At 40.8% G+C, this 144,179-nt stretch overlaps 1 protein-coding gene across 2 annotated transcripts; it reads left to right on the top strand.

Moving 5' to 3' along the window:
- Positions 1–26,948: 26,948 nt before the first annotated feature.
- Positions 26,949–143,023, top strand: ttc21b (tetratricopeptide repeat domain 21B). Of its 2 annotated transcripts, none has more exons than XM_059966424.1 (30): positions 26,949–27,976; positions 28,523–28,652; positions 28,755–28,865; positions 31,086–31,252; positions 32,645–32,767; positions 34,502–34,659; positions 41,096–41,180; positions 42,565–42,663; positions 54,946–55,138; positions 58,090–58,187; positions 77,458–77,658; positions 78,275–78,404; positions 78,832–78,989; positions 83,233–83,457; positions 85,037–85,275; positions 90,553–90,625; positions 92,516–92,626; positions 94,003–94,141; positions 95,557–95,663; positions 95,985–96,173; positions 100,774–100,884; positions 104,554–104,635; positions 115,580–115,730; positions 116,521–116,682; positions 117,178–117,376; positions 119,667–119,891; positions 120,047–120,167; positions 120,263–120,330; positions 132,297–132,927; positions 142,465–143,023. In XM_059966424.1, exons 1-29 carry the CDS (start codon positions 27,947–27,949, stop codon positions 132,372–132,374), a joined length of 3,963 nt encoding a protein of 1,320 aa, XP_059822407.1. In that variant the 5' UTR covers positions 26,949–27,946; the 3' UTR covers positions 132,375–132,927; positions 142,465–143,023. The 2 variants fall into 2 exon arrangements, with proteins under 2 accessions (XP_059822407.1, XP_059822408.1); XM_059966425.1 differs by having other exon boundaries at positions 26,955–27,976; positions 117,181–117,376.
- Positions 143,024–144,179: the final 1,156 nt, after the last annotated feature.

The following is a 144,179-nucleotide window of genomic DNA, read 5'->3' as shown; positions in this document are numbered from 1 at the left end:
ACACTACCTCCTGCCTGTCAGCCATTCCTCTATCCATTCCTCTATCTTTCCTGTAAAGCCAAAGGATTTTATCTTGTTAGGCAGCCTCATTAGTGGCACCTTATCAAATGCCTTCTGAAAATCCAAGTAAATGACATCCACTGCCTCTCCTTTGTCCACCCTGCTTGTTACTTCCTACAAGAACTTTAACAGATTTGTCAGGAAGGATTTCCCTTTACAGAAGCCATGCTGACTTTGACTTAATTTATTATTAGTCTCCATGTCCCAATGGCACATGAGGGGTCCCTACACTCACAGACCTCTGGCACACTGCTAATGTCTTCCACAGTGAAAACTGATGCAAAGTACCCATTACGTTAATCTGGCATTTCTTTGTCCCCCATTAGTACCACACGGGCATCATTTTCCTGTGGTCCAATATCAACTCTCACCTCTCTTTTACTCTTTATATAACTGAAAAAGCTTTTATAATTGGCTAGTTTTTCCTCATATTTCATCTTTTCCCTTCTTATAGCAGTTTAGTTGCCTTTTGTTGGATTTTAAAAGCTTCCAAATTATCCAACTTCTCACTCACTTTTGGTACCTTATATGCACTTTAAATGTACCCAGTGATTCAGCCCCCACAGCACATAGTCCTCTGGCATAAGAAGTTCCTCATCCCTGTTCTAAAGGGACATCCCTCTGGATCATTGGGACATCTTTTGGGGCAGGTGGGACCTGGATAATTGATACTCTATTGGGAGTATTCTATAGGCCCCTTGGTAGCAGCAGAGTTAGCGAGGAGCAGATTGGGAGGCAGATTTTGGAAAGGTACAAAAATAACAGAGTTGTTATCATGGGTGACTTTAACTTCCCTAATATTGATTGGCACCTGATTAGTTCCAATGGTTTAGACGGTGCAGAGTTTGTTAAGTATGTCCAGGACAGATTCCTGTCACAGTATGTTGACAGGCTGACTAGGGGGAATGACATACTAGATCTAGTATTAGGTAACGAACTGGGTCAGGTCACAGATCTCTCAGTGCGTGAGCATCTGGGGGACAGTAACCTGTCCTTTAACATTATCATGGAAAAGGATAGAATCAAAGAGGACAGGAAAATTTTTAATTGGGGAAGGGCAAATTATGAGGCTATATGGCTAGAACTTGTGGGTGTGAAGTGGGATGATGTTTTTTCAGGGAAATGTACTATGGACATGTGGTCAATGTTTAGGGACCTCATGCAGGATGTTAGAGATAAATTTGTCCCAGTGAGGAAGATAAAGAATGGTAGGGTGAAGGAACCATGGATGACAAGTGAGGTGGAAAATCTAGTCAGGTGGAAAAAGGCAGCATACATGAGGTTTAGGAAGCAAGGATCAGGTGAGTCTTTTGAGGAATATAGGGTAGCAAGAAAGGAGCTTAAGAAGGGGCTGAAGTGAGCAAGAAGGTGGCATGAGAAGGCCTTGGTGAGTAGGGTAAAGGAAAACCCCAAGGTATTCTTCAATTATGTGAAGAACAAAAGGTTGACAGGAGTGAAGATAGGACTGATAGAGATAAAGGTGGGAAGATGTGCCTGGAGGCTGTGGAAGTGAGCGAGGTCCTCAACGAATACTTCTCTTTGGTATTCACCAAAGAGAGGGAACTTGATGACGGTGAGGACAATATGAGTGAGGTTGATGTTCTGGAGCATGTTGATATTAAGGGAGAGGAGGTGTTGGAGTTGTTAAAATACATTAGGACGGATAAGTCACTGGGGCCTGATGGAATATTCCCCAGATTGCTCCATGAGGTGAGGGAAGAGATTGCTGAGCCTCTGGCTAGGATCTTTATATCCTCGTTGTCCACAGGAATGATACCGGAGGATTGGAGGGAGGCGAATGTTGTCCCCTTGTTCAAAAAATGTAGTAGGGATAGTCCGGGTAATTATAGACCAGTGAGCCTTATGTCTGTGGTGGGAAAGCTGTTAGAAAAGATTCTTAGAGACAGAATCTATGGACATTTAGAGAATCATGATCCGATCAGGGACAGTCAGCATGGCTTTGTGAAGGGCAGATCATGTCTAACAAGCCTGATAGAGTTCTTTCAGGAGGTGACCAGGCATATAGATGAGGGTAGTTCAGTGGATGTGATCTACATGGATTTTAGTAAGGCATTTGACAAGGTTCTACACAGTAGGCTTGTTCAGAAAGTCAGAAGGCATGGGATCCAGGGAAGTTTGGCTAGGTGGATTCAGAATTGGCTTGCCGGCAGAAAGCAGAGAGTCGTGGTGGAGGGAGTACATTCAGATTGGAGGGTTGTGACTAATGGTTTCCCACAAGGATCGGTTCTGGGACCTCTACTTTTCGTGATTTTTATTAACGGCCTGGATGTGGGGGTGGGGGGAAGGGTGGGTTGGCAAGTTTGCAGACGACACAAAGTTTGGTGGTGTTGTGGATAGTGTAGAGGATTGTCTAAGATTGCAGAGAGACATTGATAGGATGCAGAAGTGGGCTGAGAAGTGGCAGATGGAGTTCAACCCAGAGAAGTGTGAGGTGGTACACTTTGGAACAACAAACTCCAAGGCAGAGGACAAAGTAAATGGCAGGATACTTGGAAGTGAGGAGAAGCAGAGGGATCTGGGGTTATATGTCCACAGATCTCTGAAAGTTACCTCATAGGCAGAAAGGGTAGTTAAGAAAGCTTATGGAGTGTTAGCTTTCATAAGTCCAGGGATAGAGTTTGAGTCACGGGGTAATGATGCATCTCTATAAAACTCTGGTTCGGCCACACTTGAAGTACTGTGTCTAGTTCTGGTCGCCTCACTATAGGAAGGCTGTGGAAACATTGGAAAGGGTACAGAGGAGATTTACCAGGATGCTGCCAGGTTTAGAGAGTGTGCATTATGATCAGAGATTAAGGGAGCTAGGGCTTTACTCTCTGGAGAAGGAGGATGAGAGGAGGTATGATAGAGGTATACAAGATATTAAGAGGAATAGATAGAGTGGACAGCCAGTGCCTCTTCCCCAGGGCACCACTGCTCAATATAAGAGGACATGGCTTTAAGGTAAGGGGAGGGAAGTTCAAGGGGGATATTAGAGGAAGGTTTTTTACTCAGAGAGTGGTTGGTGCATGGAATGCACTGCCTGAGTCAGTGGTGGAGGCAGATACACTAGTGAAATTTAAGAGACTACTAGATAAGTATATGAAGGAATTCAAGGTGGGGGGTTATATGGGAGGCAGGTTTTAAGGGTCAGCACAACATTGTGGGCTGAAGGGCCTGTACTGTGCTGTATTGTTCTATGTTCTATGGAGGTTCATTTGTAAGGGCATCAAATGTTACAGGGAGAAGGCAACTGAACGGGATTATTGTGTCTATTGTGTCTGGTGCTCCGGATGTGGCCTCTTCTACCTTGGTGAGATCTGTCGTAAATGGAGGGACCACTTCGAGGTGCACCCATCACAAGTGGAAATTCCCGGTGGTCAAACATTTTAATTCTGATTCCCATTCCTGTTCTGACGTTTCAGTCCATGGCCTCCTCTGGTGTCAAGATATTCCTCTGGCTCAATAAGTTCCTCATCACTGTTCTAAAGGGACATCCTTCTCCTTAGGCACTCTCCTCCTTCCTTTTCTCCTGTCATTCACTCTCCTCTCCTATCAGATCCCTTCTTCTCCAACCCTTGACCTTTCCCAGCCACCTGGCTTCACTATCACCTTCCAGCTAGACTCCTTCCCCACCTCCCACCTTTTTATTCTGGCATCTTTGTCCTTCCTTCTCAGTCCTGAAGAAGTGTCTCAGCCTGAAACAGTGACTGTTTATTCATTTGCCTAGATCCTGCTTGACCTGCTGAATTCCTCCAGCATTTTCTGTTTGTTGCTCTGAATTTCTAGTATCTGCAGAATCTCTTGTGTTGATTAATTTGCCTAGATGCTGCCCGACCTGTTGAGTTCCTCCAGCATTTTGTGTGTGTTGCAGACTTTCTAGTGTTTTCGATACTTGCAGAACATTCATATGTTTCTTGAATTTTTTAAGGAGAGTAGATACCATATATTATCTTGGATGAGAAACTAGAGCACTCAGAGGCAAAGAATATGTTTGCTCAGAGAGTTCACATGAATTTGATTGCTAAGAAAGTTGAAATAAGGTTGTGTTTTAATATTGACAGACATGAGCTTGGAACATTGATTTTGGATTATTCTTCAATGAAGCTCCATATTACCAGATACTTCAGAACATTTTAGACAATAGATTGGGCACGGTTTAAGAAATCCCTTCAATAAGTATAATTAACCTGTGTACTTTGTTCTATCTTATCACTGAATACCACAAACCGAAACTAGTTCAAAATCATTAATCATGCTAATTTTGCTTTTTGTAGATTATTCAATGAAGTTCATGCTCCATAAAGAGTGAAGTAACAAGTTAAAATATTCTACACATGAAGCTATAGTAAAAAAAAGGATCTCTTGATTTAACATAGCTTAATTAAATGGAGCAAATAGACCTTTCCTGTGGGATGCTACAAGTTCTTGGAGTTCCTGAGTGACATTTTCAGTGTGAATGCTGATTAGAATCTGAAACAGAATCAGGTTTATTATCATTGATGCAGTGGTATAGTGCAACACATAAAAATTACAATAAGAATAGAAACAAAGCAAATTATTGTGCAAAAAGAAAGCAAGTTAGTGAGCAGCTGTTCATGGGTTTACAGAACGTTCATAAATATGATGGCGTAAGGGAGAAGCTGTCCCCTCAATGTTGAGTGTGCATCATCAAGCTCCTGTACCTCCTCCCTAATGGTAGAACATAAGACCACAAGATGTAGGAGCAGAGTCAGACCACTCGGCCCATCAGGTCTACTCCACCATTCCATCTTCCTCTCAACCCCTTTCTCCTGCCTTCTCCCTGTAATCTTTTATGCCCTGACAAACCAAGAACCCATCAATCTTGGCTTTAAATGTATTTATCACTTGGCCCCCACAGCTGTCTGTGGCAATGAATGTCACAGATTCACCACTCTCTGGCTAAAGAAATTCCTCCTCATCTCTGTTCTAAACAGATATCCCTCTATTCTGAGGCTGTGCCTTTTGGATACGGACTCACCCAGTATAGGAAATATCCTTTCCACATACACTCAGTCTAGCTCTTTCAATATTCAACACGTTTCCATGAGATCCACTCCCCCTTCCTTCTAAATTCCAGTGAGTACGCCCACAGAATCATCAAACGCTCCTCATATGATAACTCTTTCATTCCCAGAATCATTCTCTTGAACTTCCTCTCTCCAAAGCCAGCATTTCTTTTTTTTGGGATAAGGGGCCCAAAACTATTTACAATACTCTAAGTGCAGTCTGACCAATGCCTTATAAAGCCTCAGCATCATATCCTTACTCTTATATTCTAATCCTCTCTAAATGAATGCTATGCTCGAAATAGTAGTAATGAGAAGAGGGCACGTCTTGGATTGGGAGGGACTCCCATGTTGGATGTCTCCTTCTTCAGGCATTGGTGACATACCTTCAGAATCCTTGGTGACGTACCAAATCTCCTCAAACTCCAAATATAGCTGCTGGTATGCCTTCTTCATAATTGTATCAACTTATCAGGCCCAGGATGGATTTTCAGAGACATTGACATGCAGGAACTTGAAGCTGCCCACCCTTTCCACTGCTAACCCCTCGGTGAGAATTGCTGTGTTCCTTGGTCTTACTGACATTGAGAAAAAGGTTATTGTTGCTCACCACTCAACCAGCCAATTTATCTCACTGCTACATGCCTCCTCGTAACCATCTGAAATGCTACCACAACAGTTGTGTCATCAGCAAATTTATAGATGATGCTTGAGCTGCGCTTAGCCACACATTCCTGAGTGTAGAGAGCGTGGAGCAGTGGGCTAAGCATGCATTCTTGAGGTGTGCCTGTGTTGATTGTCAGTGAGGAGTGTTCCTTCTCATCCATGCTGACTGAAGTCCCCAGATGAGAAAGTCAAGAATCCAGTTTCAGAGGGAGACAAACTGGATACCAAATTGGTGAACATCTGCCTCAACTAGGCAGGTCCTGCCTTACGGACAGACACACACTACTTTTGCATTATTGGACTTCATAGTCTTATCTTATTTGCAAATGTTCATTGCTATTATTTATGAGAAAAAAACAATCACTTCTAATGATTCCAATCATCCATTTCCCTACGTCTTTGACCATTCTGCTCTGTGCTACCTGATATTCTGTGGGAAGATGATTTATATCAGTTATTTATATTGACTTATATCAATAATGTGTATTAATTATCTGTTATTTTTATTGAACACGGATTTATATGAATTCACCCAGCTATCACCCAAAGGTAAAAAGGTAGGAAGTAATACAGATTTTTCTTGGCTTCAGGGTCCACCCTGGAATTTCAACATCTTGTTGAGGTTATTGATTATTTTCTGAAAGGGCAAATGATTAAAGAATAAGTTTTGAAACTAGACCGCAATTTTTCAATTCTTCAGTGCTACACCGAGGTCACATTTCTGGGCAATTTCCATATTCCTCTAATAAATACCATAACAAATTTGCACTGTACTCTCTTCACTGTGATTACATAGAAATGCGTGAAAGGGTATTGTCTTCTCAAAAGTCACAAATTACAAAGTCAATAAAAGTTTAATAGATTAGATCAAATGTAATTCTTATCTGCTATATTAATATTTCTGACATTGGTTGGCTCATGGACATCTAGAAGGTAATTGCAGGATAGAAGGTTGAATGTACCTGCCCCTGAGTGGAAGCTCACAGACTACATTGCATTTTGTTAGAGGACAAGGTGTTGAAGCACACAAGCACACAGACTAAACAAGCCTACATGGTTGTATTTTGAGCTTCCGCTGCAGTATTCTGACTCTAGGTGGCTCTGCATATGCTGTAATGAAAGTACATGAGATGTGGGCCCAAGGGTATACTAATCGAGTTGCTCAACACTTCTGCAGTGGAAAATATAATCTCCAAGTGCTCCAAGTCAAAGAGCAAGGACAATTTTGGCATTGTGTACATGCTGGCATATACAGTAGCGTAGTGGTTAGCAAAATGTTTCACAGTCCTGACAATCCGGGTTCAAATTGTCCCATCATTAGACTTGGATTAAAATCTAGAGATCGAAGGGCCAGAAGGGCATATTCCATGCTGTATCTCAATTAATTAATTTCCCATCCATAGGTTCAAAAGTTCATTTTACTATCAAAGTATATATGCAGAATACAACTCTGAGATTTGTCTTCCCCAGATAGCCATAACATTCAGAAAGCCATATGACATTGAAAGAAAGACATCAAACCCACCTCCCTGCACAAAAAGAAAAAGAAACAAACATTCACAAATCCTAAGCTTCCCAACCCCTCCCTTGTACAAAACGAATCGATCACCCATATGGAGAAACAATGACAAGCCATCAAGCCCCAAAACCCCCAGCCTGCCAAAGAAGAATGGGCAAGACCATGAGCAAGAAAACAGAGAACTGAAAGAGGTCAATATGAAGCACAGTTAGTTTAAGCTACAGTCCAATCCATAAATCTCAGAATTTCAATAACATTTGTGAGATCATCGGGACCTAGCAGCCTCTCTGTGGGCAGTGACTCAAACCCGTGGTCTCTCCAAGAACAGCTTGCTCTCCCCTGCATTTGTCTCAATGTTTCAATCTTCCTTGACGCTTTGCTGATGAGAAATCTAGTCGATCACGGCCACTCATCTTGTCTCTGAGCTTCTCTTCGTGGTAGCTCGTGTTCGTACAACTCTCTTGGAGTTTTCTCAGGGACAGTAGAGCATTAGATCACTCAGTGAAACTACAGACTACAAGTCACAGGCTGCAACAGTTTCAAAAACAAAATTAAGATAGAATGAATAAATAGAAGAAAAAGAAAAACCGAAATGATTGACTATCTGGAAGATGTCGCCTGAAGAATCATTGTTCGCTGGCGCCATCTTGACTGGAAGATTAAAGTCAAAGTATTATACAGAGTGGTAACCGGCTATTCAGCCCAACTTATCCATGCTAACCAATGGGCACTCTTGTGTATTAATCCCATCCCACAGCTTCTATGTCATGTTTATTCAGATGCTCATCTAAAGTCTTAAATCCCCACAGTAATCCATCTTCATCCACTTTCTCAGACAATGCATTCCAGGTATCTACCACTCTCTGGGCAACAAAGGTCCCTCCTCATATCCCTTCTAAATCTCTTCCACCTTACCCTAAACCTTTGTCCAATGATATGGGTATATTCAGCATGTTCTGGAACTTGGTGATGGCAGATCAGCAGATTGTCTTAATTGTTGAATGTTATTTCTTTGAATATGCCAATTTTCCAGTGTATCAGTTTACATGGAGCATGGGAACTGGAGATCTGGAGAGTGGATATCTAGCATGGGACCTGGACCCATGAGCAAATGTTCATGAGAGATATGATGAGCATGATAAAGAGAAGACAAAATATTGGGATATTTGGGTGTGTTAGAGAGGAGGGTGTGTGTGTCTGAACAGTTTTATTACAATAATAAACTCAAGGAAGTCTGTAGATGCTGGCAATTCAAAACAACACACACAAAATGCTGGAGGAACTCAGCAAGTGAGGCAGCATCTATGGAAGAGAAGAAGGGTCTCATTCCAAAACATTGACTGTCTATTCATTTCCAGATTTCCATAGAGTCTTGAAGAAAGGCGTTAGTGATGAACTTACATTATTTAGTAATACATAAACAAAATCAAGATGCACTTGATTTTTGTTTCTTTCAACTAAAGAATAGTATGGTTATTGTAAATAAGAGATAAACTGCATACTCATTAAAAAAACAGGCTAAAACCAGACACAGCAAGAATTGTACATAAAAGATTCAGGGGAGATTTGATAGAGGAACACAAAATTATGAGGGATATACATAGGGTAAATGCAAGCAGGCTTTTCCACTGAGGTTCAATATGACTCATGGGTTAAGGGTAAAAGGTGAAATGTTTAAGAGCAACATGAGAATGTGGAATGAGCTGCCAGCGCAAGTGGTGGATACGGAGTCAATTTCAACATTGAAGATTAATTTGGATAGGTACATGATGAGACGGGTATGGAGGACTATGGTTGATGAGACTAAGCAGGTCAATGGTTTGGCACAAACTAGATGGGCCAAAGGGCCTGTTTCTGTGCTGTAGTGTCTATGATTCTGTGAAAACAGCAATGTAATATTTTGGAATCAACCCATATCTTAATGTGTGGCAAACTCTGAGTGTTATATGATTACATTACTGTAATGTTTTGTTGCTGGGGAGCTTCAGTTTCTATGTTTATCCTCTACATTTCTTTCTTAACCCAGCATAGACAATGTTGCTTGTTGAAAATTAACATAGCAAGTCTAAATCTAGAATACTGTGATCTAGCTTGCAACATTACTGTAAACTAATTATGTATTTAATGATTAGTTTCTATTGATTACCTTGTAATATATTTACAAAATAAACCATTAGAAATACAGACAGGGATTTTTTTTTATATGAAGACTTCATTGCATTTCAGTTCCAGAAAAAAATAGTCCAGACCAAAGTTACAACATTTAAATTGATGCAATGTATTTAATTATAAACAGAGTGCTGGGCATATTATAATTTTTGAATGCTATAAAAATCTTTTGTCAGGAAAGCACAGCAACGTCTACACTTTCCGAGGAGACTGAGGTAAAGGAGGCTGCTCCCCCCACCCCACTCCATTCTAACCAATTTTTATAGGAGAACCGTTGAGAGTGTCCTTACAAGCTGCACCAGGGGACTGCAAGGTATCCGACCGCAGGACCCTACAAAGGATTATGAGGTCTGCTGAGAGGATCACTGGGGTCTCTCTCTCACACATCAAGATATTTATCAGGAGCCTGCATTTGCAGGGCCTTTAGCATTGTCAATGATCCCTCCCATCCATCCAACAATCTCTTTGACTCAGTATCGTCAGGTAGGACAAGTACTGTTCAACTGGGAAACAACTTCTTCCCGCAGGCCATGACACTACTAAACTCCCTGCCACCACCCAGGTCTCAACATGTGTGAAGTGCAAGTAGTGTTATACTGTTTATTCTTAACTCGTGTCATAAATGCACCTTATGCTAACTGTCAATCTTCTGCAGAATATTTTGTTATTTGTGAATATATTTGTGGTAATATTACTTTGTGTTGTGTGTGAGTTATTATGTACTCCATTGTGCACTTTGGTCTGGGGGAACGATGTATCATTTTGTGGTATACCACTATACAGTTGAATGACAATAAATTTAAAATCCTATGGTGGAATAAGAGAATTGGGAGCAAACGGGAAGATAAGAAAGAGTAAGCTAGTGCCAGAATTTCATTATAAAACTCAATAGGGGTTGCATGAGGTATTGGAGACATTTTTCATGAATAATTCATAACCCATACAGATAAATTATTTCACGTTGCCAGCCTTTGCTTGACATTATGTGTTTGCAACTAAGAAAGTAATATATAGTTGGTTTCCAAAAATTCTATATTTCAAAGGTTCAAAGGTTCATTTTAATATCAGAAAATGTATACAGTACACAACTTGAAAATTTTCCTCTTCACAGACATATATGGAGCAAAACCCCATAGAATGAATGATAGAAACATCGAAACCTCCCCCCCCCACTCTTCACACAAGCAGGAGAAGCATTGACCCTCCTCCTCCCCCAACTCGTACCAGCAGACCCTCTCCCCTGCAAAGAGACTCCAGTCCAGAGTCCATCAAAGCTGGTATTAAATGGGACATTTTTCAAATATATATTTGACCCTAACTTGTGGCAGATGTTCTACTGTATACCTTGAAGTTTACATGGGGGATCCCCCTGCCATCTTCTCAGACTGGTTTAATTTAGATGCAAATAATTTGCAGCTACTACTAATCATGCTAAAAGGTAACTTGTTATTTGGGAGAAGGACAAACAGCTCAGACCTTTAAAAAGTATTTCAGATGTAAATGATGACTTACTGATAACAGTTAGTGGAGAGGTTGTGGAGACAGATGTTAGTAAGACCTCAGACAAAGCCAGGAATCAAAGTATCAAAATGCTGAGCATGGTGCGACTAATATCCTGGGCTGCGTATATTTCAATGCAAGAAGAATCAGATGAGCTCACAGCATGGATCAACACCTGGAATTATGACATTATAGCCATTAGTAATATTTGGCTGTCGGACTGGCAGCTCAATATTCCAGGATTCCATTGTTTCAGACGTGATAGAGCGAGAAGGAGTAAAGGAGGAGGTATGGCATTCCTAGTCAGGGAAAATGTCGCAGCAGTGGAGAACTCATCTAGTGAGGCATTGTGGGTGGAACTGACACATAAGACTATGACCACATTAATGGAGTTACATTACAGAGGAACAAGTTTGTAAAGAGATCACAGGCTGTTGCAAGAAACATAAGGTTGTTACACTAAATGATTTTAAATAACAACTTTATGACTGGGAATCCTATACTGTAAAGGGACTAATTGAGATAGAGTTTGTCAAATATGGTTAGGAAAGTTTTCTTCATTAGTATGTAGAAGTCCCAAAGAGAGCATGCGATCTTGGATCTGCTGTTAGAGAATGAGACAGAGCAGCTACCAGAAGTTTCTGTACGGGAACATACTTAATATCTTACTTTATTGTCACCAGACTATTGATACTAGAGCATACAACCATCACAGTGGTATTTGTTTCCGTGCTTCGCACACTCTGAAGTACAAATCGAAGTAAATATAATAAAAATTTAAATTATAAATCATAATTAGAAAATAGAAAAGGGAAAGTAAGGTAGTGCAAATCAGGTCCAGATATTTGGAAGGTACGACCCAGATCCGGGTCAGGATCCGTTCAGCAATCTTATCACAGTTGGAAAGAAGCTGTTCCCAAATCTGGCCATACGAATCTTCATGCTCCTGAACCTTCTCCCGGAGGGAAGAGGGACAAAAAGTGTGTTGGCTGGATGGGTCATGTCCTTGATTATCCTGGCAGCACTGCTCCGACAGCGTGTGGTGTAAAGTGAGTCCAAGGATGGAAGATTGGTTTGTGTGATGTGCTGGGCTATGTTCACGATCTTCTGCAGCTTCTTCCGGTCTTGGACAGGACAACTTCTATACCAGGTTGTGATGCACCCTAGAAGAATGCTTTCTACGGTGCATCTATAAAAATTAGTGAGGGTTTTAGGAGACAGGCTAAATTTCTTCAGCTTTCTCAGGAAGTAAAGACACTGGTGGGCCTTCTTGGCAGTGGACTCTGCTTGGTTAGACCAAGTCAGGTCATTTGTGATATTCACTCCGAGGAACTTAAAGCTTTTGACCTGTTCCACCTGTGCACCACCGATGTAGATGGGGTTGTGCGGTCCGCTACATATTTTGCATCTAATGACCACAATGACATTAGTTTCAAACCAAGTATGCAAAAAGATAGGTCTGGTCTGTGGGCTGAGATTCGAAATTGGAGTAAGGCCAATTTTGACAGTATCAGAAATGATCTAGCAAGTATGCATTGGGACGGGCTGTTTTCTGGCAAAGATGTACTTGCTAAGTGGAAGGCCTTCAAAAGTGAAATTTTGAGAGTTCAAAGCTTGCATATGCCTGTAAGAAAAAAAAGGTTAAGATAACAGGTACAGGAAACCTTGGTTTTAAGAGACATTCAGACCCTGGTTAAGACAAAAAAGGAGGTGTATAGCAGGTGTAGGCTAGGAGGAACAAACGAAGTGCTTATGAAGTATAAGAAATGCAAGAGACCACTTAAGAAAGAAATCAGGATCGCTAAAAGAAGGCATGAAGTTGCTCTAGCAGACAAGATGAAGGAGAATTCTAAGGGATTCTGCAGATATGTTAAGAGCAAAAAAATTGCAGGGGACAGAGTTAGTCCTCTGGAAGACCAGAATGGTAATCCATATGTGGAGCCAAAACAGATGGGGGAGATCTTAAGTTTTTTTTGTATCTGTATTTAAACAGGAAATGGGCAGAAAATCTACAGAAGTGAGGCAAAGCAGCATCAACTCCATGGACCCTGAACAGATTACAGAGGAGGAGGTGTTTGCTATCCTGAGGCAAGTCAGGGTGGATAAATTCCCAGGGCCTGACAAGGTGTTCCCTTGGACCCTACAGGAGGCAAGTGCAGAAATTGCCAGGGCCCTACCAGAGATATTTAAATCATCACTAGCAACAGTAGAAGTACCAGCGTGCAGGTGGATAGCCAATGTCATTTCACCATTTTAAAAATGCTCTAAATGTAAGCCAGGAGATTACAAACTGGTGAGTCTGACATCAGGAGTGGGAAAGTTATTGGAAGGCATTCTAAGGGTCTGGATATATAATTATATGGATAAACATGGACAGATTAAGAACAATCAGCTTGGCTTTGTGCATTGTAGGTCACGTCTAAACATCTTTTAGAGTTTTTTGAGGAAGTTACCAGGAAAGTGGATGAAAGCAAGGCAGTGGGTGTTGTCTACATGAACTTCAGAAAGACACTTAACAAAATCCCACATGAGAGGTTGGTCAAAAAGCTTCAGTCACTCAGCATTCAGGATGAGGTAGTAAATTGGCTTTGTGGGAGAAGCCAGTGAGTGGTAGTAGAGGGTTGTTTCTCTGATTGGAGGCCTGTGAATGGTGATGTGCCACATGCGTTGGAGCTGGGTCCTTTGCTTTTCATCTATATCAGTCTCCTGAATGATAATGTGGTCAACTGAATCAGCAAATTTCCGGATGATGCCAAGATTGGGTGTGTAGTGGACAGTGAAGAAGGCTATGATGGTTGCAGGGGCATCTGCATCAGCTGGAAAAATGGGCTGAAAAATAGCAGGAGGAATTTAATGCAGACAAGTGCGGGGAGTTGCTCTTCAATAGGATCACCGTGGGTCTTATACAGTGAACGGTAGGGCACTGAGGAGTATGGTAGCATAAAGAGATCTAGGAACACAGGTCCATAATTCATCAGAAGTCACGTCACAGGTAGATAGGGTTAATGCAAGCAGTCTTTTTTTCACTTAGAAGGGTGGGACAACAACTAGAGGTCATGGTTTAAGGGTGCATGCTGAATAAGAAGATAAAGGGAAACATGAGGGAAAACCTCTTCACTAAAGCGTCATGAGAATATAGAGCATGCAAGTTCAATTTCAATGTTTAAGAGAAGTTTGCCAATGTACAAGGATGGTAGGTGTATGGAGGGCTATGGTCCCAGTGCAGGTTGATAGGAACGGGCAGTTTAAATGATTTTGGCATTTAAATATTACAGGTCTGTTTCTATGCTGTATTTCTCTATGACTCTATGACCCTAACTTTATTTTGAATAAGCCCCCAGATTCCTTGAAGGAATTGCAAAGGTGTTCTTACAGGAAGTGGATGAAAGGGGCAGGTATGACCTGTACAAAAAGGACAGGTTGCACTTGAATCCCAGGGTGACCAGTATCCTGATGGGGAGGTTTGCTAAGGCTATTGGGGAGAGTTTAAACTAGAATTGCTGTGGGGTGGGAACCGAACTGATGTGACAGAGGAAAGGGAGGTTGGCTCACTAATAGAGAAAGCTTGGAGACAGTGCGAAAGGGAGGGTAGGCAGGTGATAGAGAAGGTACGTGCTCAGACTGATGGTTTGAGATGTGTCTATTTTAATGTGAGAAGTATTATGATAAAAGCGGCATGTTCCACTGCCAAGAAGGCCCACCAGTGTCTTTACTTCCTGAGAAAGCTGAAGAAATTTAGCCTGTCTCCTAAAACCCTCACTAATTTTTATAGGTGCACCGTAGAAAGCATTCTTCTAGGGTGCATCACAACCTGGTATAGAAGTTGTCCTGTCCAAGACCGGAAGAAGCTGCAGAAGATCGTGAACATAGCCCAGCACATCACACAAACCAATCTTCCATCCTTGGACTCACTTTATACCACACGCTGTCAGAGCAGTGCTGCCAGGATAATCAAGGACACAACCCACGCAGCCAACACACTTTTTGTCCATAATTATGACTCCCCATAATTTTTTGCAATGTCTCATTGTGACTTAACCTTTCAAGTGCAGGTATCATCTTAGTAAGTTTACATTGCCTTCAAGTTCGAGGTCAGTATATACTTTTCATGATGCAGTGCTTAAAAATGCTCAGAGAACATAATGTGCAGTTTAACTTGGAATTTGTATAATAGGAACATGCTTCTATCCTTTGAACTCTCAGATCTAAGGGCTATCTTTCCACTAGACTTTTTATTTTTTGGTTCTTCACTTGCTCATGACCAGGATGTCTTTTTGTATTTCCAGTACATTTAGCTTTGTAACCATGAAAACAAGGTGAGCAGGTGTGAGCCATAATCATTGTTCCCAGGGTTTGGCTCCAGCGTAAGAAGAATATACTGTGCAATGAATCACTCCATTTCTTATTCTCTCTACTGGCCTGTAGCAGTTGCTCAGCACCTACACAATTAATCTTTCCTCCTTTTTTTGTGTATTCTGCTAGAAATTGTTGCCACCGTTCTCCTTTGTCATTACATGACAACCATAAGATCTTGTTACTTTTACTGGTACATTAAAATATTAGGCCTTTCTAATGAAAATACTGCCTGATGATGCAGAGCCACTTGCCTTTTTAAAACTAATGCGTGGTCTGGATATCGAATAATGATGTGGATATGGAATGAATCTTTGCTATGGGGGGGGGAGTCTAGGGCTAGAGTGGAGAACTTCAGAATTGAGGATGTTCATTTCGTAAAGGAGGGTGGTGAATCTGTGGAATTAATTGCCCCAAGCAACTGTGTAGGGCAAGTCTTTGGGTATATTTAAAATGGAGATTGATAGGTTCTAGATTAATGAAGGTGTCAAATGTTATAGGGAGAAGACAGTAGAATGGGGTTGAGAGGGACCATGTATCAGCCATGATGGAATGGTGGAGCAGATGATGGGCTGAATGGCCTACTTCTATTCCTATGTCTTATGGCCAAGGTTCAAGCAACTCTTCCACCTAGGTCAGCCTGGCAAATGAAAAGCTGCAGAAATTTGGGTTGGAACTTCTGTTCTGTTACTGTTAACAGAACTGTTACTGTTTGTATTCGTGATTAGCCATTGATTTGAAGTCAATAGAAAGGTGGATAAGCTATGGAAAATATATTGCCACCTTTTTAAGATTATAGCACCTCTGAATCCTCACATTCCCCCTCAAACATCAGGCCTAAAAGAGAATAGGGTTGTCTCCCACTAAATATAACAGGTTCTTTCACGTTTGTGAGGAGTAATAGAGCGCACTTCCAACTATTTCATTTGCAAGTCACAACTGTTTCTAAATCAAATAAGTATTGAAAATATCTGTGTTCCCACCTTTCCCAGCAATGGTTCACATATGCAAGATACCAATAACACATTGATAAAAAAGTTGAAGGACATCAGTATATTTATTTTATGGTAATATTTCATGCGCTTACAATAATATTTATATTTATTCCACAAAACAACAAACCTCAAGATGTGTGTCAGTGATAATAAGCCTGATTCTGATTTTGAATTTGCAAATTGTACCATGTACATTCATATCCAAATCTTTTCCGTAAATAATGTGGAACCCTCAGGTTCAGTGGGCTGTGTAAATCTATGGAAGTCTATCGCTGGCCTTGCCAAACGTGTGAGATTGAGGTGTAAGCTCACCTGAACCGCCCCCCCCCCCCCCGTTTGTGTGGACGCTGCGTGATGTGTTACCCTGTTACAAATCAGTACCACAAAATTACAGAAAGTGCACCACATACAATTAAATAACTTAGCTTTATAACTCCTAATTTATTTAAGGTGTTAGTAAAAGAAAAGCAAAAAAAAGGAAAAGGGCCCATTGTAATGAAGCAGTCTAACGTGCACAAGTTGGAGCTCTCAGTTTCCCCTCCGCCGATCCTCCATCGATTTCCCCGGGCTTCGTCGACTCCCAGCCCCACTTCAAGTCCACTCCTACGACCTCTCCTCTGCGGCATCTTCTCTCTTCATCTCCTACCGAACAAAAGACCCAGTATCACTCCGGTGTCAGGCACACGGCAAAAAACACACTCCTGTCATTGGATGTCTCACATTCCAAAGCACCCCTTATCTCTAACCGTAACCCAAACACTGCTGCTGCAGAAAGACCATTATGTCAGCAGTGAAACCTTATCTAGAGTGTTACAAGTGAATAGTAGAGGTCCCAATATAGATCCATGGGACACTCTGCTAATAATAGGGTTCTAGTCTGAGAATTGACCTTCAATTATCTCCTTCTATTTCCTGTCATCAAGCCAACTCAGAACCCACATCACTAGTTCCCCTGGAACTGTTGGACGGGGAATTTCTAGAGTGCCTACGAGATGGCTTTTTAGAGCAGCTCATGGTTGATCCCACTAAGGGATCAGCTATACTGGATTGGCTGTTGTGCAATGAAACAGAATTGATAACAGAGCTCAAAGTAAAGGAGCCCTTTGGGGCCAGTGGTCATAATATTGATAGAATTCACCCTGCAGTTTGAGAGAAAGAAGCTAAGGTCAGATGTAACAGCAGTACAGTGGAGTAAAGGGAATTACAGAAGCATGAGAGAGGATCTGGCCAAAGTTGATTGGAAGGGGACACCAGCAGGGATGATGGCACAGCAATGGTTGAAATTTCTGAGACCAATTCGGAAAGGTACAGGATAGATATATCTCAAAGAAGAAGAAACAGTTTAAAAGCAGGATAACACAACCATGGCTGACAAGGGAATGGAAAGCCAACATAGAAGCCCAAAATAAGGTATCTAATAGAACAAAAATTAGTGGGAAGCTGGAGGACTGCGAAGTTTTAAAAACTAACAGAAAGCCACTAAAAAAGTTACAAAGCTGAAAAAGATGGAATAGGTAAATAGATAGATAGATAGATACTTTATTCATCCCCAAAGGGAAATTCAACATTTTTCCAGTGTCCCATACACGTATTGTAGCAAAACTAATTACATACAGTATTTAACTCAGTATAAATATGATATGCATCTAAAATCACCCTCCCAAAAAGCATTAATAAATGGTTTTTAAAAAGTTCCTAAATAGTTAACTAACGTGCATTGAGTGGTAACTTAAGCTCAGTCCTAACCCCGACACTTTAACATGTCTTGCCCCTGGTGGTTGAATTATAGAGCCAAATGGCATTGGAGAGTAATGATCTCTTCATCCTGTCTAAGGAGCATTGCATTGACATCAACCTGCCGCTGAAGCTGCTTCTCTGTCTCTGGATGGTGCTGTGCAGAGGATGTTCAGGGTTTTCCATGATTGACCGTAGCCTACTCAGCGCCCTCCGCTCTGCCACAGTTCTGTGCCCACGACAGAGCCCGCCTTCCTTACCAGCTTATTAAGATGTGAGGCGTCCCTCTTCTTAATGCTGCCTCCCCAGCACACCACCACAAAGAAGAGGGCGCTCTCCACAACTGACCAATAGAACATCTTCAGCATCTCACTACAAACATTGAATGATGCCAGCCTTCTGAGGAAGTACAGTCGACTGTATGAATATGAAGTTAAGCTAGCCGATAACATCAAAGAGGTTACCAGAAGTCTCTTCAGATATATGAAGAGTAAAAAAAGAGGCAAAGTAGATTGCTGAAAAATAATGCTGGGGAAGTAGTGATGGGGGACAAGGAAATAGCAGATGAACTGAATAAGTATTTTGCATCAGTCTTCACTGTGGAAGACACTAGCAGTAGACCCAGAGGTTCAAGAGTGTTGGTGGCAAAAATGAGTGAAGTTGCTATTACTAGGCCAAAAATGCTTGGGAAACTGAAAGGTCTGAAGGTAGATAAGTCACCTGGATTGGATGATTACACCCCAGAGTTCGAAAAGTGGTGGCTGAAGACGTTGTGGAAGTATTAGTAATGATTTTTCAAGAATCAATAGATTCTGGCATGGCCCTGGAGAACTGGAAAAGTGCTAATGTCACTCCACTCTTCAAGAAGGAAGAGGAAAGAAGAAAGGAAATTATAAGCCATCTATTCTGACCTCAGTTGTTGGGAAGATATTGGAGTAGACTGTTAAAGATGTGGTTTCAGGGCACGTGATAAAATAGGCTGAACTCAGACTGGTTCCCTCAAGAGCAAATGAAGCGATATGGGGAAAAGGTAGATTAGAAATGAGAAGAAAATTGGATCAGCCATGATGAAATGGCAGAGCGGACTCGATGGACCAAATAGCCTAATTCTACTCCTATGTCTTATGGTCTTATGGAAAATCTTGCCTGACAAATCTGTTGGAATTCTTCAAAGAAATAATAGGTGTTGGATACGAGGCTGCTTAGCAAGTTAAGCGCCCATGGAATTACAGGAAAGATAGTAGCATGAATAAAGCTTTGGCTGATTGGCAGGAAGCAAAGAGTAGGAATAAAAGGAGCCTTTTCCAGTTGGCTGCTGGTGACTAGTGATATGCTATAGGGGTCCGTGTTAGGACTGCTTCTTTTTATGTTATGTGTCAATGATTTGGATGACGGAATTGATGGCTTTGTGACCAAGTTTGCAAACGATACAAAGATAAGTGGAGGAAGCAGGGAGACGGTAGAAGACAGACAGAATAGGAGAATGGGCAAAGAAGTGGCAGATGTAATAGAGTGTCGGGAGGTGTATGGTCATGCACTGTACTTGAGGAAATAAAAGCGTAGACTATTTTCTAAATAGGGAGAAAATCTGAAAATTAGAGGTGCAAAAGGACGTGGGGAGTCCTTGTGCAGGATTCTCTAAAAGTTAATTTGCAGGTTGAGTCTGTGGTGAGGAAGGCAAATGCAATGTTAGCATTCATTTCAAGAGGACTAGAATATAAAAGCAAGGATGTAAAGCTGTAGCTTAATAAGGCACTGGTAAGCCCTCACTTGAAGAACTGTGAGCAGTTTTAGTCCACTTATCTAAGAAAATATATGCTGTTTTTGGAGGGAGTCCAGAGGAGATTTAGAAAAATCATTCTGGGAATGAAGGGGTTAATGAATGAGAAGCATTTGATAGCTCTGGGCCTGTACTTTCTGGAATTCAGAAGAATGAGGGGGATCTCATTGAAACCTATCAAATATTGAAAGGCATAGACAGACTGGATGTGGGGAGGATGTTTCTCATGGTGGGGGAAGTCTAGAGCCAGAGGCACAGGCTCAGAATAGAAGGACATCCATTTAGAACAGAGATGAGATGCAATTTCTTTAGCCAGAGAGTGATGAATCTGTGGAATTTGTTGCCGCAGGTGGCTGCGGAGGCCAAGTCATCGAGTATATTTAAGGCAGAGGTTGATAGATTCTTGATTGGTCAGGACATGGAGGGTTAACGGAGAAAGCAGGAGATTAGGGCTGAGAGTGAAATGGATCAGCCATGATGAAATGGCAGAGCAGACTCGATAGGCCAATCAGCCTAGTCCTGCTCCTCCATCTTATGGTATTATAGATCCCATAAAACTTCACCTTCTAGATTATACACCTTGTCAAAATCCATATAGACAACATTCACTGCCCTACTCTCATCTATCCCCTTAGTTACCTTTTCAAAAAAACTCCAAAGAATTCATCAGACATGACCTCCCAAATACAAAACCATACTGACTATTCTTGATTACACCTTGACTATCCCAGTGATGGGAGATGCCCCTCAGGATTCCCTCCAGTATCATCCTTACAACTGAACCTGTCCTCCCTGTACACCTTGCTTCTATCCTTGAGGAGATCCCAATGGTCCAAGAACCTGAATCCCTATTCTCTGCACTAACTCTTTAGCTTTCCATTCATCTGGTATCTTTCTAATCCTGGACTCACTGGCACATTGAACTGAGAATGTTATTGAGATCCTGCACATTCAACTCTTGCCTTACTCCATATACTCATTCTGCAAGGCCTCAGCCTTTATTCTACCTCTGCAATTTGTACCAACAAGTACAATGGCCTCTGGCTGTTCGCTCTCCTGCTCAAAAATTTTCTGTAGGTATTCAGAGACATCCTTGACTAGCACCTAGAAAACAACCCACCATCCTGGCATTTCCTGTGTAGCTACAGAAATGATTGTACTCCTTATTGAGTCTCTTATCATTATTGTGCTGTCTGACTGCACCCTTTCCATCTGAGCATCAGAACTAGTCTCAGTGCCAGGGACCACTGTTTCTAGAACCTGAAAGAAAGTGTATCCAAGGGGATCTACCTGTATGTGAAGGGAATAGCCACAGTGGAACCCTCCCCTTGCTTTTCCTGATGAACGCCCATGTATCTGAAGCCTGTGCCTTGGATGTGACAACCTCAGTAAACATCTCATCTATGAAGCCCTCAGCTTCCTGGGTGATCCTGTGTACATCCAGGTCCACTTTCCGTTCCTTGACCCAATATATCAAATGCTGAAGCTGGGTGCACTTCCCACAGATGTAGGCTATTATGAAGTTCCCTGACTTCCCACATCTTGAATCTTTCATTCTCCAGTCTAAGTTTAAAGAAAGGCATAATCAACTCTTACTTTATTCCTAAAGTGTTTTAGAGAATACAAAGTGCAGTGGCAACTTATACAATGCGGGTTCCTGAAAACAGCAATGCATAATGTTCTATTTTTGGAAAGGCGATTGAGAAATAAGTAGTGAGCAGGATGCTGCTTTGTTATTCTTCAAAATAGATCCACAAGATCTTTTGTGTCTTCCCGAGAGAACCAGTGTGGTGAACTATGTGCCTGTCGGGACACGCCCCTGCTGACTGCTCCTGTGGCTCCTCCCACAGGCCCCTGTATAAAGGAGACCTGCGGCCTGAAGATCGGCCTCAGTCTCCAGGACCTTGTATGATAGACACTCACTCCTGGTTCCTTCTTCCAGTCAATAAAAGCCGATATCTCGCCTACGTCTCAGTGTGAGTTATTGATGGTGCATCAACCAGTAAGACCTCTCTTGCTAATTGAACAAAGCATGTATGTGTTTAAAGATGATATAGCATCTCATTCAAAGTACAGGCATGCAGTTGACCAACCCACGGTAAGAAATAATGTGATCAGCTACTTCTGACATTGCCTACCCTGCATGATCGTCACATGCCATACAGAACTCTATGCTTGGCTGGCACCTAATGGTCTCACACTAAAACATGCCTCTTGTTCAGTTAAGGCCATGGTTACCATGGTAATGGCACCAGGAGGTGACTCATCATTTCCAATTACCGCACTCCTCCAGAGGCCTTCTTGATCTTTTCCTTTATGCTTTTTAAATTAACTATCCTCATTACTTTACTTGAGGCAACTGGTATACATCATTACCTCAAAACATATCATTACTATATACTTATATCTATATATCCTACATCAATAGGTTTATATTCTAACTCAGGCCCACAGTTGCCATGGAGACTGCCTTGAGGGCTATTGTTGAGTTATCTCTGCTATCAGAAAGACCATCCTGGAACTAGCTTCATTATCTCTAAATACATTAAGAAAAAGACTGTCATGCCTTAATTAACTTTGCCATTAATATTCTTGTACAATTGCTTCTTGAACTTTACATGAATTTACATGAGCGAACTATTTGGATCAATGTCTGGGAAGATGACTGTTTTTTTAAAAATACATCACGCAAATGAACAGATGCATTCCATTCTTCCTAGATTCACTGTACTTGTGTAAATTCTTATTTCTTATAATACTTACTTCTCAGTCACCATCACAAAAATAGAACATTTGGCCATTACACATTGCTGTTTTCAAATGTGTGTTTTGAAAGAATGGCTGAAAATATAAACATTTTCATCTGTAAATTGAAATGATCAATTTATTTGGCATTGCTTAATCACTTCAATCTTACAAAGTCATATATTAATGAATCTGAAAAGGGTTAGCTTGATATCATTTAAGACGCAACTGACAAATTGACATTTTGATTGGGTTCATTTGATCATTTGGCTCCCCCTTGTGGAACCTTCAATCACTTCATTGCAGCTCAGAATGGTAATGGAAATAAAAATGCTGTAACTAATGATTCAGAAAATAATAATTATTTATTTTATTTTAAGAACAGTTCAAAACTGTGGGCTATATTATTGAATGTTTATATTTTATTAAACTATGAGGTGCCTTGGTTTAGCTTTTTTTTTATTATTCTCTAATGGGTCGTGGGCATGATTGCTTCCTGCCTCTTACGCCATTGGCATTTAGGGCAGCAATGAAGTTCTGCCCATATCATCACACACAGATATAGAAGGAGTCTACATTCCTTTTTCCGTAACAACTGTTTTTTGACTAGTCAGGGTTGTCAGTCCTGAGCTGAACCCCAAACCTGGAGAACCAGTGGACCACTCCTAGTCTAGCCAGTACCCTTAGACCTGTTTGGCATGGGTGACCCTGCCAAGAGCCAAAGTATAAAGCCCCGACTCCAGCCAACATCGCACTGTGGGTCATTGAGACACCCAAGCCTCCAAACTCTATGAGAAGGTTGTGGTCCTCTTGGAGGATGGGCATTATTGGCAGGGCTGTGGCGACCCATTTCCTGGCACATCCGAACCGGCTCACAATTAGATAGCCTACGGGGGTTTGCGAGCACAGAGCTTTGGAGCCTCTGCGCCACGGGGGCAGGTTGAGGGAGGCTTAAAAGTGAGGCTGAGGATTTTGAATAAAGCTTTTTCCTTCGACTGCAGTTACCGACTCCGTGTCGTAATGTTAGCGCTGCATGTAGCACACCACTACAATTGGTGACCCCGACGGTCCAAACGATTTTTGGACCAGAAATGACTGACGCCGCCTCTGTTCATGCGGTTTCGTTGAAACTGCCGGGTTTCTGGACACAGCGACCGAACCTATGGTTCCAGCAAGCCGAAGCCCAATTCCACGTTCGCCAGATCACCTCAGAAGACACCCGCTACTACTACGTGGTGAGCTCCCTCGACCAGGACACAGCGGCCCAGGTCGCGGAGTTCGTACAGTCGCCCCCGGCAGACAGCAAGTACACGGAATTCAAAGTCCTGCTCCTCAGGACTTTCGGACTCTCATGGTGCGAGCGGGCTGCCCGTTTACTGCACCTGGATGGCTTGGGCGACAGACCTCCTTCGGCTTTAATGAATGAGATGTCGTCTCTGGCCGACGGACACACACCCTGCCTCATGTTTGAGCAGGCATTCCTGGAGCAGCTGCCCGAGGACATACGCCTGCTGCTGTCCGACGCGGATTTCAGTGACCCCCGGAAGGTGGCAGCCTGGGCCACAGGATTACTAAAGACGGGGCCCGCTAAGGTAGATGCGGTCCGCCACCTTCCCCCGACCCACCACGATCAAAGGCCTTCAGGAATTCATAGGTATGGTCAATTTCTACCACCGCTTCCTTCCTTCAGCTGCCTGGATCATGCGCCCCCTGTTCGCCCTGATGTCGGGTCCAAACAAGGACATTACCTGGGACGAGGAGTCCGCCGCTGCTTTCGTTCAAACGAAGGAAGCTTTGGTGAACTCCGCAATGCTAGTACATCCCAGAATGGACGCCCCTACCACCCTCACAGTGGATGCATCTAACACGGCAGTCGGTGGGGTGCTGGAGCAACTCATCGCAGGTCGCTGGCAACCCCTGGTGTTTTTCAGCAAACACCTGTGGCCACCTGAGCTCAAGTACAGTGCTTTCGACCGGGAACTGTTGGCGCTCTACCTGGCAATCCGGCATTTCAGGTACTTCCTAGAAGGTCGGCCCTTCACCGCGTTCACGGACCACAAACCGCTTACCTTTGCGTTTACAAAAGCGTCCGACCACTGGTCGTCCTGCCAGCAACGCCACCTGTCCTACATCTCTGAATACACGACGGATGTCTGGCACGTCTCGGGTAAGGACAATGTCATGGCGGATGCGCTCTTTCGCCCTACCGTTCATGCCCTTTCCCAAGGGGTAGACTTTGAGGCACTGGCAGAGGCGCAGCAGGCAGATGAGGAGATTCCGAGTTACAGAACCACAGTCTCCGGTTTGCAGCTCCAGGACCTCCCCGTAGGCCCGGGTGAGAGGACCCTACTCTGTGACGTCGCCACCGGCCAGCCCCGTCCCATCATCCCGACAGCCTGGCGGCGCCGTGTTTTCGACTCCATTCATAACTTGGCGCATCCCTCCATCTGGACGACTGTCCGGATGGTTTCCAGCAGGTTCGTTTGGCACGGACTCCGCAAACAGGTCAGTGAATGGGCCAAAACGTGCATGCACTGCCAGATGGCCAAGGTGCAGCGGCACACCAAAGCCCCACCGCAGCAGTTCCATCCCGCCCACCGGCGTTTCGACCACATTCATGTGGATATTGTGGGCCCCCTGCCAATGTCACGCGGAGCGCGGCACCTCCTGACTATCGTGGACCGGTTCACAAGATGGCCAGAGGCGGTCCCGCTCACCGACACCACCTCCGAATCTTGCGCCCGAGCCCTGATTACCACCTGGATATCTCGCTTTGGTGTACCGGCCCACATTACCTCTGACAGAGGCGCCCAGTTCACCTCCAGCCTGTGGTCAGCTATGGCCAGCTTTTTGGGGACTCAGCTGCACCACACCACTGCCTACCACCCACAGTCGAACGGGTTAGTGGAGCGTTTCCACCGTCACCTGAAGTCGGCCCTCATGGCCCGCCTGCGAGGAGCCAACTGGGCGGATGAGCTTCCCTGGGTCCTACTCGGCATCCACACAGCGCCCAAGGACGACCTGCATGCCTCGTCAGCCGAGTTGGTATACGGTGCGCCCCTGGTTGTCCCCGGGGAGTTCCTACCAGCCCCACGGGGGCAAGAGGATGATCCCGCAGCAGTCCTGGGCAGACTATGCGAGAAGCTCGGTAACCTGGCCCCCATACCCACTTCACAGCACGGGCGGAACCCGACCTGCGTACCCAAAGACCTGCAGAACTGTAAGTTTGTGTTTGTACGAAGGGGCGGGCATTGGCCACCACTGCAGCGGCCATACGAGGGGCCGTTTATGGTGCTCCGGAACAACGGGTCCACGTTCGTGCTGGACGTTGGGGGGAAAGAGGAGGTTTTCACGGTGGACTGCCTCAAACCGGCCCATGTGGACCTGGCGCAACCAGCCGAGTTTCTGGCACCTCGGCGCAGACTGTGGACATTGGGGGGTGTATCGCCGGTTCTGGGGGGGGGGGGTTATGTGGCGACCCATTTCCTGGCAGATCCGAACCGGCTCACAATTAGATAGCCTACGGGGGTTTGCGAGCACAGAGCTTTGGAGCCTCTGCGCCACGGGGGCAGGTTGAGGGAGGCTTAAAAGTGAGGCTGAGGATTTCGAATAAAGTTTTTTCCTTCGACTGCAGTTACCGACTCCGTGTCGTAATTTTAGTGCTGCATGTAGCACACCGCTACAGGGCTATCATTTAATTCCTGTTCCAAATTGTCCATGACTAATTGGTGTTTGACAGCTTCCCTAAATCGTAGTAGATCTTGTAATGTATGTATTCTCTCAGCGCATTAGTAGGAAGCTCCATGATTTTGACCTAGCAATAATGAAAGAAAGATGGTGTATTTTCCAGAAAAAAAAGTAGTCCAGACCAAAGTTACCATTTTCAAATTGATGCAGTGTATTTTATTATAAACAGAGTGCTGTGTATATTATAATTTTTTGAATGCTATAAAAATCTTCTGTCAGGAAAGTGCAGCAGCTTCTGCTCTTCCTGAGGAGATTGAGGTAAGCGAAGCTCTTGCTCCCCCCCCACTGCCTTCCATTCTAACAAATTTTTATCGGAGCACCTTTAAGAGTGTCCTTACAAGCTGTACAGGTGTACCTAATAAAGTGGCCACTGAGTGTATCTTGTCCCGTTGTCGATGCTCCAAAGTACTGTACTGAGCTTAGTGAGATTATTTCCATTGTACACCTATTTTAGCAATTGGCTAATTGTAGCAGAACCAAGCGTTGCTCAGACAGTGGTTAATTTTAGTCACAAGCACTTCATTACTGCAGATGTGAATGTGATAACTCACTTTGGTGAAGGATGAGGGCGTTGCTATGGTGAAGTGACACTGAGTGTCTACAGTTGTGGAACAATAATCGACATTTCAATAGATTATTTGCAGGTGAATATTTCAGGTGATGGTTAGGTCTGGCAGGGTCGGGACAAAGTCTCGGTGCAGAAGCCCAGGTAGCTTATGGTCGGTCCAGTTTAAGCCTCAGGGCCGGTGTCCCTTAGGAGGGTGAGAAGGTGCAGTATCACCGGGTTCTTTCAACAACATCACCGACTGCTGAATCGATTGTGCTATGTTCGAATGTTCGCTCTGCGCTTGGTTAATCGATTACGCTGTGTTCCAGCGCTCGCCCTGCGGTTGACTCGTAACCTGGAGACCAGCGGCGTCTGGGCGCTGACCAGCCTTGTTCCGAGGCCCGGATCGGCCCGACACCGCTCCCACCCCCTCAACCAGCAGCCCCGGGGCCCGGATCGGCCCGACACCGCTCCCACCCCCTCAACCAGCAGCCCCGGGGCCCGGATCGGCCCGACACCGCTCCCACCCCCTCAACCAGCAGCCCCGGGGCCCGGATCGGCCCGACACCGCTCCCACCCCCTCAACCAGCAGCCCCGGGGCCCGGATCGGCCCGACACCGCTCCCACCCCCTCAACCAGCAGCCCCGGGGCCCGGATCGGCCCGACACCGCTCCCACCCCCTCAACCAGCAGCCCCGGGGCCCGGATCGGCCCGACACCGCTCCCACCCCCTCAACCAGCAGCCCCGGGGCCCGGATCGGCCCGACACCGCTCCCACCCCCTCAACCAGCAGCCCCGGGGCCCGGATCGGCCCGACACCGCTCCCACCCCCTCAACCAGCAGCCCCGGGGCCCGGATCGGCCCGACACCGCTCCCACCCCCTCAACCAGCAGCCCCGGGGCCCGGATCGGCCCGACACCGCTCCCACCCCCTCAACCAGCAGCCCCGGGGCCCGGATCAGCCGACCAGATCAGCCTAACACTTTCCAACCCACAGCCAGGGGTCCGAATCAGCTCGACCCACTCCAGGGACCGGAGCAGCCAACTGCCCGAGACCCGATTAACTTCAGTCCTGCGGTCGACTTGCTTGCAGTTTACGCCAGATGATGGCTGAGCAAGACTCGGCCACCTTGGTAAGTGAGGGAGGGGGTCTGCTGCTGGACCCTGGTATTCGGCGGCCTAGCCAAGCAGATGAAATCTAGTTAGGTGGGATGGAGTTTTGGGATGATAAATCGATTAAGGAAACGCCGATTGCGATTTTGCTCCGATATTAAGGGTCAGATGGTCGTGTGAAGCGCATTGCAATCTTGCATAAGTAGCCATTCGGTTGGTGGTTGGTTGAGTAGTTATCACAGTGGAGAATTCTCTGATGAGAGGAATAATTAAAACTGCGGTGTACCAACTAGGGGTATACGTGCATGCAAGAGATTATCTGTGGATAAGAAGTACTTGGGATAAGGGTATCCTTACCTGTCATCTGTGGGAATGCCTCTCTTAATATCTTATGTACTCTGATGGTGTTAAGGATACCACTATATTGGACCTCCTGGTTTGAAATCTATAGGTTATGTGAAAGGCTAATGAAAGAAAAACGTCATACAAAAAGGATGAGGTGTAGAGGAATTAATGTCTTACAGAAAATTATGTACTAAACACAGTATTTAATTTTGACTTTGCAGGCTCTAATAAACTACTACTGCCAAAAAAATTACTTTAATCATATCCAGATTGCAGCAGATGAAGGTATCAAAAGATATGGCAATGATGCAGTGTTCCTGTTTTTTCATGCTTATGGGATCCTTATGGAAGGTAACTTCATGCAGTGAAAAAGCAATTTCATATCATTCACAAACTAACCAGTAGCCAAACTTGTATTATAATTCCCAAATTATCTTTATTTTATATATGTAGATCGTATTCAAGAAGCTATCCGTGAGCTTGAGGCTATTAGGGAGAAGCAGGATGTGGCCCTGTGCTCAATAATGGCTTTAATCTATGCTCATAAAAAATGTTCAGCGCCGGGTGAGTACATATAGCATCCAATATGGGCAAGGAGGAAATTGCAGTTTTAATTCTAAAGTAAAACATGTATGAAATCAATTTAAATAATTAGAATCAGGTTTATTATCACTGGCATCTGATATGAAATTTGTTAACTGTTAATTTAGTATGGAGCAAAGTGATCATACAATAAACACAGCAGTTGGCTTCAAGACAATGTACTGATTTTACAAGGATCCAATATGATTTCTACTTGTTCAGTTTTCTAATGTACTTTTGTAATATTTGAATCTGTTGAAATTGAATATAGTAGTTAGATCATTCATTCCACTGTCACCCTCACGGCAAGTGTTGGGCTACCACTTCCAAATTTTGTGAAGGAAGTTTGTGTTGTAAATGAAAACTATGAGGGATATCTACTAAGCCAGTGCAAGATCGTCAAAATATCCACAGTTCTTTTAATGTGCAATGTTCACAGGTTACTCATTCATAGAAATAACCAACATGCATAACCCCTGTCTCTCCATATATATTTTATCTATTATTTAGAGATACAGCATGTAATGGGCCTTTCGAGCCATGCTGACAGCAACCCTCGATTTAACCCTAACCTAATTACATGACAATTTACAATAACCAATTAACCTACTAACCAGAATGTCTTTGGACACCTGGAGGAAACCCACGCACTCCACGGGGAGGACGTACAAACTCCTTACACGAGTCACCGGGATTGAACTATGAACTCCGATGGCCTGAGCTGTAATAGTGTTGTGCTAAGCACTATGTGACCATGGTGCCCCAACCTGATAGTTACTTACTTATCAGAAAAGGAGGTACAGAAGCCCTTTGGATTTATTAGACCAACGGTACTATATTTATTTCTATTTCTGTTTTAAACTGAACAGGTTTTCAGTGATTTATTTTCTGCTAGTATTATTTTCCTCACTTCTAATCCAAAACCATAAATTCTTCTTAGACCGTAGGACATGGGAGCAGAATTAGATCATTCAGCCCATTGAGTCTGCTCTGCCATTCCATCATGGCTGATCCTGGATCCCACTCAACCCCATATACCTGCCTTCTTGCCAAATCCTTTGATGCCCTGACGATCAGGAAATGATCAACTTCTGTCTTAAATATACGCATGGACCTGGCCTCCACTACAGGCTGTGGTAGAGTATTCCATAGATTTACTACTTCCTGGCTAAAAAAAAATTCCTCCTTACCTCTGTTCTAAAGGGTCACCCCTCAATTTTGAGGCTGTGCCTTCTGGTTCTGGATATCCCCACCATAGGAAACATCTTCTCCACATCCACCCTATCTAGTCCTTTCAATGTTTGGTAGGTTTCAATGAGATGCCCCTGCATTCTTCTAAATTCCAGTGATTACAGGCCCAAAGCTGCCAAACACTCCTCATCTGTTAACCCTTCATTCCCAGAATCATGAACCTCCTCTGGACTCTCTCCAATGTCAACACATCCTTTCTGAGATATGGAGCCAAAAATTGTTGACAGCACTCCAAGTATGGCCTACCTAGTGACTTATAAAGGCTTATCATTACCTCCTTACTTTTAGATTCTATTCCCCTTGAAATAAATGCCAACATTGTGTTTGTGTTTGCCTTCTTTACCACAGATGCAACCTGTAAATTTACCTTCTGGGAGTCTTACACAAGGATTCCTAAGTCCCTCCACACCTCTGATGTTTGAACCTTTTCTCCATTTAGATAATAGTCTGCTCAATTGTTACTTCTACCAACATGCATTATCATGTATTTTCCACTACTGTATACCATTTACCACTTTTTGCCCATTCTTCCAATTTGTCTGTCCTGTTGTCTAATCACATTGCTTCCTCACCACTACCTACCTCTCCACCTATCTTTGTATCATCCGCAAACTTTGTCACAAAGCATCAATTCCATTGCTCTGTTTTTTTGTGGGAAGAATCTAATTGCCATAAAGTGGTCATTATACATTCCTTTAATCTTGCATCTGCACGTTAGAATTACAACTGAACTCCAGAACAATCAGAAATTGGAGCCCAAGATGCATTCTCACCCCCTTCATAAAGATGATGGAATCATTTGTTGACTATCTGCTGCCAACTACACCAGTGCCATCTTTTACTGAATCTCTTGCTATGCGCAGTTTGGCTTTTCACTTTTTAATTTGCTGAGCAACTAAATAAACACGTTTGACAGTAAGCAAGCATTTGAAGTATTATTTTTCATAAAAGATCGTGACGCCATTCAAGAACTGGATAGCAAACTCAAAGAGTACCGAAAGACTGCAGGACAGATGGCATTGTACTTTGCGGGCCTCTTTCTTTGGCATATTGGGCGACATGACAAAGCTCGTGAATATGTTGACAGAATGATTAAGATCTCGAATGGATCAAGAAAGGTTTGTATATTTTCTATGGAAACTGAAAGCCGGGGGGACTCAGCGGGTCAGGCAGCATCTATGGAGGGTAATAGACACCTGCCGTTTCAGGTTGAAACCCTTCATGTAGTCATCTGCCCTGCTGAGTCCTCCACCTTTTTAATGCCACTCCAGATTCTAGATTCCAAAATCTACTAACTCTTGTGTCTCCATACCTTCTCTTGATGTCTTTCTTTAGATAATTCTGTAATTTAATGGGAATCTTGAAGTAGTTTTCTTTGCATTACTGAAATATTGTGATATAATCACATGTTGGTACAAGAGAAACAGTAGTGCTGATTCCTTTCAATTTCAGGCAACATGATAAAGCTTGAGGTGACTTGGTGCACCAAAATAATTAGTACACATCATTTATTGCAGTAACTAGATTTGTAACATCTGGACTATGGCAATATTCTCTAAATATATTTCAAATCAGTATTTTACTAATTTAACTACAATAAACGATGGAGCATCTCTTCACTAGAAATCTGCAATGATCTATCAGCATTCCTGTAACTAAGCTCTACTGTACTTTGCTCTGTACAGAATGTAGACTCCAGCAGGTAGCATGAAATTCTGAATACTTTCCATCTTAGTTTGGGACTTTTGTCCACTGAAGCTTTGCCAAGTCACCCTGATGCAAGCGCTGTGACTCATAAAAATGAATGGGAGAAATCAGCTGCTATGAAAAAGCTTCTTGATTAATTTAGACCAAAATTCCATAAAATATTGGAGCAGAATTAGGCTATTTAGCCCATGGAGTCTGTTCTGCCATCTCATCATGACTGATCCACTTTCCCTCTCAGCACCAATCTCCTGCTTTCTCCCTGTATCCCTTCATACCCTGGCTAATCAACAATCTATCAACATCTGCCTTAAATATATTTAAATATATGATTTAATTTGTGTGTGTGTGTGTGTGTTTAAAATTATAACAACTTTTGTTATTCTTAAACAGTTTTCAATTGATTTTGAATTATATATTATAACCTTTCACAATGGGTAAGCCTGGGAATAGATCCTTGCCAGCTGTCAAAGCTATTTTATCTAGCCAGTTGTGTTGTAAGTCCTGCACTGCTCTGGGCCAGCCTGCTAGAGGAATCGGCACCTTGGACATACTGAAATAATTTGTGTTTTCCTATGCACAGTTGCCCTGAGGTGTCAGACAGCAGAAGATCTGACTTAAGGTGTTATTAAGGGTCTGACCTTCCCATAGCTGGAAGTTTAGTGTGTTGCATTTCATTTCCTCTTTCCACTCATAGTCCTAACCCAGATTTCTATTGATCTACCTCCACTTCATAGTTATAAGGTTTTACTTTGTCTATGCTTACATTTGCCCATTTGATAATTGTTCCGTATACTATTTTACAGGGTCTGACTTTAAAAGGATGGATTGATTTAACTAGTGGGAGAGATGCATATGCTAAAAAGGCCATCAAATACCTTGATGAAGGAATCCAAGATGGGAATGATGTATTTGCTATGATGGGAAAAGTGAGTAAAATTTGGGAATAAAAAATACTGCACAAAGATGAAATTATACTTCAGCAGTTACAGTAACAAATTCCTGTAAATAAAACAGCTATTGCTATTGACAAAGTCACATCAGTAGTTGTTTTGAGGAATTGTGAAATAAATAGAATGACTGCAGCACCTGGAAACCAACCACTGAGTCTCTACTTACTCTAGAAAGTCCATCTCGCTCCTGAAAGCTTGCGGAATTCTTTTTCAATTCAATTCAAAGTACATTTATTATCAAAGTATATATGCAGTATACAACCGTGAGATTCATCTTGCACACAGGGAATCACAAAACAAAGAAGAACCATGGCACCAACCATTCAAAAAGAAACATTAAACCCTCCTCCCCCCCGCAAAAAGATTTTGCAAACAGCAACAAAAAAAAGTGAAAAAAACAAAATATAAAACACAAAAATCGAAAGGTATATTTCAGTACAGTTCAGGTCTTGCTCATTATCTGCAGGCCAAAATGTGTAACAAAAAAAACCCAGGGCTAGAACTAGAAACTAGAACACATCTTAAACCTGAATTAGAGTCTAAATCTACAATCTGCATTGATCAAACCGTGTTTCAGCTCCATCCACCAACAGTGTCGAGGGAGAGGGAGATCGCTCAAAGCAAGGACTCTAAGATACTTATTCAGCTGCCATTTGAATTCTACAATTTAATCTCTCTATCCATTTATTTCAGGAGTCCCTCTCTATCTCTTTGAAGTCTACTACCATTCTTTTCACAATTCACTAGGCTTCAAAGTTTTCTATAATCTGCACAAATCATTAATATTTATGCAAGGAAATCATGTTCCTCTAATTAATCCCTGGAAATTCCAATGTAGACTTCCCATAAATCCAAAAGATTACCTCCTGCTCCCTTTACTTTGGCAAGTTTGCACCTATGCTGTTGTTACTGTTTCTTTGTTCAATGCCCTTTCATCTTAGTGACAATTACACCTTTTTAAATGCCTTTTGTAATTTCATATACACTGTATTTGCCTCATCAACTCTTTATGTTACTTCTTTAAGTTAGATGAACATACTTTGGCTTAACAAATCTGTGCTGGCTTTCTCTAATCACCCCATATTTGTCTAGGTAACCTTTGATTTTGTTTCTGATTATTGTTTTCAGGAATTTTGCAGACCACTGATATTAAATTAATGGGTTTGTAGTTTCTGGGTTTCTCTCTACACCTTTCTTCGAACAAAAATGTAATATTAGCAATTTCCCAATCTTTGGATACCACTATTGAATCTATAGATGTTTGGAAGATTATGGCCTGGGTGCCTGTATTTTAAACCATAAGATATAGGAGTAGAACTAGGTAATTCGGCCCATTGAATCTGCTCCATCATTTGGTAATGGCTGATTTATTTTCCCTCTCAACCCCACTCTCCTGCCTTCTCCCTGAAGCATTTGATTCCCTTGCTAATCAAGAACCTAACAACCTCTGCTTTAAATATACTCAAATACTTGGACTCCAAAGCCGTCTGTTGCAATGAATTCCTTAGATTCACTATTTTAACTCAACAAAATTCCTTTTCATCTCAGTTCTAAGTAGCAGAGGAGACATTCAGTTGTTCTATCATTTGATTTGTTGAAGAAAGCTCAGTCCACTAACTTTAACCACCCAAAATTATAAAGCATTTAAGGATAGGACTATTTCATTTGCTAATTTTTTTTCAATTTAAAAATATTATTTCTTAATAATAGGTACAGTACTTTGAAATGCGACAGAACTTCTCAGGGGCTTTGGAAGTGGTAAACCAGATAATAGTTCATTTTCCTGGCTTCTTGCCTGCTTTTGTAAAGAAGATGGAGTTACAGCTAGCCTTGCAGGATTGGGAACAGACAATAGAGACAGTACACAGGTAACCATGTTTGATTAACCTGAAAGTATCTCTGTTAAATGTGCGTAATGGGGGTTGTTACAGTAGATCAGTAAGTAATATTTGTGCTGTATATTATATACCATATATCCTAGATACAAATAACATTTCTGGATCAGAATCTATGGCGTGTGATAACAAAATTCAAAGTAAATTTTGTTATCAAAATAACATGAGTGTCACTATATACAACATTGAGATTTATTTTCTTGTGGGCATACTCAGCAAATCTATAGAATAGTAACCATAACAGGATCAATGAAAGATCAGCCACAGTGCAGAAGACAACAAACTGTGCAAATGTAAATAAGTAGCAGTAAATAACGAGAACATGAGATAAAGTGTCCTTAAAAGTGAGATAATTGGTTGTGGGAACATTTCAATGATGGAGCAAATAAGTGTAGTTATCCCCTTTTATATAAAAGCCTGATGATTGAGGGGTAGTTACTGTTCTTGAACTTTGTGGTGCAAGTCCTGATGTACTTGTACCTTCTACCTGATGGCAGCAGCAAAAAGAGAGCATGAGCTGGGTGGTGAGGATCTCTGATGATGGATGCTGCTTTCCCATGACAGCATCTCATGTGGATGTGCTCTGTGGTTGGGAGGGTTTTTCCTGTGACGTACTGAGCCATGACCATTAGTGCAGAAACAGGTAAATGTAAGGTTTCAGTCTTGTCCAAAAGGGATCAAATGCGATCCCTTTTAGACAGAACTGAAAATCAGATGAGTATGAAATAATTTTCTGCAAAGATGTCCATGAAATAGAGGCAGCTCATTAAATGGTAATTGGGGCTATGCACACATTCCAATATATTATCTGCATCTTATCAAATTAGACCTAGCCAGATACTGTATTTACCATTTCTATCACTGCAAAGTATACACTTTGTTTTATTTATGCCATATGCCTTTAAGAAATAGTTGAGTATTGTGTTCATACACTTAGCGTAATGCAATTACAATGCCAGCAACTTCAGTTCAATCCACTGCTGACTGTTTGTTTTATATTCATGTTAAATTCTGTCCAATTATCATGATTGCTTGGCATATTTTTCCTCTGATGTGGTTTGCCATTGCTTTCTTCTGGGCGGTGTCTTTACAAAATGGATGACCCCAGTAGGAATGACTTACAGTGGACTGGAAAGCTTGAGCATGCAGATATTAAGAAAGAGGATGTACAGGAGATTTAGGAAAGCCTCAAGTTGGATAAGTCACTGGGACCGGACAAGATGTACCCCAGGTTACTGTGGGAGGCGAGAGAGGAGATTGCTGAGCCTCTGGCAGTGATCTTTGCATCATCAATGTGCACAGGAGAGGTTCTAGAAGATTGGAGGGTTGCAGACATTGTTCCATTATTCAAGAAAGAGATCAGAGATAACCTAGGAAATTATAGGCCAGTGAGTTTTACTTCAGTGATTGGTAAGTTGATGAAGAAGATCCTGAGCAGGAGGACTAATGAACATTTGGAGAGGCATAATGATTAGGAATAGTCAGCATGGCTTTGTGAAAGGCAGGTCATGCCTTATGAGCCTGATTGAATTTCTTGAGGATGTGACTATACACATTGATGATGGTAGAGCAGTAGATGTAGTGTGTATGGATTTCAGCAAGGCATTTGACTAGGTACCCCATGCAAGGCTTATTGAGAAGTAAGGAGGCATGGGATCCAAGGGGAAATTACTTTGTGGATCCAGAACTGGCTTGCCCACAGAAAGCAGAGTGGTTGTAGATGGGTCATACTCTGCATGGAGGAAGGTGACCAGTGGAGTGCCTCAGGGATCTGTTCTGGGACCCCTACACTTTGTGATTTTTTTAATAAATGACCTGGATGAAGAAATGGAGGGATGGGTTAGTAAATTTACTAATGATGCAAAGGTTGGAGGTGCTGTGAATAATGTGGAGTGCTGTTAGAGGTTACAGCGGGACATTGATAGGATGCAAAACTGGGCTGAGAGGTGGCAGATGGAGTTCAACCCAGATAAGTGTGAGGTGGTTCATTTTGGTAGGTCAAATATGATGGCAGAATATAGTATTAATGGTAAGACTCTTGGCAGTGTGGAGGATCAGAGGGTTCTTGGGATCCGAGTCCATAGGACGCTCAAAGCAGCTGCGCAGGTTGACTTTGTGGCTAAGAAGGCATACGGTGCATTGGCCTTCATCAATCTTGGGATTGACTGGACACCTCACTATATAGGAAGGATGTGGAAACCATAGAAAGGGTGCAGAGGAGATTTACAAGGATGTTGCCTGGATTAGGAGCATGCCTTATGAGAATAGGTTGAGTGAACTCAGCCTTTTCTCCTTGGAATGACGGAGGATGAGAGGTGACCTGACAGAGGTGTATAAGATGATGAGAGGCATTGATTGTGTGGATAGTCACAGGTTTTTTTCCCAGGGCTGAAATGGCTAGCACGAGAGGGCACAGTTTTAAGGTGCTTGGAGATATCAGGGGTAAGTTTTTTACACTGTTACGTACCCCATAACTGGGTCACTTACCAGCAAAGATAGAGAGGTCCGTTGAAGTCTGATGGAACTATTTTTAACAGTATTTATTGATAAAAATACACAAAAATAATATCAATGCAAACATACAGATGATATACGTTGTCAATACTAAATCTAAAAGCGCGGGTATAATAAGAATCAAGAAGAAATAGCACTATCGTTGTCTAGGGGATAATGTATTGTCCGATGGAAATATAAAAGTCACTTTAGTTCATTCAAACTGCAGCTTTTTGGTTGGAGAGAAAGACGGGTTAAAACTTGCCCATTCCTTTTATGATGTCAATCCTTCGAGAGTCGTTGGGAGTTGATTTCCCCGTTGTTAGCTAAAAACCGTTCTTCCGTGGTAAAGGCACACTGATTCCAGGGCAAATGGAAACGGACGCACGTGGCCTTCCCACCGACTTTCGCTATTACGGGGTCGCTAGCGTTTCTTCTGCTGCGTCTGAGGGGCTGTTCCCACAGACCCTCTTTTATCCTGACTCACAGGGTCTCAGATGTCAATCAGGTTGAGATGATGCAATCCCTCCACCAACCCCCCCCCCCCCAGTTCATTGCCTGGGGCTTCGATACATCCTGCAGGATGCAATGCACGTCCGTCTCCAAGAGACAATAGCCAGTATCAATGGGTCTGCCTTTCAGAGGCCAGGACACATTCCAACTCTTTGTGGATTCTGCAGTCTTTCTCTCATTTCCTGGGTCTCCTGAACTGACTCAATAGTGATCTTGCGATTCTCACAAAGGAGGGGGCTACCCCGCACCCTTCGGCCCCTCAGAACTGTGGTACATTCATAACAACACAGAGAGTGGTGAGTGTGGAATGGGCTGCTGGCAACGGTGGTGGAGGCATATAGGATGGGGTCTTTTAAGAGACTCCTGGACAAGTATATGGAGCTCAGAAAAATAGAGGGCTATGGGTAACACTAGGTAATTTCAAAGGTAAGGACATGTTTGGCACAGTTTTGTGGCCAAAGGGCCTGTAATGTGCTGTAGGTTTTCTGTGTTTCTACTCTTCAGAGATTTTCTGCCTGGCATCAGTGGTCACATCACCAGAACTTGTGATATGCACCAGCTGCTCGTATGACTACTACCTCCTCCCGTGGTTTAACATGACCCTGATCAGAGGGCTAAGCAAGTACTACATCTTGCTTAAGAGTGGCCAGCTTAAGAGTTGCTTAAAACACCGGAGGGAAGGAACACCTTACACTTTCTATGGTAGAGATGTTATCTCCACCCCCACCACCTAAGAGGGATATATTAATGGATAGAAACCAGAACTGAAATACACTTAGATTGTGAGAGTGTGATTGTTGATATGCCTCTAACACTAGTGTTGGGATGCCAGTTCTGTTGATATTCTATGATTTTAATGAGATGATTAAGCATAATCTATGTAAATTTGTTAAAGATTACAAAGCTCAGTGACAGTTGGGCTCTAAGGAAAGGCAGAGATTCATTGGGAATATGGTTAGGCAAACTGAATTGAAAAGCATATTGAAATATGATGCATGAAATGTCAGTTATCTACTTTGAAAAATAGCAAAGCATTTTTTTTACTTGTGAGAAATAGATCGTTGATTCTTAGATAGAATCGTACATGAAGGAGTGGAAGTTAATATGGAGGTAAAGCAAGCAATTGAGAAGGTAAATCGTATGTTGACTTTTACTGTAAGAGAATTTGAATGTAAAGATGTTCTGCTGCGATTGTATGTGGCCCTGGCAGAACTCACTGCAATATTGTGTACAGGTGCACTAATCTGGCTTCTTATTTACAATGGAGATGAGGAGGACTTTCTTAAGCCAGAGAGTGGTGAATCTGTGGAATTCATCGCCATGGGCAGCTGTGGAGGCCAAGTCATTGGTATATTTAAGGAAGAGATTTATAGATTCTTGATTGGTTATGGCATGAAGGGAAATGGGGAACAGGCAGGAGATTGTATCTGAGAGGGAAATGGATGAGCCATGATTAAATGGCAGAGCAGTCTCAATGGCCTAATTCTGCTCCTATATCTTATGGTATTATGCTTTTATCCATGTATGTACTTGTGATAAGATGTATGCAGTAACTGTTCATCAGTTGTACTCCTGGGGTGGTGAAGATAAATAGGGAAAGGTTAGTGACGTTCTCCTGTGAAAGAGATACTATTTTCTATGTAGAAGAGTGAGAGTGTTCTCGCTGAAACATGAGCATTTCTTTTAGGGTCTGACAAAATGGATACAGAGATAATGACTGAAGTATCTGTAACTAAACATAGTGAGCTATTAAAGATGCAGAAAGAAAGACATTTATTCATCAAGAGGATAGTGATATTTTCTACCTAAGAGAGCTGTGGTTGCTAAGTCACTAAATATATTCAAGGTCATGAGTGATTTTGAATGTTCAAGAAATGAAGAAATACAGATTTATTATAGGTGGTGCTAAGGTAAAGATTATATTTATTTATCACGTTTATTACCATTTATTCATACATCAAAAAACATAAGATGAAATGTGTAGTCTGTGTCAGTGACCATTACAGTCCGAGAACGTGCTGGTGGCAGACTACAGGTGCTTCTGGCACCAACTTGGCATGCCCGCAACTTACTAACCCTAACCCTTTTCTTTGGAGTACCAGGAGGAAATCCACACAATCACAGGGAGAACAAACAAACTCTTTTCAGACAGCAACAGAATTAAAGTTGTGTTGTGAAGCATTATGTTAGCCGCTACACTACCGTGATGCTTTATCCGAGATGCACAAGGTGCTGAACACCTTACCCCGGTTATTTTTTTTGTGTGTCCCTCACCAAGCTATTCCAGTGTATCTATGTTACTGGCTCCTGTGTTTAAAAAGCAGGAAAGAGCATACCTGGATATTTAAGTGTCTTCTATTCTTATAAATATAGAAGTGAAGGAAAATCTCATTACAGTTTCAGCGTTAGAACTGTTGAGCTTCATATCCTTTTCACAGCTTTGAATTAGATAGAAAAGAAAAATTAGAGTATGTATCTTGATTTTAATGCACCGTTGTTGTGACAGTTTGGTGGCAGGATAGAGGTATGTCTCTTCCAAAGGAGGTATAAGGTGCTTCTTCCCTCCACTAGTCTGCAAGTCACCTTGGGCAAGGCGTAGCACCTACTTAGCACCTCCGACATCTGATCAGGGTCATGTGAAGCCATGGGAGCTGCTGATGGATGAGCAGCTGGTGCACATCACAAGTCCTGGTTATGAAACCACTGACACCAGACAGACAATCTCTGAAGGTTATTGCTAACGGCTGGGGTCACCCGTCTTGTAAAAGAAACTGCCTAGAAGAAAGCAATGGCAAATCACTTCTGTAGAAAAATTTGCTATAAACAATCATGGTCATGGATAGACCATGATCACCCACGTCATATAACATGGCACATAGAGAATAAATGGTGTGAGAACAGTAATTGGATGTCCTAATCAAAGTGAAACCAACAGGACTCTATATTTAAGAATTCTCTAGTGGTTGAAATTTTAGCTGAAACAAATGAAGAGATTCATGATTATTTGAACCCAGATACAGCAAATTCTTACTCCATTTAAAAAAAAATTGGTTGATTTGTCAATGTTATGTTCAATGTTATAATAAAAGAAAGAATTGTTTTCTGGTGATTCCACTGTACACATGACCTTTGTAATCCATAATCATTGAGAACAAAAATGTAAACAAAATCAATTGAATTGCCAAATATATGTAGGAATCATAATTCCTTTTCCATCGTCATCAAAAATAAATGTAGAAGTGTAGTAAATATAATTATGCATGCATTTAGGTTATTTCAATACTTCTGTCCTTAAATAAATTGTAATTCTGTTTCGCATGAAATATTTCAGTATTTTCAGGGTGAAATTAAGACTTTAATTTGTTAAATTGTCATTTAAAATGTATTCCAAAATCTATTGCAGACTGTTGCAAAAGGAAAGTCATAATTTTGAAGCACTAATGATGCTGGCTCTACATTTATTATGCAGAGAGGGAAATATTAAAGAGGTAAGAAAGAATTATAATAATTAATCAGCACTGATTAGTTTCATCCACGAGTACTGGTACAAAGTACTATGCTTTTATAGATACATTCATGTTTGTCAATTATGGCAAAATTCAAAGTTGGTTATTTCAGTTCTCTGCTTGCTTCAACAAAGTTTTTGTATTAAACTTTTCAACCCAGTTTTTGCTATATAAATTGGGTGCTCATTGGAAACATTTTTCTTTTATAGGATAAGGAGGTTGGTTTTAAATTTTGTGAACAGGAAGTATTATTCTAATTCTAGCCAATCATGCATCTTCTTGCCAAAAGACTGTATCAATTTCAAAGTATCCAGATCATTATCTATTAAGGCCCTTGGAGTCAGAGTTTAACTGTGCAATATTTCTGTTTTTTGCACTTGGGGAGAAAGTGAAGTGAAAGGGTGATCAAGCACATGTTTTTTCTCAGTTGTGCAATTTAGAATTCTTTGAATGAAAATGCATATTTATATTTGACTGGTAATTTGTCATTTCTGTTAAGATGGTAGCATGTTCAGATGCAGCAGCCACTTGGGGTCCAATCAAAGATGTATTTGTTTCTCCTGTTTTACAATTGCAAGACACTGCTGGATACTAATAACATCAAGTTCTGCAGGACCATCCTATCAGCAAGTTGCTTGATAGCGATGGAGTTGGACTTATTGTGTACTGTCGTGTTTTCACCTGGACTTATTGTGTACCATTTGTACTGAGAAGGTGTGTGATGTTTAGATTTTTTTTGTGATCACAAGACACTGTTGGACATGACATTGGTAACATAGAATACAGCAAGCCTAGTTCATTGGTTCATTAGTGAGACTGACAGCGAGGAAGTTGTGTTGTCTCAATTGTGGCAAGGACTAAGCCCTCACTACCAGGTCACCCTGTTGCAGGTCTCCAGAGGTGGCATGGCAGAGAGCAGAGGCCTCTATGGGATGCGCTGGAATCTGTACTGGGTGGAGGGGGGAGCCTAGGTCTCCAAGGTGCCCTTCGGTGTTTGCTCTGTGCTGCCCTCTGCTGTCCACCTATTGGAAGAACAAGCTGGAACAGGACATTTTACAGTAATGCCTCTTAGGGACTTATTCTGTGTTTTCTTTGTGACAGTATGTTTTTCTGAAATTGCAACTATGTGTGCAGTTGTTAATATGTTTTGCACCTTTGGCCTGGAGAAATACTTAGTCTGACTGTATTCACGGACTGGAGTGAGCTTTGCTGTAACCCAAGTACTCACCCACAACTGTGAGAGATGGAGGCAACTGATGCAGTGCTCATCTGTACAGCAGCCCTATGACCCATGTGGGTTTGCTGGATCCGTGACCATATTCATGTATGGTTGAATGATAATGAAACTTGAACTTGTCTTTTTCAGGCTGGCAATAGACTTGGTGATCTGATCAGTGTGCTGGATCGTCTTGAACCCCATAATCCTGAGATTTTCTTTAAAGTGGCATTGATTTTCAGCCGGATGGTAAGTATATTGATATTTTTATTTTGACTTGAGTGAGTGTATGACCAATTTTTAAAAAAATCCAGTATTAATTTAATCCAGATCTTTACAACATCATCCATTGTTGATCAAAGTGGAAGAAATCAGCTATTTCTAAGCCCTGGATTGGAAAGTTGGCTATTGGGCACAATTCTCTCTCTTGAGTCCTAATTTAGAGAATACAGACAGGATACAATTGAAAACATAGAATTCTACAACACAGTAAAGGGCCATCAATCCATGATGTTGTGCCAACCTTACAACTTACTCTAAGATCAGTCTAACACTTCTCTCTCCTGCATAGCCCTTCATTTTTCTTTCATCAAAGTGTCTGTCTTCAGTGTCATATCTGCCTCACTCGTCACTCCTGACAGTATGTTCCATTCACCCAGTGCTATCTGTTTAAAAAAAACTACCTCTGACAAACCCCTGTATACTCCCCTACAATCACCTTAAAATTATGGCATATTAGCCATTTCTGCCCTGAGGAAAAAGGCACAACAAAAAGATGCAACATTACCTTGTGGCTCTTAAACTCAGTTCTCCCGACTAATAAGGGCTAACACACCATGCAACTTCTTAACCAACATATCAACCTGCATGGCAACTTTGAGGGATCTGTGGATGAGGACCCCAAGATCCCTCTGTTCCTCCATACTTTTAACAGTACTGCCTTTAACCCTCTGCCTTCAAGTTTGGCTTGCTAGTGTATCGCTTCACACTTTTCAGGATGGAACTCTAGCTGCCACTGGTCAACCATATCAATGTCCCATAGTAACCTACGACAGCATTCTACACCAACCACAACACCACTAACCTTCATGTCATTTGCAAACTTACAAACCCACCTTTCAACTTCCTCATCTGTCATTTATAAAATTCACGAAGAGCAGAGTTCCTAGAACAGATCCTTGCAGAACACCGATGTCCAGGCAAAGTACACTCTATCCACTACCACCCTCTGCCTTCTGAGGGGAAAACCAATTCTGAATTCATGCAGTCAAGATGCCTTTGATTCCAACACTCCTGACTTTCTAACTGAGCCTACCAAGGGGATCTTTATTGACTAGCTTACTAAAATCTATGTACATTACATCCACTGCTCTACCTTTAACATAGGAGATTCTGCAGATGCTAGAAATCCAAAGTAACGCACACAATATGCAGGAGGAATTCAGCAGATCAGGCACCATGTATTTCAGGCCAGGACCGTTCAGGACATCAGTCCTGATGAAAGGTCTCAGCCCAAAACATCAACTTCCCTAGATTCTACCTTCGTCGCTTTGTTTTGTGAATTCCTTGAACAGTTCTATCAGGCTCAGGAAGTACGACTTGCCCCTCAGAAAACCATGCTGACTGTCCCTAACAGATTATGCTTCTTCAAATGCTTCTAAATCCTGTTTCCAAGAAATCTCTCCAATAGTTTCCCCACCACTAATGTAATACTCACAGGTCCATAATTCCCAGCATTATCCCAAAGGAATAACATTAGCCATCCTCCAATCTTCTGGTATTACTCCTGTGGCAGAGAAAACACAAAGATCATTGCCAAAGGTGCAGCAATCTCTTCTCTTGCTTTCCATAGTAACCCAGGGTAAATCTCGTTTGGCCCTGGTGACTTATCTACTCTGTTTTTCAAAAGTTATAGCATGTCTTTCTTAACATCAGTACTTTCATCAAAGTCCCTCTTACTGCTGAATATTGAAGCAAAGTATTAATTGAGGACCTCTCTTACTTTTTCTGACTCCAGGCACATGTTTCCCCTTTTATCCCTGATTGGTCCTACTTTCACTCTAGTCATCCTCCTTTTCTTCTTGTATATGTAGAATGCCTTGGGATTTTCCTTAATCCTACTTGTCCTTAATCCTTTGCATGTCCCCTTCTAGCTCTTCATAAGGTCCTTCCTGGCTATCTTATAGCTTTCAACAGTCCTGTCTGATTCTTGCTTCCTAAACCTTAAGTATGCTTCCTTCTTCCACTTGACTAGTTGTCCACATCTCTTGTCAAACATGATTCCTTCAACCTAATTGCCCTAATAGGACAAACCTATCTAGAACCTCATGCAAGTGCTCCCAAAACAACCTCCACATTTCTGTTGTGCATTTCCCCTAGTACATCTATTCCCAATTTATGCTCCCAGATTTATTAATAATGCCATCATAATTTGTCTTCCCCCAATTAAATACTTTCCCACACTGCCTGCTTCCATCCCTGTCGAAGGCGATGATAAAGATCAGGGAGTTGTGCTCACTGTCTCTGAAGTGTTCACCCACCAAGAGATCTGTAATCTGACTAGGTTCATTGCCTGGTACTAGATCTAGTATGACCTCTCTTCTAGTCTGCCTGTTTTCATGTTAGGAATCTTTTAAGGGCACGCCTAACAAATTCTGCCCCATCTAAAATTTTCACTAAGGAGGTGTCAATCAATTTTTGGAACAGTTAAAAGTGCCCTTGACAACAACCCTGGTAATTTTGTACCTTTCCAAAATCTGCCTCCTGATCTGCTCCTCAGTGTCTGCTGTAATTGGGAGCTGTATAGAATACGAGTGTTTTCATTCCTGTTTCTGACTTCCACCCACACTGACTCAACAGACAATTCCTCCAGAATACCCTCCCTTTCTGCAGCTGTGGTAATCCCTGATTACCAATGCCAGTGCCGTTCCCCCACCTCTTTTACCTCCCTCCCTGGCCTATCTGAAACATCTAAATCCCAGAACATCCAGCAGCCATTCCTTCCTTCGTGACAGTGAATTCTCTGACAACTGGTGTTGTAATTCTGTATACTGATCTATGCTTTAAATTAATTCATCAACCTTGTTCCTATATTATGTATGGCAGTGTACTGCTGCTGCTAAGTTAACAAATTTCACAACACATGCCGGTGATAATAAACCTGATTCTGAATCTCCTGATACTTCTCGCATTAAAATAGACATATTTCAATCTACCTGGCTTAACTTTCCTTACATTTATTCTACATTTTGTATCTAGTTTTACTGGTTCCCATTCCCAACCAAACTAGTTTAAACTCTTCCCCAGCAGCTCCAGGAAACCTGCATGCAATGTTATTGGACATCTCATTATCCCTTTTGTACACATCATACTTTCCCCAGTAGAGACACCAGTGTTTCACAGATCTGAAACCCTGCAAATTAAATTGAGGCAAATTAAATTTACAGGGATGGATTTGGATAATGGCAAGGTTTGAAAATGAGAGAATTTGAACAAAGTAAATTTATTTGGCTGAACTTTCAAGCATTAATGCAAGGACTTGAATAAGTCTAAATTTAATGTTCACAAGACAGAAATCTTGATCTTGGAGGTAAAGATCTGAGAGAACTGCCAAAAATGATTAAGTGAATGAAAGGAGGATAAATGGAGAGTACAGCAGAGATGGAGATAAATTAGAGTGTTGTAACTGTTGGAATTCTTGGGAAATTAACGGGCAGAATAGATACAGGAGAATCAGTGGATGTTGTTTACTTGCATTTTCAGAGACCTTTGACAAAGTGCCACAAGGTAAGAGCCAGTGGTGTTGCAGGAAGGGCACTGGCTTGGATAAAAGATTGGTTGATTGGTAGAAGACAGTGAATAACGTGGGCCTACTCCAGTTAGCTGCTGGTGACGTGGTGTTCCACAGGGTTGATATTGAGACCTCTCCTGTTCAAGTTCAAGTTTATTGTCATCTGACAGTACATATATACAACCAAACAGACAGAATATAATACTAATGATCAGACTCTTGGCATTGTGGAGGTTCAGCGAGATCTTGGGGGTCTATGTCCATAGGACATTCAAAGCTGCTGCGCAGGTTGGCAGTGTTGTTAAGAAGGCGTATGGTGTGTTAACCTTCATCAAGCGTGGGATTGAGTTCAGGAGCCGTGAGGTAATGTTACAGCTATACAAAACCTCAGTTAGGCCCCACTTGGAGTACTGTGTTCAGTTCTGGTCACTCTCTCAGGAAGAATGAAGATACTATAGAGAAAGTACAGAAGAGATTTACAAGGATGTTACCTGGATTGGGGAGCATGCCTTATGAGAATAGGTTGAGTGAACTCGGCCTTTTCTCCTTGGAGCAACAGAGGATGAGAGGTGACCTGATAGATGTGTATAAAATGATGAGGGGCATTGATCGTGTGGATAGCCAGAGGCTTTTTCCCAGAACTGAAATGTCTAACATGAGGGGGCATAGTTTTAAGGTGCTTGGAAGTAGCTACAAGGGGGATGTCAGAGGTAAGTTTTTCACAGAGAGAGTGGTGGGTGTGTGGAACGCACTGCCAGTAAAAGTGGTAGAAGTAGATACAATGTCTTTTAAGAGACTCTTAGATAGGTACATGCAGCTTAGGAAAATAGAGGGCTATGTGGTAAGGAAATTCTAGGCAGTTTCTAGCACAGATCACATAGTTGGCTCAATATTGTGGGCTGAAGGGCTGGTAATGTGCTGTAGATTTCTATGTTCAAATGAAACATTGTGGCTGTAGGCCATGGTGTGCCCACACAGCAGATATCACACAATATAAACCAAAATAGTATAAATAAGTTAATGACATATAATTCAAATTGTATTTCATATCAGTGATTTGGATAATGGAACTGATGCCTTTGTGGTCAAGTTTGCAGATGATACAAAGATAAGTGGGGAGGTAGGCAGTGTTGAGGAATCAGAATCAGAGTCAGGTTTAATATCACAGACGTGTTGTGAAATTTCTTGTTATGTAGCAGCAGTGCATTGCAATACATAAAAACTAAATTACAGTAAGAATATTAAAAAAGTTAAGTAAAATAAGTAGTGGAAAAAAAGGAAATAAAAAGTAGTGTTCATGGATTCAATGTCCATTCAGAAATCTGATGGCAGAGGAGAAGAAGCCATTCCTGAATAGTTGAATGTGTGCCTTCAGGCTCCTATGCCCCCTCCCTAATGTTAGCAATGAAAAGAGGGCATGCCCTATGTGATGAGGATCTTTAATGATGGACATAGCCTTTTTGAGCCATCACTCCTGGAAGAAGTCCTCGATATTATATAGACTGGTGTCTGTGATGGAGCTGACTGAGTTTACAACTTTCTGTCGCTGATTTCGATCCAGTGCAGTGTCCCCACCCCTCCCTGCCATACCAGACAGCGATGTAGCAGTTAGAATGCTCTCCACGGTACATCAGTAGAAATATGTGAGTGACTTTGGTGACATACCAAATCTCCTTAAACTCATAATGAAATATAGCCACTGTCATGCCTTCTTTGTAACTACATCAATATGTTGGGCTGAGGATAGATCTTCGGAGATGTTGATACCCAGGAACTTGAAATTGCTCACTTCTGATCCGTCACTGAGGACTGGAGTGTGTTCCCATGTCTTATCCATTCTGAAGTCCACCATCAATTCTTTGGTCTTACGTTTAGTGCAAGGCTGCTGCTGCGACACCACTCATCTAGCTGATCTACCTCACTCCTGTATACTTCTGCATCACCATCTGAAATTCTGCCAACAATAGTTGTGATGTCAGCCAATTTATAGATGGCATGTGAGCTGCGTCAAGCCATGCAGTCATGGGTGTACAGCAGAGGTTCCCAGCCTGGCGTCCACGGACCCTTCAGTTAATGGTAGGGGTCCATGGCATAAAGGTTGGGAACCCCTGGTGTAGAGAGAGTAGAGTAACGGGCTAAGCAACAGTTGCATTGCTTTTCCTGTGCCTGTCTCTTGTGTTAGAACCGCTGTGACATAACCCTCCTGTTGGTTGGATACATACAAATGAAAAACCTTCTCGTAGTCAGGCAAAGCTAATGCTGGTGCTGACTGCAATTCCTGCTTAACAGTATTGTTTCATTTCATTGTAAGCCATTCTTCAAAATTGTATGTCCTGCTTCTTTCATTATCTTTCTCAAAGGTGCCACAATCACAGCATATTCTCCTATCCAATCTGAGCTGTACCCTGCCGTTCCCAAAAACGTCATAATCTGCCCTACAGTCTGGGGTTTTGGGGCCTTAGTTATTGCCTCAGTCTGATCTGGTGCTATCGCCTTCACTCCCTTGGATATTACCCTGCCTAAGTATTCCACTTGCTGCGTGCAAAATTGCAGTTTCTTTTTGGATACTTTATGTCCTCCGTGCGCCAGCTTCTCTAACAGAGTTATAGTGTCCTGATCACACTGTTCCTTACTGTGGGAGCAAATCAACAGGTCATCCACATACTGTAACAATGTACTTTCCAATGGTATGCCCTCTAGGTCTGCCTTCAACACCTGATTAAAAATATGTGGTGAATGTTTAAACCCTTGCGGCATTCTGGTATAGGTATACTGAGCACCTCTGTAAGTAAATGCAAACAGATACTGACACTGGTCAGCCAGAGGAATGCTGAAGAAAGCCGAACACAAATCAATCACTGAAAAGTAACTTGCTCCTGGTGGAACATTAGTCAAAAACATGTGTGGGTTGGGGACTACCGCTGGCCAGTCCTCTACCACATCATTTACCGCTCGCAAATCATGCACCAATCTCCACTTAGATTTATCTGCTTTTAAGACCGGCAGCAACGGGGTATTGCATGGACTGTTTGTTCTTTTAAGCACTTCTATTTCAAGCAACCCCTGCACTGTCGATGCTATTCCCTCTTCTTCTTCTGGTCTTAGAGGGTATTGTGGTCTCCTGGGTGGAATTGCTCCTTTTTTCAGCCTTATTTCCACCAGACTAGCTGTTTTTATTTTCCCTACGTCCGTGTCATGCTGTGACCACAGAATAGATGGCAACTCATCTAACCTTCTATCTTTCTGTTGGTCTCTTTCTTTTCCCAGCAATGGCATGTGTGGTTGGGGAGTTATTTCGACCTCTCTCACTGTCCCTACCATATCTACACTTACCATTATTTTAATGCAATTGTTGTCTTCTGATATCCACACCTCTGGCATGATTTTCCTCCACACTGTTACAGTTTCAGCACTCTTAACTAAGGGTCCTAAGTCTTTAGACTGATATCCCTTGTTTACCAACAACGTTACGTGGGGCGCAGCCTCCGGTATCCTGTACCATTTTTCTAAAAAGGTGTTCCACTTAACTTGTAAAGCTGCCCCTTGCTTTCCAATTATCACAGCCTCCCCTTCCAGGTGCTGTTGGGTACATGCCTCCAGGTGCCATCTCTCCTCTAATTCCCTGTTCTGAGTCTTGTCAAAAATCACTGTACAATGTAGCTCAGATTTGGGCATTACAGCCCTGGGTAATATAGCCTGCACGCCCTTTTTCCATTTTTCCCAGGTTCCCTGAATCTGATCTGCGATGTCTCCTATCCAAAAGACATTAGCCTTCTTATCTTCTCGCACTATCAATTGAGCCCCTGCTCTTTCCACACTCAGCCCATTTCTGGGTGCATTCTAATTTTAATTCCAGTTTCAATAAGGCATCTCTGCCTAACAAACTAATCAGAGTTCCTTTAAATACTAGCACTGGCAAAATAATTCCTTTATTTCCCATTCTCAACTGCACTGGAGCCGTGTACTGTGTCAACTGTGTTTTCCCCGAGAATCCTACCGTCTTAATAAACTTTCCTGACATGGGAAGGTGAAGGGCATACTGTCTCTGTACACAAGTGTACGTGGCTCCAGTATCTATCATCATTGGTGTCAGTTGCCCTTCTAACATAACCTGAACAATGGGTTCCTCGTCTGCCTCCCTTGTTATCATTGGGTAATGTCCCTTCCCACTCGAGTTCTCGGGGCACCCCTAATACCTCGCATAGGGGTTCCCAGGTAATATATTGGAGTATAAAAGTTGCATTGTTTGCTGTGTAACCAAAACTATGTAGTCAGCTTTGAGCTTGCTATTTGCAATGCATGTATCCAATTTAGTAGGAGAATGATCTTAAGAATGTAGAAGATAATGGGGTGTTAATGAGAGGCTAGCTAAGGATGTAGATTATAATGGTGTGTTAATGAGAGCTAGCTAAGAGATGTAGATTAGAACATGATTAAGTCAATGGGTAGAAACAATAGTGGCAGATGTACTTGTGATACGCAACTGTAGAGGGATTGGATATGCTAATGCAACTAAACCAGGAGATTGCTATAAAAAATGCTATGTCCAAGGATCGGTGGGCAATCAGCGACTAGCTCAATGACTCTCACAGCTTTGATTTGCAAATTAAAGTTTAATACTTGAAGAATCTTCTGCATCTCCTGGTCGTTTGTGGGGCACGAGAAACCACGACAGTAGTAAGGAAGGAAAATGGAATACAGTTGTCCCCCACTTTACGAATGTTCACTTTCTACCACTTCACTTTTACAAATTACCTACATTGTAACCTGTTTTCGCATTACAAAGAGGGTTTTTACTTTTACGAAAAATTTTCCCATATAAATTAATGGTTCTTTGCTTTACGCCATTTCAGTTTAAGAAAGTTTTCATAATAATGCTTTATCTTTGTAAAGGGGGGGGAACACCTATATTAGCATTCATTTGAGTGGACTAGAATTATAAGAGCAAGGATATGATGCTGAGGCTTTATAGGGCATTGGTCATACTGTACTTGGAGTATTGTAAGCAGATTTTTTTTGCCCCTTATCTCAGAAAAGAAATGCTAGCATTAGAGAAGATCCAGAGAAAGATTCACAAGAATGATTCTGGAAATGAAAGTGTTAATTTATGAGGAACATTTGATGGTTCTGGGCCTATACTTGCTGGAGTTTAGAAGAATATGGGTGGGGAATCTCATTGAAGTGTATGAAATATTGAAAGGCCTATGTTGTTTTTTTAAAATATTTAAACTCAGAGTGATATGTGGAATTCACAGCCTAAAGGGTTGGCTTTAAAGGGGAATTAAATTAGCATTTGAAAGGAAATCATTTGCAGGGCTTTCATGTAAAAGTGGGGGGCGGGGGGAGTGACTAAAGGGATGACTGTACCGGGGGTCGGCAACCTGCGGCTCCCGAGCCATTTGTGGCTCTTTCACCTCTGTGCTGCAGCTCCCTGTGGCTTTGGGAAATAATTGGTCAGTATTTAATTAAAATGTATTTTATGTTAGTTTGTTAGCTTTTGAAATGTAATTCTAAATTTGAAGATTATGGTGATCTTGTACAATCTAAGTGTGGCTGGCACATCCGAAACGGCTCACAATTAGCCAGCATTCCGGCTAAGGGAGATAGCCTACGGGGGTTTGTGAGTACGCGTCTTTTGCAGCATCTGCGTCCATGGGGGCTGGGTTGAGGGAGGCTTAAAAGCAAGGCTGTTTAGTTCGAATAAAGCTATCTTTGACTGCAGTTTACTGACACCGCTACAACGTGTTTTTATCGCTGGCTGTCCAGACGGAAGGTGCTGAAACGCTTTGTCGCGTGTCTGGAAGAAGTGAAAACTTTCCTGGGCAGCAAAGGGCTCACCTTTCCTGAGCTGGAACAGCCAGAGTGGCTGGAAAAGCTACACTTCATGGTAGACATGACAGCGCACCTGAACACGCTGAACACAGCTCTTCAGGGGAAAGGACGCACAGCCCTGCACATGTTGGAGGATGTTTTGGCATTCGAGCGCAAGTTGACGTTGCTTGCCAGAGATTTACAGAAAGGCACTTTGTCTCACTTCCCCAATTTGAGAGAGTTCAAACAAGGTCACGACATGATAATTTCGGAGTATTTACATTCTGCAATCATCGCAATGCAAACATCGTTTGGGAAACGCTTCTGTGAGTTCAGAGAGGAAAAAAACACATTATCCTTCCTGGTCACTCCCTTAAGCATCGATCCTTCCCTACTGAATACGACTGCATTGGCAGGTGTGAGTCAACCTGATCTTGAGATGGAACTGGCCGACATAGCCGACAAAGACATATGGGTGTCCAAGTTTAGACGCTTGACAGCAGACCTTGAAGATGTTGCCCGTCAGAAGGCCGTTCTTGCTCAGAAACACAAATGGAGTGATATTGAAAACCTTCCAAAACCGGACAAACTTGTGTTCGAAACATGGAATGCTATGCCCGACATTTATGTAAACATTAAAAAGTATGCGCTTTGAGTCCTGTCGATCTTTGGATCCACATATGTAAGTGAGCAGGTGTTCTCCAACATGAACTTTATTAAAAACAAACATCGCGCACGCCTCACAGATGACAGCTTGCGATCCTGTGTAAAGATGAAGGTGACGTCATACAGCCCTGATGTGCAGACGCTGTGCGCTGAGGTCCAGGAGCAGAAATCCCATTAACCAAGTATGATAAATATTTTAATTGCCTAATATTTTATGTATATTCATATTTTTTCATTGTTCAGTGAAATAGTCCTTTTATTTTTCAGGCTGACAGCTGGCTGATGTTATTTTTGGTTTGCTGCTGGCGGAAAATTTAAGTTCGGCGTTTTTCATAAATACAAGAAGGACTCAAATAGACATTGAGTATTTTACTTAAAAGTAACTTTCAACCCAACGTCTTTTTTTCAGAGTTCAAAATGTTTTTGTTGCATGCAGAAATGTAATTTCGTTTTCTCTGCAGGAGTTCATCAATTTCATAAATGCAACACATTATAGTTTGTTTATACATAGCATAAAGGCAAAAAAAAACGTTGTATGCAGTGTTATTTCATTTTAAATGTCAAACGGGTTTTGCGGCTCCCAGTGTTTTCTTTTCTGTGGGAAACGGGTCCAAGTGGCTCTTTCAGTGGTAAAGGTTGCTGACCCCTGGCCTAGACAGAGTGACTGTTGAGAGGATGTTTCGCATAGTGGGTGAGTCTTGGTCCAGAGGGCAGGGTCTCAGAATATAGGGATTCCCATTTAGAACAGAGAAGAGAAGGAATTCCTTTAACCAGAGGGTGGTGAATCTGTATATTTAAAGCAGAGGTTAATAGTTTCTTTATTAGTCGTGGCATCAATGGTTATGGAGAGAAGGCAGGAAGATGAGGTTGTGAGTGATCAATCAGTTGTGATGGAATGGGCTGAATGCTCTAATTCTGCTCCTATGTTTTATGTTCTTCTGATGTACTCATGTAATAGAAGGACTTGAAAGTGAGCAGGAGCAATATAGGGTGTTTAAAAAGTTTGCAAGGTTGGATGTAATTAGATAGTACACAATGTTTAGGTAACTTCTATGGATGAGTTTGAATTTATTATTTGGAATAGAAGGCCAGGATAAGGATTGCAAATATTTGCATGTAGTTTTCAGGAAGAAGAGTTGTTCTTCAATTGGGATTGGACAATCTTAGTGATAGATAAATCAGAGGATGGAAGCTTATTATGTGGTAAACATGAACCAATTTTGAAAGTTCCCAGTTTAAAATGGATGAATGATTAGGACAAAGAAATTATTTCTTTGGTGTGTGTGCTCAAATCCATGCTTTGAATGTTTCTCAGATTAATTTATAAGAAATCATCAGTGAAGGTAGAATGGAGGTGCTTGTTTGTATCTCAAATAGAATATTTCAGTGGTCTATATCTGAATCAACATGTGTGTGACATTAATTCGCTATCTATCTCAATCAGTTGTCTTAGCTGTATAATTCATGCACAGTGAAACCATTGCCGTCAAAATTCCTCTGAGCAATGGGCATGTTAGTAATGTTTGAATAGCATTAATTGGTGACCTTCAGTGCTAAAGTAGCCTGCAAAAGTCAACATAGAAGTAATTCCACATACATTTCTGCAGCTTTGCCTGTTATCTTGGCAGATGTAAGTATTATTTTTGATATGTAGTCCTTGATCTTCCCCTTCCAAGATTAAGGTATTTGGAGTTTCTACTTTTTGTAATATTTCATGTGAACGTCAGTACAAGTTGGAATCCGTTGTTCAGATTCTTTTTGTTTCACAGCCTTTCATTGCTAAGTTTCTATTTGAATCAAGTTTAATATCACTGGCAAATGTCATGAAATCTGTTGTCTTTGCAGCAGCAGTACAATGCAATACTTAACAGAGAAAAAACATGAATTACAGTAGATACATATAAGTAGTTACATTAAACAAGTAGTGCAAAAATAGATATTTTAAAAAAAGGGAGTGAGGTAGTGTTCATGGGTTCATTGCCCATTCAGAATTTGGATGGCAGACGGGAAGAAGCTGTTTCTGAATCATTGAGTGTGTGTCTTCATGTTTCTGTACTTACTTTGTGATTGGTAGCAATGGAAACAAGACATGATCTGGGTGATGGGAGAAAGTTAAGATCATGTTAGGGGGTGCTTGATGGGTTTCATTTTGACAACATGGTTGCCAAAATAAAAAACATCCAGCATAGAACTTTAGCGACACAAGTATAAATTGCGTGAATTACCTAATTTTTACTATTGATCCCCAATGTACATTAATGCAGTGTGGGCGAAATCAAGTTATCCTTCAACAAACATATACCTTGATTGAAAGAGCATTCAGCATGTCTTCGCATAATGCAGAGATTGCAAATGAACTTGGATATCAGATGATATTACAAGGAAAAATAAAAGAAGCAAGAAGATGGTATAAAACTGCAATATCACTGGATGAAACAAGTATTCCTGCAGTAACTGGTAAATTTTATTTGCTTTTTTTTTGAAAAAGTATCCTCCCTATTGCCTGTAAGAGGTTGTGATTATGGAAAATGAAGATGTATTATTGGCTCCAAGGTAGTGAAAGCTATCTATCTTATTCCTCCAAAGGATTCTGAGAGGAGATTCCAAAACCTGTGCCTTGCTAATATTAGGATATATATTTTGCAATCCTGTCCCTATTTTGGAACTGATGTGATTTTTCTAACTATCTTGCTTACAATTTCATTGAAAATTTTTAACAAACTGCCCAAGATTCTTTTGCCACCTACCAGGACTTATGGCTGATTGATACTTGTGAGTTGCATCTATGCCGTAGGTACTGCATGCCCTATGCCTTAGGGTGAAGCTCACCTCCACAAAAAAGTGACTCGTGTGACGCAGACTACAACAACTGTGATTGGTCCACTTGGTAGTATCTCATTTCCTCCTAAGCATTTCCGGTTGCTTCTTCTCCGCCACATCTGAACACCGATGCAAAATACATGAACCAAATTGTCAAATCTACCTGCTGACATGCAAAAATGTTTGAAATGCATTTCCTCGTCCATGTCTCTCACGAAGAGACTCAACACAGTGGCATAGAAAGCCCACCGTCAACTAGTGTTTTGGCACACACCAGCGCATGTTCGCTACAGTGTAGAATGACACAGAAGTAAAAATCAGGGCTATGGCGTAGCCAGTACACATAACTAAATCAGCCTTAACTGACCAACTCCACTGCTAACAGCTGCAACGTGTTGATGAATTGTTGCTCACTTAAAGTCCTTTCTTTCAATTCAGTGGCTCTTTGCAAATGCCAAATTCAGCACCGATTCCCTAAAATGGCTTATTTAGTGACACAAAGAGGAAAAGAGAAGATTGAATAATTTATCACCAATCAGATTTACAAGTCCTTAACTGTAACTGGCTGGCAAGTCTAGATTCTCATCATCTACTGTCCATGCAGTAATGGTGGATGACATCTCTTCCCACCTTCCCCTATTCCCACCTCTCAGACACTCCAAACCTACCAAGCCCTTTTTCATCTATCGCTAATTTTCAGCCTTTCTTTGCTCATCACTGTGATGATTTATTTGATTGTTATTAAACGTTTGTTTTAATTATTCCACTTCTCTAATCTCTTTAAACATCTTACCAATTTTGTGCTGTTTAATGTACTAACAGGCTCTGCATCTTGTTTGCTGTGTTCATGAATGATTTTATGCACTGAAATTATGCACAAGTTTTAATTTAAGATTGTTTCATGTCTATACACAAGTGTAAAGGAAAACAAAATAATTGTTACTTCAGATTTGATGCAACACAAAAAGAAACACAATAATTAAAAAAACAAATACGTTAAGATAGCTCACATACATTGATTATATATACATATGTACGGAAGCGTCTGTACATAAGGTCACTGACAGGAAATTATAAATTAGTGGTGGTGGGGGTGTGGAGGGGTGAGTTAGTGGGTGGAGGTGTTCATCAGCCTGCCTTATTGAGGAAATAACTGTCCGGTGGTCTTGGTGTGGATGTTACATCCCTCTGTGATAACAGTAGGACAAGCAGTCCATGAGCAGAGTGGCTGGTTGGGATCCTTCATGATGTTGCTAGCCTTTTTCCATCATCTTTCTGTATATATGTCTTTGATGGTGAGTAGTTTGGTGCTGATGATGTAATGGATAGTTTTGACTACCCGTTGTAGAGTCTGTCTGCCACAGTACAGTTTCTGTACCATGCAGTGTGTAGCTCATTAGGATGCTCACTCCTGCGCATCTATAGAAGGTTATGAGTATTGGTGTGCATATTCCATCTCTCTTCAGCCTCCTCAGAAAGTAGAGGCATTGCTGATCTTTTTTGATTGTATAAGATGTGTTTTGGGGCCACGAGACTTTTTGTGAGATGTACATTCCCAGAACTTATTGATAATTGACATATTACCTGTATACATATTTCACCAGCTTGTCCAGATCTGTAGCTTCTAAATTTTTCTTACTGATCTCGTAACAATATCTCTCACCCCTTATGTCCCATCTCCTTCTAATAACACTTCTTTCTTCTGCTTCATTTCTTTCCAAGCTGTTACTAACCTCTCTGTGACCATGTCACTGTCCTAGATACGAATGTATCCTAATGTAGTCATGGTATCTTTGTTGCTGTAACAGTCATCCACACTCACCGTGGCTCAAGGTATTGAACCTATCAAAGCACCAGTACTCAAGCTGTCTATCCCTTCCATAGAATTTTAGTAAATATCGATGAATTAGGGTGAAGACAAACTTGTCACTTAAGTATTAAAAAAAGTTACAAGAAAGAACAGAGTAGTGGTTTATTTCATTAAAAACCTTTCTCAGCATCTCCAATTGTTGCGGTTTATGGTATATTTTTGAGGAACAGCTTCATGTCATCCAACTAGCAATTACTTCACTTACTTGAAATGCTGTTCAGCCATTTTCGGACATGTAGTGCACCTTGCTCCTAAAAGTTGTGTTTCTTCTATTCCATGTTTTCTGTTTACATTTCTCCTTCATCTTAGTGTCTATTACTTTTATATTTCTACTTCTGAACTTATCAGGAATTATGTTCCTGCATTGATGTGTCTGTGTGGAATACCTCTTAGGTCTTCCCTGTGTCCTCCTGCAATCTGAAATAATGCTGGATGTTAGAATAATTGTATACTGAAAATTACCTGAGTCAAGTATGTCAAGTTACTGTGGAGTTGATGGACATATAACAGAGAATAAGCTGCAGAGAAGTGAGAGACTGGGTTTGATGGGATTGCTCAAACAGCCAAAGTAGAGTTGCTGGGAATCACCTCCTATGTAATGAAGAAATATACAGATATATTGATCACTTAAAGAGATCATTGGCTGCATGCAATTTTTTTAGGGGGGGAGGTATCTTCATTTAATGTGTTTAATTTTAATGTTTTGTTACAATTCCAGGTATTATAAGGTGTCAGCTCATCGAAGGTCACCTGGAAGATGCAGAACAACAATTAGACTTTCTTAATGAAATTCAGCAATCCATTGGAAAATCTGGGGTAATGACATTTCTGCTTTCATTGTTTTTAATTTCAAAGATTAAAACTTACTATGCAACTGCAGATAATAACTTTCATTAACCAATATGCAAATATGTACATATGCTGATATAGCAATTTTGCAAGCAGTCCAATATTGAAGGCCTTTGAATGTAAGGAAAGAGGCTAAACACATTTAATGAACTTTGTCCCAATCAAAACCAACTCCTTCAAATCTATCTTTTATTGTTGTACAACTTTATCTACAGAGTTCTACAACTGACTTTAACTTGTTTTGGAGGTTTGAAGTCTTCAGTGAAGGCCTTCCTGTTTGTTGGTTCACAGTTTAATTGCCGATCTATTTTTCCTTCTTTTTATATTTATTTATTTTATTATACTTTTTTCTTTTCTTCACCACTTTTTTCTAATTTCTGAACTTTTTTCTCTCTTCTCTGTAAATGGTTGATAAATACTCGTCTTGAATTTATAATTTTCCCCTTCCTCTCCCTTTTTTAATCCTTTTTTTTCCCTTTCTCTTACTTTATTCTTCTATAATTTTTTCGCTGGCAGGTTAGTTTTGGTCCTCTTCCGATTTTCTCTGTATTAAGTTTTATATTCCTGCAGAAGGTGTTCTAATCTGTAGTTATGTTTTTAGTGCATAAACTAGTTACTATTTATTATAGTATTTATACGGAACTGCTGTTAATGACACAGATCTGGAAGTTGTATTTGTGTTAATTTTTTTGGTAGAGCTAGCTACTTGTTTTGGTAGCCGTCTAGTTTTGGGTTGTGTGATTGGAGTGGGTTTTCTAGTTCCAACATCACTCACTGTATATATTATATCTCTTTATTGCTCAGGACATGTATATGTGTTGATTTTACGAATCTATGTTTACTTCTCTGCTCCCAGACTGCTATTGTACTGCTTGACTTTTTATATGCCTTCTGCCTTTTATGCATTAGTAATCGATAATGGCTAGTGCACTTAAATTTGTGAACTGGAATGTAAAGGGATTGAATCACCCTGTTAAAAGGAGGAAGGTATTCTCACATATCAAACAACTCAAAGCTGTCATTGCTTTCCTTCAAGAAACTCATATTCGTTGTTCTGATAACTCCCGGCTTTTGTCAAAGTGGGCGGGTCAGCATTTTCATTCATCCTTTACCGCTAAAGCTAGGGGAGTCTCCATTCTTATTAACTCAAATATTCCTTTTGAACTCCATAATAAAATATCTGATATAAATGGCTGTTTTATTATTGTTTCTGGCAAAGTATATAACACTAAAGTTGCACTAGCAAACCTGTATGCCCCCAACTTTGATGATGTTAATTTTTTTGAATGGTTTTTTTCCTCACTACCAGACTTAAACTCATACTCTCTTATACTGGGTGGTGACTTTAATTGTTGGTTAGATCCCAATTTGGATCAATCGTCCTCTGTTACTAGACCACCTACTAAATCTGCCTTAGCTATCCAATTGTTTCTCTCTAATTATGGTATCTCTGATATATGGCGTTTCCTCCATCCTACGGAGAGAGATTATTCTTTTTTCTCACATGTTCACCATACCTTCACTAGAATTGATTATTTCTTACTCGATAACCAACTTATTCCATTTGCCCACTCTTGTGACTATCAGAGTATACTGATCTCTGACCATGCCCCAATTACTCTCTCTCTGAATTTGCCTGGTCTCCCTCAGAGGAATAAACACTGGCGGTTTGATTCAACTTTACTATTGGATGATGATTTTAAAAAATTTATTAAGGATCAGATAACCTTTTATTTTAACACTAATACATCACCTGAAGTGCCATCCCAGATTGTCTGGGATGCCATGAAAGCATATCTGAGGGGGCAAATAATCTCTTACACAGCAAATCTCAACAGAAGATCCCGTGCAGATCGATTAGACCTCATTAACCAGATTAAAGAATTGGATCAAATATATGCCCAAACTAAGAACCCTGAATTATACAAGAAGAGTGTTGAACTCCAAACTAAATTTAACTTTCTGTCCACTCAACCTGTCGAACGCCAACTTCTCGAAAGCAAGAGTCGCTTTTACATTCATGGGGATAAGTCTGGTAAATTCTTAGCAAATCAGCTGAGGCGTTCCAAAACCACGCAACATATTACAAAGATCCGGAAGGAGAACGGAGACTTTACATCGGATCATTTAGAAATTAATGACGCATTTAAAAATTTTTATTCTCGGCTTTATTCCTCTGAATCTCTGAATGACAATATCTCTGTTGATCAATTTTTACAGAATCTGAATATCCCCTCACTTTCATCTGATTTCAAAGCCAAACTCAATGCGCCTATGTCACTAGAAGAAATATCTACTGCAATTTCTGCACTGTCCTCAGGGAAATCTCCTGGACCTGATGGGTTCCCTGTAGAATTTTATAAATCATTCTCTTCTCTTCTTTCTCCTCAGTTACTTTCAGTATTATCTGACTCGTTTAATTACGGCAAATTGCCGCCCTCTTTCAGTGAGGCATCTATTATTCTTCTTTTAAAAAAGGGCAAAGACCCAACAGAGTGTTCCTCGTATAGGCCGATCTCTCTGCTCAATGTTGATATAAAGATCTCAGCTAAAGTTTTGGCTCATAGATCAGAAACTGTCATTCCCTCCATTATCTCTGATGACCAAACAGGCTTTATTAAAAACCGTTTCCCTTTTTTTAACATTCGGCGTTTATTTAATATCTTACACTCACCTACAACTGGGATTCCTGAATGTGTTATTTCCCTTGATGCGGAGAAAGCATTTGATCGTACAGAGTGGAACTACCTTTTTGCAATTTTAGAAAAATTTGACCTTGGCCAAAGTTTCATCTCTTGGATCCAATTGCTGTACCTGTGTCCTACTGCCTCTGTTTTAACCAATTTTCAGAAATCCCAAGTATTTAATCTCAAACGTGGCACCCGCCTGGGATGCCCCTTAAGTCTCTTTCTCTTTGATTTGGCTATGGAACCTCTGGCGATAGCATTTCGAAACTGACCTGAATTGACTGGGATTTGGAGAGGGGGTGTTGAGCTTAAAGTTTCTCTCTAGGCTGATGACTTATTACTCTTTCTCTCAAATCCGTCTACATCCTTACCCCTAATGTTTTCACTTCTTGACCAGTTTAGCCAGATCTCTGGCTATAAACTTAATCTACATAAGAATGAACTTCTCCCAATTAATAAAGAAGCACAAGAACTAACATTTCATGATCTCCCTTTTAAAGTAGTCCATAATCAATTTACTTATCTTGGAATTACAGTCACAAGGAAGTTTAAAGATCTCTTTCGTGAAAACTTTGCCAATCTTTCATATGCTATAAAACAGAGTCTGGTACAATGGTCACCTCTATCTGTGTCTTTGGTAGGTCGTGTTAATGTTGTTAAAATGTATGTTCTCCCCAAATTTTTATACCTATTTCAATCTATCCCAATTTTTATTCCTAAATCTTTTGATTCCTTAGACTCTATTATTTTGTCATATCTGTGGCAGAATAAGCGCTCTAGAATTAATAAAATCCATCTCCAAAAATCTAAAAAAGAGGGTGGCGTGGCTTTACCTAACTTTTGTTTATATTATTGGGCAGCTAATATACGTTGTGCTACCTTCTGGTCTTTCTTCCATGGCCAACCCGAGTGTCCTAACTGGGTGGCGATGGAGCTGAGCTCCACTAAAGAATTATCTATCTCTGCACTTCTTGGCTCTGCACTCCCGAGTAGTCTGCCCAGATCAATAGCTAATCCTCTTGTTGACACACTTTGCATATATGGGCTCAGATCAGGAAATGCTATGGTTTCCAGGGGTTTTCCATTTCCAGCCCTATTGCTCATAATCACCTTTTTTTTACCTACTACATACGATTCAGCATTTCAGGTTTGGTATAGGAAGGGCATTAGATATTTTGAAGATCTTTTCATTGATAATCGCTTCGCTTCTTTTCAGCAGCTCTCTGTTAAGCTCAATCTGCCCAATGCTCATTTTTTCAGATATCTCCAAATCCGACACTTTATTGCTCCTTTAATTCCTAACTTTCCTGAAATGCCTGCAAAAAATGCTATGGACCTATTTCTTTCCATGAATCCACTAGGTAAAGGCTTAATATCAATCATCCGAGATAAATTAGCAGCCTTACGACGGGCCCCCATGGATAAAATCAAAATGGCCTGGGAGCAGGATTTAAATATCTCCTTATCTGAGGAGAGCTGGGATTCAGTTCTCAAATCGGTTAACTCAACCTCTCTTTGTGCTCACCACTGCCTTTTACAGTTTAAGATTGTTCATAGAGCCCATTTGTCTAAATCTAAACTATCTCGATTCTACCCTAGCGTTAGTCTGCTCTGTGATAAATGCAAGAGGGGCGTGGCCTCTCTCATCTATATGTACTGGTTCTGTCCTAGCTTGGAGAAATTCTGGAAAGATGTCTTCACTACGTTATCGTGTATTCTGAATCAGCACTTAGAACCAAACCCCTTAATTGCTCTGTTCGGTTTTTGGGGCGAGACAGACTTATGTCTGGGTCCGACCAAATGCCAAATATTATCCTTTGCCTCTCTCCTGGCTAGACGCTTGATCCTCCTCAGATGGAGAGGTGTTGCCCTACCCACTCATGCTCAATGGCTTAACGACATCATGGCCTGTTTGGACCTCGAAAAAATTCATTATTCAGTTCTCAATTCAGATCTAAAGTTCCATAAGGTCTGGGGACCTTTTATCGAGTACTTTCATAACCTTCCTCTTGACTAGGGTTTTTTTTTCTTTTCGGTCCCTTGCTTTCAGCTCCTTTTTTTCTGGTAGGAGGCGTTATTACCCTCTGTTGCTGAGTGTATTCACAGTCTGGGAGTTTGGCTGTACTGACTTATACTCTCTATATTGTGTTGTGGTTGGTCTGGAGTTGCTGTTGTTTTTTCTTGTGTTGTGGGGCTTGGGGAGGACACTAAGCTTACTTGTCTTTAATTCAGGTGCTTTTTTTTTGCTAAATTCTCTTCCTTTGTAGCATATTGTTATTGTATGCTTAATTTTGCACTGTTTTAATGTTCCTCATTGGGATTTGGGGTTTTTAATTTGTGAAATGTTTTGAAAAACTAATAAAATAAACTGTAAAAGGCAAAAAAAAACAACTCCTTCAATTGAAAAATTCATGGTCTATAAAAGTTTAAGTTGGGAGCAGTACCTTGATTAAGTGAAATGCCTAATCCTGAAGAGGTCTGATTTGTAGCATACTGCCTGGATGCAGTAGTGACAAACACTTTTAATCACACCTCATCTAAAGTTTTCACAAAATGAATTTAAGTACATCCTGTTTGTATATTTATATACAATATATTAAAATTATAGTTTAAGGATATACTAAATGTAGGTTTCAGCACAATATAGCCACATGTATGTTTACAGAATAAGCAGAGACTTTTTCCCCTGGAAATTAGGTTGATACCTTTGTTTTATTTTAAGTGCTGTGTGGTTGAAAGTCTGTGTGTTTGGAGACTGGACATCAGGAAGTAGGATTAATTTCTAAGAATTGTAGTTTTTGATATTTGAAGGAACAATCCTGGTTTGTGATTGTGCTGGTACCTGAGACATTTAAAAGCAATAGAATAATGTTATCTGTTGTGTCTGTGCACAACTACATGTAGATTAAATAAAAGCACGCACAGAGGAGGTGGCTTAACTGGTGTATTCACATTGCAGTGAGAGAGAGAATAGTGCACATGCGCAGACAACAGATCAATGCATAGTGTTAAGGGGAGGGGGCATCATTGCTCTAAAAGAAATAGATCCATACATTGCATTTCCTCCCCCTTCAGATTAATGCAACATTAAGAAATAGGAGCAGGAGTAGGCCATCTGGCCCATCGAGCCTGTCCCATCATTCAATAAGATCATGGCTGATCTGTCCGTAAACTCAGCTCCAGCTACCAGCCTTTTTCCCATAACCCTTAATTCCCCTACTGTGTAAAAATCTATCTAACTTTATCTTAGGTATATTTAGTGAAGAAGCATCAACTGCTTGTTTCCCTGGGCAGAGAATTCCACAGATTCACTACTATCTGGGAAAAACAGTTTCTCCTCATCTCCATCCTGAATCTCCCCTGAATCTTGAGACAATGTCCCCTAGTTCTAGTCTCACCTACCAATGGAAACAACTTTCCTACTTCTATCTTACCTACCCCTTTCAAAATGTTGTATGTTTCTATATGATCCCCTCTCATTCTTCTGAATTCCAGAGAGCATAGTCCCAGGCGACTTAACCTCTCCTAATAGATTAACCCCTTCATCTCTGGAATCAAACTGGTGAACCTCCTCTGCACTGCCTCCAAAGCCAGTATATCCTTCCTCAAGTATGGAGACCAGAACTGCACACAGTGCTCCAGGTGTGGCTTCACCAATACCTTGTATATTTGCAAGCATGAACTCCCTGCTTTTGAACTCAATCCCTCTATCCGTGAAGGCCAACATTCCGTTTGCCTTCTTAATAACCTGTTGTACCTGAAAGCCAACTTTTTACGATTCATGCACAAGCACTCCCAAGTCCCTCTGCACAACAGCATGCTGCAATCTTTCACCATTTAACTAATAATCTGCTCTTCTATTATTCCTTCCAAAGTGGATGATCTCACATTTACTAATGTTGTATTCCATCTGCCAGACCGTGGCCCACTCACTTAACCTATCTATATCCCTCTGCAGACTCTCCACCTCCTCTGTACAATTTGCTTTTCCACTCAGTTTAGTGTCATCAGCAAATTTTGCTACACTACACTCAGTCCCCTCTTCCAAATTATCAATGTAAAAGATAAACAGCTGCAGGCCCAACATCAACCCCTGCGGCACCCCACTCACCACTGACTGCCAGCCAGAGAAACACCTATTTATACCAACTCTAAACTGTATATATACACAAAACATTTAATTCCCCTTTCATAAGCCCATATTCCAAATAAACATGCTTTTGCAGTAACAGTCCATGACTAACTTCACAGTTCTAAAGGTTCATTGTTTTGGGTGGCGCTCTGTTTCTTTCAGGATAGTGCCTCTGGACCTGTGGAGTGGCATCAGGTTTGGTAGGTGTCTTGTCTAAGGCAACATTCTCGGTTTCCAGTGTCGTGTTGCTGTCAGTGACATCATCACGGAGAGGCATGTCTAATGTCTGTAATGTGTCCTGTTCATCTTGTTGAATGAGGTCGACTCTGTGTGTTCTTCGGTTGAGCATGCAGCATCTGGTGCTTATGATGTCTTCATGTCTGATCTCCAACATCCACTGTGTACAACAGTGGTCCAGTTCTTGTAGCTATGCTGCCAGGTGTCCACTTGTTTTCTCGGTAATCACGTGCTCGGACTTCCTGTCCAATTTTGAAGCCCCTTGCTACTTGGCAACTGTCTGAACTGTCTGTTTATTCTGCACTTCCTCTGTAGATCTGACTTCAGGAGGTCTATGCAAGTTTTCAGATTCCTTCTCATGAACAACATTGTTTTGATTTGTCGTCGCATGAACAGAATTCTGATACACGAAAAGGAAGTTGTCCACTTTGTGCTGTTGAGAAATCTCCTCCTTGTCCATCGCTTTAATGGACTTCTTGAAGGTTTGGATAAACCTTTCAGCTAACCCATTCATTGCTAGGTGGTGAGGAGCTGACTTGAAATGTCTGATGCCATTTTTCTTCATGAACAGTTCACTCATGATTTGTTCTGGTAAGCCATTTCTGGCAAAGATAGTCCTCAGAGCAGAAACAGTCATTGCCAAGGTGGTTGACTTCATTGGTGTGACCTCCGGCCACTTTGAATGAGCATCCACAGCGATCAGGAACGTGGAGTCCATGAATGGCCCAGCAAAGTCAATATGTACTCTTTGCCTTGCTGAAGACTGCCACTCCTCCCTTAGACTGCATTTTGAACTTCATGGCATCCCAAACAGCTTTTGGCCAAGTCTTCAATCTGGTTATCTGTTCCTGGTCACCACACGTAGCTGCGGGCAAGACTCTTCATCTTGACTGTACCCAGCTGTCCTTCATGCAGTTTTTCTAACACTATGGTGTGCAGTTTAAAGGAAACCACAACATGAGATCAGCGTTCTCTGATGTACTGGCAGAGGGTCTTGTCTCACTGCGAACTCTGGAAACAGGGTTATCATGAGCTGGCTGTTCTTGCATATATCATAGACTTTTGACAATCTTGGGTCATTCCTTGTTTCCCATTGTATTTCGGAATTTGTTACAACACTTCTGCTGGGTCACAGTATGAAGACTTTCTTCAGTTGCCAATAGTGGAAGATGTGACAAACCATCAGCGTTTCTGTTGCTGTCTTGTTTGATACCCTTGAACTCTATGTCATAAGAGTGAGCTCTTAGGAACAGTGCCCAACATTGTAACCGGGTAGCACTCATCACTGGAATTCCCTTCCTGGGATTTAAAATGGATGCAAGGGGCTGGTGATCTGTCACTAGCATCAACTTTTATCCATAGGGGTATTGGTGGAACTTCTTTATTCCCCTTTCTAGATTAAGAGCCTCTCGGTCAAACTATGTGTAGTTGCGTTCTGCGCTTGCCAGTGATCTTGAAGAAAATGCAATCGTGTATTCAGATCCATCTTTCATAATGTCCATAAGTCCAGAGGCTGACTACAATGGACTGTTTTCTAAAATACCATTAGAGAAAACCTCAGTTATGTCAAGGCCTCAAGCAGGTGAAAAAAAGTGTCTCCTAAAGACAAACTGAAAGGAAATGGATGTCAAAAACAATAGTTAGAGCCTTACGTGTTGAAAAGTGGAGGGCCAACACTTTTCAGATGTAAATGGTTGAGAAAAATCTAACCAGACCAGCACTCAATCAAAGCTCTCAGCGTGACGTCAACAGGCAACGCTCAGCCCAAATGGTAGCACTAACCAGAGAATGGTGAACTCAGCAGGTCAGGCAGCATCTGTTGAAACGAACAGTCAACGCTTCGGGCCGAGACCCATCAATCTTCAGCTGTCCGACGTGCTGAGTTCATCCAGCTTGTTTGTACGTGTTGAGTTAACCACAGTATCTGCAGTGTACTTTGTGTTAACCAGAGAATGGTACTGCTGCTTAATGCTAATGAGAAGGTGATTGGTAAATTCAAAGGCTTGAAGGCCAGAATTGAACTGGATGAAAAAACAACACCAAGATTCCATAAAGCTTGTCCAGTGTCTTATGCACTATGTCCTAAAGTGGATGCTGAACTTCAGAACTGGGAGACATCTGGAATTCTCTCCAAGGTTGAGTGGAGAGATTGGGACATGCCCATTGTTCCAATGATCAGAAAGAAAAGGCCAGAACCATTTGCATATGTGGGGCTTTCAAAGTGAGCAGCAACGCAGTACTGTGCAGTATTCCCTGCCATGAATATAAGATAGTTTTGCATCTTTGGCAGGTGGGGAGGGGTTTTCAGAGATTGATTTGTCACAAGCCTATCTGTAAATGGAGATTGAGGAGTCAAACAGGAAGTTCCTTACAATCAACATTTGCAAGGGACTGTTCTAGTATAATCGTCTCGTCTTTGGCGTTGCATCAGCACCAGCAATTTGGCAAAGAACAATGGACCAAGTGCTCCAAGGTATCCCAAGAATACAATGTTAACTTGATGACATAATTGTAAAAATGCAAAAATGAAGAACGCCTCCAGAACCTTGGTAAATTGCTGACCAGGCTGAGTGAGTATGAGAGAGAGAAATATGGGTTTTTCAAGAATGAAGTCTCATATTGAGGACATTCATCAACAAGCTTGGCTTAATAAGTCACAAAAGACTGAAGCAGTGGTTCAGGCATCCAAACTGGAAAATATGTCACAACTAGGGGCCTTATGAACTTTTACCACCAGTCTCTCCCAAACATTGTTACAGTGCTGCATCCAGTTGGAGAGGGTCAGTAACTTTAAATTCCTGGGAGTCTCTATCTCAGAGGACCTGACCTGGACCCATCATTTAAATATATTTGCAAAGAAAGCACAACAGTGCCTCTTCTTCCTCATGAGTCTGTGGAGATTTGGTACTTCATCAAAAGCCTTGACAACTTCTGTATAAGTGTGGTGGAAAGTGTGCTGACGAGCTACATAATGGCCTGGTATGGGGATCACAGATACCTTTGAGTGGAAAATCCCACAAGAAGTGGTGGGTTCGGCCCAGTACATCACAGGTAAAACCCTTCCAGCCATTGAGCACATCGATATGAAATGTTGCTGTAGAAAAGCAGAATCAGTCATCAGAGATCCTCACCATCCTGGCCATGCTCTTTTCTTGCTGCTGCCATCAATAAGTTAGAAGGTACAGGTGCCTCCAGAACCGCACCAAGTTCAAGAACAGTTACCACCTCTCAACCGTCAGACTCTTGAACAAAAGGGAATAACTATACTCAATTAAGGACTCTTTTGTCTTCTTTGTCTTGTTATTTCTTTGCTCATTATTTATTCCTATTTATTTATATCTGCATTTGCACAGTTTGTTGTCCATTGATCCTTTTACACTTACTCTTCTATAGATTTGCCAAGTATGCTCACTGAAAAAGAATCTCGGTTGTATGTGGTGACATGTATGTACTCTGATAATAAATTTTGCTTTGAATTTTTGAACTTTGAACCCTGGCACTTCTTCCCCAATCACATCATAGGAGTACCTTCATCAGAAGAACTGCAGCTGTTTAAGAAGATAACTTACAATAATCTTCTCAAGGACAAATATGAATGGATAATAAGCGCAAGCCTTCTCAGTGCAGCTCAGATACTGAAAAAGATAATATACTATGGAAGTATCTTTAACTGCAAAAAAGTGGATCACCACATTTTCAAAGGCCTTCAGAGATGAGCAATAACTATTGGCCGAACAGTGATGTTAGTGCAACTGTTATCTTTTAAGATTATTCAATGATGGACACAAAGTAGAACATAACATACGAATATATTTTGACAGAATGCTCATTGATAAGGGAAAGATACATAATCAAAAATACCTCTTCTCCTTTGTCTTTTTAAAGCATTTGAAATTTAAAAAACAGCAGCACACTCCACTTCTACTAATATTATGGCTACATGGAGACTGCCCTTAAGGGCTGGAATCCTGACAAAGTACTGAAAATATTTGGGAAACGAAATAGATTGTCACTGCAGATCTGTGGTCATTTAAAAGATATGGGTCACTCCATTTGCAAAATCTAAGCTGTGCCGACATGAATTGTCTTCGGTCACCCACAGTGCAGTTATTTTTTCAATCTCCAAATAATTATGCATCAATTTTTTGTATTGAATACCTACTTTAAAAACTGTTGGGTTTAAGACCAGCTTCATGGTAGGAGTTCACATCTTACCTAAAAGGTGTACAGAATTAATAAGATACTTCATTTTCGACCATAAGATATAAGAGCAGAATTACACCATTTGGTCCATCGAGTCTGCTGCTCCATTTCATCATGGCTGATCCCTTTCCCTCTCAGCAGCATTCTCCCGCCTTCTCACCCTAATCCTTCATGCCATAAGACAGGAGCAAATTAGGCCATTCGGCCCATCAAGTGCTATGCCATTCCATCATGGCTAATCCTGGATCCCAGCCATCCGCTTCATTTGCCTTCTTGTATCTTTTGATACCCTGACTGATCAATAAACAATCAACTTTCACCTTAAGTATACCCATGGACTTGGCCTCCACCACAGTCTGTGGCAGAGCATTCCACAGATTCACAACTTTCTGGCTAAAAAACATTCTTCCTTACCTCTGTTCTAAAAGATCACCCCTCAATTTTGAGGCTGTACCCTCTAGTTCCAGATACCCCCACCATAGGAAACATCCTCTTTACATCCACCCTATCTAGTCCTTTCAACGTTCGGTAGGTTTCAATGAGATCATCCACATACTTATAAATTCTGGTGGGTACAGGCCCAAAGCTGCCAAACACTCCTCATATGTTAACTCCTTCATTCCCAGATTCATCCTTGTGAACCTCTTCTGGACTCTCTCCAATGACAACACTTCAAGTACGGCCCAACTAGTGTCTTATAACGTCTCAGCATTAACCTTCTGGGAATCTTGCGCAAGGACTCCAAAGTCCCTCTGCATCTCTGATGTTTGAACCTTCTCCTAGAACAATAGAACCACAGAACATTACAGCACAGAAACAGGCCTTTTGGCCCTTCTTGGCTGTGCCGAACCATTTTTCTGCCTAGTCCCACTGACCTGCACCTGGACCAGGGGTGGGCAAACTTTTTGACTTGAGGGCCACAAAGGGTTGTAAAATTTGACAGGGGGGCCAGACCAGGAGCAGATGGACGGAGTGTTTTGGTAATACACCTCATAAGAGAAAATAAAATATCATGGGATATGTAGAAAACATGTGCTTTAATTTCAATTGAAAATGAACAAATGCATTACAACAAAATATCTGTCTTTGAAGTCCCATGGTATTTAGCTATTTATTGAAATGACTTTTAAAACACTGAAAATTAAATGAATAAAATACAGCTTTTTTTTAATAGTAACAGTTATTATTTTAAAGCACTGAAAATTCTGTTATGCTTCAAGATATTATCATCATCACTCTCCTCCTAACTGTCTTTATTTCAAAAACGGCAGGAGATGCAGGTCTACTTGTCCTGCTCCTTCTTATTCAATTGTCCCCTGTGCCAAAACTCAACAACGACCAGCACAAGGACAGAACAGTGACAGCGCGCCAGTATGCGGAGCGCGTTATTTGATCTGGAGCGCATTTTTTATTTTGAGAACTACGTGCACCTGCGCACTACTCATGTCCATCACTTAACAGAAATGACATGTAACATGTAAGGCTTATTGAAAAAAATATTTTCAAATTCATTTTTTACATAACACAACGAAGAAACTTATTTTTAATTTCAGTGGGAACAGTGTTGTTGGTCTCCCTTTTTAGCCAGCGCATCAAAGTCTGGATTTAGTTTTGTTGTGGCGATTCTCAGGATGGATCTGAGGTGTTGGTCAGTTAACTTGGATCTGTGGCTGGCTTTGTTGATGTTCATGACGCTGAACGCCTGTTCACACAAATAGGTCGAGCCGAACAAAGAGTAAAGCGCAAATGTGGAGTAATACGCTGCACCTCAACAAAGGTCAATGTATATAGAATGCGTCATCTATTGGGAAAACGCCAGAATTGCGGGGAAAAAACGTTAACAAGATTTATTAATATAATTTCATCAAGTTCTGCGGGCCGGATTAAAAAGCTTAACGGGCTGCATATGGCCCGCAGGCCGTAGTTTGCCCATGCCTGACCTGGACCATATCCCTCCATACACCTTTCATCCACGTACCTATCCAAGTTTTTCTTAAATGTTAAAAGTGAGCCCGCATTTACCACTTCATCTGGCAGCTCATTCCACACTCACACCACTCTGCGTGACGAAGCCCCCCCAATGTTCCCTTTAAACATTTCCCCCTTCACCCTTAACCCATGTCCTTTTCTCCCCCCTATCCTCAGTGGAGAAAGCCTGCTTACATTCACTCTATCTATACCCATCATAATTTTATAAACCTCTATCAAGTCTCCCCTCATTCTTCCACGCTCCAAGGAATAAAGTCCTAACCTATTCAACCATTCTCTGTAACTCAGTTTCTCAAGTCCCGGCAACATCCTTGTAAACCTTCACTGTACTCTTTCAACCTTATTAATATCCTTCCTGTAATTCGGAGACCAAAACTGCACACAATACTCCACAATACACAATACTCCAAATTTGGCCTTATACAACCTCACCATAACATTTCAACTCTTATACCCAATACTTTGTTTTATAAAGGCCAATGTACCTAAAGCTCTCTTTACTACCCTATCTACCTGTGACGCCACTTTTAGGGAATTTTGTATCTGTATTCCCAGATCCCTCTGTTCTACTGCACTCCTCAGACCCTACCATTTACCTTGTATGTTCTACCTTGGTTTTTCTTTCCATCTCTCTTCTTCTTTATCGGAGTTCCAATATCCCTAGAGAACCAAGGTTCCTTATCCTTATTCACTTTGCCTTTAATCCTGACCAGAACGTACAAACTCTGCACACTCAGAATTTCTCCTTTGAAGGCCTCCCACTTACCAACAACATCCTTGCCAGAGAACAACCTGTCCCAATCCACGCTTTTTAGAACCTTTCTGATTTCTTCAAATTTGACCTTTTTACAGTTTACAGCCTCAACCCGAGGACCAGATCTATCTTTATCCATGATCAAGTTGAAACTAATGGTGTTATGATCACTGGAACCAAAGTGTTTCCCCTACACACACTTCCGTCACCTGTCCTAACTCGTTTCCTAATAAGAGACCTAATATTGCATCCTCTCTAGTCGGTACCTCCATATATTGATTTAGAAAACTTTCCTGAACACATTTTACAAACTCTAACCCGTCTAGACCTTTAACAGTATGGGAGTCCCAATCAATAAGCGGAAAATTGAAATCCCCTACTATCACAACTTTGTGTTTCCTGCAGTTGTCTGCTATCTCTCTGCAGATTTGCTCCTCCAATTCCTGCTGACTATTTGGTGGTCTATAATACAACCCCATTAATGTGGTCATACCTTTCCTGTTTCTCAGCTCCACCCATTTAGATCCTCCTCCATCCTCATTTAGATAACAGTCTGCACTATTGTTCCTTTTACCAAAATGTATTGTCATACATTTCCCAACATGTATTCCATGCCTTTACTTAGTTTAGTAAGTCCTCTTAAATATTTCTTTTCTATTCATTTTATTAAGATAATTCTGGTGATTTTTAATCATTTGAAGATAGCATTCTATTATTTGATTAGTTATTACCATAAAAAAGCAGTGGTGTCCTCTGTGTAACCCTCTCACTGGGCTCATATGCAAACTTTTCTTGGAAGCTACCTCTGCAAACAGCCACATGACTTAGCAGTGAGAAAGTCACTTTTTATAAACAATATACATATAGAGTTGGTATGATTTGGGTTTCAACTAAACAGGAAAGTTGAGACATTCCAATTAATGGAACTTTGATTTGAGTGAGTGCAGTGTAGGTATTGCCCATACAGAATTAATGGTTGCCAGAAATGACAAATCATATACCATCATAAAAGTATAAAGAAAATATATTTACCAGTTTCAGCTCTATCAAACAGTTATTAAGAGAAAGAAAAATAAAAGGGCCCATCAAAGCGTGGCCAGTCTAAATGTGCACATCCAAAAGCTGGGTATAACTGTTACGGTGCTGAATTCTCATCACCAATCACTGGCAGAGCTTCCCATCTTGCGAAGCACTCCATGCAATTACATCTTCCCCTCAGATCGAATCCTACAGGTGTCTCTCCCTATCTTTTCTTTACCACATCTCCCACCAAAAAGACCAAGAACCCTACCACTGTCCATCACAAATCTCTCTCTGCCCAGCATCTCTAGAACCTTCTCCCAATCCCACTGTCCTGATTGGCAGGCTCAACATTCATAAGCTGGGCAACAAGGTCCCATATCTTAAGCCAGAACCAAAACATTCCACCAGCAGGACACACTGCTTATACAGAAAACTACTAAATGAAGTATCTCACAGCATAGCAGTAGAAATCTTAACCAGGGCATGACATCTGTATAAAAAGTGTCATAATTAGAAAAAGGGCACGAATAGTTTCTGCTTTTTTAAAAATTTGAACAGATGATGTGACCAAAGTATGAAGTTCAAAGTAAATTTATTATCAGGGAAAATATATACCACCCTGCAATTCATTTTCTAGTGGGCATAAACAATAATAGAATAATAACCATTACAAAATCAATGGAAGTCCATACCAATTTGGACATTCAACCAGAATGCAGAAGATAAACTGCAAATATAAAAAAAGAATAATAATAATTAATCAATAAATAAGTGATAAATATAAAGAACATGAGATGAAGAGTCCCTGAAAATGAGTCCAATGTAATTTTATTACATAGCACATGAAAACACTTTCTGAAATTTATTGATTGTTGGATTAGTTAAAAATTTATTTTATAGCTTTAATGAATGGTGTCAATTGTACATGAATCTGGTAACCGAGTTAACTGCAGTGCTTATAGCTGGCTTAATAGATTCAAATTTCCTGCAATCAAGAGTTTTTGCAGAGCGTATTATATGCATGTCTTCTATGTGAGTGGAAGCAGGGGTATTATTTGACAAATGGAAATTTGTAAATCTCTGGAACTTATGATGAGGATGCTCTTTAGTCACCAATAGAGGTTCTCTTTTACAGGTTTCCTCCGCTATTCGGAGGTAGAGCATTCCTATGAAATGGTTCATAAGCCGGAATGTCGTAAAGTGAAGAAGCAATTACCATTTATTTATATGGGAAAAATTTGTGAGCGTTCACAGACCCAAACAATAACCTACTAAATCATGCCAAATAACACATTAAAACTAAAATAACAGTAACATATCGTAAAAGCAGGAATGATCTGTTAAATACACAGCCTATATAAAGTAGGAATACTTTTCTGCACCGTCCACTGTAAAGAAAATCTCTTGCAAGCACTCTCGGCAGAAGTACTCTTTCCAGTAACCTTTAAGCTATGAAGCTGCTAAATCATACCAAATAACGCAAAAATACACAGCCTTTCTAAAGTAGAAATAATGTATGTCCAGTGTAGTTTCACTTAACGGAATCGGGAAGACAGCGAGCACACTGATGATGGTGTGTTAGGCTGAGTCGTCGGAGGTTGGGGTGGTGGGAGGTAGAGGAGTCTGGGGTGTCATCTCATCGTCGTCTGTTTCCATCAGGACAGGCAGGTCACCTTCTTCTATGTCTGCCTGCCTTGATGTCGAAGGTCGAGGTTCGCCGTCTGCTGTGGCTAATGTAGAAGGCTTAAAAAACGACAGTATGCTTGACTGCTTAGCCTCGCGCATTTTTCTATCATACAGTTCTTTGTAAGCACTCAAACCATCCTGCAAATATGCACTAAGCCTACGTACCCTTTCAAAATTAAAGTCATAATTTTCAGCAATCATTGCAGTGTTGTCAATCGCAGCAAGAATCTCATGCAGTTGCTTCACGTTCAGTTCCTGGACAACTTCACTTTCGGGCCATTTGCTACTGCGTTTGGTTTTGATTGTTATCCTTTCCTCTTCATCAGCTCTTCATCTGTCAGTTCTTGGTCATGGGATGCCAAAACCTCTTCAACATCATCTTCGCCAACTTCCACAAACCCAGCCTTCTTAGCCAAACTCACTATATCCTTACTTTGTTCACCACGATCAAAACGCTTTATTATGTCTAGTTTTACACTAAGTATAACACCCTTACACGTTCTTTTAGGCTTTTCCGGTACCTTAGAACTTAACTTGTTAACGGATGCACAAAATAAATCGACATGAAGCACAGATGCTCACAGGTACGTGTTTAAACAATGCCAGCTAGAATGCAGTTCCGGGGGAGGAGCTCGGCTGCCTTTTCTCGTAACAGTGAAAATACCTTCTGTTAGCGAAAACAGGTAACTAATGTAGGTCTTTCGTAACAGTGAGGTGTCGTAAAGCAAATGTTCGAAAAAGTGGGGGGGGGGACACCTGTGGTTTGAAAAATATACAGTATTTCCATATGCTACTGTTGTGATTGGGGCTGACTAGTACTAAGAGCTCTTCACATGAACTTTCTAATTTTTTGTGTATAGTTAGAGGACTCCTCCATATTAGGAACAAACCGATTGAGAAAATTGTATGGTATCTAACATATTCATGCTCAGATGGTTCTCTTAGTCAGAGCTATTTATTCTTAATCAATGAATTACATTGGAAATACAGTAAATTCAGGTTAATTGGGGCACCAGCTTTTTTGGGACAACTCTTAAAGCAGGGATTCCCAACCTGGGGTTCACTGATCCCTTGTTTAATGGTATTGGTCCATTGCAAAAAAAAATGTTGGGAACCCCTGTCTTAAAGAATAAAAACAAATCAAGAAAATAGCTTTGTTTATTTGGGACACTATGCCACTTAATAGGAAGAGGAGACTGTTGCCAAACTAGCATCAGTCATCCGCCCTTATGGGCCTGTTAGACCCTACACCATGCTCAGAATGAACAGTTTTAAATAGTGTCATTTCAAATGTTCATTTATTATCAAAGTATGTATGCCGTATACAACTCTTGAGATTCTTCTTCTCCAGATAGCCAAAAAACAAAGAAAACCCATGGTAGTTAAGAGAGAAACAGTAACATTCCCCCCACCCCGCTGCAAAAAAAAAGAATGGCAACACGATCATCAATCCCCCAAACCCCCCTCTTCCCGCACAAAGAAACTAAAAAAACGCAACAAGAATATTGACCCTCCTGTCCCCTCCCCCTCACAAAAAAGTGAGAAATAACAGTTGTGTGTGTTCGTGTTCAAAAAGCAGTTATTTTTGGCACTGATAGTTGGTGAAAAATAAGCAATAGGACAATTCAGAATTGTTTTGCTTACTGTGGTTTCAAGCATTCAGGCTTTGGAGATGTCAGAAATAGCCGGGAAGGAAAATGAAACAATTTCACTATTTCACCAAATTAGGAACTACAAAGAATTTGAAAGTATCATCAATCATCTTAAATGTTACAATGAAAATAAAGATTTGAAGGTTGCAGTCATAGAACAGATTGTATCAAAGCAGTCCATTATCTGCACTAGGTCTGTGATGATTTTGTTCATTTATTTACAGTCAGGCAAAAGAAGGTGACAGCATGCACTGGATGAATTCCTCTGGCAACAGGCTCTTCTTCCAAGTGTCCCAAATGTTGTTGTCATCGAGTCATCATCGACTCATGGTGACCCCTTAGATAGTGTAGTTGTCCATAGGCCTTTTTTGGGAAGATATAGAAGTATCTTCTGCACAAATACTGCTGCTGCCCAAGTTGCTACCTGGCCAGATTCAAACTCAGGACCATCTGCCTCGAAGTCCAGTGCTGATACCACTACACTCCAGCCAGCCCTTTATAGGATCAATACACAGTTTTATAATAGTGTCATAGTAATGGTGATGTTCTGTTTTGTTCTGCATTTCATTTCAATAATTTGTTACTCAATTAAATGGTAGTTTGTCTTTTTTATACAGTTGTGACTATTTCCATGAAGCAGATAATTGGGACAGCACACTTAATTGGGTCAAGATGTACTAGTCCTGATGTGTCCCAGTTAACAGAATCCACTGTATATAGCCTGGAAAAATAAATTAAAGAATTTGTGTGTTGGATCAGCCCCTATTGTTATATGTAATATTCACTTTGTATTTAAGAATTGTATTATTGATTAGAAAATCTCTTTCTAAATATTATTTTCTGCTAGAGCAATAAAATGATCTTTTTTTTGCAGGAATTATCATTCTTGTGTGCAATTTTGGCAGTGAAAAAGCATAAAGGACAAGAAGAAGTTATTAATTTGTTAAATGATGCTGTTGACACTCATTTTTCATCATTACATGGCCTACCACTTGGAATTCATTACTATGAAAAATTAAATCCTGACTTTTTATTAGAAATTATTCATGAATATCTTGCCTTCTGCCCCACGCAGGTAAAAATTTTAAATTAATATATACAGAAATATAACTGGAAGTACAAGGAATGTAATTTTTTCAAATATACATTTGGTCCAAATGTGGAAAGGGCAACTTTATCTATAAAGAATTATTGTGCTGCTTTATAATTCAAGAATAACAAAATGATTTTTACAATATGCAAACAACAGAAAATCTGCAGATGCTGAAAATCCAAGCAACGCACACAAAGTTGTTCCAGTATTTTGTGTGTGTTGCTTATACAATATGTATTTACTATTGCTAGTACCAGTTATTGAAATAATTTTTGTAGTATATATACTGCTTGTTGTTGAAAGTTACCAAGGAGCAAACTGGAGATAATTGAAAAAGGTGTATTACCACGGTGCTGATTTGCACTATTGCAACTGTTCAGTGCTAACTCAATCTGTATAACAAAGAAATTATTCAAATGAAATTTTATTTTTTTTTCAGTACTGGGCATCAAATAAATATAAAACTCCATGTCTTCTATTTTAAAACTCATCAGTGTTTCTTTAAATGTTCTGCTTTGAACTTGTTTGGTATATTTTATTGAAAAGCAATGTAATTTTGATATTCTTAGGTTTTCTCTAATTATGACAACTTTTGCAGCCTTCATCTCCTGGTCAACCTCTTTCTCCATTGCTGAAACAATGTGCTTTGGTGCTGGAGACTATAGTGAAGACTATGCCAGGATTAATAGAAGCTGCCTTTTTCATGGCCAGAGTCAAGTATTTGGCAGGTATTTATGCTGTTTTATTAATGCTTGTGTGATAAGGAGAGAAATGTTTATTTAATTTGTTTATTCTGAGATCATTAACCCTTCCATGATCTGCAGAAGCATGTAACTGCTTAAATAAAGGGTTGCCAAGAATTTACAAATTCAGATGAAAGATTTTCTAGATATATATTTCTATCAACTTGCAGGGCTATTGAGACTTTCACTGTCTTTCGTATGTGGTGATGATTGTAAAACAAAAATCTTGCTAATAATATAAACATCTTTACATTAAATTAACTATATCTGCAGTCAACGCATGAATTGTTGCAACAGTAGACTAAAGAACTGCTTGGACGAATTCCTTAACTGTAGAATATTGTCGCATACTGAAAATGCTGCAGGAAGCACTGGATTTGGACTTGTATTGTCTTGCTTTATTCTTTAACAGGTGATATTGATGCTGCTCAAATCAACTTGCAACATTGCTTAGAACAGAATCCTTCATTTGCCGATGCCCATCTCCTGATGGCTCAAGTTTACTTATCTCAGGAAAATTTTAAACTTTGCTCCCATTCCTTGGAAATGTGTTTGAGTTATAACTTTGAGGTAAGAAATCAAGTGCAGTAGTCAAATTGCTGAGTGGTTAAGCTGTTTTACTACAATAAAAATAAATCTCTTTAGTTTTTAAAAATTATTATAATTAATTACCAAGAAATAAAAAAAACTCAACTACTGATAAAATGTCATGTTATTTCATTATTCAGCTTTTTATATATCACCCAGAAGAATTATTAATATTATTTCCTTACTAAATTAAGCAGAAGTAAGACAAAAATATTGTGTAATGATAGCAGCCAATATTATTTTACTGTAGCATCGAAATATCTAGATGAGAACAAAAACATTAAAAAATAAGCAATATAATTTTCTATTATATTGGCAAGAAAAAGCATTGACTGTGTAGAGTCTGTAGCAAATCTTAGATTATATATTTTTTGCTCTTTTCATGTGCACTGGAGGCTTGATATTTTCTTTGTATGGGTTCCATGATGTTTCTTTGTTTCGTGATTGCCTGCAGGAGGATGAATATCTGAGTTGCATTTTGTATATATACTTTGATAATAAATATACTTTGAATCTGAATATTCTAGATAAATCTAACAATACTTATTTTATGATAGTTAAAGAGTACTGTATCATGCATGACAGGATTAATAACCACCACAAGGGTGTACGTTGTGGTACTTTTCTGGTTAGAGATAAAAATAAAAAGTGCATCTTGTAAAACAAATATGAAGTTTAACATTTCAGATCTAATCAGAATATTGGTCTATTTTTTCTGTAAATTGGCTTAAGCTGTTTAGTAATAGACAGCTTCTGAATGGAGCAGAAAATTGTTGGTTGCTGGAAAATAATCTCACTTATGAAATTAGAAATGCTTATAAAGAAGCTGTCAAAGATTAGCCTGAGGAAACTTCTGTGAGGAACTGCCTGTGCTGTTCTGGATTTATGATAGCAGGCTTCAATCGCTGTCCATCATATTAAACAAAAGATAGAGGAGAAGGAGTAAGTTATAGTCACTAGAATCTGCACCATCATAAGACCATTGCTCATCCCCGTTCCTTCCTAACCCCTATATTCATTGATTTCCTCAAAGGATAGATATTCATCAGTCTCTGACTAATTCAGTGACTATCCTCTGCAATAGAAAATTCCAAAGAATAAGAACCCATTGAATGAGAAATCGTTTTCTCATTTCAAATCAGTCATTACTTATGAGACAATACTCGCCCAGAGAAGGGAAATTGTCATTTGGTATCCAGGTGATCAATTAGTATTAGAATTTTACATTTTAAGAGATTACCTCTTCAAAATTCCAGTGCACCTTTCCCCAGGGGTCGGACACCTCAACCTAGAAATTATCCTGGTGATTATTTGAAGATATTGCAGGAAGTACTGGAAAAAAATATATTTCCCAGTTGCAAAAAGATTTGTCCTCTTTATGACAAGTTATTTTATTATGGCCAACATACATTTTGCCTTCAGAATTGCTCGTTGTACAGTTTCTCAACATTGATCAAAATACTAGCCTCAAAATTCTACCAGGCAGAATCAGAAAATTATTTGTGAAATATTCAAAGGTTCAAAGTACATTTATTATCAAAGTATGTATACAGAATACAACTCTGAGACTCATCTTCCCACGGGCAGCCACGAAACAAAGAGACACTATGGAGCCTGTTCAAAGAAAACATCGAACTCTCAAAGTGCAGAAAAAAACCCCACAAAATATAATCAACTATTTGCTGCTCACTCCACACAGTCGATGCTTTTCCTTCCTGGTCCTCTGTGTGATTTTGACATAGTACATGTTGGAAAGCATGGATATATGGATGGATGCCTTGCAGGTGCAAATGTGGACATGACCATGTCTTTTATGCACATTTTTGAGGCCTGGCAGTTTGTTTTGGACACCTGCCAGAATGATTGGAAAATTGTGGATTATTAGACTGGAAGTAAGCTATTTACAAATTCAGAACGACATATACAAAATGCTGGATGAACTCAGCAGGCCAGGCATTTTCTGTGGAAAAGAATAACCAGTCAACGTCTCAGAGCGAGACCCTTCATTGGGACTGGAAATGAAGGGGAGAGGTGGGGGAGGGAAGCACGAAGAATAAGGTTGTAGATAATAGGTGAAATCAGGGGGAGGGGTAGGGGGTGAAGTAAAGAGCTTGGAAATTGCTTGAATGAAAGAGATAAAGGGCTAGAGAAGGGGAAAGGAGGATAGAAGACCATGGAAGAAAAGGAAGCAGGAGGAATGACAGAGGGGGTGATAGACAGGTAAGAAGTGAAGATGTGAGTGGGAAACACGAATGAGGAAAAGTGAAGTAGAGGAGGTGGGGCAATTCTGATTTGTTGGAATGGGAAGTAGAATTGAAATGAGTTGCCAAAACACATTTTGAGCTCATTATAAACTCATTTTGAATTTAAATGTTATCCTCATGGTGACCTCATGAATGTCTCTTCCCTTAATGTGACTGCACCAGCACTCTAAATGATCCCTAATTTGTTTCTTCACTCCCTAAACAAATGAGAGTAAGCTCTCCCTCCTCCAATCCATTAACGACCTACCTTTGCAGTCCCAAACACTCCACAAAATGTGTCCAGTCTCTTCTTTCCCCAACCACACGCTTCCTTGATTAACTTTACAGCCCTGAAATCTGGACTCCCAGCATTCCTGTTTTCTTCTGTAACTTCTGCTGTGACAAAGGAAAGACATTTAAGTGGAACCAGGAAGGGAGTATTCTATATGCTGCCCAATAACACCATTCAGATCAGTAGGCAGATTTTGGAAGGTGCTAAGTGACAGAGTTGTTGTCATGGATGATTTCAACTTCCCTAAAATTGACTGATGCCTCCTTAGTGCAAGAGGTTTACTTGGGGCTGATTTTGTTAGGTGTAACTAGAAAGGATTCTAGCACAATATGTGGACAAGCCAACTAAAAGAGAGGCCATACTGGATTTAGTACTTGGCAATGAAACTGGGTAGGTGACAGATAATTCTGTGGGCAAGCATTTCAGAGACAGTGACCAGAACTCCTGGCAATTAGCATATCCATGGACAAGGATGCAAGCAGACAGTATAGGATGGTATTGGGGGTTAGCTAATTACGATGCTGTAAGGCAGGAACTTGGGAACAGATGTGGAGTTTGTTTAGGGAGCATTTACATGGCGTTCTGGACAGGCTTGTCACACTGAGGCAGGGAAAGGAAAGTAAACCCTAACACCGTAGGACATCAAAGCAGAACCAAGTAATTTGGTCCGTTGAGAATTTTGTAGGCACTATGATAAGAGAGGTAAACATAGAAAACCTGCAGCACAATACATGCCCTTCGGCCCATGAAGTTGTGCTGAACATGTCCTTACCTTAGAACTACCTAGGTTTTACCCATAGCCCTCTATTTTTCTAAGCTCCATGTACGTGGTCAAAGATTTTTTGATTTTCCCAAACAAAATTTTAACCTTGATATTTAGGATTGTGTTTTTAATTTTTGTAACAATAGAGTGGACATTTACTGCTCTCCTAATTACTCACATTAAAATTAGCAACAGCATATTGTCATAGAGTCATTCTACATAGAAAAGATTTTTCACCCAGCCAAGTCTATGCTGACTATCAAGTATGCACCTGCAGAAATCCTACAAGACAATAAATGAGCTAACAGAACAGCTTTAGAATATGTGAGGAAACGGGAGCACCTGAGGGAAACTTGCACCATTGCTGTGAGAATGCGCTAACACTACCGAGACAGCATCCCTGAGGGTAGGGTTGAATCGTTGTGATGCCTACATTTTTCCTTCATTTTATTTCCTCATTTGATGGCTTTGGGTATTAAAACAGCCTTTTTTAAGGAAGTTCTTTTGGCTGTTGTCCATTTTTCAACAAGCACCTTTTCCTTTACTTTTGTTTCAGTATAATTATTTTCTTGGTTGGAGGGAATTCTTGAATACGTTTCTTTATTTCTGTGTTGAGGCCATTTGCTCAATAGTGCAACTAAAATACTAAAAACTGAAATTTAGACACCCATGTTATCCATCTAATAAATAAAAAGAAACTGAATAAAACATATGAAGGATGCTGACTACATAAGAAATAAGTATTGTTACCTGAAATTTTAAACTTCTTTAATTGCCAAATCATCTTTTTCTTTAAAACGTGGCAGTATGGAAGTTTAAGGCTCTGTTCATATTGTCATTTGACACTGGGAGAAAGGCAAATAAATAAGATAAAAACAATTAGAATTCTTGAACTTGTCTCTCTAATTTTATTGATTTACTACCCAGGTTCGGGAACACCCTCTGTACCATTTGATTAAAGCCCAAACTCACAAAAAAATGGGGGATGTTCAGGAAGCTGTTAAAACCTTGCAGATAGCTAAGAGCCTACCTGCAATGAAGAAAACAGGAAGTGCATCGAAATCTAAAAGCAAAGTAGTTGAATTTTCTGCAGCTGATCGTGTTTCCATTTTTCTGGAGTTAGCAGATGCTCATTGTATGAATGGAGAACAGGTAATGAAGAGGTTCATTTTTCTTATAGAATACATTTTAGACAAAAGCAGAATGATTATAGCAGTTTTTACAATGAAGTAATATTTGAATTTAGGCAATGGTAATTTCTGGTATGATTTATGGAAATTGGTAAAACTATGTTACTATCAAGTTTTATAACCCATTAAAACTCCAATAATCCACGATCTAATTATTCAGAATTCTCAGAGGTTGAGGAACCAGCTCATCAAGTTGTGCTTATCATGGGGCTTCCCATCCACTCGGGTCTCTGTGCCTGTTTCCTTCTCCCCAGGCCTCAGTTCCCTTTTGACACACCAAGGCTCTGTTTCACCAGCAACTGGCCAGAGCCCCATTTCACTCTTTTACTATTCCTATTCCAGTTCATATGTAAACTTTCTTCTTCCTGGGTCCCCAGTTCCTTGCTAATTACTGAGTTCTGGTTTTTATGCTGTTTCTTAAGGCCCTGGAGCTCTAGCTCCAGCGCTTCCTGTCCACTTGCCAAAGCCTTGGTTCCTGCACTCCCTTCCTACTTAATAGAGCACTGGCTTCTGTAGTCCCTAGGAACCCAATTCTCACTTTCCCTGTCTACTCGCAAGAGCTCCAGTTCCCACGCTACCTTCCTACTTGCTGGGACTCTGTTTCCTATGCAATCAGTTGATTGTGACCACATTCCTGTACAATCTGTTTGGCAGCCAACACCCTGATTTCTGTGCTTCCCTTTCACTCAGTTGGTGCTTTTAAATGTGGGATCTTGTTTCCTGTGTTTCCTCTAAAATTACCATGTTCACTGGAAAAGTTATTAGTTCTACTGTGTAGCATTTAAGGAATAAATGTATTAAATATGTATTGGAGCATTAATAGAATAAAGTTAATGTCAACTTCATTGTCATATGCACAAGCACATGTATGCACAGGTGCAATGAAAAACTTATTTGCAGTAGTATCATAGGCATATAGGCACATAGCATCATATAAGCAGCATTTATGAGAAAAAACATACAATAAAAGTGAACAAATTTTCAGAAAAAAGGATATAATTTGAATAAAAGGTCCACTTTAGTGTAAAGTGATCAAAATGGGCATAGTGTTGCTAACTGTGTTACTAAAATCCAGAGATTAAGATTGAACCTGTTGGTTCATGGCTGAAGTAGCGGTTCTTGAACCTGGTGGTATGGAGCTTCTGTACCTTCTGCCCAATGGCTGCTGCAAGAAATGGCATGGTGTTAATGGAAGAGATCTTTGTTGATTGTTATGCTATCTCCTTGAAGGAGTGCCTCCCGTAGATACTACCAAAAGAAGGCAGGGAAGTGCTAATGATATATTGGGCAAAGTCCACTACTCTCTGTTGCTTCTTGTGTTCCTATGCACTTGACTTACCATATTAGTGCATGATGCAACCACTCAGGACATTTTCAACAGTACATCTGTAAAAACTTGAACAGCATTCAGAAACGTCCAGAAAATCTATGAGTTTAGCAATATCAAAGTCCTAAACTTACTCACATAATCAAATATTATGAACAATTATATGCTGATATTCTGATTGCAGTAAAAAAGGATGACTTTTCTGTTTCTGTAGCATGAAGCTGCTAAAGTGATGCAAGATGCCATCAATGAATTTACAGGCACCTCTGAAGAACTGAGAGTGACAATTGCTAATGCAGACCTTGCTGTTGTACGTGGGGATATAGAACTAGCACTTAATATGCTTCGAAATGTCACACCTGAGCAACCTTATTTTATTCAAGCAAAGGAGAAGATGGCAAACATTTATCTAAATCAGAGGAAGGATAAGCAGTTATATGCAAGTTGCTACAGGTGAAAATTTCTGTCTAATACCTTAAGTATTTTTATTTGTTTTGAATATATTCAAAAGATTTTTTAAGCAGGAGTCAGGCAGATCTGGTATTGTTATAAATATCTCATGAGGAAACACCATATCCAGTTCACCTAAGCTTGCATTCTAATCACACTATATTCTTTAATTACCTGAGCAGCACCAACTGAGTCGTATGATAACAACCAATTTAATCTGACGGGTATTCCCCTCGTAAAAGGCATTCCAGTTATAATCAGAGCTTCCCTCTGGTTACTTGTTTACTCACCTCATCTGTAAGCTACATGAATATGAAAATAAATAATTCAAATAAAGGATCTGAAATAGAATTTAAAATAACAGCCACTTCCCCCCCCCCCACCCCCGAAAACCTGATGCTGGTGTATTCTAATGACTACAGTGTCCAATCCACAGTAGACCTAATTAATTCCATGAAAGAATACTTTAGTTGCTCCTTCCCCTTCCTGGCAAATTAGACATGGTGATTCTCTGCTGAATCATAAAAGCCTCCTCTGACAACAAGAAAATAGGCTCCCCACTACCAATGCTTATCCCTCTCTCTCCTTCAGTTGCTCTCAGGAAAATCTTCGAAGTGATTTAGCCCACAGTGAAAGGAAAACCATCCACTGTATACCGCAGATCTGTTTCCTCCATTCAAAGAAAAATGTTGTCTCCTCCTTCATGGGCATGAGTCACAACTTAGCTGTGGAGCACAGCAAATCTTACCTTTCGTGTTCTGAGAGAGTGTGCCCGCCTTTCTTATTTCCGTCTTTCCATCACTGTCAGGTGCCTCCATCATGTTTCCTTGATTTTCTTGACAAATTTATCTTCTTGCTTCTCGTGTCTTTGTTGCTTTTCTGATCTGATGTCCTCATAATTATCATCCAATGAGACGGAAGTTATGGTAGGGTACATGAGCCGTGATGTACAAAGGCTGTAATAAATCTAGTCAAGAAGAAAAGAAAAGCTTACAAAAGGTTCAGAAAGCTAGGTAATGTTAGAGATCGAGAAGATTATAAGACTAATAGGAAGGAGCTTAAGAAGGAAATTAGGAGAGCCAGAAGGCCTTGGCGGGCAAGATTAAGGAAAACCCCAAGGCATTCTATAAGTACATGAAGAGCAAGAGGATAAGACGTGAAAGAATAGGACCTATCAAGTGTGACAGTGGGAAAGTGTATGGAAGCAGAGGAAATAGCAGAGGTACTTAATGAATACTTCACTATTCGCTATGGAAAAGGATCTTGGTGATTGTAGTGAATTTAAAAACGCAAACACGAGAAAATCTGCAGATGCTGGAAATTCAAGCAACACATACAAAATGCTGGTGGAACGCAGCAGGCCAGGCAGCATCTATAGGAAGAAGTACAGTCGACGTTTTGGGCTGAGACCCTTCGTCAGGACTAACTGAAAGAAGAGATAGTAAGAGATTTGAAAGTGGGAGGGGGAGAGGAGGTCCAAAATGATAGGAGAAGACAGGAGGGGGAGGGATGAAGCTGAGAACTGGAAAGTTGATTGGCAAAAGGGACACAGAGCTGGAGAAGGGGGAGGATCATGGGACGGAAGGCTTAGGGAGAAAGAAAGGGGGAGGGGTGCACGAGAGGAAGATAGAGAGCAGGCAAGGAGTGATTGTGACAGGGACAGAGATAGAGGAAAAAAGGGGGAGGAAAGATAAATAAGGGATGGGGTAAGAAGGGAAGGAGGGGCATTAACAGAAGTTAGAGAAATCAGTGTTCATGCCATCAGGTTGGAGGCTACCTAGATGGAATATAAGGTTTTGTTCCTCCAACCTAAGTGTGGCTTTTCCTTGACAGTAGAAGAGGCCATGGATTGAAATATCAGAATAGGAATGGGACGTAGAATTAAAATGTGCAGCCTCTGGGAGATCCTGCTTTCTCTGGTGGACAGAGCTTAGGTGTTCAGTGAAACGGTCTCTCAGTCTGCGTCGGGTCTCACCATTTCACGCACATCTGCTTTCATCCCATCCTCCCGCCACCCTACTCGGGATAGGATTCTCCTTGTCTTCACCTGCCACCCCACCTGCTTCCGGGTCCAACATATAATTCTCTGTAACTTCCGCCACCTCCAACAGGATCCCACTACCAAGCACATCTTTTCCTCCCCCCCTTTCTGCTTTCCGCAGGGATTGCTCCCTCCACGACTCCCTTGTGTATTCGTCCACCCCATCCTTTCTCACATTTTAATTCCACGTCCCATTCCCATTCTGATATAGACAATAGACAATAGGTGCAGAAGTAGACCATTCGGCCCCTCGAGTCTGCACCGCTATTCTGAGATCATGGCTGATCATTCATTATCAATACCCAGTCCCTGCCTTGTCCCCATATCCCTTGATTCCCCTATCCATCAGATATCTATCTAGCTCCTTCTTGAAAGTATCCAGAGAATTGGCCTCCACCATCTTCAGAGGCAGTGCATTCCACACCTCCACAACTCTCTGGGAGAAGAAGTTCTTCCTCAACTCTGTTTTAAATAACAGACCTCTTATTCTCAATCCATGCCCTCTGGTACTGGACTCTCCCAACATCTGGAACATATTTCCTGCCTCAATCCTATCAAATCCTTTAATTATCTTAAACGTTTCAATCAGATCCCCTCTCAATCTCCTCAATTCCAGTGTGTACATGCCCAATCTCTCCAATCTCTCTGTGTAAGACAGCCCTGCCATCCCAGGAATCAACCTAGTGAATCTACGCTGCACTTCCTCAATTGCCAGAATGTCCTTCCTCAAACCTGGAGACCAAAACTGTACACAATATTCCAGGTGTGGTCTCACCAGGGCCCTGTACAAATGCAAAAGGACATCCTTGCTCTTGTACTCAATTCCCCTTGTAATAAAGGCCAACATTCCATTTGCCCTCTTCACTGCCTGTTGCACTTGCTCATTCATCTTCATTGACTGATGAATTAATATGTCTATCCATGGCCTCCTCTGCTGTCAAGATAAGCCACACTCAAGTTGGAGGAACAACACCTTATATTCTGTCTGGGTAGTCTCCAACCTGATGGCAAGAACATTGATATCTCTAACTTATATTAATGCCCCTCCTCCCCTTCTTACCCCATCCCTAGACCTCCTGTCCCATGATCCTCCCCCTTCTCCAGCTCTGTGTCCCTTTTGCCAATCAACTTTCCAGCTCTTAGCTTCATCCCTTGCCCTCTTGTCTTCTATCATTTTGGATCTCACCCTTCCCCTCTTCTATCATTTTGGACCTCCCCCTCCCCCTCTTTTATCATTTTGGACCTCACCCTGCCCCTCCCACTATCAAATCTCTTACTATCTCTTCTTTCAGTTAGTCCTGATGAAGGGTCTCAGCCTAAAACGTCGACTGTACTTCTTCCTATAGATAGATGTTGCCTGGCCTGCCAGCATTTTGTGTGTGTTGCTTGGTGATTGTAGTGATGACTTCCAGCATACTGAAAAGCTTCAGCATGTAGATATTAAGAAAGAGGATGTGCTGGAGCTTTTGGAAAGCATCAAGTAGGATAAATCTCCGGGACCGGATGAGACGTACCCCAGGCTACTGTGGGAGGTGAGGAAGGAGATTGCTGAGCCTCTGGCGATGATCTTTGCATCCTCAATGGGGACAGGAGAGGTTCTGGAAGATTGGATGTTTGCGAATGTTTTCCTTTATTCAAGAAAGGGAGTAGAGTTAGCCCAGGAAATTATAGACCAGTGTGTCTTACCTCAGTGGTTGGTAAGTTGATGGAGAAGATCCTGAGAGGCAGGATTTATGACAGCGCTTCTCCCTATAGATGCTGCCGAGCCTGCTGTGTTCTACCAGCATTTTGTGTGTGTTGTTGTTTGAATTTCCAGCATCTGCAGATTTCCTCATTTTTGCTCTTACAAGGATGTTGCCTGGATTGGAGAGCATGCCTTATGAGAAAATGTAGAGTGAACTCAGCCTTTTCTCCTTGGAGTGATGGAGGATGAGAGGTGACCTGATAGAGGTGTACAAGATGATGAGAGGTATTGATCATGTGGATAGTCAGAGGCTTTTTCCCAGGGCTGAACAAGAGGACACAGGTTTAAGGTGCTGGGGAGTAGGTACAGAGGAGATGTCAGGGTTAAGTTTTTTACTCAGAGAGTGGTGAGTGCTTGGAATGGGCTGCCAGCAATGGTGGTGGAGGAGGATACGATAGGGTAAGAGATTTTTGGGTAGTTACATGGAGCTTAGTAAAATATAGGGTTTTAGGTAAGCCTGGTAATTTCTAAGGTAGGGACAAGTTCGGCACAACTTTGTGGACTGAAGGGCCTGTATTGTGCTGTAGGTTTTCTATGTATCTACCACTACACCCTTTTCCTGCAATAAAAAAATGTAATTACTTTGATCTTTTTTGAACATTAATATTGAAGTCTTGGGGTGGTTATAGATGCCTGATTGGACCTTTTTTAGGTTATCTATGGAATTTTCATTTATGTATCTAACGAAGCATTTATTTGCTTTGCAGTCAGTACCGCATAATTTCATTTAATTGATATATGGTTTGTTGAACTGGAAAATATAGCACCTAATGGATTACTGTCAGGTAAAGGGTTCCCATTTAGGACTGATATGAAGAGAAATTTCTTTGCATAATACTTTGTGAGTCTTTGGAACAGTATCTAAACACCTAGACATTGAGTATTTTCAATGAAGAGAGAGATCTTTCATTAGGAGTCTGTGAGAAACTATACAGGTGAGACACAGGATGAGCCCAAATCTGATTATATAGCATAACAGACTTGAGGGACCATCTGGGCCATCTTAACTCCTCCAGTCATCCCCTCTGTTTTATCCACTGGATTTAGTTATGTTGTACTCTTAATGATCTGAGTACAGCACTTTGCCCTGACTTCCTGAGTTCTGTATCATGGGAATTGAATAAAAGCCTTAAAACAATGTTCATGTAAGAAAATCAATAATATAATTTATGTTCATGATTTCATAATATAAAGATGAGAGTAAATCATATTTATTTATTTTTTTTATTGAATACTGCATGGAACCCAACAATCCCCGATTTAACCCTAACCTAATCATGGGTCAATTTACAATGACCAATTAACATACCAACAATACGTCTTTTGACTTTGGGAGGAAACCCATGTGGTCACAGGAAGAACATACAGACTCCTTATAGACAATGGCAGGAATTGAATCCAGGTTGCTGGTACTGTGAAGGATTGTGCTAATCACTATACTACCATGCCGAGCACCTTTGTTTGAACATAAGTATGATTTTACATTTTGCTTTAGGGATTTAATTGACAAACTGCCTGGACCTCACACCTACCTTCTGTTGGGTGACGCCTATATGAATATTCAAGAGGTGAGTTTTTTAAACTTTACTTGGAAATACCTCTGCTTAGTCAGTGAATCTGTTTGTATATACCAAATGGCAATGAATGTCCATATGCCCATGCAAACATGTATGTGTGTAAATGCACATGTATATGAGCTATTTCAATTAATATTTCCCTTATAAATTCCTGCCTCAACTTAAATATTTGAGGACAGTTATATAAATTATTCATATTAATTATTCAAACAATAATTGTATCCTATGAAGTTGGCTTCTTGCAGCTTCTTAGCTTCTTTGACTATAACATAGAAATTCCAACATATGAACAACTTCTTATCATTTTTAAATTGCAGTGAAGTTTCCTGAAAGAAAAAAAATCTAAAATATAAGACATAGAAATTAGATATGAATTATTTCCTGCCACCTATTTCTATTTCATTTGAAGATAATGCTTGGAATTGGCTTACAGTGTCCAATAACATGAATGTTTGACAAGTACAGATCTATATTTAATACAATTTAAGGTGCTGGACTAACCTTGTGTGGCTCCACTTCACTACACCATAAGACATAGGAGCAGAATTAGGCCATTTAGACCATTGAGTCTTCTCTGCTGTTCCACTATGGCTGATTTATTATCCTCTCAATGCCATTCTTCTGCCTTCTCCCTGTAACCTTTGATGCCCTGACTAATCAAGAATCTCTATCAACCTCCCCTTTAAACTTTAGGAAATGAGCCATAACAGGTTATAGACCTGATAGTAGGTGAACATTTTGGGAATATTGACCATAACTCATTAAGTTTTAAGTGTAAGGAACTATAGTGCATTGATGGGGATGCATCTACTGTCAGAAACATCCATTTCTGATACGTGGGAGTTTTTTTAAGGACTAACTGATCAGTATGTCTGATAAGGAGTGAGGACCTGAGAGGTCCTGAATGTAGTCAGGAAGTGAAAGTAAGCATACATTCAGTTTAGGAAGTTAAAATCAGACTGGATCTTTGTAGAATATAAAGATAGCAGGAAAGTGCTTGAGCAGATGATTAGAAAGGCCAAAATGGGCCATGAAATGTCCTTGGTGAGCAGGATTAAGTATTTTATACTTAACATTAAGTAAAAGAGGATACCTAAAGAGAAGGTAGGTTCAATCAAAGATAAAGGAGGGAATTTTTGCCTGGAGTCAGAGCCACAGAGGTACTAGGCATTTACCAGTTATCAGCCTTATTTTTCAAATTTTGACATAGATATCACTTAGTGCTACATATCCACTTCAAAATGCAGTCTGTTCATTTTCACCCATTGACTTTACCAATATCTCAGCCCATCTACTGCCAAGGCTCTCTGCAATGTTTTTCTTATTCTTGACCTTTCTAATGCACTCTTGGCTGGCCTACTTTTAAATTATGTTGGTATGTCCTAATCAGCATCTGGTTCTGTTAATTTATTATTCCCAAATTGCTGACCTTTATTAGTCCCCTGGTCTGATATACATCAGCAAAATCTTAGCTCTTTGTCTTATTCTTGTTTTCAAATTTCCCATGAACTCAGCCCTAATTAGCCTTGATTTCTTTTGCCTCTTTAAACCTCTGTAACGTTTGCACTCCTATTTTGGGGTTCTTCTGCAGAATGATTTACTGTATATGAATTTAATCCATGTCAATGCCCTGTAATCATGATTAAACTGCCCAACTTCTACTTCTGTCGTTTTCAGCTCATAACATGTACAAACTTTGTACTTTAAGCTTTATATCTTTCACTAATATCTTGATCGTCTGTTCTGAAATTTGTTAATACAGCTTGCAATCAGTATTGGTTTACAGAAACCCCTGCAAATTCTTTTGGGATTTTGTTTTTTATTGTTAAATGTGAGATGTAAATATAAATCATTGTTATTGATATTTTTGATTCCATGCAGCCAGAGAAGGCCATTGACATTTATGAACAAGCACTAAAGAAAAATCCAAGGGATGGAACTCTGGCTAGCAAGATTGGAAAAGCTCTTATTAAAACACATAATTATGCTAAGGTCTGTTCTAAAACTTCCTTTTCTGCTTTTGTTGGTAGTGAATTTTTTTTATCATATGTTATGCAGTTCATACTTGTTTACCACCAAGTTCAAGAACAGTTACTATCCCTCAGCCATTGCGCTCTTTAACAAAAAGTGGGTAATTACACTTACTTGCCCATCAATAGAGATATTCTCCTCAATCAATCATCTCACTTTAAGGACGCTTTATCTTGTTATTTCTTGTTCTTGTTATTTTTGATATTTATTTATATTTGCATTTGCATTGTTTGTTGTGTTCGGCACTCTATGTGATATTTCATTGATCCTGCAGGTTACAGCTGCTATACTATAGATTTGATGAGTATGCCCGCAGGAAATTGAATCTCAGGGTTGTATGTGGTAACTTATATATACTCATAATAAAATTTATTTTTAACTTTAGTATAGACAACCAATATGTGTAGGCTTCCGTTAGTCTCAATAGACCATGGATTTGCACCTTGGAAAGTTTCCAGGGCGCAAGCCTGGGCAGGGTTTTCTTTTATATAGAAGACGGGCAGTTGCCCAAGCTACAAGTCTCCCCTCTCTATGCCACTGATGTTGTCCAAAGGAAGGGCATTAGAACCCATACAGCTTGTCACCGGTGTCGTTGCAGAGCAATGTGTGGTTAAGTGCGGTGTCGTTGCAGAGCAATGTGTGGTTAAGTGCCTTGCTCAAGGACACACACGCAGCCTTAGCCAAGGCTCGAACTAGCGACCTTCAGATCACTAGACGAACAATCGATATAACGTATGGATAAACAAATTTCAAGATGAGCTATTCTGTTGAGTCAGACTTGATTCATTGAGTTTCTTGTAAAGTGAAAAGACCACACTGCAATCAGATTTTTTTAATGTAGCTTTTCTGACTAATTGATTCAGCAGATATAACTCTAATATTATAAGACACAATTTTAAGGAATTATAGACATCTGGGCTAAAGTGGTGTGGCAGTAAAAGATCAACTATAATCTTAATTAATGGTGGTGTAGTCCAGGTAAATTGTGAACTTTAAAGGATTTATCAGTATATTTTGAACTGATCTCACCTAGAGCTAATGTATGAGGAAGAAATCCCTTAATGTCAGATCATTTCCAGGCAATTAATGTGTATTGATCTCAAAGAAAGAAAGGAGTTGGTATTCCTATGATTAAATAACCCATCAACATTCACTTCCTAACTTAATGCATTGCCTCTCCATTGTCTTAGAGCCCTACACCAGTATAAGTTATGCCATCATGACAGGAGGAAGAGGGAGCAAATGGGTTGAAAATTAGTTCATTAATAATGTACAATATTAATGTCAGTAGAATGCGTTTAATCAATGGTGTATTAATTTCAATTTTTTCATCATAGGCAATTAATTATTATGAAACCGCACTAAAGACTGGCCAGCAGAATTTTCTGCGGTATGATTTGGCTGAGCTCCTATTTAAACTTCGGCAGTATGAGAAAGCAGAAAAGATTCTACTGCAGTCATTGGAACATGATCATGGTTTGATTTATTTTAATGGTGTAAATTATGTACTTTAGTTAATTATATTTAGTAAGAAAAGAAAGTATTTTAAATACATTTAACTTTCTAAATAGTGCAGAAAGATTTACTTCAGATATGTAATAAGGAAACCCTTTGCACAGGTATAATGTACAGAACATAGCACAGATTTCACATCCGATCTCCCATCCTGCATATACTGCTGCTAACTCAGATGTGATACCCATCTCATACAACAGTGCAGACATTCTTTAGTTCTTTTGGAAAAAATGGTAGTATAAACTGGAGGTGACCCAGACTACCAGTAGGGAAGCAGGCGCATTTCCATGTCCTATAACCATGTAATAGTGAAAACAATTACTGAACATCCATTGTTGAGGACATGCGAAGACTGATATTGTTGAACATCATGGGATTCTCACATTCATCCATCCTCTTCGAACCCCACTTTTACCTCATCTGCACAATCTCTTGATGTATAAACTACAGAAGCTGTCAATATTCACTTCTTCCTTTCTTTCACCTGCCTCACCTCCCAAAGTCCTCCTTTCACCACAGTCTTACTCTCGTATATTTCTGTATTTAAATACCAGAGGATTGAAACTTAATGAGCAAGGAGGCAGTAATGAAGAAGGATCACCGTTACTTTATTTCACAGTCGACTAGTTCAAATTCTGGCATGATGTATTTTAGATGATGTGGGTTAGGTCTTGCAGGTATGACTGACCTTTTGCAGTAGCCCAAGTATGTTTCAGTGTGCTTTGCTTTCTGTATTTATGAAGAATTGTGGTAATAAATACAATACAGTACACCTGTTTGTTAATGGTATTAAGCTGTTAGACTGATGTTTCCTTTAAATCAAAGGTTACCAGCCTGGGGCCCATGGACCCCTTGCTTAATGATATGGGTCCATGACATAAAAAGAGGTTGGGAACCCCAGCTTTAAATAGTGTTGACATCAATCAACTTTATGCGCATTGGTCTCTATAATTTGCATACAACATTCATTGTAAGCTGCTTCATCAAATTAGATTATTTTGCCTAGTATGAGCTTGTGCATACCGTACACTATTTTGACCTTCACTCAACCTGAGTACAGAAGGATACTTTTGAAACTCCCAGGTGGATACCATTATTACAGGTTTGTGTTCACAATTTTAGCAAAACTAAAAATTGGAAAACTTGTTGAGTGCCACTTTTAAAATACCGCATTCTTTTGACATAGTATAGTGAATGAGGCCAACTACAGCAGGGTTTCCCATCCTGGGGTCTACAGATGCCTTAGTTAATGGTAGGGGTCCATGATATAGAAAAGGTTGGGAACCCTTGCTCTAGAGAGTGCCATCATGAATTCAATGGGCCAGTACCTCCTCCTGTACTATGATGATTTTATTTTCCTTTCCAATCTTTTCCAGTAAGCGACCTTCAGATATTGATGGAAGATGCCCGCTATTTAATGCTTCTAGCAAAAATATATAGTAGGAAGAAGAAGACTGATGATGCCATCCTTGCGTTGCAGAGGGTGAATAGGCTTTTACGTTTGATTTATAATAAATTTCTTCCCATAGATTTTTTTTCCCAATTGGTTTAATCAATATTAGTTTTCAAAGACGAAGGCAAAAGAACTTAATTGTCTATCAGAAACATTCTTTAATGAAAAATGCATTTGCTGCTTTTAATTTTTGGTGTAAGATCTCTAAAAATTACAAATTTGCTCTGACCATACATGTTATTATTGATTGTCTTGTAATTATCACATAGCCTATTAATAGTATTTTGTAGGGTTTAAAAACCTGAAATTACCTTTCATCTTTTTCTTCTGTTCCATCCATTTTTTGAACAGGCACGAGAGGTGCAAGCTCAAGTATTAAAGCGAGTTCATTTAGAACAGACTGATTCAGTCCCTGCCCAAAAGCAACTTGCAGGGGAGATTTGTGCTGAGATAGCAAAGCATGCGACAAACCAGCGGGAATATGAAAAAGCTATTAAGTTCTACAAGGAGGCCCTTGTCTACAATGATAATGATCACAAGGTTAGTACTGCAGCTTTTAGGATACTGAATGTGGTGATTTCAAAGAAATTGTTGTCCAGATTTTTATTTCACAATAGAAGAATGTAGATATTTACATAGATACACTGGAATCTGATGGCTGTGTTATTGAATATTGCTTTCAGAGGCATTTAATAAGCTTTAATGAAGCTTTCTCAATATTTACAGTGTTGAGAAAACGCTAAAATATTTCCACTGACGATGCCATCGTCTGTGGACTCCACTCCCTTTTGGCCCACTTGGAAAATGATGCCTCATACGCCAGGGTGCTGTTCATTGATTTCAGCTCAGTATTTAGTATGATCATCCCTGGTGGGTAAACTATCCTCACTGGGTCTTAAGATCTCTCTCTGTAACTAGATATTGGACTTCTTGACAGAAAGACCACAGTCAGCCCCTGTTGGCAGCAACATTTCTAGCTTCATCACGCTGAGCACTAGTGACTCCCAGGCCTGTATGTTCAGCATGCTGCCATTCACACTGCTGATACATGACCGTATTGCTGGATCCAGCTCAAACCGAATCAACAAATGCGCTGATGACACAACAGTAGTTGGCCTCATCAACAACGATGATGAGGTGGCATACAGAGGAGGTAGAGCAGCTTGTAGAATGGCACAAGCACAACAACAAGACTGAAGAGGCGATTGTGGACTTCCGGAAGATGCCGGCTGACCACTCCTAACTGCACATAAACGTCTCCTCTGTGGAGAGAGAATTAGGAGCACCGAGTTTCTGGGAGTGCAAATAATGGGTGATCTCACCTGCACCTTCAACATCACCTCTTTCATCAAGAAATTACGGCAGATTCTCCATTTCTTCAGGAGGTCGAGTTGAGCCCAATTAACTCTCTAATTCTGGTACTCCCTTGCAGCCATCGCTGATTTACTCACTGACTGGCCCAGTTTGCTGATCTTGCACTCACGTCTAAGCCTTTCTACCCATGTACCCTACATTGCATGCCCTAGACTCAACCTGATCTTTTGCTTGTTTTGTATTGGTCATTTCCAAAGCAATGACCATCGTTCATATAAGGCCAATTGTGTTGCGCACAGACCTTGGTCCTCCTGCATGACAAAGGTTCTGAGTGGAAGACGCAATATTCATTAACTCAACATTCAACAACTGATTAATGTTTTGGTAGGGTCAAATATGGATCAGGCATTATGCAGTGAATTGTAGGAGCTTTAATGAACAGAACGACCTTGCTGTATAAGTCCCTGAAAGTGGCAATGTAGTAGCTTTTAGAAGGTAACAGTAGAGAAGTATCATTGTTTTAGTCACCTTAGTATAGAAAGATCATGATCCCGTCACTCTCTGTAAGGAGTTTGCATGTTCTCCCTGTGACCATGTGGGTTTCATCCAGGTGCTCGGTTTTCCTTCCACAGTGCAAAGATATACTGTTGGTTGGTTAATTTTTCATTGTAAATTGTCCCACGATTAGGCTAGGATTAAATCAAGTGGTTGCTGAGTGGTGTTTAAAGGGCCAGAAGGGCCTGTCCCATGCTGTATCTCAATAAATAAATAACTGATTGATTAACCTGGATAGAGTACAGGGAATATTTACCAGAACGTTTTCTGGGATGGAGTGTCTCAGATGTCAGGAGAGGCTGGATAAACTAGGTTTCTTTTCCTTGGAACAGAGAAGGCTGAAGGTGCATTTGATGTGTATAAAAAGAGAAGGTATCAGTAAATTTTTCCTAATAGAAGAAGTATCCATAGCCAGATGGTATGTGTATAAGATGAGTAAGAGGTTTAGGCAGGATATAAGGACGATTTTTGTTTCTATCCAGAGGGGGATGGGGAAGGGTCTTGGACTGCAGTGATTGAGAGGATGGTAAAAATAAACTCTTGCAACATTTAAGATTGGGGGTGTAGTGACCCAGCGAGGAAGACTATCAAAGCTTGCAGCAGGATTTCAACCAGCTGGAAAAATGGGCTGAAAAATGGCAGATAGAATTGAAGGCAGAAAAGTATGAGGTGTTGCCGTTCAGTAGAAGCAACCAGGCTAGGTCTTACATGGTCAATGGCAGGGTACTGAAGAATGCTGTGGAACAGAGGGATCTGGCAATCTAGGTCCATCATACATTGAAAGTGGCGTCACAGCTAGGTAGGGTCATAAAGGAAGCTCTTGGTATATTGGCCTTCATAAATCAAAAGTATTGAGTACAGAAGATGGGATGTTATGTTGAAGTTGTGTAAGACATACTTGAGACCTAATTTGCAGTATTATGTGCAATTTTAGTCACCTACCTACAAGAAAGATGTAAATGAGGTTGAAAGAGTATGAGATTGAAGGACCTGAGTTACGAGGAAAGATTGAACAGGTTAGTACTTTATTCCTTGGAATGTAGAAGATTGAGAGGGGATTTTATAGAGGTATACAAAATCATGAGGGGTATAGATAGGGTAAATACAAGCTGGTTTTTCCCACTGAGGTTAGGTGGATCTACAACTAGAAGTCAGGGGTTAAGCATGATGATGAAAAGTTAAGGGGAACATGGGAGGAGGCTTCACTCAGAGAGTCGTGAGAGTATAGAACGAGCTTCCAGCGCAAGTAGTGTGTAGTGCATGCAACCTCAATTTCAGCATTTAAAAGAGGTTTGGATAGGTACATCAATGGTAGGTATACGGAAGGCTATGATCCCGGTGCAGGTTGATGAGAGTAGGCAGTTTAAATGGCTTGAAACAGACTAGTTAGGCCAAAGGACCTGTTTCTGTTCGGTACTTTTCTATGACTTTAATATTTACATGAACACTGAATCAATAAGGTATATATGGCAATGGATTCATGGCTGGGTGTCAGTACTCAATAGCTGGCATGGTCAGGGTGGGCATAAGGTCCTATTCTGTCCAGTATTACTCTGTGAACTGTTTGACATCCCGTTGAAGGTACCAACTAGTTTCTACGTTTATGTATTAGAATCTTATGTCGAAAATTAAAAGCCTGGATGGAAGTCTACAGCTGAATTGGCCAAAGTTTAGTTACTGCATTTTTATTGCTTTTGATAGTTGATATGACTTGCAGGTACAGTTTTGAAATTTGCTGCACACCATTTTCTCTAACTGTAATAAATGCTGAGTAAGATTGTAATACACATAGAAAGAACATTGGCATGTGGTATGGGCAGACAAATGACAAATGGGATTTAATATAGGTTAGGTATATTGAGGGCAGGAATGAAGTGAGACTGTACATATTAAATAGTATTTACGTAAAATATGTGAATGAATTGTTTGGAGAACAGGTTGAGAATTAGTTTTGAAAGGAACAGTGAATTTGGATGTTGTCTCCAATTTGCAGAATTTGTGGTGAGCAATACTTTTAGAATTGGCATATTCAATTTGAATAATATTGACAGGAAAATTGACTTAAGATCTTCATTACTATGTAGGCAATCCTCCTTAGTCAAGGATTATTTCCTCCCTTGTTATACTTCACACTTAAGTACAAAAAGGGCTCTTGACACTGATTGACAGCTGATTGATTCTTCTGCAACTTGGACATACATTTCTAAAAGGGATGGGAAGTGATGAAAACTTGATTGTGGGGTTATCCTGAGATTCCCTTGGATGAACCAGCAATAAGCTAGAGAAAACATTGATGTACTCTTGTACCTCAAATTCCCTTTGAATACTTAAATCTAGCCAATGTTCCACTTCCATTTCCAGTAAGATGGTGGGCCATTTGATTGCAGCAGTAGCTTCTATGGGGTCAACCAGAGGAGTTACTGTCTGTTATAGATGTATTTCTTATGATTACGACTCTGCTGGGCATTAATAACTTAAAGTACTGCAGGTGTACCCCATCAGTGAGTTGCTCATTGGCAGAGAAACTGAAGGAGCTGGACAGTGAGGATACGCTGCTGTCTGTATCAGAGAGGAATCAGGGGAGTTGGTGTGTGAAGGCAGCGTGTAGTCTAGCAGCCAGTAATTGTCTTAGTTGTTTTTCTTGTGATCGCAAGACCCTGTTGAATGTTGTTTATGTAGAATGCTGCATGTCTGTTTTATTGGTGGGCAAAGGGAGAGCTGTGTGCCCTCGGTCATAGTGAGGACTTGGCTTCAAGTCGCAGTGTCGCCTTTTCACAGCTGCCCAGGCCCAGGACAGAGGCGTTGGAGTTGGTGTCCTCCACCAGAGACTGGTGTGGCGCTGGTACTGCCCCCCTCCCCCCAGTGTTCGTTCGGCAGAAGACAAGAAGCATTGTGTTCGACTGCAGACTGCTGCAACATTCATGGACTCGGGGCCTTTGATTATTTTTTGTGACTATTTTACTGATATCTTAAATGTGCTTGTTTTCTTATATGTGTTATATATGCCTTGTGCTGTGTGTGATTGTTGCTGCTGAATTTTGTACCTTGGCCCTGAAGTAATGCTGTTCCATTTGGCTGAATTCATGGGTATTCATGTACGGTTGAATGACAATTGAATTTGAACTTGAATGGTGCTAATTATCTGATCTTGTAAGATAGCAAAAGGATACTAATGCTATTTTCCTATGCTCCCAAATAAGTTCCCAATTGTGTATATTTGTGGAATAATATATTTTGTCATGTTGATTTTTGTTTTATTTTTCTGACTTAGGTGATGCTGGAACTTGCTCGTTTGTATCTTGCTCAAGACGATATTGATGCTTGTCAACATCAATGTGCAATCCTGTTGAAAAGTGACCAAGATAATGATGCAGCTACCATGGTAAGTAGAAATAAAAACTCACTGCTGTAGTAGACGCACTCAAAGCAGATTACACACAGCCCCAACTTTATGGCAGTTTGGATGATGTGATCTGTTCACATCTGGAAAAGCAAAAGACTTATTCAAGAAAGTTATTGCCGCTTTGTGCAAGTGAAGTCATAAACAGGATTGTTTTTTGAACAGCTGACTAAAGTGGTTGAGGTCAGTTCAGCAGGTGTTGTAGGTATGGACATTTTAATAAAACTTTTGGTAAGTTCCCTCATGGTAGCCTGATTGAGTAGATAAGTTATGAGTGATCCATGGAGATTTGATATGTTAGCATAGCCAGAGTGTAGTAGTAGAAGGGTGTTAATCTGATTGACATTCACCAAGGATCAATGCCGGGACCTCAGATTGTTTACTTGGATAAAAATGTAGGTGGGCACATCAATTGCAGAGAAGACAAAAGATGGCACTTACAGATATTGAGGAAAATAATGGAAAGCATTCAACAGGATATAGATCAGTTGGAAATGTGACAGATAAATGACAGAGGGAGTTTAATCTGGACAAGCTCAATTGTAAACAAAAAAGCATACAGTGAATGGCAGGGCCCTTAGGCACATTAACATACAGAGTGATGTTGGAGTGTGACTCCATAACTCCCTGAAAGTGTAAGTACAAGTAGAGAGGGTAGTAAAGAAAGTGTACTGTCTATTTGTCTTCATAGGTCAGGGTATTCAGTATAAAGTTGGGAAGTCATGTTGCAGTTGCATAAAACTTTGGGTAGACTACAGTCTGTGCAAAAGCCTTTAGTACATGTACCTGAGCCTTTTGCACAGTACTGTGTATGTCAACGTTGAGTGGTGATCAAGTTTGTTAATCTGGCGGGAGCAAAGGACGTTGGGAATGGCAAGAGTGGAGTGCTGCAGGAGGGGTGTGGGACAGGTGACAGAGAGGAGTTCCAGGGGCGGGGATGGCATGGATCCAGACACACCCACCCCTGAGACACAGGTCAAGGTAATTTGATTCCAAACAATTGGTTTATTGATCATTACAGAGTATCTCTCTGGGGCTTCCCGCCTCCTCCCCTTTCCCTTCTCCTTTTCCCAACCATGATTCCCCATTCCCTGCCTCTTCCCACTCTCAGTCCACAATAGAGACCCATATCAGAAACAAGTTTATCATCACTCAGATATGTCATGATTTTTTTGACAGCAATACAGTGCAATACATAAAATTATTACAGTACTGTGCAAAAGTCTTAGGCACCCTAACTATATATATGTGCCTAAGCTTTTTGCACAGTACATTTGCAGTATTGTATGCTTTTCTGGTCACTGTATTACAGGATTGATATGGAGTCTTTGGAAGCGATTCAGCAGGATATTGCCTGAATTACACAGTATCAGTCATCAGGAAAGCTTGGACTAACTTGGATTGTTTTATCTGGAACACTGAGGCTGAACTGTGACCTGATAAAAGTTTTTAAAATTAAGGAGCGCCAGACCTTTTCCCCCCAGGGTGCAAATGGCAAATACTAATGGCTATAGCTTTAAGGTTAGAGGGGAAGTAGATTAGTGAGGGAAGTGTTTCTTTTTCTACACAGAGTACTGGATGTCTGGAGCATTTTGCAAGGGAAGGTTTGATAGGCATTTAGACCTGCACAGGAACCAGCAGGGAGTGGAGGGATATAGATTGCGTGCCAGCAGATGGAATTAGTTTGGACAACAATGGTTGACAACAATATCATAGACTGAAGTGCTTCTTCCTTTGTTGTATTGTTCTATAAATGAAGAAAACTCATGCAGTTCAAACATCTGTAATTTGAAAGCTAATAAAAATGTTCCAGATTGAGATATTTCACTTTCAACATTGAAGCTTTAGTTCTGTCGAGACACTAAAACTGGTGGCTTTAGACGTCTTTATTCAGCAAAGCAAGCAGGCATCATACTGGAGACACTCTTGGAAGTACAGACCTGCATGACCCATTATTACATATTTTTATATGCTGAAGATCAAAGGTAACAGCAGGATAATTCTATAGTTACAATGGATCCACAATGCTTCTGTGTTGTCTTTATGACAGTTATTTAGTTTATAATATTTTCACTTAGTAATTCATTTGTTAGTATTTTCTAGTTAGAATTAGAAGTGTTTAAAGTATATTCATTGCATGTAAAATATATCTGCATGCGATGACGTCACATCCGGTTTCGCCGCGTCTTGTGGGAAAATACCGGTTTGAGATCAACGCGAGGGTGGGGAGCTCACCACGAGGCACACCTGAGCAGAAGTTGTTTTGCAAGCATTAGAAATCACAGTGAGAGCAACGCTGTAAGTTAATAGATAATCGATATATTGAACTAAGATGTTAACGCCGATCCTGTTAAAAGTAACGACGGTCGATAATGTTTATGTTTTCGTTAGTTAAAGAGTTGCGGATAGTTTGCATTGAAGTGTATTTAAAGTAGTCAATGGCGCAGGTAAACTCTGCCTGTATACTGCACCTTAGTGTAATGTAGTTATAGTCACCTTTACAAGTATTTACAATTGAAATCTGATATTAAGAAAGGAACAAATACTGTATCAATCTTGTATTGTTTTATCAACAGTTTTCACCATATGTTAATGTGAAGAGTGAACAGTAAATGGTTAATCTTACTGCGATCTGGTTTTCATTGACTGTGGTTTATCTCGACGTTGAATTCGGCGTTATTAGTTACACCCGAAGGAGAACGTTACAGCTTCCTTTAAATTACATCTCATATTTCAAACACCACCATCTTCACACCCACTGTCCAGACTCCCAGAATGAATGTTAATCCCACTGACTCTGGGCCGCATTCATGCCCATGCAGGTGTCTCAGGTCAAATGGAGTGTTGCTTTGTTTGCAATTGACCCAAACTTGCAGCTTCAGGAAGACTATTGGTCTGAGCTACGTTTTAAATTCAATCTGCAATCCACGTACAAATCAGAAGACTGGGTGCTGTTGAAATTAATATTTACTGTATACCCTAACTCCAGAATATGCCCTAACATTTCTATGTTCTATTTTCCACATGATGAGTGTTTAAATAAGCAATCCAGCATGTGAAATCATGCTACTTGTAATCTCAGAATACAATTAGCAAAATTTCTATTATAATTGGTAACAGGAAGAAAATTGGAAAATATTCATGGTTAACTATTTATTAAAGATTACTTTACAAACCAGATTTTCAAGGCACATGACTAGCCCTGCCTAAAGCTCAGTTGACTGTTAAGTGTTTCTGTCTGCTTTGCAATCTGTCTCTGACAACTATTTATTAAATTATCTTATATATTGCAAATGTGAGTCTGAAGTAGAATTTGCAGTACAATCTGAAACAATAGTTAGAAATAGCTCCTGTATAGGATAGAAAAATGAAGTTCATTTCAAATCACCTTTAACACAAATGTGCTTATTGTTGGAAAATGATTATTATTCTCCTTGCAATAACTTGAGTTTATGGTTTTAGTACATGGGGAATTACAGGTATCAAAACAACAGATTATGTCTGTGATGTTTTATAACACTATTTTCACAATACGTGTGGTCATCATTATATTCAAGGAGGTTACTGACAAATGTGTTTTATGATCTTAAAACATTTAACTTTCATTCTCCATATAAAATTATTTTAATTTAAGTCATTTTTGTGTTATAGATGATGGCTGATTTGATGTTCAGAAAGCAGGATTTTGACCAAGCAGTATTTCACTTTCAACAACTTTTAGAGCGTAAACCAGGTAAATATAGCAGTTCAGCATTTTTAAATTTATGTCTTTTAAAGTACTCAGTATTAAAACAATGCCAAAAAATGATTAGTATCTATCAGACTGTCATTAATGTCTTCTAAGAATATTGACAGGAAAGTATAAAATATTGCTGACCAATTAGCGTGATATTCACCAAGGAAGTAGGTATATAAGACAAACAGTAGGAATGAACTTTGCATTATATTTGATAGCTGAGGTATGTTAATAGTTTGAGACAGCCACTGGTTTCTATCTGATACAATGAAAACTTACAGTGCCTCTGAAATGTATTGAAATGTATTCACCCCCCCTCCCCCCCGGGTGTTTTCATGTTTTACTGTTTTACAACATTGAATCACAGTGGATTTAATTTGTTTTTTTTTTGACACTGATCAACAGAAAAAGACGTGTAAAAGTGAAAACAGATCTCCACAGAGTGATCTAAGTTAATTACAAAGATAAAACAAAAAATAATTGATTACATTAAGTCAGGGGTCCCCTGCCTTTTTTGCATTGCTGACTGGTTTAATATTGACAATATTCTTGTGGACTGGCTGATGGGGGGGGGGGGGGGTGGGGGAGGTGTTCAAGTAGGTTTGCCAACTTTCTCACTCCCAAATAAAGGACAAAAGTAGCAGTCCAATACGGGACACTTGTGTTTACCCCAAGAAAGACTACCATGACCGTGAAGCCTTGCACGGGCACCTGTGTGCACATGTGTGATGTGTGCATACATGATGTGCACATGCGTATACGAGCCGATTTTTTTTCTCTACAAATCAGTTTTGGCTTAATCTTCCCGATTCTGTTAAGTGAAACTACACTGTACATACATTATTTCTACTTTATATAGGCTGTATTTATCACATCATTCCTGCTTTTACTATATGTTAGTGTTATTTTAGGTTTTATGTGTTATTTGGTATGATTTGGTAGGTTATTTCAAGTTCAACAGTGTGAGACAGGGAATGAGGAAAGGTGCAGCTGACTCATATTGTTTCATAATGCCAAATCATATCGTTTCCTTGCGGCCTGGTAGCACATGGAGGTGGTTGGGGACCACAGCGTTAAGTATTCACTTCCTTAAATATGACACACCAAATCATCACTAGTGCAGCAAATTGGTTTTGGAAGTCACTAATTAGTTAAATGGAGATCAGCTATGTGCAGTCAAGGTGTTTCAATTGAGTGTAGTAAAAATACACCTGTGTCTGGAAGGTCCAACTGCCGGTGAGTTAGTATCCTGGCAAAAACTACACCATTAAGGTAAAGCAACTCTGTGAAAAGGTTACTGAAAAGCACAAGTCAGGAGACGGATACAAGAAAATTCCAAGTCACTGAATATCCCTTGGAGTACAGTTAAGTCAATCATCAAGAAATGGAAAGAATATGGCACAGCTGTAAATCTGCCTAGAGCAGGCCTTCCTCAGAAACTGAGTGACTGTGCAAGAAGAGGACTAGTGAGGGAGGATGCCAAGTGACCTATGACAACTCTGGAGGAGTTACAAGTTTCAGTGGCTGAGATGGGAGAGACTGCACGTACAACAACTGTTACCCAGGTGCTTCACGAGTTGTAGCTTTATGGGAGGTGAAAAGAGAAAACCACTGCTGAAACATCAAATACCAAAGCCAAACATTGCACATCATCAAAAACACACCGTCCCTACCGTGAAGTATCTTGGTGGCTGCATTGTGCTATGAGGATGCTTCACTGCAGCAGGTCCTGGAAGGCTTGTGAAGGTGGAGGGTAAAATAAATTTAACAAAATACAGAAAAATCCTGGAGGGAAATCTAATGCAGTCTGCAAGAGAACTGCAACTAGGGAGGAGATTTATTTTCCAGCAAGACAATAATCCCAAGCGTAAAGCCAAAACTATGCAGTAATGGCTTTAAAACAACAAAGTTAATGTCCTGGAATGGCCAGTCAGAGTCCAGACCTCAATCTAATTGGGAATTTGTGGCTGGACTTGAAAAGGGCTTTTTACTCACGATTCCGATGCAAACTGACAGAGGTTGAGCAGCTTTGTCAAGAAGAATGGGGGAAAAAATTGCAGTATCCAGATGTGCAAAGCTGATGGAGACCTATGCACACAGACTCAAGGCTGTAATTGCTGCCAAAGGTGCATCTACTAAATACTGACTTGAAGGGGATGAATACATATGCAGTCAATTATTTTGTGTTTAAGATTTGTTATAAATTTGTACCAACTTGTAGAAATGTGTTTTCGTTTTGACACGACAGAGACTTTTCTGTTGATCGGTGTCAAAAATGCCAGATTAAATCCACTGTGAACATAAAACTTGAAAACTTTGGGTGCGTGGGTGGGTGTGTATTTTTTATAGGCACTTTAAAGAGTCTGGTCACTATCATGTTGCCTTTTCCTGTTGGGGCAGGAGCAGTGTTTAGGAGAGGAACAATGAAACTCATAGCACAGATATCTTTTAAAACTATGTTCATTCAGTTATTCCCAATGTAGATCAAGCATACAATGGAATAGATTAAAAAAAACTTGGATTAATTAACAAGATGATGTCCACATTAAACCACACAAACAGGACATCAAAAATCAAAATAATGTGTTTTTGCCCTCTTCCAAAAATTAAACTTACTTGTGTTATCTCATTTTGATGGGAAATGTGAGTCAACCTTGCACAAGGCAAAGATATGCTGTCTGACTGCACATTGAGTCTCAGGATCCTGATTTTAAATGCCATTCACATTTATAAACAAACATAGACAATACAGCACAGTACAGGCCCTCCAGCCCACAATGTTGTGCCAACCCGTAAACCCTGTCTACCATATAACCCCCCCACCTTAAATTCTTCCACATACCTATCTAGTAGCCTCTTAAATTTCACTAGTGTATCTGCCTTCACCACTGACTCAGATAGTGCCTTCCATGCACCAACCACTCTCTGAGTAAAAAACCTTCCTCTAATATCCCCCTTGAATTTCCCACCCCTTACCGTAAAGCCATGTCCTCTTGTATTGAGCAGTGGTGCCCTGGGGAAGAGGCGCTGACTGTCTACTCTATCTATTCCTCTTTATCTGTCAGTGTAGGAACTACGTATCTATTTTCTGTCTGTCTATATTCTGTTATATGTTGCGTGTTTATTATGAGTAATTTGGCATGTGGGTTGGGACGTTGTAGAAGCAAAAGGTATAGTTACGTATTCATGCTTTGTCTTTCAGTTTAGTCTGGTTAGAGCCAGGTTGGCCAGGGGAATTATATTTTTGTTGACTGCTAGCGTTTAAATCACTTAAGAACTTCTCTAATTCATGTTGGAGTGATTTTTAGGTTTAGGTAATTCACAATGGCTTTGGTTACCAGTCTTCTGTTCCTTGAAAATGTATTGTGGATTTAATTTAGAACAATGCATTCCTGAAAGCTATGGATCCCAGTCCAGACGATGCTAGCGTCTATGGGATGGATGTGAATCAAAAGGTGTGGTTTGTATGTAGTTTCAAGAGAAAGCATTATGGAATTGCCCTTTGTGTTCAGCAAATAATATCGAGCCCCACATTGGGCCAGCAGACCTGTCCACCGAAAGCATCTCCATCTGATGCCTGCTGTACCTTGTTCTGTTGAACAAAGAAGCTGCTTTCTATCTACCAGTAACTCTCTTTGGCAATTTCATTCACACAACAATATTGGTGTCAGAAATGGGATACCTTTGTGACCCATCATGTGGCCAGCAATCTTAGCAGTCTAAGTGGGTGATTATTTTCTAAATTAGTACTCACACCCAGACCTGTTCGGGTCGGTAGTACACGGGAACATGAGATATCACAAATGTGGGAAACTGAGCTGGTAGATACAGAAGTAGTGTGTACGAGTGCATGTGTGTTTATGTAAGAGAGGAAGCTGCGTGTTAACTTGGTGAGATGGAGCCACCAGTTGCGAAGGGAGGTTACCGACGGTTCGAGACGTCAGAGTGGGGGCGTGTATACAATAGACAATAGACAGTAGGTGCAGGAGTAGGCCAGTCAGCCCTTCTGCCAGCACCGCCATTCACTGTGATCATGGCTGATCATACACAATCAGTACCGCATTCCTGCCCTCTCCCCATATCCCTTGACCCCACTATCTATAAGAGCTCTATCTAACTCTCTTGAATGCATCCAGAGACTTGGCCTCCACTGCCTTCTGGGGCAGAGCATTTCATGTATCCACCACTCTGGGTGAAAAAGTTTTTCTGCATCTCTGTTCTAAATGGCCTACCCCTTATTCTTAAACTGTGGCCTCTAGTTCTGGACTCACCCATTAGCGGGAAAATGCTTCCTGCCTCCAGCGTGTCCAATCCCTTAATTATACGTTTCAATCAGATCCCTTCTCATCCTTCTAATTTCCAGTGTATACAAGCCCAGTCGCTCCAATCTTTCAACATATGACAGTCCCGCCATTCTGGGAATTAACCTTGTAAACCTACGCTGCACTCCCTCAATAGCAGGAATGTCCTTCCTCAAATTTGGAGACCGAAACTGCACACAATACTCCAGGTGGGGTCTCACTGGGGCCCTGTACAGCTGCAGAAGGACCTCTTTACTCCTTATACTCAATTCCTCTTGTTATAAAGGCCAGCATGCCATTAGCTTTCTTCACTGCCTGCTGTACCTGCATGCTTGCTTTCATTGACTGATGTACAAGAACACCCAGATCTCGTTGTACTTCCCCTTTTACTAACTTGACTCCATTTAGATAGTAATCTGCCTTCCTGTTCTTGCCACCAAAGTGGATAACCTCACATTTATCCACATTAAACTGCATCTGCCATACATTTTCCCACTCACCCAACCTGTCCAAGTCACCCTGCATTCTCATAACATCCTCCTGACATTTCACGCTGCCACCCGACTTTGTGTCATCAGCAAATTTGCTAATGTTACTTTTAATCCCTTCATCTAAATCATTAATGTATATTGTAAACAGCTGCGGTCCCAGCACTGAACCTTGCGGTACACCACTGGTCACAGCCTGCCATTCCGAAAGGGACCCATTAATCGCTACTCTTTGTTTCCTGTCAGCCAGCCAATTTTCAATCCATGTCAGTACTCTGCCCCCAATACCATGTGCCCTAATTTTGCCCACTAATCTCCTATGTGGGACTTTATCAAAAGCTTTCTGGAAGTCCAGGTACACTACATCCACTGGCTCTCCCTTGTCCATTTTCATAGTTACATCCTCAAAAAAAAACTCCAGAAGATTAGTCAAGCATGATTTTCCCTTCATAAATCCATGCTGACTCAGACTGATCCTTCTACCTCTATCCAAATGTGTCGTAGTTTCCTTTTCTATAATTGACTCCAGCATCTTTCCCACCACTGACGTCAGGCTAACCGGTCTATAATTCCCTGTTTTCTCTCTCCCTCCTTTCTTGAAAAGTGGGACAACATTAGTCACCCTCCAATCAGCAGGAACTGTTCCTGAATCTATAGAATATTGGAAAATGATTACCAATACGTCCACGATTTCTTGAGCCACCTCTTTAAGTACCCTGGGATGCAGACCATCAGGTCCTGGGGACTTATCAGCCTTCAGACTCAACAGTCTATCCAACACCGTTTCTTGCCTAATATAAATTTCCTTCAGTTCATCCTTTACCCTAGTTCCTTTGGCCACTATTCCATCTAGGAGATTGTTTGTGTCTTCCCTAGTGAAGACAGATCCAAAGTACTTGTTCAACTCGTCTGCCATTTCCTTGTTCCCCGTAATAAGTTCACCCATTTCTGTCTTCAATGGCCCAAATTTTGGTCTTAACTATTGTTTTGCTATTCACATACCTAAAGAAGCTTTTACTATCCTCCTTAATATTCTTGGCTAGTTTACTTTCGTACCTCATTTTTTCTTGGCGTATTGCCTTTTTTGTTATCTTCTATTGCTCTATAAAAGATTCCCATCTTTGCTATGTTCTTGCTATGTTCTACTTCTTCTCTTTTATTTTTATACTGCCCTTTACTTCCCTTGTCAGCCATGGCTGCCCCTTAACTCCCCTTAGGATCTTTCTTCCTCTTTGGAATGAACCAATCCTGCACCTTCTGCATTATTCCCAGAAATACCTGCCATTGTTGTTCCACTGTCTTCCCTGCTAGGGTATTGTTCCATTGAAATTTAGCCAGCTGCTCCCTCATAGCTCCATAGTTCCCTTTGTTCAACTGTAATACTAACACATCCGATTTTCCCTTTTCCTTCTCAAATTGTAGGTTAAAACATATCATATTATGGTCACTACCTCCTAATGGCTCCTTTACCTCGAGGTCCCTGATCAAATCCCGTTCATTGCACAACACTAGATCTAGAATCTAGAATTTCCTTCTCCCTGGTAGGCTCCAGTACAAGCTGTTCTAAGAATCCATCTCAGAGGCACTCCACAAACTCCCTTTCTTGGGATCCAGTACCATTCTGATTCTCCCAGTCTACCTGCATGTTGAAATCCCCCATGACAACTGTATCATTACCTTTGCGACATGCCAATTTTAACTTTTCATCCAACTTACACCCTACATCCAGACTGCTGTTTGGGGGCCTGTAGATAACTCCCATTAGGGTCTTTCTACCCTTAGAATTTCTCAGTTCTATCCATACTGACTCTACATCCCCTGATTCTATGTCCCCCCTCACAAGGGACTGAATATCATTCCTCACCAACAGAGGAATACTCATTTGGAGAGCTTTGTTTTAGTGTACACATTTTGCAAGTGTGATGCAAAGGAATACAGCAGGCATCATGAGTTCAGGTGTTCAGAAGTGGCGAGCTGAGGAGGACATGCTCTGTGGTTTTAAGAATGTGCTGTTTAATCATCTGTAAAGAGGGTTTCTTCTTTTTTGTTAACTAGCAGGAATGCTAATTTACTGATAACGAGAATGGTATTCCTTTGTAAACCAAATGGGGATTAATGTTCTTTCTTCTGAGTCTGTAAGCTTTTGTTGACGGGCTTTTGGGCAGATCGGCGCGAGGGGGTCGAGAGAGAGGACGCAATGCTCTAAGCTGGGCGAGGATCGGACCCCAAAGGGGGGGTCCGAGGCCGGGAGATTCTCCGAGGAGGGGGGGGGGGATGAAGCTAGATGTGCTTGGTTGACCACTCGGAGGGTCCTGAGCTGTTTGGAGAGTCCGAGGAGTTCGGAGGGTCCTGAGCTGTTTGGAGAGTCCGAGGAGTTCGGAGGGTCCTGAGCTGCGAGTCGAGGAGTTCGGAGGGGATCGAATGGAGGCCAGAAGACTTCAGAAATTGAGCTCCAACGGCTGTGCACGAAGTGGTTTGGACTTTGATAAGTTTGGCGCCTTTTCTTTAATTTTCTCTTCATATATACTGTATCGTTATTAATCACTTAGTTAAAGTAACCTTTATAAATTGTACTCATTTAATCGCATATGGTGTACTGTCTGTTTTTGGATGAGGCGGGGACATCACACAGCACCCACACCAGCTGATTACCCAGTTTGGCGGGGCTGAAGGCTGCTCCCCCTAGACAAGAACGAGCTGAGCGAGCCTGAGGCGACCCAGGGGGTTACACATCTTTTATATATTGTGCAGTGTGGAGATATTTCAGGGAGAGGTTTTACCCAGATGTATCTGTCAGGATGGCATCTATTGAGATCATGCAGCATCAGGCTGAGAACCCTGATGATCCTAGCCAGCTCTTGACCTTGATTATGAACATTCATAAACCCCTCACCACCGGGGAGAAACAGAGCATTCTGTTTGAGTTGCCCTCACTTAAAGTTGCATGTGGGAATTCAGAATTTTGGCATAAGCTTGAGGATATGGTTGAAATTTACCAGATGCACCCTAAAGATATACATGCGTTGGTAAAAGCGAAGTGCCCAAGGAATATGTGGAACAGTACGGGCCGGGGGTGCGGGATGGTACGTGGGCAACCACCGGGAGCACCAGCAATGAAGAAAGATATCGCTGTTTTAAAGGGCAAGTGAGGCAGCGACTGGGCAGAGGTGAGAGTGACTGGGGAATGATAATGGCAGTGACTCAGAGGGCTGATGAGACAGCCTTGGATTATGCTGAATGTTAATATTGAGCGTATGAGAAGCATTCTGGGTTGGATAATCCAGGGAGGGATGACCAAGACTTCCTGTAAATGATGAAGGAAGGCCTGGGCTCAGCCCACCAGGAAGTTTTAGATTTAGGCATAATGGTGATAGTTTCGTGGGCCAGTGAGATAGACCAAAGAAAGTGCAAGAGAAATCACAAAGTGGCTATAGTGTATGCAGCTGCTGTGATGTCCCATAGAGTTTGTTTTGCTTGCCGGTAGCCAGGGCACAAAGCAAGGAATTGCTGGAATAGACGTGGGAGGGTAAAGGAGGACTGGTATTGGCCAGGGATGTGTGGGGTTGTTCAGAAATTCTACCATCGTTGTATCATTTGTGCCCAGCATAGCCCTGGTAAGGGCAGAAAGCTACAGCTGGCAGATCAACCACAGCCAACGGGACCCTGGGAAGACATCCAGATGGACTTCACAGGGCCCCTACCCAAAAGCAGGGAGAATGCTCCTGTCAAGTTATTATCTGGGTGGGCGGAGGCTTTCCCAGGAAGGGACTGCGCCGCCAGCACCGCTGAACCGATTCTGGTTCAGGAATTCCTCCCACGGTGGGGAATCTGATCAGGGAGCACATTTCACAAGGGAAGTGATGAAGGAAATGTGCCAACTGTTAGGGATTCGACAACAATTCCAAGTACCCCACCACCCTCTACGTTCAGGAATGGTAGAAAGGGTCAACACCTTAGGTACACCTTAGGTAAAACTATAAATGAGATGGGAAAGACATGGATTGATATATTTACCAGGAATCCTGATGAGATTACAAGCAACCCAACTGCACATTGGGTTTCAGCCCCTATGAATTATTTATTGATGGGGCGAGCAATGCAACTCACTTATGGGGTAATTATGGGTTGCGGGGAGCCTAGGACTGACAGGAATAGAATGACACAGTACGTGAAAGACCTCTGAAACCAACTTAAAGTGTTGAAGGACTGAGCAAAGCAACAGCAGTAAATTGCTGATCAGAGGGAGCCGGAGGGAAGGGAGATGGTCCTTCCACTGCCCAGCGACCAATTCATGGTGAGAGTGCTGCGGAAAGGCCAGGGTTTGCCCCCAGGTGGATAGGACACAGATGGTACTCTTAACCCATGATACTTGTGTCTGTGTGCAGACTCAGCAAGACGGCCAGTGGAAACATGGGCTCAGGTTAAAGCATACGACTCACCCACTTGTTGCTCCCACAGACAGAGCCAGGGATCAAGTGTACCTAGTAACCATGTAATTACAGAGAATCTAAAGGAGGAACACCAGCCAGCCATACCAGACCTGACCACAGCTGATGAAGACATACCCAGACGAAATGCAAAGGCAGAAGACCGCGAGAGCCTGGCAGAAAACACAGAGAGCATGACAGAAAACTATTAATAGCATGCTAACGTTGATGATGATGGTACTCTGCAATGAAGGCTGGTTGCTGAAGGTAGATAATTAGTTCAAGAGCATAGAGTAGAAAAGTTATTGGAAAATAGATGGGGAGGGATTTTTGAGACAGCAAGTTCTACAACTTCGATGGCATTTCAGACTGCACACAGCATCTGAAGGCAGTCTCCCTCAGTCTGAATGAGGAGCTGGGCCCTTTCAGCAATCAGGCCAGTGATCAACTGGACAGTTCGGAAGAAGATGCCACTGAGGAGAGGCCCTTGCAGACATTGACATAGAAATCACCCCATCCCCTCCTGTACAACAATGAGAAGGCCTGTGCGTGCTCCTGGAAAGAAAGAGTTCCAGCAATCCAAGAATGAAGGGGTGAAGACAACAAATGTAATTAAGCTGCAATCAGCCTGTAGGGAAAGAGCCAACAGACACACAAAAGAAGCCACACTTTTAAAGACTTGTTCAAATTTCTGGAACAACCTCTCTGCTTAACTTTTGGTAGGTAGCGTTTTGGGAACGCTAGGGTAGATATTGAGGCACACAAAGTTGGGGGGGCTTTCATTTTTGCTGCCCTATTTGAGTAGATCCTCCTAGGTTGGCGTTTCCTGGTACAAATTTGTTTTTGACCAGAAGGGACTGTTAGAGAGATTTTTGGGTTTTGGTCAAACAGCTTTGGCTACCAGTTTTCTGTTCCTTGAAAATGTATTGTGGATTTAATTTGGAATAATGCATTCCTGAAAGTTGTGGATCCCAGTCCAGATGATGCTGGCATCTGAGGGATAGATACAAATCAGAAGGTGTGAAGTTTGCATGTAGTTTCAAAAGAAAGCATTGTCTATACTTTGTAAATATGGAATTGTCCTTTGTGTTAAGCAAATGAATATTGAGCACACGTTGGACCAGTGGACCTTTCCACTGATAGCTTCTCCATATGGCGCCTACTATACCATGTTTTGTCGAATAAAGATGCTGCTTTGTATCTGCCAACAATTTTCTCTGGCAATTTCATTCATGTAACAACAATTCACAACGCAAATTGGAACATTAAGGTCGCCAACTATTAGACCACTCATTTCGTTAAATTGCTAGTTATAGTTTCATTAGCTTTTATCATTAGATGATTGTCTGACTTTGCTGGTTTCTTAATAAAGGATCAAATGTACTTTCTTCAACTTTGGAACTTGCTTTATTTTGAAGCATATCATATAGTCTGCTTACTTTCTGAGTGGTTTTGGTTTGTATTCAAGTAAACACTACAGTCAGTAAGAGTTCTTAGTGTCTTCAGATACAACTAGGTATACTTAAGAAATCACCATTCTTAGAAATTGATGTAAATCAACAACCTTCCTATATTATAAATCCTTCTTGTCAAATGGTACCAAGACTTCTGAATAATAATCTGCTCAGATTATATTTAAAACCACTTGTGTCTGACTCCCATTGGAACAATGATGAAAAAGTATCAAGCTGTGATAAGTGGGATTCGTGGATCTTTTTGTTTCAGATAACTTCATCACTTTATCACGTTTGATTGATTTGTTGAGGAGAGCTGGAAAACTGGAAGATGTTCCAAGGTTCCTTGATATGGCTGAAAAACACACTGCAAGACCTAATTCTGAGCCTGGATTTAATTATTGCAAAGGATTGTACCTCTGGTAAGTTATCCTTTAATAACAAGAATTTTGAGATTAAATTATTTCTTATGATCTGGTGATCAAATACATCTGGCATTGCATAAGAAGGATCAGGAAAAAACTCAAATACGAGTTAAGTTTGTTTATTACTGACATGAAAATGGTTTTGAACTTCATTTAACAAGTATACCCTTTTGTTTTATAGTGTGGTTCCAGTCTACATGTCACTTTGTTCATTATTGTTTTATATTCCTAAATCATGCTCATTCATTGAGGCATATTTTGGGCAGATGTTGGGGCTCTACATTTATGTCACTTACACTCCACGGAAATGGGCTATCAGTACAATAATGATATGCTTTGTCCTGATCATAACATTTATGATACATGAGTTAGCCACATAAATATATAACATTTATGATTTTGTGAACAGACAATACAGCACCCTCTAGTGGCTGTGTTAATAATATCAGCTTTCCCTTTTTCTTTCAATACTTCTTGCGACGTATGGAAGTAATTTTCCTTTTCTTCATTGCAAATTTTCATGAAAAAGCACAAAGCTCTTTTTTATTGAAGTTCATCATCAAATGCAATAACAAATATGATAGTTAAACGTTCCAAATCAATTTTCAAAAATGCCTATACACCAGATACAATTTCAGTTCAACTGTCAATTTTGTATGAGTGTTAATTGTTATAGAGGAAAGTGGTAGTAGTAGTCTACCTAAGATTTATAAACAATATCCACTCCCACTATTATTATGAAATACCTTCTAAAATAAGATGTTTATAGTATTTTTAATTTTTGTAGGTACACTGGGGAGCCAAATGATGCACTCCGACACTTCAATAAAGCTCGTAAGGATAGTGACTGGGGGCAAAATGCAGTTTATAATATGATAGAAATCTGTATGAATCCAGATAATGATACTATAGGAGGTGAAGTCTTTGAAAACCTGGATGGAGACGTGCGGTGAGAACACAGCGTTGTTAAAATTTGGTCTAATGTGTTTGATTGAAGAACTAAGGATTAGTCCGAATTGCTTTTAAATTGAATATTCATTTTTGTTTTGTCATTGTTTCTAATTCTTCTATAATCTCTCACTTGTTTAATTAAACTTGTTGCTTTATTCCAACTTTATTGAAACTTGTTGTTTCAATTATTCCTTTACCAAAATTAATTTTTTCACAAATTATTTTCCTGGTTCATCTTAAGAAGGTTTTCAAAAATTAACTCCAATTTTATTATGGGTTATTGATTTTGCAGTGAGTAATTTTATTGGTATCAAACTAATGGTTGTCCAGCATAATTTATAAGTTTCAGTGCATTTGATTTCTTGTACATACAAATCAAACAAATAATTGAAGCAGAAGTTGAAATGATGTATGATTTTGAAATGGGGAAAATTGCAACTTGAACAAGAGTTTGAAATTGAACAAATAAGTTTAGAATGTCTTATGTTGCCAGTAGAAATTCATCAGAAAAACAAGAGTCAGAGCAGCTGGCTGTCATGACAGCAGAGAAACTCCTGAAAGAACTTAAACCTCAGACTACTCAAGGTCATACCCAGCTACGGATAATGGAAAGCTGCTGCCTAATGGCAACAAAGCAAAAAGCAAATGTGGAACGGGCTCTTAATGTCTTCACTGAAATAGCGACAGCTGAGGTTAGTCTGATTTTTCCAAGAGAGTATGGACATAAAAGTAATTTTTGCTCATTTAAATTTGTAGTTATTCTAAATTTCTAAATTTCTGAAGTTATTTAAAATTATTATTTGCACTATTATAGTGATGCAGCTAATACTGCCAGTGTCTGGCAGTGTGAGAGACCCAAGTTCAGTCCTAACCTTGGGTTTTGTTTGTATGGAATTTGGACTATTTGTGTGTCTCAGTTCCCTACTACATCATAAGATGTGCAAGTTGGTATGTTAATTTGTCAATGTAATGTGGCCAGTGTGTCAGTAGGTGGTAAGACCTGGGAGTTGGTGGGTGGGGGGGGGGGGGGGGTTGAATTTGTTGAGTTAATGGGAATGTGGCCACAAGTGGCCAAACATTTTAATTCCAATTGAAACATGTCAGTCCATATGCTCCTCTTGTGCCAAGATAAGGCCACCCTGAGGATGGAGGAGCAACACCTTATATTCCATCGGGGTAGCCTCCGACCTAATGGTATGAATATCAATTTTTCCTTCCTGGAAAAAAATTCTCCTATCCCCGTTCCCCTTCTCCTAGACAGGTATATAGAAGAATTTAAGGTGGGGGGTTATATGGGAGGCAGGGTTTGAAGGTCGGTACAACATTGTGGGCCGAAGGGCCTGTAATGTGCTGTACTATTCTATGTTCTATGTTCTGTTCCCTACTCTGACCTTCTCACCTGCCTATCAGTTTTCCCTGGGACCCCTCCTCCTCCCCTTTCTCCTATGGTCCATTCCCCTCTCCTATCAAATTCCTTCTTCTCCAGCCCTTAATCTTTCCCACCCACCTGGCTTCACCTTCCAGCTAGCCTCCTTCCTCTTTCCCCACCTTTTTATTCTAGCATCTTCCCCCTTCCTTCTCAGTCCTAGGCCCAAAACATTGACTGTTTATTCATTTCTATAGATACTGCCTGTCCTGTTGAGTTCCTCCAGCATCTTGTGTATGTAACTGGAAGTTATGTAGGATTAGTTTAAATGGGTGGCTGGTGATTGGAACAGCTTGTTGTGCCAGAGCTTCTTTTTAGCCGTTTCTCTATATGACTATATAGTATATGCTTTTTATATTTTGTTGTTAAAACTTAACATCATTTCCTAAACTTGCTAATCTCTTGACCTAACTTGTAATTTACTATATATCAAATTTACTCTTCTCTTGCATGCCTTTAAGATCAGCTAAAATAGACTATGCTTAGCCTATAAAGGTACAAGTTTGTAGAACCCTTTTCAGAAGTGTAGTGAACATGCTACACTGGCTTCTAGATTTGCAAACCTCCGTTCCTGCCCCCTCCACCAGTAGGGCTAGATGAGTGTGCTCAAAGCTTTGAATACTCCAGAGCACTAGTTTACTAGCTCTCTGGAGTTTGTTATTGTTGGCTTTAATGATTCCTTTACAGCAAAGTTTGGAAATGCGCATTATATCCAAGCTGCCTTTAGTTACTTGCATCTATTTCAAGAGACAGATGAGTTGCTCCTTCCTATATGCAGTCATTACATTCTCCAGCATTTGATGTTCTGTCCTTACGTTAAGGTATCCCAAATTTGCAATTATGATTATGATTCCATTATCAATTAAATCTTCGGAGGTAAAACTATTTTTTTGTGAATTGTAGAACCTGATGTAAATGAGAAGTTATTTATCTAAGCAACACACACAAAATACTGGAGGAACTCAGTATTTTGTGTGTTGCTTGGATTTCGAATTTCTCTTGTTTGTGATTAGATATGTGTCTAAGCCCTCTTACACAACATTACAGTGACAATAACTAACCAAGCATAATTCTGTTAATAAATATGCACCATGTCCAGCATTTAGACACTGATATATTCATTTCTTGATTTTTGGAAACCATCTGTAGGATATTCCAGCATCTTCTATGATGTTACTTTTCCATCTAAAGATCTTGGTGAAGCCAATCCACCTCTTCTGAATCAATGTTTGCTCTCTTTTATTTGATATAATCTACATCTTGTAAAGATTCTAACAGCTGATATTTGAAAGAGACATGACACTTATTCTGAAATTTTAACAATCCTATTTTGTTCCCCGGTTGTCCTGATTGGGGGCTGAGGAGGGTCTCTAGTGGAGAAACACGAAAGCTTTGGAAAATGAATTTATTTTTGCAGATTCTTAATTACCAAATTTCATTAGTTAATTTTGGATCATTGTCATGAAACCCCTGCGAGAAATTAATTGAAGAGCATCCAAAAGAAAATTGCAGAGTGGTATTTGTAATTTATTACTTATTTGGTTTTCGTAACACAGAAGGACCACATTCCTGCACTGTTTGGAATGGCAACTGCATACATGATTTTAAAGCAGACTCCTCGTGCAAGAAATCAGCTGAAACGCATTGCAAAATTAAACTGGAATGCAATTGATGCAGAGGAGTTGGAAAAGAGTTGGCTGCTTTTAGCTGATGTTTACATACAGTCTGGAAAATTTGACATGGCAGTTGAATTACTTAAACGCTGTCTGCGTCATAATAAGGTCGGTGAATTTCTTTAATATTGTTTGCTATTGTTGCACAAGACATTTATCAATGGTTACCTCCGATCATACAGGGTTTTGTGAGGATCTTGGTAGATATCAGTTGTTTTGTATATTTTTAGTTCATTTGAATTAACGGCTGTTTGTTTTCTTAGTCTTGTTGCAAGGCCTATGAATATATGGGTTACATTATGGAGAAAGAACAATCTTACAAAGATGCAGCCTTTAATTATGAAATGGCTTGGAAATATTGTAACCAGACAAATCCAACAATTGGTAAGATCCAGTTTATTAGTATGTGTCATTAACATTAGAAATTCTGAATTGTACTAATGTGTAACATTATCTCAAAACTGATGTTAATTTTATAGGGTACAAGCTGGCTTTTAACTACTTGAAGGCAAAACGATATGTTGATGCTATTGACATCTGTCATAAGGTAACATTTTTAAATGCAAAGTTTAATGTAGATTTCAGAACTGTTGACAAAATAATTATAACCAGTGTTCATGCTTAAACTCCCCAAAATGCTCCAAATCTTGGGTACCCAGTCTAGACACCTCTGCTACCATCTCACCAGCACCTTATCTAATCTAAACTTAAATGATGGCAGATTCTTTTGATTCTGTCAACATTTCTAGCAATGCATTTCCACAGTTTTACATCTCTGACTAACTTTTACAAAAAGCATCCCTATTCCAATCCCTAACTTGTATGATTTCTTTTGCTATTACGATCACAGTAAACAGTTTGTTCTTACCTGCTCTGTCTAATCCCTTAATAAACATCTTCAAATCATCTCATAATCTCAACAGAGTGAACTAAAATAGTGAATTTGCAATACATCTTCAAGTCTGCCTGATGCCCTTATTATTTACAGAACTACAAAATTTACACAACTACTTACCAATAGGAAACATAGAACCTAGAATAGTACAGCACAGTACAGGCCCTTCGGCCCACAATGTTGTGCCGACCCTTAAACCCTGCCTCCCATATAACCCCCCACCTTAAATTCCTCCATATACCAGTCTAGTAGTCTCTTAAATGTCACTAGTGTATCTGCCTCCACCACTGACTCAGGAAGTGCATTCCTCACGCCAACCACTCTCTGAGTAAAGATGTAAATAAGTTTGAAAGAGTACCGAGAATATTTGCAAGGATGTTGCCAGAACTGGGGGACCTAAGTTATAATGAAAGATTGAATAGTTTAGGACTTTATTCCTTGGAACGTAGAAGATTGAGGAGAGACTTGTTAGAGGTGTACAGAATTTTGAGGGGTATAGATGGGGTAAGTGCAAGCAGGCTTTTGCCACTGAGGTTGGGTGGGACTATAACTAGTGGTTATGGGTTAAGGGTGCAAGGTGAAAAATTTAAAAGGAACATGAGGGAAAACTTCTTCAGTCAGAGGGTCGTGAGTGTTGAATGAGCTGCCACCTCAAGTGGTGAATGCGAACTCAGTTTCAAAGTTTAAGACAAGTTTGGATAGATACTTGCATGGGAGGGGTATGGAGGGCTAGGGTCGGGTGCAGGTCGATGGCAGTTTAAATAATTTGGCACAGGTTAGGTGGACCAAGGCCCTGTATTTTTCTATGACTTTAACTCTTAATTGTGGCGTTAGTAAAGTTTTATGGGAACTTTAGCATTGCGTCCAGTTTTGTGTTCCTTACTTCTTGCTATCAAATCCTAGTGTTCAATTAGCTTTATAGCAATATGTGTGAGATGTCGCATTTTGAGAGATCAAGTGTAAAGAGAAAGCTTACACTTAATGGTGGGGCCCTTAGTAGCAATGGTATAAAGAGGGATCTTGGGGCCAAGTTCATATCTCCTTGAAAGTGGCAACACGAGAGTGGTAAACAAAGGGGATGGCTTATAACTAGTTTGCAGAGGAATTTGGAATGGGAAGACAATGATCCAGTTGTCGTGGTCCATATGAGTACCAATGATGTAGGAAGAACAAGGAAAGAGATTCTGCTGAGCATTTGAGCAGCTATGGGCTAAATTAAAATGCAGAATCAAAAGGAAATAGTCTCCATTCACTTGCTCCGATTAAGTAATCCCTTTATCTAGAGGGTGGTGAATATCTGTGGAATTCTTAGCTGTGGAGGCCAAGTCATTGGGTATATTTAAAGTGGAGCTCAATAGGTTCTTGATTAGCAATGGTGATAAAGGCTATGGGGATGGGTTATTAAATCAGCCATGATAGAATAATGGGGCAGATCCAATGGCTGAACAGCCTAATTCTGCCCCTAAGTCTTAAGGTATCTCATGTTTGCCTTCATCATTTGGGATATGGAATATTTAAGAGCCAAGAGGTCAGCTTTGTTAGGGTGCGCTTGGTGTGTTCTGTGCAGTTCTTCCCACCCCACTACAGGAAGGGTGTGGGAACTTTGCAGAATGTGGAGAAGGGCTTTACTGGGTCCTACCTGGATTAGAGGGTATTTTAAAAGGAAGTTCAACAACCTTAGATTGCTTTCTCCAGAGTGTCAGAGATTGAGAGCAAACTTGACAGAAATTTATAAGATTATGAGAGGCACAGAAAGGGTCAACTGCAAGAGCCTGTTTTACCAGGGTAGAAATCATATATCAGTGGGCGTAGCTGCAAGGTGAGATGGGCAAAGTTTAAAGGAGGGCAACACATTTTTAAACAGTATGGTTGCTATCTGGAATAGGCTGTCAGGAGTGGTGACAAGAGTAGATATGATAGTGGCATTCAAGAGGCTTTTAGATAGGCCAATAAATCTAGAGGGAATGGATGGATACGGATCAAATGCAGGCAGAAGAAATTAATTTGATATTTGATATCATAGTTGACATAGACAAAATGGACCAAAGTGCCTGTTCCTGTGCTGTACTCTTTAATACCACGTTACTCAGGCTACACGTATACAGTACCTTAAGAGCCTGAATTCCTGAACGATCAACATGTTTTAGTACCAAATTACTTAATCTCCTTGCAGCTCCCTTTGGTTTATATGCTTCATTAACATCCCAATCAAAGTAACAATAATTGATGGAAACAGTGAACCAAAACCGCTCCAGAAACAAAACAGTATTAAGCATTCAAAGTTAATTATCTTTAACTTCTGCTCTGTATCTTCTCTAAGCATTTCATAATCCAGTTATCCATTCTAAAATTAATTTTATATCATTAAATCTTCTCCAGTGGTCTGTCTGGAACCTTGCCAAAAATTTCTGCAATACTATATTACGTACATTTATTGTATTTTCCCCATTCACGATTCATGTCAGCTCCACAAAAAATGTGTCATATTTGCCTAGCACAATCTTCAATTCTGATATCAGTTTTGACTTCCTTCAGTTATTTGTGTTTATTTCCAATTAAAATTGACAAATTAGTTGGCTTGTGATAACCTGGCAACTGTCCATTGTTTGTTCCCTTCTTTGTAAAATAGGTTTCATGAATTGATGGGACCATCCACAGTACTGTTCAAAAGTCTTAGGTGCATATAAACAATTGGTTTTTTGATCATTACAGAATGTCTCCCTGGTACTTCCTCCCTTTTCCCTGATCCCTTCCACTTTCAGTCCCTAGTCCACAATAGAGACCTATATCAGAATCAGGTTTAATATCACTGGCTTATGTCGTGAAATTTGTTAACTTTATGGCAGCAGTACAATGAAATACATGAGAAATAAATATAAAGAAAAGAACTGAATTACAGTAAGTAATCAGGTTTATCATCACTCACATATGCCATGGATTTTTTTTTGTGGCAGCAATACAGTGAAATCAAATTACTGCAGTACTTTGCAAAAGTTTTGAGTACTCTAGCTACACTGTATATATGTGCCTAAGACTTTTGCACAGTATCCTACTGCTATCAGTCTTTAGTATTCTATTGTTATCAATTTGATTTTGATAGCTGGTATCTATATAAGATTAAGAATTATTCTCTGACTTTAATGGTTTTACATACCACAGTTGGCGCGTGGCCTAGTGGGCAAGACTAGTAACCTGAAGGTCACTGGTTCGAGCCTCAGCTGAGGCAGCGTGTTTGTGTCCTTGAGCAAGGCACTTAACAACACATTGCTCTGCGATGACACGGGCGCCAAGCTGCATGGGTCCTAGTGTCCTTCCCTTGGACAACATCGGTGGCATGGAGAGGGGAAGGCCTGCATCTTGGGCAACTGCCGGTATCCCATACAACCCTGCCCAGGCCTGCGCCCTGGAAACTCCAGGCGCAGATCCATGGTCTCTCGAGACCGACGGATGCCACCACATACCACAGTTATAATATTGACATGCCTTAGTGTTGGGAACAGAGAACCATTTAAATTTAAATCAGCATCAAACAATACTTCATGCTCAAAACTTTCACCTTCTTCTATTAAGATGGCAGTGCGCTGAAACACAGTGGCTGCTTGGGGGCCAACCAAAGATGGACTTTCCTTTTTAAAATGCGTCTTTTATGATTGTAATGCTATAGTGGACCCCCAAGAACAACAGCAGGTCTACCGCATCAGTGATCTGTGTGCTGTTCGGAGCTGCCGGCTGGAGTATTGAAGGAGCTGACGAACAAGTTGGAGAAGGAGAAGCCAGCGCTCGGGCTGGAGAAGGAGGAGCTGATGCTCAGGCTAGAGGACAATAGACAACAGACAATAGGTGCAGAAGTAGACCATTCGGCCCCTCGAGTCTGCACCGCCATTCTGAGATCATGGCTGATCATTCACTATCAATACCCAGTCCCTGCCTTGTCCCCATATCCCTTGATTCCCCTATCCATCAGATATCTATCCAGCTCCTTCTTGAAAGCATCCAGAGAATTGGCCTCCACCGTCTTCCGAGGCAGTGCATTCCACACCTCCACAACTCTCTGGGAGAAGAAGCTCTTCCTCAACTCTGTTTTAAATAAATGACCTCTTATTCTCAATCCATGCCCTCTGGTACTGGACTCTCCCAACATCTGGAACATATTTCCTGCCTCAATCCTATCAAATCCTTTAATTAAACGTTTCAATCAGATCCCCTCTCAATCTCCTCAATTCCAGCGTGTACAAGCCCAATCTCTCCAATCTCTCTGCGTAAGACAGCCCTGCCATCCCAGGAATCAACCTAGTGAATCTACGCTGCACTTCCTCAATTGCCAGAATGTCCTTCCTTAAACCTGGAGACCAAAACTGTACACAATATTCCAGGTGTGGTCTCACCAGGGCCCTGTACAAATGCAAAAGAACATCCTTGCTCTTGTATTCAATTCCCCTTGTAACAAAGGCCAACATTCCATTTGCCCTCTTCACTGCCTGTTGCACTTGCTCATTCACCTTCATTGACTGGTGAACTAGGACTCCTAGGTCTCTTTGCATTTCTCCCTTACCTAACTCAACACCGTTCAGACAATACTCTGCCCTCTTGTTCCAGCTTCCAAAGTGGATAACTTCACATTTATTCACATTGAATGACATCTGCCAAGTATCTGCCCACTCACTCAGCCTATCCAAGTCTCCCTGTATTCTCCTAACGTCCTCTTCGCATGTCACACTGCCACCCAGTTTAGTATCGTCAGCAAACTTGCTGATATAGTTTTCAATGCCCTCATCTAAATCATTGACATAAATCGTAAAGAGCTGTGGTCCCAATACAGAGCCCTGTGGTACCCCACTAGTCACCTCCAGCCAGTCTGAGAAACACCCATTCACTGCTACCCTTTGCTTTCTATCTGCCAACCAGTTTTCTATCCATGTTGAAACCCTGCCCCCAATGCCATGAGCTCTGATTTTACTCACCAATCTCCTATGTGGCACCTTATTGAATGCCTTCTGAAAATCTAGGTACACAACATCTACTGGCTTACCCTCGTCTAACATCCTTGTTACACCCTCAAAAAACTCCAACAGATTAGTCAAGCATGATTTGCCCTTGGTAAATCCATGCTGGCTCGGCCTAATCCTATTTCTGCCATCTAGATGTGCCACTATTTCGTCCTTAATAATGGACTCAAGCATCTTCCCCACGACTGACGTTAGGCTAACAGGGCGATAGTTCTCAGTTTTCTCCTTCCCTCCCTTCTTGAAAAGTGGGACAACATTAGCCACTCTCCAATCTTCAGGAACTGATCCTGAATCTAAGGAACATTGGAAAATGATTACCAATGCATCCGCAATTTCCTGAGCCACCTCTTTTAGAACCCTCGGATGCAGACCATCTGGACCCGGGGATTTATTAGCCTTCAGTCCTACCAGTCTACTCATCACAGTTTCTTTCCTAATGTCAATCTGTTTCAATTCCTCTGATATCTTATGACCCTGGCCCATCCATACATCTGGGAGATTGCTTGTGTCCTCCCTGGTGAAGACAGATCTAAAGTATTCATTAAATTCTGTTGCCATTTCCCTGTTTCCCATAACAATTTCTCCCAATTCATTCTTCAAGGGGCCAACATTGTTCTTAACTATCTTCTTTCTCTTCACATAGCTAAAAAAGCTTTTGCTATCCCCTTTTATATTCCTGGCTAGACTGAGCTCATACCTGATTTTTTCTCTCCGTATTGCTTTTTTAGTTAAGATCTGCTGTTCCTTAAAACTTTCCCAATCATCTGTATTCCCACTCATCTTAGCCCTGTCATACTTTTTCTTTAATGCTATACAATCTCTGACTTCCTTTGTCAACCACTGTGGCCCCTTCCCCTTCTTTGAATCCTTCCTTCTCATTGGAATGAACTGCATTTGCATCTTTTGTATTATGCCCAAGAATATCTGCCACTGCTGATCCACTGTCTTTCCTGCCAGGGCATCCGCCCATTTAACTTTGGCCAGCTCTTCCCTCATGGCTCCATAGTCTCCTTTATTTAATTGCAACACTGACACCTCTGATCTGCCCTTATCCCTCTCAAATTGTAGATAAAAACTTATCATGTTATGATCACTACTTCCTAATGGCTCCTTTACTTCAAGATCACTTATCAATTCCTGTGCATTACACATCACCAAGTCCAAAATAGCCTCGTTCCTGGTTGGCTCAAGCACAAGCTGTTCCAAAAATACATCCCTTAGACACTCCACAAACTCCCTATCCTGGGGTCCAGCACCTACCTGATTCTCCCAGTCCACCTGCATGTTGAAATCTCCCATAACGACTGCATTACCTTTAGCACATGCCAATGTTAACTCCCTAATCAACTTGTACCCAATATCCACGCTACTGTTTGGGGGCCTGTACACAACACCCATTAGGGTCTTCTTACCCTTACTGTTCCTCAGCTCAATCCACACAGACTCTACTTCCCCTGTTCCCAAGTCACCTCTTGCTAAGGACTGAATCTCATTCCTCACCAACAGGGCCACCCCACCCCACCCCCTCTTCCCATATTTCTGTCTCTACGATAGCACGTATACCCTAGTACACTCAATTCCCAGGCCTGATCCCCTTGCAGCCATGTCTCCGTTATCCCAACAATATCATAGTTCCCCATTTTCATCTGAGCTTCAAGCTCATCTGTCTTATTTCTGACACTACGCGCATTCAAGTATAGAATTCTTAGCCCATTCCTTCTCTCTTTGCTTAAAACACTGTCTACTGTACCTAACCCAGCTCCTTGAACTTCCATCGGGCAAATTGCACCCTGAATTTTGATGACCTTCTCAAGATCACCCAAACCTTGTACACATTTAACCCCATGCACCTTCTGACCAACCCTCTGGATCTGGATCCCTGCCCCCTGCACATCTAGTTTAAACCCCCCCCGAGCAGCACTGGCAAATACTCCTGCAAGAATGTTAGTACCCCTCCAGTTCAGATGTAGACCATCCCTTCGAAACAGATCCCAATGTCCCTGGAACAAAGACCAATTATCCAAAAACCTGAACCCTTCCTTCCTGCACCATGCTCTCAGCCTCGTATTAATGTGCATAATCATTCTATTCTTGGCCTCACTCGCACGTGGCACAGGTAGCAATCCCGAGATTGTCACCCTGGAGGAGACGGAGAATCCGGCTCTCGGGTCGGAGAAGGAGAAGCTGGCTCTTGGACTAGAGAAGAAGAAGCCAGCTCCTGGGTCAGAGAAGGAGAAGCCAGCTCTCAGCCCAGAGGAAAAGATGGTTCTCAGGCTGGAGAAGAAGAAAACAGCAGATGGGCCACAGAAGAAGAAGCTGTTACTCTGGTCAGAGAAGGAGAATCCGGCTCTCAGACCGGAGAAGGAGAATCCGGCTCTCGGGCCCTTGAAGGAGAATCCGGCTCTCGGGCCGGAGAAGGAGAATCCGGCTCTCGGGCCGTTGAAGGAGAATCCGGCTCTCGGGCAGGAGAAGGAGAATCCGGCTCTCAGGCCAGAGAAGGAGAATCCGGCTCTCGGGCAGGAGAAGGAGAATCCGGCTCTCAGGCTGGAGAAGGAGAATCCGGCTCTCAGGCTGGAGAAGGAGAATCCGGCTCTCGGGAAGGAGAAGGAGAAGGAGAAGGAGAATCCGGCTCTCGGGAAGGAGGAGGAGAATCCGGCTCTCGGGCAGGAGAAGGAGTAGGAGAATCCGGCTCTCAGGCCGGAGAAGGAGAATCCGGCTCTCGGGCAGGAGAAGGAGAAGGAGAATCCGGCTCTCGGGAAGGAGGAGGAGAATCTGGCTCTCAGGCCGGAAAAGGAGAATCCGGCTCGGGCAGGAGAAGGAGAATCCGGCTCTCGGGCAGGAGAAGGAGTAGGAGAATCCGGCTCTCAGGCCGGAGAAGGAGAATCCGGCTCTCGGGCAGGAGAAGGAGTAGGAGAATCCGGCTCTCAGGCCGGAGAAGGAGAATCCGGCTCTCGGGCAGGAGAAGGAGAAGGAGAATCCGGCTCTCGGGCCGGAGAAGGAGAATTCAGCTTTTGGCCCGGAGAAGGAGAATCCGGCTCTCGGGCCGGAGCAGGAGAAGCTGGCTCTAGGGCTGGAGAAGGAGAAGCTGGTGGATGGGCCGAAGAGTGTTCAGAGGAGTTGATCTGGGGCAGACCATACTGCTGCTGCTGCTGCTACTTGAAGACATTGGAGTTGGTGCATAAAAGCAGTGTGCAGTTAACCATGAGTAACTGTCTCGGACATTTCCCTTGCAATCACAAGACCAAGTTGGACATTGATAATGTAAGATGCTGCAGGCCTGATTCCTGTACTTGGTGGGGAGACAGGCAACAAGGCAGTAGTGTGGTCTCAGTCATAGTGAGCACTAGGCCTCAAGCCACAGCCTTGCCTGCTGCTGCTGCCCAGGTGGGAAGACACCGGAGGCAATGTGGCATAATATCCGTGCTCAGTTGGGGGCTGGCCTCTCCTGTCAGTGCTGCCCTCCAGTGTTCAACCAGTGGAATGACAGGCTGGATTGCCGGATGCTGTACCACTCAGGGTCTTGGATTATACATGTGTTTTCTTGCATATCAATGTGTGTTTATTTCCTCTCTCACTATTTTGAGCGTATGTTGTGTATCTAGGCCCCAGAGGAATGCAGCCTCATTTGACTATATCCATGTATGGTTTGAATGATAATTATGCTTGTGTTGATTTGATTTTGATCTTTTGATTCTTGATTTTGATTTGATTCATAATAAATCAATTATATAAAAAGCATGACCCCTCCCCTTCCTACAAAGAAATAGTCCTCATTTTGGTTGTCAATTAATTAAAAACAATCATTTTAATTCCAGTTAAACATTGATGGAGTACCTCTTTATATAGTTGAAAAGAAAGTACTTTGTCTTTATTAACTATAACTAAATTAAAATTTCTCTGTGGAATAATCCCAGATATGGTTTTACCCCATCCCTGGAACCTCCACCATTCCTCAGTTTCTTTCTAGACTCTAAAATTGAAATATAATGTATTTTGAACTCAAAGTGGCCCAGGATGCCACTGCTGATTCTTTTTTAATCTCCAGGATCGCATAGATAAGCAAATTTTTTAAATTATGTTTTGCTATAACATTAATTAGAAATAAATAGTGGTGAATGATGGATTTATCTATTTCTAATTATTGTTACCAATTCTACTCTGATTCCCCTTTAATCTCTTCTTTCATCTATTCAATATAATCTTGAATATTGATAACATTTCTAGTTTAGCCAGCTACTCTGCAACTAAATGTTTTAGCCTCACAAGTGTATTTAAGGTGCTCAGACATAGGAGCAGAATTATGCCATTCTTCTAAGGACTCTGCTTGGCTGTTCCATCATGGCTGATTTATTATCCCTCTCAACCCTATTCTCCTGCCTTCTCCCCGTAACCTTTGACAGCCTGACTAATCAAAAACCTATCAACCTCTGCTTTAAATCTACTTTAATGACTTGGCCTCCACAGGCGTATGTGGCAAAAAATACCTTAGATATTCACTACTCTCTCACTAAAGAAATTCCTCTTCATCTCTTTTCTAAATGGATGTCCATCTGTTCTGTGGTTGTGCCCTCTGGTCCGAGACTCACCCACTAATGGAACATTCTCCACATCCACTCTATCCAAACCTTCCAATATTTGATAGGTTTAAATGAGATCCCCTCTTATCCATCTAAACTCCAGCAAGTTCAGGCTAAGAACCATCAAACGCTCTTCATACTTTAACCTTTTCATTCCAGAATCATTCCCATGAACTTCCTCTGGACCCTCTCAAATGCCACCACATTTTTTCTTAGATAGGTGCCCAAAACTGCTCAAATGTTGCTGGTGTGCTCTGACCAATGCCTTTATAAAACCTCAACATTACATTCTTGTTCTTCTATTCTAGTCCTCTCAAAATGAATGCATTTGGCTTCCTTACCACCAACACAACTAACAAGTTAGCCTTCAGGAAATCCTGCATAAGGACTCCCAAGTCCCTTGGCACCTCATAGTTTTGAATTTGATTTTTCTTCAAATTTAATTAAAAGTCTCCTTTATGCTAAATCATATTGCATTCAATCTTGCATCAATGCCCCATTGTTCTTAACAACTCAACCATATTTTTTGATTTACTCCATTCTTTATTCCTTAATAATCTCTTATTTTTATTATATCACGTCCTAGAGGTGTTGCTGAGAGTGGGATGAAGGGAACTGGGAAAGAGGGAGCCCTGGGTTTCTTTATTTATTATCCTTTAGATAAAATCGTCCTTTCATTGCTGACATTGGAGAGTTTTATTAAAAAGAAAGGAAAAAGGCACTTCGTTATTTTCCCCTATACAACTATTACAGTCACAATAACCTTTTGTAGCTACAGTCTGGCTTACACAACTGTCTTGTTAAGTGGAGTGATGTGCAAGGAGTGACCATGTCTCAAATAGCAGAATCCAAGGACCAGTCCCAGTGTCAGACTGCCTGATGGCCATTAACAGATGCTGCCAAAGGCCTTTTCATAGTAGTGAAATAGATTTCAGCAATAAAATCATTTAAAAATCTTCTGATATTAATTAAAAACATTTGCAAATAGAGAAAAAATTCAGTTAAACAAAGATTTTTAAAGAATTGATATGGGTTACTTGTAATAGAGTAAGTTATATAGTAATTTAAGTTCATGCTAACTTTTGTCTTCATTTTATGTAGAGTGTCTGTGGTGGTGGGCATCTGCACCCGGACTTTGGAACAATAGGTCCTGGGTTTGAATCCAGCGAGCTCATTCCACAAGTTCCACCTGTGCTGTGTTGAGTGTCAAGCTAACAACTCAGCCTGATAAATCACACAAACGCTAAAGAAGTGACAAGGTTGCTACCTGACATAGAGAGGAACTTTACCTTTTTTCTTTAAATTTGTGTAGTGTGCTGCTGTAGCAAAAAGCTGATTTTCAAGGCTTTTATATCCTCTGTATGTATGCCTATAATACCAATAAATTGAATCTCAGTAAACCCATTCCAATGAATTGGATTGCACATAGATAGATCAATGATGGTTGTGAAAAGCTGAGCGATTAGAATAGTAAGTTTATTCAATCTGTTAACAATATGAAATTGTTTTCAGGCTCAATGACAAGTTCAGGGAAAGAGTAAGACATCAAATGCAATTAGTTAGTGTTAACTAATATCGTTACCAAGCCATGACACCTATAAAGTGATACTACCAAGAAATAAAAACTCCGCTGCCCTCCAACTCTTTACCATGTACTCATCCAGGCTCATTACCACACCTATGTATTCCTCTTCTCACTTGCCTGTCACCTCACCCTGGATGCCCTCTTCCTTTCTCCTATGGTCCACTCTCCTCTCCTATTAGATTCTTTCCTCTCCAGCCCTTTATCTTCACTCACCTTGGCTTCACCTATCACCTTCTAGCTATCCTCCTTCCCCTTCCCTCACCATTTTATTCTGGTGTTTTCCCCTTCCTTTCTGCTTCTGGAAAAGAGTCTCGGCCTGAAACTTAGACTTTTTATTCATTTCCATAGATGCTGCCTGACCTTTTGAGGTCCTGCTTTGCATAAACTGCATCTGCAGAATTTCTCAAATAACAGATAATTATAACTATTCTATTTTGTTTCCTTTCATAGGTATTAGGCGCCCATCCCAATTACCCAAAGATGAGGAAAGAGATTCTTGACAAAGCTCGGACAGCTCTACGTTCTTAGTATTGACATTACTTCCTTAACATTATGGATGCATATATTTGACATGTTAATCTTGTACAAATTATAACTTAAAATTTTCAATATTTAGATTTTCATTTTTTATAGTTCACAAACAGTTTTATATCTGTTTTCTATAGCAATGTTCTCTTTTTTATATTGGTAGTTTAAAAAAAGGTATGTGTAACCACTAAATTTCCTGTCCAATCCTCCCTATACACCTTTTTTGTGATTTTCTTAGAGTTAGTTTTTCAAGCCCCAAAATTTGTAATCAGCATTTCATCCTATTGTTGATCATAATTTATATATTTTGAACACAAATTAGTCAATCTGTAATGTTAGTGTTTTGTGTCTTGAGCATTTGATAAAAAGGTCAATCTATACTGAAGAAGTTAAACTCCAAAGAATGTATGTTGTGTTTCACTGTTAAATAAATATTAAATCCAAGACTAGAAACTAAAATTGCTGTTTTAACGTTCTTGTAGAAGAAGAAGAATTTTGCAGTATATGCATTTGGGATGTGGAGGGGGCTGGAAGAATCATCTCTCCACACCATGTAAGTTGGTTAAATTAGCTGATACATAGTTTGTATAAAAACTACCAAAATATTTTCTATTTTAAAAAAAATATATGGTTTTTCAAACATTCAAAAATGATTGAATGTGGTTTTTAAAAGATAAAGAATCTTAAGTTATGATTATCAAAAACAACAAAACAGAAACAATGCAAAGTAATTCTATTTTCAATAGCCAATTCTTCCTCTTGATGAGTTTGTTTAGTGTGAGACAAACTGGGAAAATTACAAAAAGGGAACAATTGTTAAGATTACATGAATGAAACATATCTAAATAAAATAATTCAGAATTCAGACTCCAATTTAACTATTTTTGAAAAAGCTAAGAAACACTTAAACTCATCCTCAAGAATAAACTCAGAAAACTTTGTTGTGAAGTGGGAACTTTTTGCTAATTGGATACACCGAAGATATACAAAATGTACAATTTAAAGGTATGGGTACAGTACCACATTACTACAAATTCATTTAAGTACAGTGGAAGCATAATTAGAAATCTAGTTCATACCTTCACTGAAAATTTCAACAAGAGATTATTCAGTCCATTGTGTCTGTGCTGATCGAGAATAAGTCTTGGATTTCAGCCCCAACCAACTTTTTGAGGTACTGAGTTCCATATTGCTACTGCCCTTTTTTGTGTGTGTGTGGGGGGGGGGGGGGGGAATCTTTCCTCTTCTCTTGTGCTTCTAGCATTTATTTTAAGACAGTTCCTATTTGTGTTTGATCACTCATCTCGGGGAAATAAGTCAACCAACTTATTCTATCTAACCCTCTCATACTTATATGGTGTTTGTCCATCGTGTTGGACAATGACAGATGGCCTGTGCAAAAATGTTTTTAAAGTGTAAAAGCTGTTGCATTGGGGTAGTTCCATTCTCTCGGCCTCAGAAGTCTGGGTCCAGTGGTATGAACAAGCGTTACAAACTTTGTTGCAGTGGAGGACCATGACATGCCCTCTGCTCTCCTTGGAGCATTGCAGTACTGCCTTCCTGGCCGTTGAATCTCACTGTATATCTCATCTGCCCCGTCTGCTGGAGTTGACTTTGCATGCGAGACAGGCTTATCGCTATCTCACCAGGGTGTGAGGCCTCTGCCTACCCTCACCTGTCGAAGCAGTGTACCAGGGTGTGGCCGCTATTGCATGCAAACAGTCTCTCAGAGCCACAGGCGAGAGCTGAGTCTCCAGTGAGGACCAAAGGTGAGTGAACTCCGTGGAATGGTCACGACAAACCCTTTCACCAGAGGTGCTCCTCCTTCTTAGACACCCCATACACTCTCATAACTATATACCACTCAAATAAACCCTCTCAGCCTTTTATAAGTTTTACAAAAATAACCCAAGCCTGTCAGATCTTTCACCTTAGCTAACATTTTCCAATCCTAAATCTGCTCTGCACTCTCTCTAACAAAATTACATCTCTCTTGTTTACTGATGACAAGAATTGTCATCCTTTTTTTTGGTCATGAAACCAGACTGGGTAAAGCTAGCCAACCCACACAGAGCAGCATAACTCAAAATACTTACAAGCTATTTGACAATAAGTTATGTACAAAATGTAAGGTAAAATATGACAAACAAAATAATAATATTTTAAAAATTACAAAGGATATACTGTAGAAGTACAAGATATAATTCAAACTTTTAATAAAGTACCATAGATTGTTGCAGTGCTTGAGCTGTAATGACTTAACAAACATTGTATCCTAATTCTGAATACAATTCAACACAATGTTGACCCCTTTGGTACAGATTACTCACACCTGTCTGTAATTTCTTTGCATTACCTTGCATCCAAATCCTGCTTTTCATAGAACCCAATCTCGTCTGTGACAATCGATGCCAACTCTTTCTGAGTCTCCCTTGCAAAGCCATGCATCCTAAATTGATTAGTCCAGTTAGTTCTCTATCTTAAACTTTCACTGAAAATTTACTATGTTGAGCTCTGAGATTATCTACATCCGATGCAGATTACCAGTCTTGACAGAGGATAAAAAGGACTCTAGCATTTCCTTCCACTGTATGGTCTGTATTTCTCAAGGTTCGTTAAAAATAGTTTTATGGTCTCTCACAGCCTGCCATGTAGAATTTTGGTCAATTTTAGTGAATGTTGTGCAACCAAGAGGTAAATACATGTCTTTCTGAATATGCATTATAATTAGCATAGTATATGTATGCCACCTAGACACAATGTCCCAACTACTAAACAAAAACAGATGATAAATATTTTTAAACAACCTTATCTACCTGTCCTGCTATCTTAAGACCATTGACAGCAAGGTCTTACTCCTCCTCCACATCTTTCAGTGCTCTCCAATTTATTGTGCAAAACAAAGATTTTAAATGAATTTTTAAATACTTACTTTCAAAAATTCAGTATAGTAAAATCTAACGTCAAATTCTATTCTGAGATCCATCTGCAGGCAGGCACGAAACAAACACCATGGAACCTATTCAAAAAAGCATAAAACACCCAATGCGTGAAAAATAAAACAAATTGCGCAAACAGCAAAAAGCAAGTGAGCAACACATAGAATACCAAATGTCAAACCCGGAGTCCAGTCATATACCGTTTGGTTCAGTTCAGTGCTGTGCTGCTAGCACACTGTGGGCCACACGCAGAGCCATTCTTTGCTGAAGTACCCCAAACCACATTGATCATCCCAATCAAACTGCTTAAAAACAGCAAAAAAACCAGAATCCAGAAATACATGCACCAAGATCGTCAAAACAAGTCCACAGCCTCGCCAATCAATCCTTGCAACATGGAACCCAAGACTCCTGCACTTTCCTCCATCAGCAGCTAGCGAGAGGGAGAGGAAGACCAGTCAGACGCGGGTAGACAGCGCTGAACATCGTCCATTCTCCACTCTCCTCATCGTCAATTTCAGCCTTGCTCAACACCTCAAATGCAGAGAAGTAATGGAGTTGATCATGGGCATGAAGCAATGATTTAACTTGACCTGTGTATCTATACCAATGATCATGGCTGCTGATTAAATCAAGTCACATATTCTGTGGTACTATTCTTTTGGGAAGGTCACAGTATTGTATGTTGAGGAGATCCAGAAGCCACTGGGTGAGATACTAAAAAGTCTTCAGCTGACATACAGTGGCAGGCAAGGTTAAAGACTGTGTCTCCATAATAGTTATGGAAAATGATAGTTTAATTAGTTCTATCATGCAGACCCTGAACAAGAGAACATCTGCAAATGCTGGAAATCCAAGCAACATGTGTTATTCAAACACGAGGAAATCTGAAGATGCTGGAAATTCAAACAACACACACAAAACATGTGTTCACTTGCTTTTTGCTGTTTGCACAAATAGTAACAGAGATGTCGAGGAGCAGATAGGGAAACATCCTGGAAAGGTGTAATAATAACAGAGTTGTCGTGATGGGAGATTTGAATTTCCCAAATATCGATTGGCATCTCCCTAGAGTGAGAGGTTTAGATGGGGTGGAGTTTGTTAGGTGTGTTCAGGAAGGTTTCTTGACATAATATGTAGAAAACCCTATGAAAGGATAGGCTGTACTTGATTTGGTATTGGGAAATAAACCTGGTCAAGTGTCAGATCTCTCAGTGGGAGAGCATTTTGGAGATAGCGATCATAATCTGTCTCCTTTACAATAGCATTGGAGGGAGATAGGCACAGACAAGTTAGAAAAACATTTACTTGGAGTAAGGGGAATTATGAGGCTATCAGGCAGGAAATTGGAAGCTTAAATTGGGAACAGATGTTCTCAGGGAAAAGTACGGAAGAAATGTGGCAAATGTTTAGGGGATATTTGTGTGGAGTTCTGTATAGGTATGCTCCAATGAGACAGGGAAGTTATGGTAGGGTACAGGAACCGTGGTGTAAAAAGGCTGTAATAAATCTAGTCAAGAAGAAAAGAAAAGCTTACAAAAGGTTCAGAGAGCTAGGTAATGTTAGAGATCTAGAAGATTATAAGGCTAATAGGAAGAAGCTTAAGAAGGAAATTAGGAGAGCCAGAAGGGGCCATGAGAAGGCCTTGGCAGATAGGATTAAGGAAAACCCCAAGGCATTCTACAAGTATGTGAAGGGCAAGAGGATAAGGCGTGAAAGAATAGGACCTATCAAGTGTGACCGTGGGGAAGTGTGTATGGAACCAGCGGAAGTAGCAGAGGTACTTAATGATGTAGACTGGGAGTCCGTTTCGCTGAACACCTACGCTTGGTCCGCCAGAGAAAGCAGGGTCTCCCAGTGGCCACACATTTTAATTCCATGTCCCATTCTCATTCTGATATGTCTTATCCATGGCCTCCTCTACTGTCAAAATGAATCCAAACTCGGATTGGAGGAACAACACTTTATATACCAGCTGGGTAGCCTCCAACCTGATGGCATAAACATTGACTTCTCTAACTTCCATTAATGCCCCTTCCCCCTTCTTACCCTATCCCTGAGATATTTAGTTGTTTGGTTTTTTTCTCTCTCTGCCCATCACTCTACCTGTTCTCCATCTCCCTCTGGTGCTTCCCCCCCCCTCCCTTTCTTTCTCCCGAGGCCTCCTGTCCCATGATCCTTTCCCTTCTCCAGCTCTGTATCACTTTCGCCAATCACCTTTCCAGCTCTTAGCTTCATCCCACCCCCTCCAGTCTTCTATCATTTTGCATTTCCCCCTCCCCCCACTACTTTCAAATCTCTTACTATCTTTCCTTTCAGTTAGTCTTGACAAAGGGTCTTGGCCCGAAACATCAACAGTGCTTCTTATAGTGCAGCTGTGTTCCACCAGCATTTTGCGTGTGTTGTAATGAATACTTTACTTCAGTATTCACTATGAAAAAGGATCTTGGTAATTGTAGTGATGACTTGCAGCAGACTGAAAAGCTTGAGCATGTAGATAGTAAGAAAGAGGATGTGCTGGAGCTTTTGGAAAGCATCAAGTTGGTGAGTCGCCAAGACCGGATGAAATGTACCCCAGGCTACTGTGGGAGGCAAGGGAAGAGATTGCTGAGCATCTGGCAATGATCTTTGCATCATCAATGGGGATGGGAGAGGTTCCAGAGGATTGGAGGATTTGCGGATGTTGTTCCTTTATGCAAGAAAGGGAGTAGAGATAGCCCAGGAAATTAGACCAGTGAGTCTTACTTTAGTGGTTGGTAAGTTGATGGAGAAGGTCCTGAGAGACAGGATTTATGAACATTTGGAGAGGTATAATATGAGTAGGAATTATCAGCATGGCTTTGTCAAGGGCAGGTCATGCCTTACAAGCCTGATAGAATCCTTTGAGGATGTAACTAATCACATTGATGAAGGAAGAGCAGTAGATGTAGTGTATGGATTTCAGCAAGGTATTTGATAAGGTACCCCATGCAAGGCTTATTGAGAAAGTAAGGAGGCATGGGATCCAAGGGAACATTGCTTTGTGGATCCAGAACTGGCTTGCCCACAGAAGGCAAAGAGTGGCTGTAGAAGGGTCATATTCTGTATGGAGGTGCCTCAGGGATCTGTTCTGGGACCCTTACTCTTCATGATTTTTATAAATGACCTGGATGAGGAAGTGGAGGGATGGGTTAATAAGTTTGCTGATGACACAAAGGTTGGAGGTGTTGTGGATTGTGTAAAGGGCTGTCAGAGGCTACAGCAGGACATTGATAGGATGCAAAACTGGGCTGAGAAGTGGCAGATGGAGTTCAGCCCAGCTAAGTGTGAAGTGGTTCATTTTGGTAGGTCAAATATGATGGCAGAATATAGTATTAATGGTAAGACTTTTGGCAGTGTGGAGAATCAGAGGGATCTTGGGGTCCGAGTGCATAGGATGCTCAAACCAGCTGTGCAGGTTGACTCTGTGAAACACAATAGCATGAATGGCAGCGATGCTTCAGTACCAGATGAACTCAATGCCTTCTATGCATGCTTTGAAAGCGAGAACATAACTACATCTGTGAAGATCCCTGCTGCACCCGATGACCCTGTGATCTCTGTCTCAGAGGCCAACATTAGGCTGTCTTTAAAGAGAGCGAACCTCACAAGGCAGAAGGTCCAGATGGAGTACCTGGTAAGACTGTGAAAACCTGTGCAAATCAACTAGCGGGAGTATTCAAGGACATTTTCAACTACTCATTTCTACAGGCAGAAGTTCCCACGCTTCAAAAAGGCAACAATTATACCAGTGCCTAAAAGAATAATGTGAGCTGCCAAGATGACTATCACCTGGTAGCAGTGATGGAATGCTTTGAGAGGTTGGTCATGACTGGACTGAACTCCTGCCTCAGTACGGACCTGGACCCATTGCAATTTGCCTATAACCACAATAGGTCAATGACAGAAGCAATCTCAATGGCTCTTTACACGGCTTTAGACCACCTGGACAACACAAACACCTATGTCAGGATTCTGTTCGTCAACTATAGCTCAGCATTTAATACCATCATTCCCACAATCCTGATTGAGAAGTTGCAGAACCTAGACCTCTGTACCTCCCTCTGCAATTGGGTCATTGTCAGGGAATGGTGTCTCAGAAAGGCAGCGTTCATAAATAAGGATTCCAGCACCCAGGGCATGCCCTTTTCTCACTGTACAGAAGGTACACACTCAGCGATTCAGGAACAGGTTCTTCCATTCTGCCATCCAATTCCTAAATGGACATTGAACCCTTGGTCTCTACATCACTTTCCTTTTAATATACAATATTTCTGATTTTTGCACATTTTTTAACCTATTCAATATATGGTCTATTGTTATTTATTTATTATTGTTATTTATTTATTTATTATTATTCTCTTATTTTTGTTGCTCTTCTGGAAGACCACAATCTGTGCAGATTGGTGATAACATATCCTCCTCGCTGACAATCAACACTGATGCACCTCAGGGTTGTGTGCTTAGCCCACTGCTCTACTCTCTACATACACATGACTGTGTGGCTACGCACAGCTCAAATACCACCTATAAATTTGCTGCTGATACAACCATTGTGGGTAGAATCTCAGAGGGTGATGAAAGGGCATACAGGAGTGAGATATGCCAGCTAGTGGAGTGGTGCCATAGCAACAACCTGGCACTCAGTGTCAGTAAGATGAAAGCTGATTGTGGACTTCAGGAAGGGTAAGATGAAGGAACACATACCAATCCTCAAAGAGGGATCAGAGGTGGAGAGAGTGAGCAGTTTCAAGTTCCTGGGTGGGTCAAGATCTCTGAGGATCTAACCTGGTCCCAACATATCGATGTAGTTATAAAGAAGAGAAGGCAGTGGCTATAGTTCATTAGGAGTTTGAAAAGATTTGGCATGTCAACAAATACACTCAAAAATTTCTATAGATGTACTGTGGAGAGCATTGTAACAGGTTGCATCACCATCTGGTATAGGGGGACTACCGCACAGGCCCAAAAGAAACTGCAGACAGTTGTAAATCTAATCAGCTCCATCTTGGGTACTAACCTACAAAATACCCAGGACATCGTCAGGGAATGGTGTCTCAGAAAGGCAGCGTTCATTAATAAGGATCTCCAGCACCCAGGGCATGCCCTTTTCTCACTGTACAGAAGCCTGAAGGTACACACACAGCGATTCGGGAACAGGTTCTTCCACTCTGCCATCCGATTCCTAAATGGACATTGAACCCTTGGTCTCTACCTCACTTTCCTTTTAATATACAATATTTCTGATTTTTGCACATTTTTTAACCTATTCAATATATGTCTCGTTATTTATTTATTATTATTCTCTTATTTTTGTTTCTCTTCTATATTTTGTATTGCATTGAACTGCTGCTGCTAAGTTAATAAATTTCAAGTCACATGCTGATGATAATCAACCTGATTCTGATAGCATTTGCTGAAATAGCCCCTATTTCCTCTCTTGCAGATATGGTGCCTGTAGACTTGCCCATGTGTCAGAGGTCTCTGACTCTGCCAGTATCAATTGTGTCACTTTCCTGCTAATGCGCAGTTGGGTTTTCTCTTTTCTGTCCTGCTCAGGGACCATCTTGATACTATTCAGCCTCTCAATCATTTTTACTGAGAAAATGGCCAGGATCATTCATAAGCCTTCAACTCAGTAGTATATCTGCCATATTGTTTTCCTGGTACACTAGGGAGCGATTGGGCCTATTAAGACTATGAGACCTCTCAGGGAGCAATCCCATTAGTCCCACTCATCCTCTTTTCATTCCTCTGTACTTCGGGGACTTGGGAATACCGTCACCCTCAAATGTAGAAAGATTCATCATTGCTGTTTCTGTCACGTTTTTATTTGACCAGTCAGGGGTTGTTAGCCCTGAGATGAACCCCTAAACTTGGAGAATCAGTGGACCGCTCTTAATCTAGCCTCTACCCTTTGATCCGTTTGGCTTTGGTGACCCTACCCAAAGTTGCACAGAGCCCTGACTCCAGCCAGCATAGCTTTCTGGGTCATTGAGGAACAAAAGCCTCAAACCACAATAAGGTTGTGGTCCTCTTGGAGGATTTCCCTGTAAAATTGCAATTTATTCTCATATCCTTCAATTCTCTTCAGATTCTTTTTGGCACAATTAGCATCAAAGTAAGAATTGATCTCAGGACTATGGTGGTGTGATACCTGCTGTCCCTTTGAGCTATTTTCTTTGCAGTGGATCACTTTTCGCTTATTCCTTCAAGTATCAATATACCTAACTTAATGCCAGTCATGTCCACAGACTCCTTTGCAATATTTGCTTGCAAAGATGAACAGTGGAGATAGGCCTTTCAATATCCTTTACTGAAGGCAATAATTCTCAACCGCAATGTCTATTAATGTTTCAGGTTGAAGAGTTCTAGCGAAAGGTGTTACACCTGAAAATTTAACCCTGTTTCTGTTTACATTGATGCTGCCTGAACAACTGAGTGATTCAAGCCTTTTATAATCTTAATTTCTGATTTCCAGAATCGTAACATTTTTTTTCTATTTCATATCTCGTGATGCACTGAGTTCTTTGAGATACACAATACTCTTTTACATTACAGAGAGGTTGCATTTCCAGAAAACTGTTGGCATCATGCTTTCCTATAATGGGAACCCCATGACAAAACACTGAAAAAAATAGTTGTTTCTCTTGCATATTGTGTCTCCTTCTGCTACCTAAGTTGCCACACTGCAGGTGTACAGCACACTTACACCTCAGTGTACCCTCTAAGCTGTGCGGATGCGTGGCTGCACAGTATCAGCAATGCTCCTCTGAACATAGCCTTTGTTTCCGCATACCTGAAATTTTCTTTTATATGATGTTACTATAATATTGAAATTATGTTAATTGTGAAATATCCTGTAATTAATTATGTCTTAATGAAAATAATCCATAAATTTTCTAAATAATAAACATACTATAATTTGAAACATTTCAGAGCTTCAACATATTTACATTGTCAGTGTTTCAAATTACAGATTATAACAATAAACAGAGCATGGGTCGGTAGCTTATTGTTAATAAACTGCTGGCCCACTGAGCACCAACATGGTCTCGTCAAAACATGTTTGTCGTTTTGCCTGTCAGTTGTGTTTGCTGCCTGACATCATTTACCTGTGTTGTGCATCGTAGGTTGTGTTTGTTTGATGAGCATACAGCAAAAAAAAAGCGCTGCACCCAAGAATGGAGGGGCTACTGCACAGGACCAAAAGAAGCTGCAGAAGGTTGTAAATCTAGTCAGCTCCATCTTGGGCACTAGCCTACAAAGTACCCAGGACATCTTCAGGGAGCGGTGTCTCAGAAAGGCAGCGTCCATTATTAAGGACCTCCAGCACCCAGGACATGCCCTTTTCTCACTGTTACCATCAGGTAGGAGGTACAGAAGCCTGAAGGCACACACTCAGCGATTCAGGAACAGCTTCTTCCCCCCTGCTATCCAATTACTAAATGGACATTGAAGCTTTGGACACTACCTCACTTTTTTACTATACAATATTTCTGTTTTTGCACATTTTAAAAAAATTATTCAATATATGTAATTGATTTACTTGTTTATTTATTATTATTTTTTGTTTTTATTTATTATTTTTTCTCTCTCTGCTAGATTGTGTATTGCATTGAACTGCTGCTGCTAAGTTAACAAATTTCACTTTATATGCTGGTGATAATAAACCTGATTCTGATAAGGACATCATGATGGTGCAAGAATCCTATTTAAAGGCTTCACAACAGCATCTCTAGATCTTTATGAATCATCAGGAATTCCAAGTGGTAAATTCATGAGTAATCTGCAACTACAGCTGGATTGATTTGAGGTGTACAGCCAGCAGCCAAGATGATTTTATCCCAAGGCAAACTGCCGCACCCTCGATCTTAAAACAAGCCAAAGCAGCAGAGATCTGCTTAGTTTAAAGGGCACTTTACACCACTCTGTGCTGCTGTCACCACTGCGTAATCACCCTGTTTGGGGTGGGAAGGCCATAAACTAATAATTACCTAGCAGCATCTAAAATCAATTAGTGCCCTGAAGCAATGAATTGCCTGCCAAGACAAGTTAGAAGTGCTTTCCGAGACAGTGTAGAAAGTATGTTCACACAGGTCGTGGCATGCTATTTTATACATACTGTAAGCTGGCACTGCTGCAGGCTCAGTGGTTCAACAGTAGGGCAACAGGAAGAGGAAAGCTGAGCAGGGAGTTGGAGAACTATTAGTCCAATTGCATTAAAAAAACAATTCACCCCAAGCCATTAATCTTCCGTCTCCATCCCAAATTCCCACTGTGCCTCTTCACCTTGTTGCATGTTTGAGCAAAATCCTACCACACCACCTATCTTCCAAACTACATTTGCAGTTCCATACTAAAAGCAAACACCCATCAACTGTATTCTGTAATTTTTGTCTCTTCTTTGTGCCTTTACCTGTAAGATTACTTCTGTATATTGTTCCCTTATAGTTGGAGAAAATCTGCTGCCAACAGTTGTCAAGGCTGAGTGTGAGGGAGTATGCAGTGTTGATACATAAACTTAATAACTGGAATTACTTCAGATGATACATAATACAGCTGTGAGCAAGTTTTTTGTTACACCAAGTTTTGGCACATTGTGCCTTCTGTTCCCCATTACGTTCATAAGTCACTTTATCTATTAAGGGGAATTTCAAAATTCATGGTAGAGTTCCTCCTCCTTTCCCCTGCTTTTAGAATATTTCTGTCCCTATATTTTGAATTAATTCCTATTTTCAGATTTAATCCTTTCTACATAATAGTTTTTGCAAAATTTGTAGTGATAGGTAGCTCTAACCAGATTTTTTACACGAATACTATTACAATTTATAACATTTAAACAAAA

The sequence above is a fragment of the Hypanus sabinus genome, chromosome 4, assembly GCF_030144855.1.
Source record: "Hypanus sabinus isolate sHypSab1 chromosome 4, sHypSab1.hap1, whole genome shotgun sequence".
NCBI lineage: Eukaryota > Metazoa > Chordata > Chondrichthyes > Myliobatiformes > Dasyatidae > Hypanus > Hypanus sabinus.
Note: the sequence above shows the minus strand (reverse complement) of the source record. Positions and strands in the feature narration are given on the sequence as shown.

Bases quoted from the DNA above. Each gene is read 5' to 3' on its own strand.
- ttc21b (XM_059966424.1), top strand. From the start codon at position 27,947: ATGATGGCTGAGCAAGACTCGGCCACCTTG. The intron at 116,683-117,177 runs GTGAGAACACAG...TTATGTTGCCAG, and splicing joins AACCTGGATGGAGACGTGCG to TAGAAATTCATCAGAAAAAC. The intron at 119,892-120,046 runs GTCGGTGAATTT...TTGTTTTCTTAG, and splicing joins GCTGTCTGCGTCATAATAAG to TCTTGTTGCAAGGCCTATGA.